The sequence below is a fragment of the Podarcis pityusensis genome (assembly GCF_964106645.2).
Source record: "Podarcis pityusensis genome assembly, chromosome: 7".
NCBI lineage: Eukaryota > Metazoa > Chordata > Lepidosauria > Squamata > Lacertidae > Podarcis > Podarcis pityusensis.
The window spans coordinates 37,581,013-37,725,191 of record NC_138031.1 but is presented as its reverse complement, the minus strand read 5'-3'; the positions used below and the strand labels follow the sequence as shown (position 1 = coordinate 37,725,191).

General features: G+C 42.3%; 4 protein-coding genes across 9 annotated transcripts in view; 2 read left to right on the top strand and 2 right to left on the bottom strand.

The window, feature by feature from the left end:
* UBXN2B (UBX domain protein 2B) overlaps positions 1 to 14,035 on the top strand; it is a 15,646-nt gene extending 1,611 nt beyond the window's left edge. For 4 of the 5 annotated variants that reach the window (XM_081013542.1, XM_081013544.1, XM_081013545.1 and 1 more), the window contains 8 exons: positions 1,192 to 1,295; positions 1,853 to 1,903; positions 4,310 to 4,475; positions 6,090 to 6,176; positions 7,734 to 7,843; positions 9,561 to 9,698; positions 12,232 to 12,393; positions 12,571 to 14,035. In XM_081013542.1, the coding sequence (XP_080869668.1) occupies positions 1,192 to 1,295; positions 1,853 to 1,903; positions 4,310 to 4,475; positions 6,090 to 6,176; positions 7,734 to 7,843; positions 9,561 to 9,698; positions 12,232 to 12,393; positions 12,571 to 12,733 (981 nt within the window). In that variant the 3' untranslated portion in view covers positions 12,734 to 14,035. The remainder of the gene's footprint in view (positions 1 to 1,191; positions 1,296 to 1,852; positions 1,904 to 4,309; positions 4,476 to 6,089; positions 6,177 to 7,733; positions 7,844 to 9,560; positions 9,699 to 12,231; positions 12,394 to 12,570) is intronic. The other variant, XM_081013543.1, reaches the window with a different exon arrangement.
* A 9,300-nt stretch (positions 14,036 to 23,335) lies between these two features.
* On the bottom strand, positions 23,336 to 31,811 carry CYP7A1 (cytochrome P450 family 7 subfamily A member 1). The gene is made up of 6 exons (XM_081013461.1): positions 31,678 to 31,811; positions 29,780 to 30,020; positions 26,903 to 27,519; positions 25,802 to 25,932; positions 25,289 to 25,464; positions 23,336 to 24,736 (listed from the first exon to the last, which is right to left on the bottom strand). The coding sequence occupies exons 1-6, from the start codon at positions 31,755 to 31,757 to the stop codon at positions 24,437 to 24,439; spliced, it is 1,545 nt and encodes a 514-aa protein (XP_080869587.1). The 5' UTR covers positions 31,758 to 31,811; the 3' UTR covers positions 23,336 to 24,436.
* Positions 31,812 to 52,033: 20,222 nt separating this feature from the next.
* SDCBP (syndecan binding protein) lies at positions 52,034 to 75,352 on the top strand. The gene is made up of 9 exons (XM_081013609.1): positions 52,034 to 52,191; positions 59,116 to 59,181; positions 60,068 to 60,146; positions 70,462 to 70,571; positions 71,165 to 71,323; positions 71,794 to 71,969; positions 73,089 to 73,260; positions 74,082 to 74,173; positions 74,687 to 75,352. The coding sequence occupies exons 2-9, from the start codon at positions 59,131 to 59,133 to the stop codon at positions 74,739 to 74,741; spliced, it is 894 nt and encodes a 297-aa protein (XP_080869735.1). The 5' UTR covers positions 52,034 to 52,191; positions 59,116 to 59,130; the 3' UTR covers positions 74,742 to 75,352.
* Positions 75,353 to 76,085: 733 nt separating this feature from the next.
* On the bottom strand, positions 76,086 to 114,829 carry NSMAF (neutral sphingomyelinase activation associated factor). 2 transcript variants are annotated; one of them, XM_081013341.1, is made up of 31 exons: positions 114,676 to 114,829; positions 103,908 to 103,997; positions 103,728 to 103,806; positions 103,568 to 103,635; positions 103,431 to 103,467; positions 102,282 to 102,332; positions 100,881 to 100,952; positions 99,707 to 99,754; positions 99,562 to 99,614; positions 98,731 to 98,860; positions 95,195 to 95,266; positions 94,500 to 94,608; positions 93,186 to 93,362; positions 91,840 to 91,919; positions 91,138 to 91,228; positions 90,987 to 91,050; positions 90,378 to 90,429; positions 88,843 to 88,963; positions 87,993 to 88,124; positions 87,617 to 87,659; positions 85,569 to 85,732; positions 84,830 to 84,938; positions 83,951 to 84,015; positions 82,584 to 82,651; positions 81,209 to 81,276; positions 80,839 to 80,962; positions 79,752 to 79,832; positions 78,583 to 78,733; positions 77,467 to 77,569; positions 76,841 to 76,950; positions 76,086 to 76,409 (listed from the first exon to the last, which is right to left on the bottom strand). In XM_081013341.1, exons 1-31 carry the CDS (start codon positions 114,729 to 114,731, stop codon positions 76,315 to 76,317), a joined length of 2,763 nt encoding a protein of 920 aa, XP_080869467.1. In that variant the 5' UTR covers positions 114,732 to 114,829; the 3' UTR covers positions 76,086 to 76,314. The 2 variants fall into 2 exon arrangements, with proteins under 2 accessions (XP_080869467.1, XP_080869466.1); XM_081013340.1 differs by having other exon boundaries at positions 84,830 to 84,929.
* Between the last annotated feature and the right edge of the window lie 29,350 nt (positions 114,830 to 144,179).

Genomic DNA, 144,179 nt, shown 5'->3' with positions numbered 1-144,179 from the left:
TTGCTTCTTATTCTTTGGGCCACTTGTATTGATATTAATAAGATCTATTGTGTAAATTACATGCAGCTTTTTTACTCTCACATCTTTGCCAAGTGCAAACCCACATCCACCATTCACTGAAAACAACAGAGAGGGCAAAAAATACACATGCAAAAACACAGCAGGGACATATCTGTGTACTTTTATAATCATGAAGTTAATCTTCATAGGCTTTAAATCAAAAAGTATTTTGATAATTGCCTAGTTCATGAGCTGGGATAGCTCCGTCAGTAGAGCATGAGACTCTTAATCTCAGGGTTGTGGATTCGAGCCCGACATTAGGTGAAAGATTCCTGCATTGCAGGGGGTTGGACTAGATTACCCTTGTGGTCCCTCCCAACTACAATTTTATGATTCTATATAGCAAATCTCATATTTCTGCCTCTTGCTTGGACTTCAGTATATATTCTATAATAATTGCTTAGACATATCATTAACTTCCACTGTGTCTACAGCAAGAAATGAAACCTGTGGCCCTCAGATGTTGTTGGACCATTGGCCCCACCCAGCATAGCCAATGGTCATGGAAGATGAGAGCTGTAGTCCCCAATTCCTGGTCTAGAAGTCAGTAGAAGCTGGCCTAATTTGCTTGTCATGTTAAACCATAGTTTCAAACAAACTATGCTGAAAACAAACCATAAGCCCAACGTTAGACAGCACCACACTTGTGGTCAGCAGGAGTTAGAAGAAGCACCATGCACCAACATGCTTCTCTTTCATTTATATTAAATTAAAAATGGTTTTATGTAATATGTGAGCTAGATCATTGTGTCTAAGCACATGTTCTTGTTCACTTATTACATTATCCTTACTATACTGTTTTATTCTGAAAGTAAAATCATGTTCAGTCATATAAGGAAAGGATTTATAGCTGTCATGAAGAAATGTTATTAATTGTTGTGCTATCAAGTGTTGCTCTTTTGTGACATTAGTAATTTTTACTTGGCAAACAGCTGTTCTTTCAGCATGTGATTGTGAAAAAAGGTTATTTTTTAAAAAAATAGTTCTCATAACCATGCCTGCCCAATGATCTGCATATTTGACCGGTATGAATTAGTCACCTCTCCTTTAAAAGAGAACTACATATAGAATACATGTAGTTAGTTTTTTGGGTCTGTAGACATTGACTAAAGCATCTGGTGTTTGGTATAGCTGGCATTGGCTGGATTGTATGAAGATGAAATGAAAAGACAACCATCTCATTCTGAGAAACCAACAGCTAGAGTGAGCAGTCATCCGAGATTACCAGTGCAAAGGTAAATAAGGGCTTTTATTATTTTTATATGACACTGTCAAACAGTTCAAATTAACTGTGATAGTTCCTATAAGTGTGCATTTCAAAAATGCAAATATTAAGCAAGCATTTAAAAAATGTAAAGGAGTCTCTTCCTAAATCCCTGAAGACGCAATCCTATGGACACTTGTATGGGAGTAAATTCCATTGTGCACAGTGGTACTTTCTTCCAAGAAAATGTGCATTGGATTGCAGTGTGAGTTGCTGTCTTTCATCAGGGAACCAAAGGGCCATGGAGAACCTTCTACATAAGCTCTACTGAAATGCATGAAAGTTGATGAGCAACACTGGGGCAAGGTGATTATAATATAAAATTTGTTGTAGACTGGTTCTTGTACAGCATTTGCATGCTATTCCTTTATTATAGCAAGAGTCTTCTAACTTAGATTTGACTGTCACAACCTATGAACTCTACAGAGGTTGGATATCACAAATTTATTTTCAATATAAAAAAAATTAAGATTGGTGGTGTAAAATTAATGGAAGTTTAAATGAATATTTCTTGGCTGACTTCTTCAGAAGCTTGCGAAAACCAGAAAGAAGTATGAGTGATGACAAGGATAACAAAAGGTACCATAAAATAAGCATTTAATTGATTTATAATATTCATGAATAGTGTGTTTAAGTTTTTAATGTTCCTTTTCCCCTTGAACTTTTCTTGTCTTTTTATTATTGTTGTCATCATCCCCAGCTGTAATAATACAGTGGTACCTCAGGTTACATACGCTTCAGGTTACATACGCTTCAGGTTACAGACTCCGCTAACCCAGAAATAGTGCTTCAGGTTAAGAACTTTGCTTCAAGATGAGACCAGAAATCGTGCTCCGGCGGCGCGGCAGCAGTGGGAGGCCTCATTAGCTAAAGTGGTGCTTCAGGTTAAGAACAGTTTCAGGTTAAGTACAGACCTCCGGAACGAATTAAGTACTTAACCCGAGGTACCACTGTAGTTGTCATCCTCAATTGTTGCGGATCCTCTCACATTGAACGTGGGGTTAATATCATAAGCTAACATGAGAAGAGACAGTGGAGGTATAATGGCTTTGAGGGCCTCCACAAATTAGTCTAATCCTCTTCTAAAGTCATCTAAGTTGGCAGCCATCACTACCTCTTGTTTGAGTGAATTCCACAGTTTAACTGTGCTGTGTGGAAAAAGTACTGTCTTTTGTCTATCCTGAGTCTTCCAGCATTCAGCTTCATTGAATGGCTGAGTTTTCATAAATCATGCACAATTTTATGCCCACCCACTCCTGGCTTATTTGACTATTTTTCTTGAAAACAAAACAAAAGTCCCAAATGCTGTAACCTTTCATCATGGAGTTGTTACTCTTAAGTTTGACTGGGTGCCCTGTAAGACACCCTTCCAACTCCTTTGATTCTAAACAATGATGCTTTTTCGTTAGTAGGAAATAGTGACAGGATAGCTGGGTGTTGGCATCTGTCTGTGATGAAAGACAATGGAGTTCTCGTCCAGGGGTGAAATCAAATCACTGGAGAATCGCAGCGCCCGCTGTGGCTGCAGAGACTGGTAACTTGTAACTGCTGCCTCTTGCATTGTTTTTGCTGAGTTAGCAAGCCTGGGCAGTGTGTATGGAGAGCCAGGGCTGCCCAGACAACAAGGCCTCCCTCTCAGCCTCACTAATGTGGTCCAAAGGAAAGCAGAGCAATACATTTGGTACCAGCTTGGCTGCAGGGATTGCTAGAAGGAGGCGTACAAGATGCCATCCAACTATCCCTAAGACATTCCAATTTTTTTTTAGAGTTTACTCCTTAGCCTGTTCTTCCTCTGAAAATGCCCCATAAGGTAGCAGGTAGAATAGGTTATACACTCAGTCTTTATTTCTGAAATATACTTCTTTAAACCATGTCCAATATAAGATGCACATCTTACATGTTGGAGGTATAAAATCAAAATATGAAATAATTCGTCTAATTTTTCACCTTCCTTTAGTGTTTTGTTTTTGTGTGGTTTTCGTCTCTTCGTCCCTGGGGAAGTTTTTTCAAGAGCATGTCTGCGGGCCATAAATTATATCTCAATTGCATCTTGGAACCTGACACAGGTGCAAACACCCAGTCGTGATTTTTGCATGCTTTCAGATTTCTCCAGTTCTTCAGCAGCAACATGTGCCCAATCACTTAGTGTTGCTGAGGATCTTCTGGTCTTCAGAAAACTTTAAGGATGGATGGGGTTCAGGGAATTCCCTTGTGTGAAGCTCCCTTCTATTTGTGCCAGGGTTGTGTGAGAACTTAAGAGTAGTCCTGCTGAATCAAAGCAAAGATGTATCCAGTGCAGCATTCTGTTTCCACAGTGGCCAGGCAGATGCCTGTTAGAATCCCAGAAGTAGAACACGCAGTAGCTCTCTCCCACTTGTGGTCCCCAGCAACTCAGATTCAAAGGCATATTGAATGCACCCTCTTATTTTTATGAATATCTGGACATCTTAAAGAAGTACAGATAAATTTGGAGTGTCAAAACTCTCTCAATCTTTTAACAGCACATAAGCTGTAATGTGCTTCTAATCAGAATATGAAAAAGTCAGGAAATTAAATAGTATGGGGGGTGGCTTTTGTTAAAATGAAGATATTAACCAGAATAATATTTTTCCTAACATTACCTGGTAAGGTTCTTCCAAAAATTTTGATTCCAACATGAAGTGAAAATAATTCCAATATAAGGCATTAAAAAGCTTCAGGGATTAGATATTGTACGTAAAAATAAAAACTTAATTTCTAAATTAAAAACTATATTTACTTGTTGAAGTTATTAAATGTCTATCTTGCCCTTTCTTCCAAAGGAAGTTCCCGACTTAGAGAGTTTACAGTCGAAAGCAGGGTGGGACAGCCCAAGCCACTTTCCCTTCTGAAACAGAGTGCTGTTTCTGGCACTGCACAAACTAATGGACTTCTGTTTGAAAATTTCTTAATACATATGACCAACAAATGCTGTTTGCTTTCTTTCTTTCTTTTTTTTAAAAAAAGATTTTATTCAGGTGATTCAGAATACAGAGGGCTCAGTGTTGTTGCCTCATCCAATAATATAGCATCCAGTAAAATTGTCGCTGAACTTTTCAAAGAAGCAAAAGAACATGGGGCAGTCCCGTTAGATGAAGTATCAAGAGCATCGGGGGATTGTCATAAAGCTAAAGTAAGTACATGCAATCATTTTTTTATGGGTAAAGCACAATTGTTTTAATGCAAAAGTGCTTTTATTTAACAAGTATAGCACTTGATTCCTTTTAAAAAATTACTTTTGATTACTTTCATTACAAAACGTGAGCTGAATTTAGAGAGGCAGCGGGTAAAGTGTACTCCAATTCATAATATTTGCCTGCTTTAAACCGCTTTTCTGCCAGACAGGAATTTACAGCAATTAACGCTAGATGGGTGGCGCTGTGGGTTAAACCACAGAGCCTAGGGCTTGCCGATCAGAAAGTCGGCGGTTCAAATCCCTGTGGCGGGGTGAGCTCCCGTTGCTCGGTCCCTGCTCCTGCCAACCTAGCAGTTCGAAAGCATGTCAAAGTAGATAAATAGGTACCGCTCCGGCGGGAAGGTAAACGGCGTTTCTGTGTGCTGCTCTGGTTCGCCAGAAGTGGCTTAGTCATGCTGGCCACATGACCCGGAAACTGTACGCTGGCTTCCTTGGCCAATAAAGCGAGATGAGTGCCGCAACCCCAGAGTCAGCCACGACTGGACCTAATGGTCAGGGGTCCCTTTACCTTTACCTAATGCTAGATGCTAGTGTCCCAGGTTGGGAGGTTATGGGAGAGGGTCATGTGAAAAGAAAAGGTGCGGCTCCAGTATCTTTTGTATGAAAATAGTATGGAAACACTGCCTACAATTGAACACAAACTCTAAACTAGTCCACATGATATGGTAAATATCTCCTTAGCAACTACTAGCCATTTCATTACATTGAACAAAATGAAAGCCACCGGATGTAGTAGATGGTGACCACCCCCAGGTTCACGTTCAAACAGTGTGTGCTGGCACATGTCCCTGACAACTACTTTCATACTTTGCCTGATTTGAGCCATTGCACCAGCCCATACTATATGCTAACCATAATTTAGAACTCAAACCAGGTTGCGGATTCAATTCCCCCTAAGGGCCAGCTGCCTACTCCTGCATTGCAGCAGTGTTGGACTAGATGATCCTCAGGGCCCCTTCCAATTATGCTATTCTATGATTTATTTATTTCCAGATACCCAACAAACAAGCCATAGTTTAGAGCTGCTTGTCTGCTTTTTGTTTTCTGTCTGCTTAGCACTTATTAAATCTACTCCTATCTCTGTGGAACAGGAACTTCTGGAGGTGGAGTTGACAGCTGGGACACTGGTTTGCTTTTCAATTTGAGCATCATGCCAGAGCATACTTTGCAATCCAACTTCAAACTATGCTTTCAGATCCTGTTTTACTGGTTGATCAAAACAACATCATTTGGCATGCTTGAGTTTTTCTGTGTACTATAGGAAATTACTTTCAGCTCACCAGAAAAGAAGAGTGTCACTATCTATAAAAATATTGTTTTGAGTTGCTTATTACTTAACTGTGTGAAGATTAAACCAGTTGTCACTGACTTTTGCCAAATCTTCCCCCCTGTGAAGACTTTCTTTCTAAGCTGCAGGGTGCATTTTTTACAAAGTATTTACTTAACTAAACAGTGATCTGTTAATATTACTAGTAGTCAGTTGGTTTAAAATAAATGCAAGTAGTTACTGCAGCTCTGTAACTCAGACCTGTATTTTAAATATTTTATTAGTCATTTTCTGGTGGTGGATACAGATTGGGGAAGTCAACTATGAAGCGCTCTGAATATATCTATGGAGAAAATCAGTTTGGACAAGATGTAAGTATAAATACGATGAACATAATTTCCTGTTACATGCAAGAGATAATTAACTTTAGGAACCCTGTCTGCGTAACATATGACATACCCAACTGCAAGAGTATTTCCTGATAGCTTGTTCCTTATATCACCAATATATACCTAGATAATTTTATAGAACCATAAGTTTCATTTGACAATAATAATTTTTTGAACTCCAGAGATGCAAAAACAAATATTTTAAATGGAATGTAATTATTTCTGTACTAGGGACTCAGAGTGAGTTTTAGAGTGAGTTAGGGGAAAGGAATCAAGCTGCTTCTCTTATTGATCAGAGCTCCTATTTGAATAAAAGCTTCACTTTAAGTGATATGTCCAAAATATAAGATCTTAGTCCTTAAGCCAATGTATATGAAGTGAAAGATACGAAGTGATACCCTCTAACTCAGGGGTCAGCAAACTTTTTAAGTAGTCCACTGTCCCTTCAGACCTTGAGGGGGGCCGGACTATATTGGGGAGGGGGGAGATGAACGAATTCCTGTGCCCCACAAATAACCCAGAGATGCATTTTAAATAAAAATACACATTCTACTCATGTAAAAACACGCCCATTCCCGAACCGTCTGCAGGGCGGATTTAGAAGGTGATTGGGCCGGATCTGGCCCCTGAGCCTTAATTTGCCTCCCCATGCTCTAACTAGACAGCATGCCGTATTTGTGGTTTCTTCTGAATGAACAATAGAATACATTACCATGTGTTGCCTGTCCACATCATGGTTGGCACTAGCAAATACCATCCCATTGTCTTCCTTGTTGGTTAATGTTTCATAAGGGCAGTGAGGATTCATGTGTGAGAATTCCCATGCAGTGAAGAGAGTGAGGCAGTCCTTGCTCATAAAGAGCTACAGAGGCACAGCAGAGCTCTTCTGGACACTGAGTTGGAGCTAATGTGTCTTTGATTACATTCTGATGGCATAAATTCATAGGCAAGTGCAACACATTCCTTTTAGACTTTGGTTTGTACCCAATGTTAGTTCTACACATAGTACGCATAGTAGATGCATTGAAATTAATGGACATGACTCACTTGGGTCCATTACTTTTAATAGGTCTACTTTTTGAAGGCAGCCCTGTTTAGGGAAGCTTTTAATGTTTGATGGACTATTATATTTTAATATTTTGTTGGAAGCCGCCCAACAATACTATTATTATTACAGTGGTACCTTGGGATGCGAATGGGATCTGTTCCGGAGCCCCGTTCGCATCCCGAACAGAACGCAAGACGCGACGGCGCATCTGCGTGGGTCGCATTTCGCCGCTTCTGTGCATGCGCGTGACGTCATTTTGAACGTCTGTGCATGCGCGAGAGGCGAAACCCGGAAGTAACCCACTATATTACTTCTGGGTTGCCGCGGAGCACAACTCGAACGCACTCAACCTGAAGCACATTCAACTCGAGGTATGACTGTATAGCTGAATAGAATGTTTAGTATTGTAATACTGGAAAACAAACCAAGATTAATATAATGATCTGGTGTTACTTTTTTACATTTTCAAAGTACATCTGATTTATTCATAGGTTCAAATTTTACTTAAACTGTGGAGGAACGGTTTTAGTTTAGATGATGGAGAGCTGAGATCATACACGGATCCAGTGAATGCAGAGTTTCTTGAGTCTGTTAAAAGAGGGTAAGTTTATGGTATTTGTGACTATAGGAACACATTGCTTTCAGTGCAGTGGAAGAAACTGCAGCTGGAGAGGAAATCCAAGAAGCCTCAGTAGCTAAGTAGAAGTCCTAGGGTCAATTAAAAAGATGCTGCTTGGTTTGGAACACTCCCTTTTCCACAAGGTCTTCTGTTTTAAGTGATGGCCTTAGCAGTACCTAGGCAAGGCTTCAGTGGTACCCTAGACAGATACATGCAGGAATCAGGCTAGATCATAAGACCCGAGCTCAGATATTGTTTCAGCAACCAAGTCTCAAGTAGAGCTGCAGCTTCTATTTTGTCTACCTTTGAAGAGAAGAGCATCTTAATTTATAGTGGCCTAGTTTGCTTTTGTAGTAATTGACACGGATGGAGCGTAGGAGGCTGTTGATCCACTAGGGCAGAGGTTGGGAAACCTCAAGCCCAGGGGCTGAACGTGGCCCTCCAGGCCTCTGTCTCCATCACCAGGCCATGTACCATACCAGCCCCATTCTTCACCCTCCTCAAGTGCTTTCTCCTGGTTGAAATGTGGCCTTGAACTATGATAATGCATCCTGCTTACCTGGATAAAGAGATAAGCCTCTTAGCTGCAATATAGCCTACTCTACAAAGGTGAGAGCTGCATCTCTTTTTTCCAGCCTCACCCACAACTGGGATGCAGCTCCTTCAAGGTTGCCCATGAGGCAATGAAGCCCTCAGGCTGTAAAACGTTCCCCATTCCTGCACTAGGTCTTCTGAACTGAGTCTGAGGAAGGCAACATGGCGTCCTCACCCTGTAGAGGTATTGCCACAACCAGCTCTTCTGGTGAAGTGTTTCTGTTTGGCTGTTTACATCTTGAACTGGGAGCAATTCCCTCCCCAAATCTCCAGCTGAACTGCTTGAAGAAGAGTTTTATTTTTTTAAGAGTGAGAGATTGGTCTCAGGATCAGAGGGTTTAGCATTTGGAGCGCTAGACCATTTTGATAAAGAAAGGACAAATATTTAGGGAAGGGATGGTAATTTGCAACCAGGTGGCACCAAAAACAAGCTGTTTCCAGATCAAGGGAATAGATCACAATTACCAGGGAAGTCCATATATCCCATAAATGACATGTGAGGAAGCGTGTTTATTATATATGTTGCTTTATGGAAAGGGTAGGTTTTGATAGAGGACTTTTTGTAATAAAAATGTACCAAAAAGCATTTTCTGTTACTAGGGGCTGTATCATCCTCAGCCACCGAATAGGATATGAATACCCAGCCCTGTAACATGGTGATGACTCTTCTAGACAGTCTTTTATTTTCAGTCTGCGGCTTCAACATGTAGCAAGTGAAGTACATATAATTTTGCCTTTCTCCCCCCACCCCTTCCTGACCATAATTTAGCCTGTAGCATTTCTTATGCATGCCTGATTAACAGCACAATACTATACATGTCTATTGAAATGTAAGTCTTTTGGGTTCTTATTCTGTGATAAGCGTGTATAGGATTATATCTTAAATAAGCCTGTTTATCTGCAGTATGGAATGTATGTGCAGATAATGGAGAAGATTAGAGCATAGTGGATTTGAACTATTGTTGTTATCATTATTTCATATTTTAATGATGTGATCCAGACAAAATTGAATACTTTTCAGTTTCATCACTTGCTCTTTATGCTCTTGCATAAATCAATAAACTTGCTTAAATTGAATATTTCCCCTTTTCTTTTTGCTGTTAAGAGAGATTCCTGCAGAACTTCAACGTTTGGTGCATGGAGGCCAAGTTAATCTGGATATGGAAGACCACCAGGAGCAGGAATATGTAAGGCCTAGATTGAGATTCAAAGCTTTCAGTGGAGAAGGCCAGAAACTTGGAAGGTTAATTTTTTTCAAAATCCTTGGTTTATAAAAATACAATTATCTTGTATTCTTGCCATTGATACAGTTGATGATTGGTGTATAAAATACCAAAGGCCATTCTATTATCTTCCCCACCCCGCTGCTGAAAACCACATTACCTCAGAAATCTGTTGGGGACTTTATACCAGTAGTGAACAGGGCTCAGAGCTACAGTCAAACCTCAGTTCCCAAACGCCTCCCTTTTGGAACATTTTGGCTCCCAAATGCCGAAAACCCAGAAGTAAGAGTTCTGGTTTTTGAACATTTTTCAGAAGCTGAACGTCCGACAGTGCTTCTGCAGCCAATCAGAAGCCGTGCCTCAGTTGTCAGACCTTTTGGAAGCCGAACGGGCTTCTGGAACGGATTACGTTTGACAACCAAGGTTTGACTGTATTGCCCTCTTGCTCATGCAGACCCATGTCTGACATGCATTCATTCCATTTTCTTTTGCCCCTCTTTTATCTGTGTCTCTCTTCCCCAACTACATCCTCCTTCTCACCTCTTGTTACCCCATGCAGCAATTAGACTGGAAAAATAGCTTCCACTGGCAGCTATGAAACCTTTTATTATACTTAGCCTAACTGCCATGTTGGGAGCGGGGGGGCTTAACTCTCTCCTCCTTGTGTCTCCTCACAAAAGTCTCCCCCTGCCCAACAAACAGCAATTCATTGCTGAGTGGAAGGGGAGGCAGGATGAAAGTGTAGCCCTGCTGGCCACATCTGGCCTACAGGCTGCAGCTGCCCCACCCCTGCCATGCTGTGCAGACTATATGCTTCTCACTTGCCACTCCATTCCAACAGTTTGTTTTAATCTTTTAAGTTAATCTTAACATTTGAGTTTGGTTACTTTACAAATGCAATTAGACTAAGGATGCTCAGTGGGACTGAGTAAACATGCATAAGATTGGGCTGTTCCTCGTTTGGAGCTTTTCTCCTCCAAGCTAATGGTAATTATATGCCTGGTATTGTTAAATGAAATACATTTCAATTGCTCTGCTGTTTTTCCTTTATTATTGAAGGCTGGCAGGTTATGGATGTTGGGTTGGATCTAGATTTCCCTGGAGCAGAGTTCTGCTTCAAGGACAGTCTGCTGGAGGAAAGGGATTAGGAATTTATTTTGTCAGTTTCTTCTTCCTCTTGAAAAACTGTTCCAGAGAATTGGGGGACTCTCTGGAACTATGTTGCAAGTACAGTGGTACCTCGGGTTAGGAACTTAATTCGTTCCAGAGGTCCGTTCTTAACCTGAAACCATTCTTAACCTGAGGTACCACTTTAGCAAATGGGACCTCGTGCTGCCGCCATGCCGCCGCTGCACGATTTCTGTTCTCATCCTGGGGCAAAGTTCTTAACCCGAGGTACTACTTCCAGGTTAGCGGAGTTTGTAACGCGAAGTGTTTGTAACCCGATGTATTTGTAACCCAAGGTACTACTGTAGTTCTTGGAGCTGAAGAGGGAATTGATGAAAATTGCCTTCCCTCTGCTGGAATGGTAGTTCTTCCATTAACAGACAGAGCCGTTTTTCTGTTTGCAGAAGGGCATGTCTGAACATCCTTTTATGGCTGTTGGAAGTTTACATATACTGGTCCAGAATATGCAATAGCACTATGTTCTTTTTGACTGTATTCTGTTAGTGTTGAGATTTCTTACTGCTTTCTGACATATTATACAATAATTGGCACTGCGCTTAATTACAAAATGCAATGTTAGAAGTGTGGAGAGGTGCAAAGAAAAGCTAATTTGTCCATGGCTAGGGGGCGCAATTTGGACGGTTCTGCAAGATCACCTAGCTATGGCTCTGGTGGTAGAGCATCTGCTTTGCATCCAGGACATCCCTGATTCAATCCTCAGCATCTCAGGGTACTGCTGACAAAGGCTACTGGTTTGAAACCCTAGAAAGCAGCTGTATATCAGTGTACACAGTACTGAGCTAGACGGACCAGTGGTCTGACTTGGCATAATAAGACAGTTATGTATGTTCTTATTTTATTTTATATTTTGTGAGTGTAGATTTACAGTGGTACCTCAGGTTACAGACGCTTCAGGTTACAGACTCCACTAACCCAGAAATAGTACCTCGGGTTAAGAACTTTGCTTCAGGATGAGAACAGAAATTGCAGCGCAGCGGCAACAGGAGACCCCATTAGCTAAAATGGTACCTCAGGTTAAGAACAGTTCAGGTTAAGAACGGACCTGCAGAACGAATTAAGTTCTTAACCTGAGGCACCACTGTACTTATAACTAGTCCCTTAATGTTTTTAACATCCAGTTCAAATCCTTTTCTTTGTATTAAACAAATACAAAAGCACAAAATTTAACTAATTATGTTTTGTTGAATTGTATGAGGTACTGAGGAAGGCAAGAGAGCATTTTTAGAAGGCACCCTTGCACTCTCTTTGTAGACACATTCATTTGCAAGTAAGGCCCATTGACTTCAGTGGTACTGGTTGGCTTGTAGATAAAGTCTTTAACATTTCAACTGTATTTCAGCTTTTTCACTTGTTTCTTAATTTTAGCCTTACACCTGAGATTGTCAGTACACCATCTTCCCCAGAGGAAGAAGAAAAATCCTTCCTTGATGCTGTGGTTCTGATCGATGACTCTGTGCCAACAACTAAGATTCAGATTAGGCTAGCAGATGGAAGTCGTTTAATACAAAGATTTAATCATACCCATAGGTAAGCTTAACTGTTTAACTGTACTGAAACATTGGATCTTAGTTCCAGATTATCACAACTTGTCATCTGAAGCTTATTGCCAGTATTCGGAGCTGATGAGTGGTTTGTTTTTAAAGTGCAGAGCATATTGTATTGATCCAAAGACTAAAATATACATTGTTATACTTTTGTCAATAGGATTATAGATATTCGGAACTTTATTATCCAGTCTCGCCCTTTGTTTGCCACCACTGACTTTGTGCTTCTGACTACATTTCCACACAAAGAGCTTACAGATGAAAGCCTGACACTACAAGAATCAGATATTCTGAACACTGTGATTCTTCAGCAACTAAAGTAAATCTTGAGCCTTTCAGTGCAATATCGCTTCTGTGAATGGATAGTATTGCATATTGTTCCTCAAAAATGCTTCCAAGGAGAAAGGGGAAAAAATGACAGAGGAAAACTAACCGTTTCCCACTTTAATGGATCAATTGGCATTTAGTACTGTTCTGTCTTCCAGTGATAATTCGTCTGAATTGGAATTCAGAGATATGCTAATAAATATGAATTGATTTTTGTATTCTTCCAAAACAGCCTGTATAAACTGGTGTGAATTCAAGTACTTCTTTTATTGGGTGGGGGTGAGGGTTGGGGGTAATTTATAAGGGTGCAGAAGCCATTTTTGTAGAAAGAGAAGGGGCCTCTTTTCTGGTAAGACTTGAACTGTGGAAGAATTTTATGCTGCATCAGCTAACAGCCATTAAGAATTTAGGGTTGCAATCCTATGCTCCTTTATTTGAGAGTAAGCTCGTTGATCTCATTGGGATTTTCCTCTGAATAGACACTAACAGGATTGCACTATTTTATCAGCTGAGATATGTGTATGCCCCATCGTATGAAATATTGGAAATATTCTGTTATATAGGTTGTCTTCCACATATCTAGCATAATATAAACACATTCTTTAATCTAGTGCTAGTGAGATATTTGGCCTGTTGCGCAGCTCTTATGTCTGGGAATTCAACAATATATGGTGGGACACCACTGTCTCTGCTTAAATAGAAGTCCAATTTGCACCTTATCGTATTCAAATATCTGGCCAATATGTTGCTTAAAGTAACTTAAAGTTTTAACATAAAGACAATTAGACCGATATCATTTCTATACAGATTGTTAATAGTTGGCTTAATTTGAATCCTGAGACTCTTTTTAGAAAAGTAATCTTTCTGGAGAACCTTTAGCTATATATCTCATGCTCAGTATTATTGAATGATGAAAAATGGCACTTCCAGTATAGCTTGTTGCTGTTTTTCAAAGCAAAAATGAAGAAGGGGGATACATGAAGAGAAGTGTGTCTTACGTCAAAATTGGTGTGTGGGTTTTTTTTAAACTATAAATAATTTTTCTGACTAATTTTGTGTTGGTCAACCATGTTTTTTTTCCTTTTGATCTGTATAGCAGCTTCCCTTGAAATTCACACATATGTGTGTATATATATATATATATATATATATACATTTCAGAGTTACAAACATTTCAAACAAATATTTGAAAAGGTTTAGTAGAACTTGGGGGAAGATTTTGTAAATCTAATGTCTGCATGATTGAACCAATTGCAAATTCTCCTGTGGTAATCAATAAAAAGAATGTTTTAACTATATGGCTTCTACATGTTTTTTATATTTCATTTTCTTTAAAAAAAAAAGTGGAAATGTGCCTGTGTCTGAGTATGTGCCTGCTTTGAATCTGAGGAACAGGTAAGTGGAACCACAAGACAGCTAATGGGTTTTAAGTTAACTTTTTGAAGGCAACGGTGCTTGAGTGTAACCCATTGTAACCCAAGTGTTACCATTCAGATGAACTAGGTACATGCCCAAGATTCCATGCCCCAGGACCTGACACAAGGGTAGGACAATATTGTATGAGTGTGTGTGTAGAGGTCTGAGGCATTGTGCTGCTGCTGCTGCTCCTAACATCGCCAAGTAAGATCTACCGTATTTTTTGCACCATAACACTCACTTTTTTCCTCCTAGAAAGTAAGGGGAAATGTCTGTGCGTGTTATGGAGCGAATGCCTGCCGGTGGCGGGGGGGGGGGGGAATCTGCTGCAGTCGTGTGCAGAGGATCCATGGTTCCCCTTCCTTTCCTCCTCCGTGGTTACAAAGCATGGATCCACATGGATCCACAGGATTTTTGCATTGGGCTACTCCAAACTCACTGTCAGATCACATGTCTGTGGCCACAGCATGAACCACAAAAATCATATATCCACTATTTCGTTTAGAATATTTTTTTTCTTGTTTTCCTCCTCTAAAAACTACGTGCGTGTTATGGTCTGGTGCGTGTTATAGAGCGAAAAATACGGTATTTTACTCCCTCTTCTGCCCATCCTCAGCCTACTGGTGCTTCTAAAGTGGGTAGAACCACCACCTCTCCCTTTTGCAGTTCAAATTCCAGCCTTGGGGCTTTCTGCGGTACTTAGAATACAGCCCAGGTGCAGACACTTATAGGCTTGTGCTGTAATGTGATTGAGAGGAAAAGAAAGCAATGTTTTCAAATGGCTGCTTGTGGGGTGGAACTGAAGATAAATTTGGGTGGGATTCCTTAACTAACAAAGTGTCTGTTTCAATTGGGGTATATTAAAACATTTTTTAAAAGCCCCATGCTAACTTGAGTAGGCATGGCTTGTAAAATGTTAGCAACAAGCTCGTTAACTTTTCAAACAGTAAAGCGGTGAAAACCAGTCATACTGGAGAATAGTCCCTTTAACTTTCCCTTTAAATTTTCGTCTCCACTCAAAGGCAGGTTAGGAGAAAGAAGCTTTTGTAAAGGGATGCAAACAGTTAAAAGCAGACAGTACAGAAGCACCTTTAACATTTCATTTCTACTACAAGCCAAGCTGTGTGGTGAAGGCTGGAGATGGAGGACAGTGCAGGTAAAGTAAAGTTTTTGCTTTACATTAACCAAAACAAAATCTGTTTTTCTAAGTCACTCACTAGATATTTTATTAATGTATTCATTTTGTTTAAATAAAAATAAGTGTGGTCGTCTTGGTTTAGCAGCCAGCAAGCTTCTCAATAAGTCCTTACCTTGAAATAACCCTTGAGGCCTAACTTCCTACCTTTCTTGCTTACCAAAAGGGAACTTTACCTCATATGCCTTAAAGCATTTCTCCCACGGAGAGCCTCAAGGTCCATAAATAGCAACACTCTAGTGGTCCCGGGCCCTAAGGAAGTTAGACTGGCTTCAACCAGAGCCAGGGCCTTTTCAACTCTGGCTCCGGCCTGGTGGAACGCTCTGCCTCATGAGACCAGGGCCCTGCAGGATCTGATTTCTTTCCGCAGGGCCTGTAAGACAGAGTTGTTCCGCCTGGCCTTTGGCTTGGAGCCAGTTTGATTCCCTCCCTCCCTCTCTTTCTTTTTTCTTTTCCTTCTCCTCCTGCGATGAGGCTACATTTTAATATTCCATTATTTTAATGTTGTATTTTATTTTTGTTTTTAAGTTGTAATCATTCATCTAGTTTTTATTATTGCTTGTAAGCCGCTCTGAGCCCGGCCTTGGCTGGGGAGGGCGGGGTATAAAATTATATATATATTATTATAATTATTATAAATTCATTTTGAGAGAATATCTTCATTATCAGTTATTATAAGGCCTTTTGAAATAAAAAAATTCCTTCCTGTAGCACCTTAAAGACCAACTAAGTTAGTTCTTGGTATAAGCTTTCGTGTGCATGCACACTTCTTCAGATACACAGAACTAACAGAACTAACAGAACTAACTTAGTTAGTTCACAGAACTAACTTAGTTGGTCTTTAAGGTGCTACAGGAAGGAATTTTTTTATTTCGACTATGGCAGACCAACACGGCTACCCATCTGTATAAGGCCTTTTGTTTTGGTCAAATACCAAAATTAGAAATAATACAAATTACAGCATTTGTGACTTGCAGAATTTGGTGTTCATGATTTCTTCTGAGCTAAACCTGGAGAAGATTAACTGATAAATCAGTCAGGGATAGGAATTGTTAAGTAGCATTGGTCCCATGATTAACCAGTACTGCTTTACTTGGATTTAAGCCAATCTACATAAAAAGGTGCCATCCAGCTTGGAGGCTGTTTTCAACCTTTAGTCTCTTGCAAAACCTTTAATGTAGATGAACACAGTGGTGGCTGCAGCCCTTGTTAGTGCAATGAGCATAAAAAATTAAACAGAATTAACTTTAAATTAGGCAGGCTTTTTGGATAAGAAGGATATTTCAGCTGAATTCTTGCTAATTATTTAACAACTTCAGTAGAATATTGCATATTACTATCAATTTCAATTTCAGTTTTTAATAAAGTTGATTTAGCATCTGTCCAAGGGGCCTCTTTGACAGCTGTGTCAATGTGATTTCTTATTCCTGTCACAGTGACATGAGAAGTTACGTCAGCTGATCACCTCTCTGCCAAACACCTATTAACCATGAAACTCTTTAAAGCCACTGTCTTGGGTACTTTAAAGAAGCTGCCTACTAATGATGAGATATCATATGTGGCAAGTATAACTCTATGGGTGCTCATTCAAAAACATCCAGGAACTTAAGCTTGTACTTTAAGATTGTACATGAAGCACATACACAGGAATAAATAGCACGAGAGAGAGAGATAGAGGGAGCAATGCTTAAGATTTCCTGCATGTCACTCCTCCATGATATTATTAGGTGACATGAAATGGCAGAATTCATAATCACATTTGTGATTACAACACAGATGACTTACATGCTTTTGATACTAGGAAAATTCATGAGGAATTTAAAACATTTTAGCAATCCTTATATTCTCCAGTCCCTACAAATTAATCTGACACAAAAAAACTTATATCAGGTACTATCTACAGAACAAAATATCTTCCTAAATTCGAGAATTACTGAACATGAAATCAATAAAACTTGCGATGTGAGATCATCTCAAATAATTTTTCTTACAAAATTGTTGTCAACTCTTATAGACCAATCAATTTGTTAAATCAAGATAAAAATAATTCATAGCTGTACAGTCATACCTCACGTTACGTCTGCTTCAGGTTGCATGTTTTCGTCTTGTGTCCCGCAGCAACCCAGAAGCACCGGAATGGGTTACTTCCCGGTTTCGCCACATGTGCAGAAGTGCCAAATCGCACTGCGCACCTGCACACATGCGGCGCTTCGAGTTGCAGGCTTTTCATGTTACGGATGGGCCTCCAGAACGGATCCTGTCCGTAACACGAGGTACCACTGTACTTGCTAATCATTTGAGTACAATCCTACCATCATTGGCCCATCAAGGTCAAGTGTGGTATATTAAGGGTAGGCAAATATCAGATCCAATTCACAGACTATTAAATATTATATGGCATAGCAAACAACATGGAATACATTTAGCTATTTTAAAATTACTGTAGATGCATTGAAAGCTTTTGATTCATTAAAATGGTCTTTTTAAACTGCAGCATTAGAACGGTTTCATTTTAGAAGTAGATTCTTAAAGACTTTTCACAAAGTATATTATAAAAGCATAGCCAGCATTAGACTAAATGCCTTTGAAAATGGCTACATTAAAATTGGAAGAGGTACTAAACCAGACTGTCGTCTTCCTATGGAACCTCTGGCAACAGCAGTGAGGTTTCATAGTAAGAATTCAGGCATTAAGTGTCCTGAAATGGTTGGTGTACAACAGGGATGTCCAACCGGTCGACCGTGATTGACTGGAAAATCCCCGGATGATGATTGCAGTTGATCGTAGGATCCCTATTGATCTGCAGTAGTGATAAGCAGCAGAGTTTAAGTGCCGCCCCCCGCCGTCGTTCAAATGGGTGTTTTTCCAAGTAGTTTGAAAACGAAAATAGTCGTTACTGTTGCATCATTTTTTAGGCGAGCGATGTCTTCCCCCCTTGTAAAAAAAAAGCTCCTCCTCCCTAAAAAAAAAGCCCAACTTTGGCTTTGCCCCCCCCTTAATGGGTAGATCACTACTGGGAGTAGATTGCTGTCTTTTGGGAGTTGGACGTGCCTGGTGTACGACATAAAAATTTGTTTGCAGTTTATGTAGCTCTTTTGATTTCAGATCCATTTCATCCATCGCTAAGCTTAAAACTTTATTAATTCAATATGGACATCTATCTGGTTTCTCAGTCAAATACTCTAAAGTACATATTGACAACGTAAGCATTACATTCTAAGAATTCCTCAGTTTCAATCACCTGGCAACTACATGTGGCTCAATAATCAAGGTCTTTTTATATCTGTAAGGTGTTGCTTATATCTCTATGTCTTAACATAATATATTTTGTACTGTAATATTTCTGGGCATCTATTTAATGGAAATCACTTCTGTTGTTCAAAGGTTCAAGGATAATTGATGGTTCCATTTACTATACAAGTGATTAAAGATACCTGGAGTACTGAAGGCCCTTGACCAGTGCTAGTCAAGGCTATATTTTCAAGGCTGACTGTTTATACTCAAGGCTGACTGCTTATCAGCTAGCTACTGACAATACACCTTATCTGGTATATTGTAAAATACGTGTTCTTCTGTAAAGCTGATGTTGATAGCCTGAGGCTCAAACTACACATGACACGATGGCAGATCTCTGTGTTCAAACTTGAATCTGCCCCAAGCACATAGAAAGCAGAGTTGAGGCCTCACATGTCTGATCCCAGAAGTGAATAAATCTGGGATAAAAGCACATAAGCAAAGGGGCTGCAGAGGCTTAAGCAGCAAGCAAGGAGAGTGTTCATCACATTTCACCTGCAAGCCCCCTTTCTGTTCTTTAAATTGGGCTACCTATGTCATTGCAATAGATTCAGGTTAAAAGCATGTGTAGTTTGAGCCCGAGTTAGGATGGTGTAGTGGACAGGGTGTTAAATGTACAGCCGTACCTTGGTAGTCAAACGCCTCAGTTGTCAAACAAATTGGCTCCCAACGTCGCAAACCCAGAAGTGAATGTTCCGGTTTGTGAACGTTTTTGGAAGCTGAATATCCGATGTGGCTTATGCGGCTTCTGATTGGCTGCAGGAAGCTCCTGTGCCTTGGTTTTCGGACCGTTTCGGGAGTCGAACGGACTCTCAGAATGGATTAAATTTGAGAACCAATGCACAACTGAACCCGTGATGTGAAATGACAAAGAAAGCTAGAGTACTTGGTTTTAAAGGAGAATGTAAGAACAGTAAGCTGTTAGAATGGAGCGAATCTTTTGGACAGGGCCAGCCCAATACATTTTGGCACCTGAGGCAGACCACAAAATAGTGCCCCCCTCCCCACCAGGGAAGAAGGGTTGAGGGAAAATACACCAGGAATAAGCAGGGAAAGTTCTACATTGGGATCTGCTGCCCCTGTGGATTCTGCTGCCTGGGATGGTCGCCTCACCTTGCCTCCTAAGTGGGCCGGCCCTGCATTTGATACAAAGTCTGTGACAGGGTGTAGAATCATTTTCAGCCAAAGGCCCACAGCCCCTCCTGGGGAAGCTTCTGGGAGCTGCATAGGTAGGCAAGGTCAGAGGCAAAAGTGGGTGGAGCAGTAGCCTTTGTTCTAGTCATCCTAAAGTCAGAGGTTTCAGCACATCCAGCCATGCCTGGATCACATGGAGATCCAGACATGCAAAAGGCATTATCACAGTTCGGGAGCATAACCTAGCCAAGCAAAACACACAAGGAAGGTGTGAAGCAGGGCCAGCAGTCTGGTGTGGCCTGAGTGGGAAAGAGTCTGCAGTGAGTCCCCTGAGCTGGCTAGAGAGCCCTGGAGGGTCATGTATGGCCCTAAGGCCTGAGGCTCCCCACCCCTGCCATATAGGAAGAGCAGGAAAAATATACTGGGTCTACATATACTACAAATTGTTCCTGGGATGGGAGAGGCTGACCCCTTTAGTTCAGGCACTGGGGACTTCAAGGTTGGATTATTGCAATGCACTGTGTGTAGGGCTTCCCTTTCACTTGGCCTGCAAACTCCAGTTAGTGCAGAATGCTGCAGCCCAGTGCCAGGCCTAATTTAGTGTGTGGGGTGGAGGTTCCCATTGCTGATTGAAATAAAACAAGGTAGGGTGCTTTAACTTTTCTACCACAGGACATTTCAAAAGTTGCCTGGGCACACGCCATTCAGCCACTGTAAAAAGGCAGTACATTCAAGTGTTTCCTGAGTTCAGATTTTTTCTGGAAAATGTTTGCATACTGTATGTCCCAATTCTCTTGAAGAAGCAATGAGCCCAGAGATGGCTTTAATGTTTGCTAGTCATACTTGCCATGTAGTGTTTGCATTCGGATAAAGACAGCTTGATAGAACACCTGCATAGAACAAACTTGCAAAAGGCATGTTCCAAGTTTTCACACTGTGTGTGCTCTGAGGCAGTTCTTGTAGCCTGTTTACTGTGCTGAAGTCCACAGGGGGTTGGATGCATTGCACTCCTCCTCACTGCACATAGGTCCAGAGCACCTAAGTTCCCCACTGCGTGGTCTCAGGAAGGTCATGAGACAGCAGAGTTGGTGGAACATTAGAACATGGGACTCTTACAGTTGTGGGTTCGAGTCCCACATAGGGCAAAAGATTCCTGCACTGCAGGGAATTGGACTAGATGACCCTTGTGGTTTCTTCCAACTCTACAACTCTGCAATTCTATGAGGAGGTCTCTAGCCAATCAAAACTCAAGGCCAGGTGACAGAGCTGACCCTCGTCAAAAATGGTTGTGGTGTTTCCCAGGAAATGTAAATTTAGATTTAATCCCAATTACGAAGCGTCGGACATGACTAAACAACAACAACAACACCCATGGATGGAGCTTTCTGTTTCTTTCCCAGAGTTAATAGCTAACTAGTGGTATATGCTTGCATTAGTTATAGTAAAGGTTCTGTGGACTTTTGTGGTAGACAATTTCCTACTGCTGTGGGAGGCAGTTCAGCCAGTGTAGCTTTTCCTGGTCCCTTTGCAATTCATTGCTCAGAGAGCAACACATAGTTGTAGGACACGTGCAGTAACTGAGCTACAGGGTAAACTGGGTGCTCCCTGTGGCTTTGCTAAATCTGACCACCCCGGCTTATCTAGTTAATGCTCCTGTTATCTAGTTAATGTGGCCTGCCAGAGATTTGAAGGAAGTCCACAAGGAAATGATAGCTCTCCTCCAATGTTTGCCAAGTGGTGATTGTTATTAATTAGCTAAGCAGAGCTTGCAAGTTTTGAGGCACTTCTCCTATAGACAGACAGTGAATGTATTATGCACACAAAATGGCACCATCTGCACACAAGATGGAGGTACCAGGAGGCTTTGGAGGTGGGGGTGGAGCCCCAAGGTTTGCAGAAGCCCAAAAAAACACCTCAGGGTGGAAAACTCAAGTGGAGGAGGGGGAGAGACCAAAACCAGCTTATTGAGGACAGATCATGGTCCATGTGCATGGAATGCTGACTGACTGGAAAAAAATTGAAGAGGAGGAGGAGGGGGGATGTAATGGAGTATTCTGGAAGTGGGTGAGGTTTGCTGGCTGTAGCCCTGAACAGGAACTTTCCACACTACAATAGTACCTTTTCACTAGTGCCTTTTGAATATCAGGTGCTAGGGGGCAAAAAATTAGAGGGTTCTCAGAAAAATGAGAAATAAATACATGCCTGCTTCTGTGTTTCCCAGAAGCATTGGCTTGGGAATGCCTGGAAATAAGAAACATAACCCACGTACAAGGCTTGGGAATTTTTCTTCCAGTTGCAACTGGGGAAGTCAGTGTCCAGTTGAATTTAGGAAACATCTATGTATCAGTAATTAATAAGCAGATTATTATGGCCTATGTTGCTACTTCATAAGTTAAAAGATGAATTTGACACTGTTGGTCGTCTTTTCATGAATTGCACTGAAAAATCCTTTGTATGTTCTCGGGTAATTTGGACAGAAGAGCCTTGTAAACTGAAGTTATTGCAGGTTAAGTAAACAGGAGGGTTCCGTTCTTCATATTAGGCAAACTGGTGTAGTTCTGTTGACTTTAATGATGAAAGGGTCAGGTGCCAGATGGGAATTAGCCAGAGTGGGGTTACTATTGTCTATTGGTACTCTAGGTCATAGCTGTCAACTTTTCCCTTTTCTTGCGAGGAATCCTATTCGGAATAAGGGAGTTTCCCTTAAAAAAAGGGAAACATTGACATCTATGCTCTAGGGAGAGAACATAGTACATATTTTTAACATATTTTGCTGTAATAGCGTGCTCAGTTTCTTGTAATATACAATATCTAAGGTCACTTGCAGATGGGCAATTTCGGTTTGGTGGCTTTCTCACTTTACCAGTTTTAAATTCCTGTTTCTGTGCTTTGAAACACAGTGGCCATTGCCACCAGCCAAGCAGCTTTAATGAAAATTAATCATTTCACTGCAATGTCTTTATTGAAACTCGTAAGTTTAATAAACACATTTTTGTATGTGGTTTTGACAAATATACACATTTTACAAGCCATTTGGAGAGTGACAGTTTTGGAGGATGACTGTGTTTTGGATCATAATCATGATTTGAAAATTGCGGATTAGGTAGATTTGCCTTTAAATGCAAACTGAGTCAAATTTGTTCTCCATCCCTACTTCCAGTAAGCCCATTTATTGAGCATTTCATCTGGTTACAGTACATCAAGGAACTGTTATCCCACACTTTCCAGTGCTTTTTCTCATCACTTTCCTTATCGCAAAAAAACAATTTTTTGAGAGAAGTGGATTTCTTGTGCGATACCTCAAAATCAACTTTAATTGCACAGCCTGAATTTGCCAGTATGTGGTTGAATCCCAGCCAAAAATGGTATTTTGTAAGCACCCTGTTTTTTGTTCCCTGATAGTGTTGCCACATAATTATAAGCAAAACATCCCACCAGCTGTTTGCTCATGAGCAAGGATAGCACTTTTTCTGAGTTTTGCCCAAGATCATTATTTGCATCCCCATGGCTGAGTTATTTATTTGCTTGCTTATATATTTCACAAGATTGATCAGACACCTTTGAAAAGTGATTGAGATATTTTATTGAAGAAAATGTAATGAACAGAAATAAACAATGTACACATACACACCTCATTTGGAGAAATGCGAAGGTTGGAACATGATACATTTAAGAATCTTGAATGCCCAGCATATAGTAGCCTTAAATAAGCACCATCCCTGCCTGCATAAGCATTTTATCCTCTTCCAAAGATCAGGACAAGTTTTGTACCAACTGCCCTGATGACGCTAAATCATAACCCCTTTTTGTCTGTTTGTTTGCGGCATTGTGCAACCAGCTTCTACAGAAAGAGATAAAGTAACCTCTTCGTCAGCTCAGAAGCTTGGTCACTTATTTACTTACTTGCAATACATATATACATATATTTAACCAAATACCTATGGTAAAAAACAACAACACAGAACATTCAAACAGATTAAACAACCATTGGTTTAAGCAACAGTTCCCACCCCATTTTTCACCTGTTGCAGCCCACTCACTCCCCCTCTGCCTCTCACGCAAGGAGGGCTTCACTCTGTGACAACAGACTCATGCTGGGACCTTTCATCCCTATTCTGCAATCCATTCAGGCTGTTATCCTGAGCAGTATTTTTTAATACTTATGAATGGTTGCCTACAGGTATCCACAGCAAGAAGCATCTCACCCCTTGTCTATAGCCAAAAAGCAAACACAAAATAAAAAGATGGTGTCAATAAGGCCCAGATGCTTTTTCTCTCCCCTTCTCAGTCCTGACAAAAATCACAGGCCTCAAAATCAGTAGCGGGATATACAGGTGATTTGCTGGTCTCTTCCATCTCTCTTGTACCTGCCAGCACAAAACTGTGTTCTCCGAACACACGTTCCTCACATTGACACCCCTACTATGACTCAAAAGCTCCACTGGAGACCCAGCAGTAGCACATAGAGTAGATATGTATAGTATTTCTTGTTATTTTTGAGCCTATAAAAAAAGGAAACATTTTCTATACAACCATATTAAGCAACATAGTTTCTCCCAGCCCTCATTATTCCTCCTAATGCATTCCATTGCCATCATTGCATGAATTTTTTTACCCCTGTGGGGACCAAATACACAAACAACATTTTTCTTCCACACATTCATAGGCATTTTAATCTGTACTTGAAATCAATGTCACTTGTAGGTTGTAAAACACCAAGTCCGACCCGCGATTGGTCTAAAGACGGGCATGTCACATTCTTGTCAAGAAGCTCCACTTCAAAATAAGATAGCAATAAAGTCAAAAATTGTTTAATTTCATGAACGGCCAATAATCTTCCAGGACATTTTGCAAGTCCCATTCCAAAAGGCATATAATAATATTTTAATTTGCGACCATTGCGGTAAAAAGTGGTCTTTTCCTTTCCATTTTCCTCAAGATAGCGGTCATACTTGTATGTCTGCAAAAAAAAAGTCCAAAATAATGCAGTTTTAAACTCAACATCATTTAGGAAGCATAAGATTATTTCAGATTTGCAAATGAAATATTAATGTGTGTTCATCTTCCTTAATACTTTAAATTGGATTTGTATACGAGTTCCTCTAAAAGCTTGAGTTGCCAAATGTTCTACCATTCTTTTTCAATAAAGATAAAATAAATTCATCTCAGTTAATTATTGAAATACAAAATAAATTACAGCTAGCAGTTCTGTAATTATTAAAGTATTAATCAACTCTTTTGTGCTCATGAAATTGGAAAAGGAGAGGGAACATTTTTAATCATAATTTTTTACCAAAGTTTCTGCTTGTTTGGCATACAACTGCTGGTGCTAAATGTTCCTTCCTTGCTTCACTCCAGAATGCCTTTTAAAGAGCTCTGGAATTCATCTAGCAAAACACCAGCACTTGTGTGCAATAAGAGGCAACAATATTGATGTCAAGTGGTTGGCTGCAAGCACTAAGGCAATTCTGCTGATGTGCGCAGCTTTGTTTTGAAGCTGTCAATTACTCACCAGGGGGTCAGAGTAGATTTCTGGATCAAAATGCAACAGCTGGGAATAAAGAGCTATGGTGTCATCTTTGCGGATATTGTAGGAGTTGCTGCCTAATTGCAAAACGAAATCTTCCTTAGCAACTCTGACTGTCATAGATGCACTGGAGAGCCTTATTGCTTCCTTGATAACACTATCTGTGTAGGAAAGAAAGAAAGAGAAACCTTCAACCTAGATACAGTATACACAGGTGTGCTGCTGCTCAGATTGCAAAATTCAAAGTAATGTGATGGACACAAATAAAAGAAAGTCAATGGGGAGAACAACAAAATTCCTTGGAATTTGTATGCTTCCACCAAACGCTATTGTAGTTAGAAAGAAACTGATTGTTGTCACATATTTAGGATAACATGACTGTAACTAAGAGCATTAGAGAACTGATCAGTTTCAATCATATAATGGTTCCTAAATATTGGAATATGTTATTTTATCGTTAGTATGTAAAAGTAGAGGATTCAGGTTAAGCAACTATACCTAATATAGGCATATCATCCAGCTGTTTCCGGTTCAAAGAAATAGGTTTCCTGGTCGAGTCTATCTTTATCTCAGCATCTTCTAACACCTGTTGCACCTCTTCAATAGCTGCTTCCATTGCTTTTGGATTCCTGAAATTTAAAAAGTACAATTTTTAAACTTTTTTTTTTTACTTTTACTTTTTTACCTGAAACCATAGTACAATTATCACTATATTCTAGTCCATGCAATTAGTGCAAGAAAAAGAAAGTGCGAGTCATTGTCTGCAGGTGCATCCAAAAGCAGGGGAGAGTTGCAGGCAGGCCTGAATTATCAAGGATGGCATGATCATCTAGTTGTATCTTGGAGGCTTTGAGAGATCCAAGCTGGGATTGCCTGCTCTAGGTACCCTGGCCCTAGCACTGAATGTTGTTTTTCATACCAACTCAGTATGAAATGACCACTTTGAACCACACCCTCCAAACATGTAACACCTACCTAAGTAACTTGCTTTTGGCCAAACCCTCATGCCCGTCCCCACTCCTGGGAAATATACAAGCAGGACATCAGGGCAATAGCCATCTTCAATTACAGTTGTACCTTCAGGTTACAGACTCCACTAACCCAGAAATAGTACCTCGGGTTAAGAACTTTGCTTCAGGATGAGAACAGAAATCACGTGGTGGCGCGGCGGCAGCGGGAGGCCCCATTAGCTAAAGTGATACCTCAGGTTAAGAACAGTTTCAGGTTAAGAACGGATCTCCGGAACAAATTAAGTTCTTAACATGAGGTACCACTGTATTTGTTTGTCCCCAGAATCTAGTTTTTAGATGTGCATCGCTTCTGAACATGGAGCTACCATAACTAAGGACAACTCTGGGATAGCAGAGGGAGAGGTAAAAAGAACAAAAGAAATAAAGGTGCAGTCTTCATCCCACTCACCTGGGAGTAAGCCCCATTGAATTCAATAGGACTTACTTTTGAGTAGACATCATTAGGCTTGCACTGTCCAAGACCAGTGCAGGGAAATGCAGCTCATGAGCGGCGACATGTCCACCACGTTACGTTCCATCTGGTAAATGGTAAGCCAAAGTCTGTAGTATGGGAAATGTAGCTACTTACCTAATAAGAAAGAATAAAGTCCAAAAGGTTGCAGGTATTGTGTTAGACTGTGAAGCCCACAGAACTGCAAGGTGGGTCTTTGCTTTTTCCTTTTCATCAAAAGTGGAGAGAGTATCATTGAAGAACATGCGGAGGGAAATGAGCTCAGATATGTTTTTTCTTTTTTTAAGGGTCTTGTGGAGCAGAGCATCAGCTAGCTTCTCTCGTGCACTGTGGGCACCTTTGAACAGGTGGATTGGTAGGCCTGCCACAAGGGCCGGAATGACTTGGTCAAATGCCTTGAAGTTCTCCAGGGTACTGAGGATAAATGCTCTGTGGGCTTCTTGGTTGGCAGAAAGGCCCTTGTCATGGCCCACTGGGTTAAAATCTGTGCCAAACAGTGTTAGAAACCCAGCTTCAAACATCACACGGCAGCAGAATTCATAAAGTTTATCAGTTACCCAGTCACTGGAGTCAATTCTCGATGCATTTGGTTCTACCATGACATAGTGCAGGTTTTCCTTCATGGACTCAGCGAGAAAGGTTAATGCATTACCCTGCAGGTTTTTGGTGAAGGTCTGGTGTATATTCTCAGTGGTGTTTCCATCATCTGGGTCAATACTACCATGTCCAAATGCCTGTTGTGAAAAAATGGGGAATGTTACAATTTATTCACAATTTATTATTTATCCGATCCCTTCCCCCTGCCCACACCTCTGCCTGCTGGCATGTGGGAGCAAAATAGTTACTCAGGCAGGCAGGCACAGCCCTTTGCATCTCATAGGGTACCATTTATGAAAAGCATTCCACCTCTGAGGGCCTTTGTTGGGAGGCTGCACCTTGAGATACAGCTGAAAAGCTGTGTCTAAGCAGAAAACTGCCTGCAGCGCTTTGGATGCTGCCCTAAGTGAAGAATAATTTACAAGTGAAATCAGAGGCAAAATATTTTCTCCATAGTTTAGTACAGGAATAGAAATCATTAAACATGGATGTTGATGGATGTTGACAGATAAAGTATGACCACTTAGAACCCCTATCCAGTATCCATTTAAGGATTTGTAATTGTCTCCAAGAGGAGTTGGAACAGGCTGTAGTTTTGCCAAGGAGGATGGCAAAATGATATTAAGTACTAAATTTGAGAGTAATCCTAAATCTTTTCTTCCAGATTTCGAAATCCATCATCTTAATAGCTGTCTGGTGAAGACGGTTTATGTTTTAAGGAGGACAGTGAAGCCAATTAACCGTACAAACTTGCTGTTACCAATACTGAGCAATGCACGCACAAACACACACACACACCCTGTAGAAATGTACTTCAGCTTTCATAATAACATTCCAAATTTCACAGAAGACAATAGATAAGGCTTGGACACTGAACCAGTAATCCAGAGCATACTTGACTGGAAATAAGTACCACTGAGGGCACCCTCTTTTCCATGCTTACTTTGAAGAAAGCCCTACTGGACTCATTGGGCCTTAATCTAGGTTAGCATGGATGGAAATGGAGCCTGAATCAATCAGATTTAGGTCATGGTAAGACTCATCTGGTGGAACGTTAATCTGTGCATTGTTGCTGCCAATATGTATTCATTTACTTCAAATTAAAATAAAACTTACCTAGACATCAAAACAAATCAATTCATAGCAACTATATTGTAAACTAATATCTATTCCAGCAATCTGTGGTTCACAATCCTATACATGTTACTCATGAGTAAAGCCTAGGAATTTAAATGGGGCTTGCTTACTGCCAAGTAAGTGCACAAACACTGCAGCCTGATTTTCTTAAATGGACCAATATTGATTCATTTAAATATGTACTTAAAATCAATTTTCATGTACATTAAGGAAGGATTTAAGGCTCATTGTGGAGACAGTTATATTATTGAGATATGAATATTAAGGGAAACTAATTACAACTTAACGAGAACCTCGGGCTCCACTTCCAATTGCACTTTAAAAAGGTAAGAAGGATCTCCCTTAGCTCCATTAGGATCTGGCATGGTTTGGCAGCCCCAGAAAGAAGAGGAGAAGGAGGAACACGGAGGAACAGATGGGGAGGGGGGGAGGGCTGGATGGCTAACATGACTCCACATGAGAAAGAACGGGTAAAAGATTGGCTGGCTCTCCACCATCCCTCTCATGGAACACAGAGCTTCAGCAGGGAACTGGGAAGATTTGACCAGTCAGAGACAGAGGCTGATCAGGGCAAGGTGACATTGAAGCTGGAGACAGAGGGGCAGGACACAGTCTTGTCTCCAATAACCAGGTGCCACTATCATAGGTGGGATCAGGCACATCTGCACAGATGGATCATCCGTGTGCAGACATGGTAGCATCATAGTGTGAGATAGTCTTGTGAGAGAGCTCACTCCAGATCTTTAAAAGTTGGTGGGAGGAGCACTTCAACTGTCAGGGCATGTTCATAGCTTCCATTCAGTTATGAACTTCTGGTCTCGCTCGTGTACCTTGGAAACTTGACTTCTGGAGCTTGGGCTTGCTGCCAAGCCTGCACTGTTACTAGTCTGAGTAAAGATCATTTCAAGTAAGAGTCAATTTCAATCTGGTGGGTGGGGAACTTCCGGGCCCTAGGCCAAATTTGGCCCAGCAAGTGCCCCAGTTTGGCCTGTGACGCAAACTACGTCTCACTTGTAATGTCAGCTCAAATTTGCTGTTTGGTGGCACAACTTTTATATTGGGTATTTCTCCCTTCTTGGGGCATTTTAAGTTCAGTAAGCTGATATTTGTTTAGCTTGCTCTGTTGTTTTAAGATGCCCAATAGTCTATTTTTGTACATATTTTGTTGCTGCTGATTTTATTTCATATTCCATAATTCTGGTGTCTGTATAGATGAAGGATAGACCATGAATATTTTTAACAGGTAAAGTTAAATGCTACCTTTGCAGAGATTGCAAAATGGAACTTTTTCCAGTCCAGGTGTTTTCCGTGTCCAATCACTGCATGATATGAAAAGGGGTCAGTGAGAAAATGAACATATTTTCCAGCCAATTTGCAAGTAAAAATGGGACCATATTTTTTTTGTCTTGTCCTGAGGAAGTTGAGAGGATTGGTACCAAACTGCAAAGCACAGCCAAGATACGGCAGTAGCCCATTCTCCAAGGGTGGCTCACTTGGACGTCTGCAAAAGGCAATATATACAAGGTGAAGATTATGGCTGTAAATTAATATACGACCTTCAAATCTGCTGCGCAAGAATCTATTTATTACACACATCCATCACTGCTAGAAGGAATTGCCCTCCTCTGAGTAATAAATGCACTAAGAAGGCAATAGATAACTGGCAAATAATGAGTTTGGTACAATACAGAAGCTTGTTATAGCCCTGACAAAGAGAATGCATCAGACACACTGTAAATCAAATTTGATGAAATTTACCTTTGCTTTTAAACATATCACTACTACCTTGTTTACTCTTGGTTGGTGTGTCTTTTTATTTTAAATAGAAATTGTAGTTCATGGCAAACTATGTTTACCTGGATAAGTTTTATTACCAAATGAATATTACAGAGCATGCATGTGTGTTGGGCAGAGTTGAGATATAAATACGTATTTTTAAATGTATTTTCTATGTGAAAGAAGCCACCTCTGAGAGTCTGCTAAGCCCAGACTTGGCAGCTGGTTTGCTGCAATAGATGCAGTATCTGTTGGGTTTGAGTGCTCTGCCTTGTTTGCTCTTTGGAACAATAGATCTACTAGTATTGCTGCTGTGTGTGCGTCTGTGTAGAAATCAAGCCTGCCAGCTTTAACTGTGTTGACTGTTCTGCATATCTACTACTCAACTACTGCTCTGATTTCAGAGCGAAGATTCTCATGCAAAAGCAGCTGCTTGCATGCATAGCCAATGCACATGTCCACATTCACATTTTATTGTTAATTCAAGCCTCCTTGAACAGCCTGGTTGAATCTTTAGACGCCTACACAGATGTGTTCTCTCCCTCATCCAGTCATCAATAGTAATGCACATGTAAAACAGCAAGTAGGGAAAATTTAATGCAGTATTGTGGAGCGTTACTGATCATTAATCTCATGGGCAATCAAATAATCTGAACCCATCAAAGAAAGATAAATGAATTATTGTTGGCTTCTTTCACACTTAGAGCTTCATATTTGAACCAAGGTTGTAATTTGGGGCAAGGAACGGAAAGCACATGCTGAATTGCTATGTCTTTGGATATATTCCTCCATTTGGATGTCTGCTGCAGATTACATTTTAGTAGTACAACTTCTTATCGTTCAATAGAAAGCACACACAGATAACATTCATCTCTCTCTCTCTTTAATCTAACGAGCAAAAAACAGAAACAGTATAATGACAATGTAGGAAAAGTCATTAAGCATCCTGTTTACATTATTCAGACCAAAGGAACAACAATGCTAGCCACTTCTGATAAATTAGACACTCTTTATTCCAATTCACATAATTAATTAGCTGACACAGATATGTTGCATGCATTTGTTCCTTTTCTTTATATTTATTATGTGCCTAGTTTAAGTAATTGGGGGCATCTCACCTTTTTTGGAAAGCATGTACACATAAAAAGTGAATCATTAAATAAATAAATAAACAAACTAGATACCACTAAACCAGACTGTTTTTGTTAAACATACTAATTTTATAAAATTATACATATGTTATATAATTATACACATTACTAATATATGAAAATATAATATATATCATTAATTTTAATTAACAAACACAAATGCTAATATATTATGATTTTAAACAGAGAAGAAAACTTCATAAAATAATATATGAAAACAATCCTCCTTACCTCCTCCTAATTCCCAGAACAAGCCATAGCATTAAGCACAGAATCACCACTATTCCCCATATCAAAAGCAATGAAACCATTTCAGACAATTATAGTGAAATGTCAAGTATGAAACAATGGTTTACACTGAAGCCTGAGACTGATATAGAAGACGACAAAGGGCCACTTTTTATATTCAGCAGGAACACCTATTAACTTAACTGTACTTAGGTAACCCATGTAAGCTATTAATTAACCATTTCTGGACAAAATTTCTGTGCCTGCTGTTGGACCAAAATCTATGTAAAGACCAAGAGAGAATTGGATTAGATACCTGAGATGGTGGCCTTGAGCTGATAACCACAGTGTCAGTGAGTGGCCAAAGTAATCAAAGAGCTTTAATAACTGATAATGTAAAGGTCTCTCAGACATGTTTTGATCTATTATGTAGATTTAGCAAGTACGGTTTATAGTTCAGTCTTAGCTGTAAGTGAATTAGCTGTTTAATGACCTTACCTCTGTTGTGTTGCCAAGTTTTGATTTCAATTTTTTGTTGTTATAGAAACAGGAGTGGCTAAGGATAAAAGTGATAGGTTGGCATGGGTCCAGGATTCAGTTTGATGAGTCACAGGAGGAGCCTAGCTGAATTGCTGATGCACTGAAATACCAAAGTCATTGCTAGATTAATGCTGATGCAGGAGAAAAACATTCTCATGTAGCCAATAGTGCTTATCCTGTTGAGTTTGTTCAGCTAATTTTTTCTGATTAATTTCTGGAGGTGTAGTGAAACTGAGGGACGCGGGTGGCGCTGTTGGTTAAACCACAGAGCCTAGGACTTGCCGATCAGAAAGTTGGCAGTTCGAATCCCCACGATGGGGTGAGCTCCTGTTGCTCGGTCCTTGCTCCTGCCAACCTAGCATTTGAAAGCACGTCAAAGTGCAAGTAGATAAATAGGTACCGCTCCGGTGGGAAGGTAAACGGCGTTTCCGTGCGCTGCTCTGGTTCGCCAGAAGCCGCTTAGTCATGCTGGCCACATGACCCGGAAGCTGTACGCCGGCTCCCTCGGCTAATAAAGCGAGATGAGCGCCGCAACCCCAGAGTCGGTCACGACTGGACCTAATGGTCAGGGGTCCCTTTACCTTTACTTTAGTGAAACTGATGCTCATCATACTAGGAAAATATCTAGAAGTGACTAGGTAAATTATGATTACCATGAGCAATTTTCATTCCTTAGCATGCACAAACTTAGGAAGTGGCCATATCGTGGGGGTAAATATGAACCATTTGACCCATGTGTGGGGGCTAAATAACAAAAGAATTGGATAGGTCCCTGCATTCAAAATGCGGGCTAAACTCACTGTCCAGCAGAAGAGAACCCCCAGTAGCACAGTTTAAACTCTCAAAAGTTTAGCAGTACTAGAACTGTATTCCAAGATGGCGGCGCGTGCAGATGCTGCGGCTGAGAGCTCCCGGGAGGGGTGTCAGGGTTTGTTAGGACGAATTATTATGCTGTTGTACAGAGACAGAAGTAGCAGCAGATACAGATGTAGAAACTGCTGTGTGGGAGCAGCTACGGGCGTGCGAGATTCCAGAAATCGTAAATCATCGAGGTTGGAGGAGGAGGAGGAGGAGGAGAAGAAGAGAGCGGAAGCAGAAGAGAGGCTGTAGAGGACAAGGTCAAATGAAGGAGAGAATAAAGATAAGGAAGATAAGGAAACAACGATGCAAACTACCTCTTCCAAGTATCTTTTACGCTAATGTGAGATCATTGGCAAATAAACTTGACGAATGGAGGCTTCGTGTAGGAGTGGAGGAAGACATCCGGGATTGTTCTGTGCTGATACTCACAGAGACATGGTTAAATTCAGCTATTCCAGACACAGCTGTTGAATTACAAGGTTTTACAACGTACCGGTGGGACAGGACACAGGATTCTGGCAAGAAACAAGGTGTGTGTGTATTTTTGTAAATCAAAACTGGTGCACGGACTCTGTCAAGTTGGATACCTACTGTTCTCCGGATGTGGAATTTCTGACAATTAAATGCAGACCTTTCTATCTTCCCCGGGAATTTACAACAGTGGTCTTAACAGCGGTGTACATAGCACCAACTGCAAATGCATGCACGGCCATGAGCAGTGTGCATGAAAACATCAATGCTAAATTGAGCAGATACCCGGAGGTTGTGCACATTATTGCGAGGGACTTCAATCACACAGATGTGAGGGCAGTACTCCCAAAATTCTATCAGCACATTGAGTGTGCAACAAGGGGAGAAAATACTCTTGACAAGGTGTATACGAACATTAGACGGACATATGAGGTCAAGACTTTGGCGCACCTTGGTGGTTCAGATCATGTGTTCCTGCTTCTGACACCAGTATACACACCCCTCAGGAAACAAGGCCAGATACAAACACGGATGGTTACGGTGTGGCCTGAGGGAGCCTCTCAGCAACTGCAGGACTGTTTCCAGGAGACTGACTGGAATATCTTTGACCATCAAGATCTAGAAATTTATACATCAACGGTCCTGGATTATATTAGATTCTGCACAGCAAATGTCACCAGGGAAAAGTATGTTAAGTTGTATCCGAATAGGAAGCCCTGGATGACAGGAGAGGTTAGGAGATTATTGAAGGCCAGAAATTCTGCTTTTAGAACTGGGGACCGGGTATTGTATGGCATAGAAAGAGCGAACTTGAAGAGGGGTATCAGGAAAGCAAAAGCGGAGTACAGAGGAAAAATTGAGGACCATCTGAGAAATCATGATACTAGACAAATGTGGCAGGGAGTCCAACATCTGACTGGTTATAAATCAAGGAATTCATCAGTGGTGGTAGAGAGTACTGCTTCCATGGTGGGAGAGTTGAATACCTTCTTTGCCCGATTTGAGGTGACACCAACAGGGATGCCAGAGCTATTGGCGTCACTACCTACAGGAAATGCTGCCAGGGTGGAAGAGGGAGAAGTGAGGCGAATATTAAAGGAGGTAAACACGAGGAAGGCTATGGGCCCGGATGGGGTCGCTGGCAGGGTGCTAAGAGACTGTTCGGACCAACTGGCAGGAATCTTTATGAAGATTTTTAACCAGTCTCTGGCCCAAGCCACTGTTCCACCCTGTCTGAAATCCGCTACCATTATACCCCTGCCAAAAACATCAAAGATAGTCAGTCTGAATGATTTTCGCCCTGTGGCGCTGACACCCATTATAATGAAATGTTTCGAAAAACTGGTGAGGAAGCGCATCTTATCTTGTCTGCCAGTGGGACTTGACCCTTACCAGATTGCGTACAAGGCAAAGAGATCCACAGAGGATGCTGTGGCAATGGCTTTACATGCTGTCCTGACTCATTTGGAGAAGCAAGGGAACTACGCGAGACTGTTATTTGTAGACTTTAGTTCTGCATTTAATACTATTCTTCCGCATAGATTGGTGCCCAAATTATTAGACCATGTTTGTGCAGGTGGATATTAGACTTTCTATCAAACCGTTCCCAAAGGGTCAGGTTGGGTTCCCACGTCTCTGCGGATCTCATCACGAATACGGGGACGCCACAGGGGTGCGTGTTGAGCCCGCTTTTATACACGCTCTATACACAGCTCTACTCACAGCTGACTGTGCCCCCAAGTACCCCAGTAATAAGATCATTAAGTTCGCAGATGATACAACGGTGGTTGGTTTAATTACGGCTGGAGAGGGGGAGACGGCCTATAGGAAGGAAGTTGAGCAGTTGGGGGAGTGGTGCAGGAAAAACAATTTACTGCTTAACTTAATGAAAACAAAAGAGATCATTGTGGACTTTAGGAAATGTAAATTGAATATTCAGCCACTTATTATTGAGGGGAAGTGCGTGGAACAGGTCTCAGTGTTTCGATTTCTGGGAATGGAGTTGAGAGACGACCTAACCTGGGGAGAGAACAGCAAAGACCTGGTGAAGAGAGGACTTCCGGGGTGGCGCCATCGGCAATGGCGGACTCCCTCTGAACTGGAGGGACGAGCTCTGCGCGAAACGGGTCTTTTCCGCTATGGCGAAGCGGGGACCCTTTTAAAAATCACAGGCGGATGAAGCCTGTGACCATGGGACTCGGCGGGCACCCTTAGCGCCCCCCCAACCCGCAAAGGAACCCACTAACGGGCTCCGAAGCGAAGAGGGGGAAGTGGCGCGGTGCTGTGAGTCAACTGCTATTTCCGTGGAGCGAAGCCGCATAGCCGTTGCCGGAGAGCGCTGCCTTTTTCCTGGGACAATTTGGCTTCTAAAATAAGCACCCGTGAGTACTTAAACTTTGAATAATTGGACTTTAAATAAGGACTTGCGCGCAGAAAGGAATTGGACTTAAAAATTTACTTCAATTTGGTACTGAAACGGGAAGGTCTAAACAGGAAGTCAGCCTTCCGTTTCTTTGTAGACAGAATAAAGCAAAGACAACGTAAACTAGAGCTCAGAAAATCGCTTCTAAAGGATTGGCTTTCATCATTTAAAATTCTTGAACCCCCCCTTCGGCAACAGGAGAAGAAGGGGGATCTTTTTCGGACTGTTTAAACCTGCAGAAGTGAGTTTAAAGTAAAGTAACTTTCCACCGTCCTGATCCTGGAGCGGGGTGTCAGGACTGACGTTTGAAGCTCATTGACCAGAGACGAATGTTTTTGACAGATAGCTAAAAGAAGAGAAACATAGTGATTCCACTGTTTCCTTTCGCATTTTAAAGGAACAAATATTGACAAAATATCTCAAAAAAGAAACTTTGTTGCAAGAACAAATAGAAGTTTTCCCCCTAGAGGGAGACTGGGAAACTGTAACTAATTCCAGGGAGCTTGCAGCTGTCACAGATTACAATCATGGGAATAGGCTTGTGACCTTGTAGGACAATGTATTCAGAAGCTCTGTTGTGTGCTCTCTGTAAAACAAATGCCCTACTGGAACAGTTAACTGAGAAGACGGATTTGATGACTAATGCGGTCAGAATTTTTGAACAGGCAGTGGGAAACTATATAGAGCCCACCCAGGAATTAAATCAGGAGTGTGCCCTGACAGAACAGATGAGAGAAGAGGATGTTGCGGAATCTTGGGCGCCAGAGATGGAGGGAGCTGCAGCCCAGCAGGAACATGAGCTTTTGGATTTGACAAATGAACTTGGAAAAAGCCAGATTTGGAAAGATAAAGTTTGGACTGGTTTGGAAATGGGGGGTTGGATAGACCCCCCCCCATGCAGGGATGTTTGGACTTTCCGAGTCTGGCAATGGGCCGTGAGATGTTTGGAGCTGTGGGGGCTCTTAATTTTGGAGGGATTCTGAAACATGTTTTTAAATACCACATGGAGTTTAGTCTGGACTATGGAAAAGGGGCTGATTTGTTGAAAAGGGTCAAAAACATTACCAAGCTGGAGTTCCCACAAGTGAAAGGTGAATATGAAGAAGAGCTGCGGAAGGGACATGGAAGAGACTTAAGGGCCTCGGATATTAGGTTACCAGGTTAATGCGCTAGATCAATGGGATAAAAAGGACTGACAAAACCCGGGACCAGGAGGAAGGGACGCTGGATGAAGATTGGATTGTTTCTATTTCTTTTTTTTTTAATCACCAGGATTGTTTTATAAAATTGATGACTGTTAGAAAAATGTTGGAACGAAATTACTTCGCTCTAGCAAAAATGTTTAAAGAATTAGGCAAGAATATTATGGTTATGAGAAGTGGGTAAAAATAAGATTTAAGTTTTAAGTTTTAAGGTTTTTTATAAGATAAGATGAAAATAGTTTAAGGTAATGTAATGACAGAATATTATGAAATATGGAAAGGATTTGCTGTGATAATTATTAACTAGGATACAAAAAAGGGAGGAGGAGGAGGTCAAAGAAAGAAGGTAATGAAAGTTGAAGATTTGAGAATGATGGTTTTATTTTTATCTTCTTGTGGTGTATTTTTGTTTTTTGAATTTGTATTGTTGGATGTGGCTTGTTTTCTTTTTCTTTTTTGTTTTTTCTTTCTCTGCTTTGTCTTTTTCTGTAATTTTTTTTTTAAAAAAATTCAATAAATATCATTAAAAAATAAATAAAAAGACCTGGTGAAGAGAGCACAGCAGAGGTTATATTTTCTGAGAATCCTCTGGAAAAACAATCTCTCAAAGGACCTGTTGATGGCATTCTACCATTGCACTGTGGAGAGCGTACTAACTTATGGTCTGTGCGTGTGGTTTGGGAGCTGCACGGCCAGGGAAAAAACAATGCTATCCAGGGTTGTAAAGACTGCAGAGAGAATTATTGGGTGCACTCTTCCCACCTTAGATCAAATCTATGCTGCCAGGTGCCATAAGAAAGCGGCATAGATAGCACATGATAGTACGCACCCCCGGAAATGATCTCTTTCAGCTTCTGCCTTCTGGAAGAAGGTATAGGGTTATAAAGGCCAGGACTAGCCGCCTGAAAAACAGTTTCTACGCTAATGCAATTCTGGTTCTAAACGCAGCATAAGGGGTCTCTGTAGTATAGTGTTTTTTAAAATGGGGTTTTAGAGTTTATAGGGGTTTTTGAATGTTTTATGTAGTTTTGTAGTAGTTTTATGTAGTTTTGTGGTAGTTTTATGTAGTTTTTATGTAGTTTTATGTAGTTTTCAATTTTGTTCCGCAAGGGACAATGACAATAAAGATATCGTATATTGTATATCGTATAACATGGAAATATAGGTTGTTAGACCCTTTTATCCCACTTGGTTGCATAAACACTCCCCTCTTTCTGTCTCTCTTGCTATGAACAGATCACAACACACTGTTAAGTAAGTTTAAAATTCTTTACTTACAAACCATTCCAAAGGTCAGGTTCATGCATTTATCTAAGCAGCAAGGAGAACACAGGCAGAATATACAGAAAGATAGCATCAAACATGTGGTCTGAGCTTGCTTCGACATGTCTTCCTTGGTCAGTTACAAGATTGGGAAACTAAGATGACCTTAGAAATCCAAACCCAGGTGCAGAAATTGAAAATGTTGCTTTTAAAGAGTGATTTACTTACAAAAAAACCCCCCATAAGCTTTACAGACAAGCTTTTTAGGAAGTATATAACCCTTTCCCTCACATTGGTTCCAATACAAATACCACACAAACACACACACTTGGGGGGGGGGGTCTGGGAAAGAGAAGGACTATTCAGTTGACTAAAGAGATTTCTAGAAGCAGAAATGCTTCTCCACTTTCTGCTTAAAGCTAAATAGCAATTATTGGTTGTTGCTGAATTGTTCACATCTGGGAACAGCACCCTAAGTAACTGAAGTAGTATTCCCCTGTCTTCGTCTGCCTTCATTTCCCACTTCCTCTGTAGTCTCACATGCATCTTTTTTCAATATTGTGAGCCCCTTTGAGTACAGACTTGCATTCTTTGTAAAGTACCATGTACATTATTTCATTTCATTTTAAATGTGTATATTGCCCTTCATTGCCCGTCGAAACCGGGCCCCTTGGTTTACTGAGGAGCTCCGGAAAATGAAGCGGGATCTCAGACGGCTAGAGCGAATATGGCGACGGACTCGTGATGGAGCCTCAAGAACATCTCACAACTTTTTAGAATAATTAGGTCAATAACGTCCTTAGGAGGACAACCAAATTTAAGCACAAATTCGACCCACAGCTGTGAGGCATTCGCGAGCTTTTTTGCGGAGAAAGTCCTGTTGCTCCGCCGTGACCTCCCTGCCAATTTAGATACAGTGACTGAACTGGAGGCCCCTCGACTGACTTCAGGTCCAGTGTTGGACCATTTCGATTGGATGCTCCCTGCTGATGTGGATAGATTCCTCCAAGTTGGTAGGCCCACCACCTGCCTCCTTGATCCGTGCCCATCTTAGCTGATTAGGGAGTGTCCAGATGTTGCGCGGACCCCCCTGGTTGAAATTATCAATTTGTCCCTTGACACGGGGACATTCCCAGAGGAACTGAAGGAAGCAGTAGTGTGTCCACTCTTAAAGAAAACTTCATTAGATCCCTTAGACCTATCCAATTACCGCCCAGTTTCAAATCTTCCATATCTGGGTAAGGTAATTGAGAGAGCGGTTGCTGAACAGCTTGGTAGGTTTCTGGAGGAAACATCAGCTTTAGATCCATTTCAGTCCGGTTTCCGTCCTGGTTTTGGGACCGAGACGGCTCTGGTTGCCCTAACAGATGATCTCCGTAGACAACTGGATCAAGGCGGGTCAGGACTGCTGATTCTTTTAGATTTGTCAGCAGCCTTTGACATGGTCATGATCTTCTGGACCACCCCCTTGCAGACGGGATACAGGGCATAGCCCATAACTGGCTGTGCTCTTTTATCTCTGGTCGGGGACAGAGGGTGGCACTAGGGAGGGAAATGTCGTCGTGCCATTCCTTGGTGTGTGGAGTGCCGCAGGGCGCAATTCTCTCCCCGATACTTTTTAACATCTTTATGCGCCCCGTTGCCCAGATTATCCGGAGCTTTGGGCTGGGCTGTCAGCAATATGCTGATGACACTCAGCTCTATCTGCTGATGGATGGCCACACCGACTTGGCCCCGAACACACTGACCAGATGCTTGGAAGCTGTGGCTGGATGGTTTCGTGGGAGCCGATTGAAACTAAATCCTTTGAAGACAGAGGTCCTATGGCTGGGTCGGGATGGCATGGGGATGAGGGACCAACTCCCTTCTCTTGTGGGGGCCCAATTAGTGCCATTGCCTTCCGTTAAGAGTTTGGGTGTAATCCTTGACGCCTCCCTTTCCATGGAGGCGCAAGTTACAGCAACAGCCAAGGCAACATTTTTCCACCTTCGTTGCATCAAGCAGTTGGTCCCTTACCTTTCCCGCCCCGACCTGGCCACAGTGATCCATGCGACGGTCATCTCCAGGCTTGACTACTGTAATTCGCTCTACACGGGGCTGCCCTTGAAGCTGACCCAGAAACTCCAGAGGGTGCAGAATGCTGCAGCGAGGCTCCTCACGGAGTCTCTGCCATGGGAGCATATTCACCCAGTGCTTTTCAAACTGCACTGGCTCCCGGTAGAGTACAGGGTCAGATTTAAGGTGCTGCTTTTGACCTTTAAAGCCCTTCACGGCCTAGGACCTTCGTACCTACGGGACCGCCTCTCCCGGTATGTCCCACGGAGAGCCTCATGGTCCATAAATAGCAACACCTTAGTGGTCCCGGGTCCTAAGGAAGTTAGATTAGCTTCAACCAGAGCCAGGGCCTTTTCAACTCTGGCTCCGGCCTGGTGGAATGCTCTGCCTCATGAGACCAGGGCCCTGCAGGATCTGATTTCTTTTCGCAGGGCCTGTAAGACAGAGTTGTTCCGCCTGGCCTTTGGCTTGGAGCCAATTTGATTCCCTCCCTCTCCTTTTTTCCTTTCCTTCTCCTCCTGCGATGAGGCTACATTTTAATATTTTAATGTTTCAATATTTTAATGTTGCATTTTTTAATTTTGTTTTTAAGTTGTAATCATTCAACTTGTTTTTATTATTGCTTGTAAGCTGCTCTGAGCCCGGCCCTGGCTGGGGAGGGCGTGGTATAAATAAAAATAATTATTATTATTATTATTATTATTATTATTATTATTATTATTATCTGTAGATCTCATGGTGGTTCGCAGCATAAAAACACAAGCTAAAAACACAAAATCCACAATAAAAAGAATAAGAACAAAACAAATCAGTAACACCTCACCCCCAACCCCCTCCCACAAACACCTTTAAAGGAGTATAGGATATTAATCAGCCAAAGACTGATAATGGAGCTAAATAAATAAATAAATAAATATTAATAATGTTCTTTGAGTTCCCTTCTCCCATGTTTGTGTCTGCTTGTAGTACTCCCCCTCTCTCCACCTCTTTATTATATATATATATATATACACACACACACAGTGGAACCTCAGTTTTCAAGCGTCTCGGAAGCCGAACAATTCGGAACCTGAACGCCAAAAACCCAGAAGTAATTGCTTCCGTTTTCAAACGTGCCTTGGAAGTCAAATGGCTTCTGAGGTGCATTTTTCATTTTTCCCCCCATTGACTTTGCAGCCAGCCCATTGATCCTCAGTTGTCGAACATTTCAGAAGTCAAACGGTCTTTCTTCCGGAACGGATTACATTTGGCAACCAAGGTTCCATTGTATATGAGACAGTTACGGTTTCATAAGCAGTCAGTTGAAGAGATATAATCTGTAAATATATGGTCCCCAATTATATATTTGGAGAATGATCCTTCCAGCCTATAGACCAGGTATAGCCAACAGGGTGTCCTCCCTATGTTGCTGTACTAAAACTTCCAGAAACCCATAGTTACAATTTCTCAGCCTAACTTGCCTCGCAGGGTTGTTGTGAGGATAAAATGGTGAGGAGAAGAAATTGTGTCAGCCACTTTGAACTTTTTGGATGAAAGACAGGATATAAATGTAATAATACATAAAATAATAAATAACCCTCCACCATAGGCCATGGTGTTTAGAGTCGATGGGAGTTGGAGTCCAGCAACATCTGGGGGGTGGGGGGTGCCATATATTATACTCCTTTAAAACCCATCAAATATATACAAGGATTTACACATTACACATACCACATTTATTGCAGGGTGGAGATTAATAAGTAAGAACAGGGTACATATATGTGGGGAAAATGAGGACAATGAGCCAAATGTGTCATTGTTTCTGTTGTTCTATATTTTAAATAATAAACATTCCTTCTCAGGACTTAAATGTAGTATGGAAAGGGTGGACAGCTGAAAGTTTTATAGACAAAGGAGTTATGTGTACCTCTTCCAATTTCCAAAGATCCCCTCATATTTTTCTTTCATTTTTTTATGTAAATGAACAGCTATCTTGAATAATGAAAATGTTCCTTCAAAGTTAAAGTTTTTGAATTCTTCTTCCTCTCCAAACTGGCCCCTCTAGGTTCTATGAATGCATTTTCGATGGTTCCTCGATGAGATAATGGATACCAATGAAGCTTTTACTTGAAGTCTATTTCTTAATTCCCAGTACACACCCCACCATCTGCCAAGTGTGGCTTATATTTTTTAATGATTTTTACTTTTCATAATTAATTTTCCATTAATAATACAGAATAACTAATTTGCATCTGATTAAGCAGCATTTTATTATTTATCATTGTGTGTAATTCACATTATGTAAGTCAAGCTTATTCATTTTCTTAAATATCAAATAACACGAAACCCTAATCTCCAAGCAGCAACATCCAGGGTTTCAAGCACTTACTCAGGGCACAACCTGAGTGTAAAATACACGCCCCCCCCCCCATCTGGATATTGCTTTAATTTACCAGGAGAGCTCCAAACCCCAGCACAGAGCAATACATGTCTTTATGTATCCAGCTTCCAGCCTGCTTCCAGCGCACTTGCACACAACTCTCACTATTGTTCTTCTACATAGCAAGTAGGTAAGGGAAAGTGGAAGAAAGACCAAGTCATAAGTTCTATGGCACAGAGTAACTTCTTTGGATATGCTAAATTGTGGCACTTAACTAGCCAGTCAAAGCCATTACCTTGACAATGGAATTGGCTTGGCAAGCTTCACATTACACATTCTACCCTCACAGATACAAGATCACACGGTCTGAAAGGAGACCCAGAGTTTCATCCAGACTGCCCCCCCCAAAACCCTCATAACACTAAACACTAATTAAACACAACTTTATTAACCTGCATTGTCAATACTTTAAGGACATTTCCACATGTTCCCCTCCTGTAATATCATCAACTGGCAAATTAAAGAGCAAGGTAAAGGAATGCTGCAATTCTCTCTATCTGAGCTGAAAAATCAATTTGGAATTTTAATTTATCAGTCATACACACACAAACATCAAATAGCATGAAAAAAAAATGGAAAGATGTCAAGCTAAGATGCTACACACACCATAATACTAAAATATAATTTAAAGATTTCCAGTAGAGGGAGGCAGAACCCTAAGTGTGCCTTACCATCATGATCATTAATTTTATTTCACTAGCAGCTATTGGCCCCTTGGTCTTTACACCACTGTTGCATTTTCTGTATGCAAGTATACAGTGTCAAGCAAAAGGGAAAAATTGAAGGAAAATGCTTTACAATTTAACAATAAAGTATTTAGGATCACAATTCCAGCACTTAATAATTAAGCATTCAAAATTCACTGTGAAGAAAAAGGAAATGAAATCCCAGTGTTACATCACTTTCTAATTTCTAGGATTTCCACTTTGCATACTGCAACATGTGACTGCTTGTGTTGTGCTTGCTCCAGCAGAGGGAGCAAGAAGTCTGAAACAGCCCTTTAAAAGCATCCAACCATGTATAATAGGAACAAATTAGCCCATAGCTTTCAATTTTAATGCTGTGTACGGACAATCTGCCTCTGTAACTAGGAAAGTTGTATCACAATAGTTTTAATTCATAGAATGAAGGTTGGAAGTACCAAAAATACTGGAATACAGGAACATTTTGGTTGGGGTAGCTCAGTTGGTAGAGTATGAGACTCTCAATCTCAGAGTTGTGGGTTCAAGCCCCACACTGAGCCAAAGATTCCTTATTGCAGGAGGTTGGACTAGACCGGGGTCAGCAACCTTTTTCAGCCGGGGGCTGGTCCACCAACCCTAAGACCATGTGGTGGGCCGGACTATATTGGGGGAGGAATGAATGAATTCCTATGCCCCACAAATAAACCAGAGATGCATTTTAAATAGAAGCACACATTCTACTCATGTAAAAACACCAGACAGGCCCCACAATAACCCAGAGATGCATTTTAAATGAAAGTACACATTCTACTCATGTAAAAACACGCTGATTCCCAGACTGTCTGCAGGCCAGCTTGAGAAGGCGATTGGGCCGCATCCAGCCCACGGGCCTTAGGTTGCCTTTCCCTGGACTAGACGATCCTTGTGGTCCCTTTCAACTCTACAAGTCTACGATTCTATTGTTCTTTTTCAGCAGTGGCTATGTTCAAACATTGTGGCACACAGAGTTGAAAGTTAACTAACCTCACCCCTGTCCACAAGGTCATTATAGACAGGTGCACCATTCCGTGTTGGTTTTGTTTGATCCTGCATTGTTAAAAGTCAAAGTATTTATTGTTTTCTAAAATATTTATACCCTACTTTTCTAGCTTCTTTAGTTTCATGGGCTAATTTAGTCTTTAATGTACACCCCACTGTAGTCTTTTGTTTCATGGTATTATATCATACTCTCATGGCCAATCTTCAATAAAATGAAAGTCAGCTTCTGTTTTGGAAATATAGTTATTTTTGTTGCAGCCTGCCATGAAACATTGCTTGATATCTTCCAGATGCCCAGGGGTGTCTGGCGGAACTCTCACGGAAGCAGAATGCTACATTCTATGAAACATGACCCGATCTGGAAAAGCACTGTTGTTGTTCTTATAGTCTTATATTATAGATTAGGTGGGTTACTTAAATAGGAAACTAATTACAGTAATACTTGGCCCAGTAATTTTTATCATCCTATGTTGAGTACTTTGGGAGCTGAAGTGGTGAGATATAAAATAATCAATTGATCAATAAACATGAAGTTCAAACATGCAAACAAAAATGTTAAGAGACAGGGAAGAATGATTGCGTAATCCCATTACTGTGTCTTGAGGTAAAATTCCACTTGAGGTTTTAGTTACGGTAATAGCATGTTTGCTCTGCCCACTTCCTGATAGGCCTTTCCTGTCTTTGATTCTCTGACAGGGTCCAGATTCCTGTTTCTTTTTATAGTGATGCAGAAAGCAGCAGTAAGTGCATTGTCATGACCTGCTGTGCTTTTCCTTTCTTTCCTCAACATGCTGTAATTTCTCTACTGTGTGGCAGATGGAAACGGCAATTCATGACTATATAAATAATAGTTTGTGGGTGATGAGAAAGCCACAGAACAAATGAGCTATCATTGCTCCTCTGTAATAAACACCGTGAAGACAGGTCCACAGGCTTTTAGGTGCAGCTATGGTTATAGTAATTTAATTGACCCTCTTTCCTAAGTTAAACAGCATCCATAAGCCTTCAGGAGCAACCATCAGTCCTGAACCAGTGCTGGAAGTTTGTGGACAATTGGATGAGGGAGAATAGACTAGGATGTGATATAGACAACATGGAGGTACGTAATACTGATAAGGGCAGTGTGTATTTTTTTCAGGGGATACTGAAAAGGACGCAGTACTGGCACCTATTTTGGTGTTGTTAAATAGTGTGGCATTTAGGGGGGAAAGCACTGGGTAAGGGAATGTCATGCACGTGATAGAAGCATGTACCTGATTGATGGAATTTCTGTGATCTTGATCAACCAAAGAATCTGGGGGAGCATTGAAAACAAAGTCACTGTTGTTCTGAAGTGTATCTTCTTCCATCTTTGGCGAATAATAGTCCCCTCCCCACTTCTCCCTGCCAAACTTTGTTACACTGGTCCATGTATCTGTATATTCCAGACTTGGTTACTACAATTCACTCTGCATCAGCGGCGTAGCATGGGTTGTCAGCACCCGGGGCAAGGCAAGTAATTTGCGCCCCCTAACCCCTAACCTGCCGCCGCTGCCAGCTTCTTCTTGCTGCTGCCTGGTCTGGTCTGGTGTGGTTCTCTCCCGCGCTCAGCGCTGCGCTGGGCGGCCGCTGCACTGTCCCTCCCCCAGATAGTCCCTCGCTCTCTCTCCGCACCGCACGCCTGGCACCCACCCCCTCCACAGTGGGCGGCGACCCAGCGGCTCGGATCGGATTCGCACAGCCAGCACTGCAGTGAGAGAGAGTGAGTGAGCCAGGTAGGGGCAGAGAGCTGCGAGTGCGAGCGCCCCCCCCAGATGTTGCGCCCGGTGCGGCCGGCCCCCCCTGCACCCCCCACGCTACGCCACTGCTCTGCATGGAGCTGCTGCACATTTCCAGTGTGTTGGGATGCAGGCACATATTCAAACCAGTTTGTGCTAGTTACTCTGGTTTCCAATTTGCTTCTAGGCCCAGTTTAAGGTATTGGTTTCAGCTTTCAAATGTTACACAGCCGGGGATGCGAACACCTAAAGGACCTTTTCTTCTCAAATGAGCTCACTTACCAAACCAGGTGGATATTTCTGGGAACCCTGGACTTAAAAATGTGGTATCCTACAAAGTCATTGGATTTCAAACTTTTTTCTCTGGGCTACACTTTCAGAATGAAAATTTGCTCGTGCCACACTGAATTTTTTTTAATAGGAAATACATTGGGAAACAAACCAAACCAAACAAACAAACAAACAAAACAACTCCCAACAGTGGTTAAAAAGCTATCTATCCATATTCTGCAATAATATTTTTTTTTAATACTATTCTACTATACTATACTATATGACAGTCAATGTTCCTTTGACTGTCCTTGAATCTTCATGCCACACTTGCCATCCTCTCCTGGCAAACCCTTTGAGAACCACTGTAGACTGTATCACAGTAGACCCCTTATTCGGGGGGAGGGGGGAATCCATTCTCAAAAAAGAAAAGGAAAAGACCAGGGCATGTGGTGCAGCCTGATTTTGAATTGGCTAAAAGAAATGAAGTGAATGGGTACAATTGTATGAAGTCATTGTTCTGATGTTCTTGAAGTACGAGAACTGAGGGTGCATTCCGACATGGAGAATATTGGGTTAGTTTTCCTGTTTATAGAGCTAGCACTTCTATGCTAACTTTCCTTTCACACTGCAGTTGACCTGCTGCTTTATGGAACTGTGGCTTTTTGACAAGCATAATAGCATCTTGCACTAAATTTCATTCACAACAGTGGGTGTGATGTGACACAACAACAAATATCATTGGCAGTGGTGTGTGGTCAATGGGCTAGGGGACAAGGTTAGCCCCCTAAAGGGTCCAAGAGCACTCCTGGCTCCTCCTCAAAGCCCACCTGGCTTTGGGAAGGTGGCAGCAGAGCTTCAGCATCCTGTCAAGCGGCCTGGTGCCTCCTTCCCAAAGCCCGGGAAGCTTCTACCCGTCTTAGGGAGGGAGGTGTAATGCTCACACATGCAGTGTCTGCCCCCAACTCAGTCAGCCTTGCAAGCTGCTGCCTCTGGACCTAAATGGTCCCCTACAAAAAAATTCACCGCCCACCACTGCTAATAACTTTCACTCACCTATACACATATAATATATGGGCAGCATTATCACTTTTTATTGCTTCATAAATAGAATATTTTGAGTATTCAGTTGAGTTTAATATTCATAGTTTTAACAAGGCCTAGTTTTAGGATAGCATCTGAATAAACTAGCTTGAGGAACTGTATACTTTTGTGTAATTCTTTTCATAGAATCATTATCTGGATTGTCTTAGTTATAGAGACCTAGGGTTATTTTTGGCCCTTTCAATGTATGAATATCCAACAACATTGTTCTTTGTTTAACACTGTATTTACATTTCTCTCAGGTTGCTAAGTCACCTGTCCTTGTGCAAATATTTTCAAAGCCTACATGATAAATGATTGCAAGGAAAAGGTAGTGGAAGGTAGTGCAACTTCTACCTCCAGCCATTTTTGCTCCTCCACTTTTTCACATTTCTTCCTGTCTTCTTGTACACTTAAGGCCAGGCCAAAATAACATCAGCAGCAATTTAATGGAAACAGAAACTAATTAAGAAAAGCACAAACTATCCTACCGCTGAGTGTATTTTGTATAGGTTAAAAGGTAAAGGGACCCCTGAACATTAGTTCTAGTTGTGGTAGACTCTGGGGTTGCGGCACTTGCTTTACTGGCCGAGGGAGCCGGTGTACAGCTTCTGGCTCATGTGGCCAGCATGACTAAGCCGCTTCTGGCGAACCAGAGCAGCGCACGGAAACGCCGTTTACCTTTCCGCCGGAGCGGTACCTATTTATCTACTTGCACTTTGACGTGCTTTTGAACTGCTAGGTGAGCAGGAGCAGGGACTGAGCAACGGGAATCCCCGCCACGGGGATTCAAACCACAGACTTTCTGACTGGCAAGTCCTAGGCTCTGTGGTTTAACCCACAGCGCCACCCGTGTCCGTTATAGGTTAGTGAGGCCTAAAACACAAGTAATTAGGTTCTCTGTGACTCACAGCAACAGACAGGGAAGACTTGTTCTGTTAGTGGAGCTAGAATATCAAAACGTCCCCTATAGCAGTCAGACTATCTAGCCACTGAGCACAGTATTGCCTACTCTAGCAGCAAGCAATTCAAGGTCTTAGAACCAGCTCTTTCCTGCTTTCCCCAAGCTGGTGCCCTTCAGCTCCCATCATGCCTGACCATTGACAATGCTGGCTAGACCTCATGTGAATCCAACATCTCAAGGATGCCAGCTTGGGAAAGGCTGTATGATCCTGGAGATGCTAATGATTGAATCTGGGGTTGCTTGCATGAGTTCTAATATTCAGGTTGTCTCCCTGTCCCTGCGGGTAGATAGGGAAGAAACAAGTTTGGCATAGATCCTATTTGCATTTGTCCTTGATGTTTTTTGTTTCAGTGTTTCTAACTTCAGACTGAAAGTCTAATCATACACGCGAAAGTTTCATTGAAAAAACTGGGATTTAGCAAATTGAGATTTGCCTGCAATTATATATATGGCATATATATGTGTTATAGTGTGTTATTTTTCACAAGAAACAGGAGGCTTTTGTTGCCCACCTCATTTGCATGTTGTTTATATATAGAACACATCTATAAATTTAGCATGTAGCTAAAATCATTGAATAAATATTTACACAAGCCTCCCTCAGACTGTGGGTTTACTGAACAGACTTTTAAAAATAAACCATCTACAAGTGTCCTGAATTCACTTTTGTGGTGGTAGAATAGTTCAAATGTGACATACTCAAACCACAAATGTTACAATGTGTCTGTGGTTCACTCAAGACCTGCAAACGCAGTGATGTAAAATATTTAACAGAATGCATTATTAAATAATGGGAATGGAAATAGAAACATCAGAAATTTCTTAAGCAAAGAAAACTAGTTTCAGAATCAGAGGGAAAGTAAAGGGGTGAAAGGACACAATAAAGGAGAAAGAAAATATGTAAATAGGTATCAAATTGAATTCCATAAGACTTATAGAACTGAAGACCAAACATTCCCAATAGATTACGGTAGTTCAGATTTTTATCATGATGATGATGATGATGATGAACACTACAGTTTCTAGTGTGACAGAGATGCACTGTGTCAGAGGTTTCTGAAGGACAAGAAAGATGTTTAGAGATACAATTTCAAGTACTGAAGGCAGGCAAGCTAGTTCTCAGGATGAGTCACCAGGAAGGTGATCATAATGAAATAGTGCAGTATCCAGCACTAAGTCATCCCATCAGCACAAGGACTTCCAACTGTGCAATGGCAATTCCTCTCCTCTCTGTGTACCCTCTTCCACATCTGTTCTGGAGAGTTGGGAGAACCCCAAGAACAGAATTGGGGAGTGCACAGGGAGAGAAAAGGGAGAGAAAGCCCCATTGCGTGATGGGACAATTTCAATGAGTACAACCCAGAGTTCAGTTTTTGTAAGAAAAATCCAGATTATTCTAAGAAAAATGTAATTCTGACTGCAATATCCAGTAATGGATTAACATAAATAGCATTTTCTCCTGACCCTCAAAATTTAATATCATCACTTCCCCATCAAATACAACTGATATCTCCTGCACAAGAACATTGGTGCCCCAGAACTGTGATATAATTTGATCATGAAGGAGGTTTATTTATTTATTTATTTATTTATTTATTGAATACACTTCTATAGCACCTTTCATTAAATTGATTCCATGAATAATACAGAACAAATTAAATAAAATCTGCCATTAAATCCAGAGGACAGCAGTATCTACAATAACCAACAACTGTCAGATGCTTGGGCCAATAAGTATGTTTTTTAGCTGGTGCTTATCTTCTTTCCGAAAGGAGAGGATTCTACAAGCTGGGCAACAACTCAGAAAAGACCCTGCTCAATATGAACATCAGCAATCTGCAACACAACAGGAGGACCTCATCCAAATCACTTAATGAATGGAAAGATGTATCAGGGAAGCGCCCAAGTTGTTTAGGGCAGATGTTTTCAACCTTTTTTGAATCCACAGATCACTTAACCAACTACATTTCTTTCTGTGGCACCCCTGTGGGGTTCAGGAGCCCAGTTATGTCACCCCTTGCCTCCAGAGCTGGCAGCCTCTCACCCTTGTCAAACACCCTCCCTTGTGGAGTGTTCCCTCAGCCTCCTCTCCCCTCTCCTTGGGAGTCCTCTGGGGACTGCTGCCATTCCCGGTCTCTGAGCTGCACCTCCTCCGTTGCCCCAAAGAGAGGTGGCTCTCAGAGGCACCATTCGCCTGCAGAACTTACAGCCAGGGCTGATGAAATAAACAGCTGTGCAAGCCTTTGGGAGGCAGAGATGCAAGAGGGTGTCAGAGGAGGCAGGTAAGGAGAGAGGGACAGTGTTGCTCATGGCATCCCTGACCATCATTCAAGGCACCCCAGGGTGCCATGGCACACAGACTGAAAATCACTGGTTTAGGGCATTAAAAGTCAGTAACAAAATTGTAAACTTGGCCTGGTAGTAAAATGAGATGCAGTATTGTTAAGTATGAAATCAATTTTTTGTTTCATGTGTGAAAAAGAATTATCTAAAACGGCTATACTGTGGAGATGAACTGACATCAACAGTGGGCTGCTTCTAGAAATCCATGACCTTTAGAAATCAGTTGCTCTTATGAAAGTTCTTATTTGAATGATGCATAACACGCATGAAATTTGAGGAACTTTGCCGCTTGTCATGAGACTGCTTTATAGAACTTATGGGAAATTGCAGAACCTTAGTCACACTATTTTTCTAGTGAGCGAACTTGCCAAAGATAAATGCTGTTCAAAATATATTAATGTGATTCAAAGACCAATGTTGCTATAAGGTCCCCCCTTTCTTTATGTCCATGTACACCTTCATTATCTATAAAACAAGTCCATCTCTACATGGGGCACATTCATCAGCTAAAGTGTGTATGAAAGAGCTGAGCCCAAGTTCAGCACTCCATTGGCAGCTAGACATTCACATTGGGCCAGCCCACCCATGAGACAAGTTGAGGCAGCTGCCTCAGGCAGCAGGATCCACAGGGGGCAGCAGATCTTGAGGTAGATCTTTCTTCCAGTGCACCCATGAGACAAGCTGAGGTGACTGCCTCAGGCAGCGGTATCCACAGGGGACAGCAGATCCCAATGTCAACATCCTTTCCTGCTTTGTTCCCGATTCCTCACCCCTTCTTCCCTGGCGGGGATGGAGCTGCAATTGTGCCAAAATGTCTTGGGCCAGCCTTGCCCTAAGACACATACACAACGCGAGTCCCGTGCTTCGAGATAGCTGACTTGTGCTGGGGGAGGGGGTGGTGGGGGTGCCCCACTGAGCCGAGCAGGCCAGATCAAACAAGCCTGCCTAAGACAACCACCATCCCGCCCCCCTCCCGCCGCTGGTGGCGCATGCGCGCAGGACTCTCCGCCAGCTGGCTTGTGTTTCGCCCGACGCCGCCTCCTCTTCATAGAGGAAACGCCAGGACCCGAAGCAAGAGCCTCCGCCTCACAGCCAGCCTTGCGCTTAACGGTCCGGGAATAGAAGCCGTCGCCCTCGACTCGTTCGGTGAGCCTCTCGTCTGTTAGGACACCGTCGGGGGAGGACGCGGGAGAAGCGGGGCGGGCGAGAGGCCTGAAGCAGGCTGGGCCGGGCCCTCTGTTCTCCCTTGGCGGCTGGGCCGGGGAGGGGGCCCTGAATGGCGCTGAGGGGGCAGCAGCGTCTCCCTCCCTCGGTAAAGCGGCGCGGGGGCTTCGGCCAGGCTCGCTTGAGACGGAAACAGCCCCCTCCCCTCTGGCTCCGGCTGAGCGGGGCGGGTCCTGGGGAGCGCGCTCTCCGTATGCTCCGAAAAAGGGCTTGGGGAGGCGACGCCCCTGGTTTCTGCGCGGGTGTTTTGCGCCCCCCCCTCCCGTAACGGCGGGGGTGGCGGGGCGGGAAGCCTCGTCGGAAGCGAGCCCCTTTCCCCTGAGTCTCGCGAGGGCGAAGGGGGAGCAGCAGCTTGGCGGGGCTCCCGGGCTTTTGATCGGCGTTGCCGTGGGAGGGAAGGAGGGCGGGCGGCCCACGCGGACCTCCGTCTCCCTCGAGGGGCGGGGAACAAGGTTGAAATCGGAGGGGAGGAATCGGGCCAATAAAGGGCAGGGGGTTTAGCGCGGGGACGGGGAGGGTTGTCTTTTGGCTCAGAGAGCGAAGTTGAGGTCGGCGGAGGAAGCAAGACTCGGTTTCGTTACGTACACTGTTTACTTTAAAGGTGGGAGAAGGAAGTATGTAGTCCTATTTCTGTGAGTGGCGCAGCGGTCTTTCCACTCATGTGATTTACATCCTCTGAAAGTCGGGATCTGTTTTGATATTCACAGCAAACCCTACAGGGATCCATCAAACCTTTATTTTGCGCTACAGTATTTAATACACCTTGTTCTTCATTTGCGTCTGTGTACCCCACACAGATGTGACAACGACGACAACAAAACAAAGTCTTGAGACATTTTGAAAACTTAACAGATTTATTGTGGCATAAGTTTTCATGAGCCACAGGCCATTTTATCAGAGATGTTGAATTTAGTGGATGTTGCATTCTGATGGGATGGACTATAGTCCACAAAAGCTTAGGCCATAATACATTTGATTGCCACGAGACTCCTTGTTGGGTTTAGTGCAGCAGGCTAACACAACTACCCCTCTGGAAAAATGAATGGGAATTGTTTTCTTTTTGAATTCTATCTAACACAGTCCTATATGTGAAAGTGTGTTTTCAGTTAGGCTAACTTTCTAGTATGCGTGTTCAGGATTGCAGCTTTAGAGCATCTGTGCCATCTGTTCCAAATGTATACTTAGATGAAATACACACACAGTCTTTTTGAATGAAGTTGTATTTCATATTTTGGCAGACTTTTCTCCTGCCCATAACCCCACTTTTTCTCTCTCGATATAAATTGACACTTTGGCTGTATTTGTTCAGTCATTTTTTAAAATACGTGAAATCCAGCATCTTTCTCTCACAGCAGCCAACCAAATGCCTGTGGGAAACCTGCAAGCAGGACCTGGCCACAAAAGCATTTTCCCATCCTGTAGCAACTGATATTCAGAAACATCACTGCCTCTGACTTTGGAGGCAGAGCATGGCTATCATGGCTAGTAGACATTGGTAATCTTATTCTCCATGAATTTGTCCAGTCTTCTTTTAAAATCATCCAAGTTGATGGGCATCACTGTCTCTTGTGGGAGTGAGTTCCATAGTTTAACTGTGTTGCATGAAGAAGTAGATTATCTATGCTGAATATGCATGCACTCTTGTGATATGAGAGAACGAGGAAACATTTTCTGCATTCACTTTCTCCATACCATGTATAATTTTTAGTAAACATCTCCTTCACGTCATTTCTGCTCAACCTTTCTCTAAAAAGTCCCATATGCTTCAACCATTTATCAAAGGGGAGTCACTCCACCTCCTTGATCATTTCAGTTGCTCTTTTCTGAACCTTTCCCAACTCTACTGTTTTACTGATTACTTGATTCAGGTTAGGCGGCCAGAACTGTCCACGGTATTCCAAATGTTGTCACACCATAGATTTGTATAATGGCACTATGATATTGGAAGTTTTAATTTCAGTTTCTTTCCGAATGATCCCTAGCATGGAATTTGCTTTTTTCATGGCCTCTGCACACTGGGTTGACATCTTCATCAGGCTATCTACTGTGACCTCAAGGTCTTGTTCCTAATCAGTCGCTGCAAGTTCAGACCCCATGAGCATATATGTGAAACTTAAGGTTTTTTGCCCTGACACTTTACACTTGTTTATATTGAATTGAATTTGCTATTTTACTGCCCATTCATTCAGTTTGGAGAGATTCTCTTTTGAGATCTTCACAATGTCTTTTTGTTTTAACAATCCTGAACAATTCAGTGTTATCAGCAAACTTGGCCACTGTGTTGCTCACTCCTTACTCTAGATTGTTTATGAATAAGTTAAAAAGCATACGTCCCAATACTGACCCTTGAAGGACTCCCACTTTCTACACTTCTCCATTTCGAGAATTCTTCATTTATTCCTACTCTCTGGTTCCTGCTACTTAACCAATTATTGATGTTTAGGATGACCTCTCCTTTTATTAAACAACTGTTAACCAGGAATATTTGGTGAGGTGACTTGTCAAAAGCTTTTTGAAAGTACAAGTACACAACATCAACCAGATCACCTCTATCTACATGCTTGTTGATGCTCTCAAAGAATTGTCATATGTTAGACAGGACTCACCCTTGCACAAGCCATGCTGGCTTTGTTTCAGTAAGGTTTGTTCTTCAGCATGCTTGGTTATTTTATCTTTAACAGTATTTTACACCAGTTTTTGGGTGTAACTAGCTTTTAATTTCTAGGATCCTCTCTCCCTGCCCAATCTGTTTTTTTAAAAAGTGTTACATTGACTACAGTCCTCAGGAATGGAGGCTGATCTGAGGAATAAATTGCATACATTTGTTAGAAGATCAGCAATTTCACAGTTGAGTTATTTGAGAACTCTTGGTTGGATGCCATCCAGACCCAGCAATTTGTCACTTTTTATTGTGTCAGTAAGGGCAAGAACTTCATCTCTCGTCACCATTATCTGCCTCAGTTCCTCAGACTTGCCTTCAGTAAAAGTTAGTTCAGGCACTGGGATCTGTCATATATCTTGCATTGTGAAAACAGATGCAGAGAGTTCATTCAGCTTCTCTGCAGTCTTACTATCCTTCTGTAGCACACCACCTCCCTAGACTCTCCTGCTACTAATATGTTTTAAGAACCTTTTGTCTGCTTGCACTTTTTTGGTCAAAGTTTGTGTTCCTTTTTGTTCTCTTAATTTGGACGATACTTCCATTTTTTGAAGGAAGCCTTCTTGGCTCTAAGCGTGCTGGCATCCTCTTGGTCCTTGTGGCACATTTCTTGATTTGCAGCTTCTAATATTGAGCTTCTAATATTGTGTTTTTAAACAACTTCCAAGGTCTCTTGTGGGGGCGGGCGGGGTGAGCGCGCACATAATCCAAGCATCTAGCTACTGGCTAATTATCTCCTAGGTTACATGCAAATCCTGAAATATTTTAGAAGCTTGGCTTTTAGTGTGAATTTTTTGTGTTTCTTTTCAAACATAAGTTGTTAGTAAGGTTAATTGAACCAAGTAAACCAAGCCAATATTTGTCCATATCCTGGGGCATGTTGAGGGCAACTCTCTTTTTGCTCCAACCTAATAGGGAAAGGGAGGACGCGGGTGGTGCTGTGGGCTAAACCACAGAGCCTAGGACTTGCCGATCAGAAGGTCAGTGGTTCAAATCCCCACGACGGGGTGAGCTCCCGTTGCTCGGTCCCTGCTCCTACCCATCTAGCAGTTCGAAAGCACTTCAAAGTGCAAGTACCGTATTTTTCGCACCATAGGACGCACTGGACAATAGGACGCCCCTTGTTTTAGAGGGGGGAGAACAAGAAAAAAAATTCTCCCCCTCTCTGCCCAGCGCCCCTTCAGCGAAGCGGCAGGAGGCGCTGCGCAGAGAGGGGGAGAATTTTCCCCCTCTTGTTTTCCCGCTCTAAAACAAGGTGCCGTTTAAGGTGCGTTCATGCGGCTACCTTGAAAGCCTGGAGAGCGAGAGGGGTCGGTGTGCACCAACTCCTCTCGCTCTCCAGGCTTCAGGTTCCTTTCAACCTGCTCTTTGGGGCTGGCGGGGGGAAGCCAACCACCAGCCCCAAAGAGCAGGTCAGGGAGCAGCGGAAAGGCGCAGCGGAGAGGCTGCTGCCATAGTCGCGCGTCACCTCTCCAGCTGGGAGAGGGTCTCAGGGCTATGGCTTCTTTAGCCCCTCACGCGCTCTCCCAGATGGAGAGGTGGCGCGTGGCTAAAGAGGCTCCTGCCATAGCCGCGCGTCACCTCTCCAGCCGGGAGAGGATCGCAGGGGGCTTCTTTTGCCCCGCGCACGCTCTCCCGGCTGGAGAGGTGACGCGCGGCTATAGAGGCTCCTTCCATAGCCGCGCGTCACCTCTCCAGCTGGGAGAGGGTCGCGGGGCTATGGCTTCTTTTGCCCCGCGCGCGCTCTCCCGGGTGGAGAGGTGACGCGCGGCTATAGAGGCTCCAGCCATAGCCGCGCGTCACCTCTCCAGCCGGGAGAGGATCGCAGGGGGCTTCTTTTGCCCCGCGCACGCTCTCCCGGCTGGAGAGGTGACGCGCGGCTATAGAGGCTCCTTCCATAGCCGCGCGTCACCTCTCCAGCTGGGAGAGGGTCGCGGGGCTATGGCTTCTTTTGCCCCGCGCGCGCTCTCCCGGGTGGAGAGGTGACGCGCGGCTATAGAGGCTCCTTCCATAGCCGCGCGTCACCTCTCCAGCTGGGAGAGGGTCGCGGGGCTATGGCTTCTTTTGCCCCGCGCGCGCTCTCCCGGGTGGAGAGGTGACGCGCGGCTATAGAGGCTCCTGCCATAGCCGCGCGTCACCTCTCCAGCCGGGAGAGGGTCGCGGGGCTATAGCTTCTTTTGCCCCGCGCGCGCTCTCCCGGTTGGAGAGGTGACGCACGGCTATAGAGGCTCCAGCCATAGCCGTGCATCACCTCTCCAGCCGGGAGACGGTCGTAGGGGGCTTCTTTTGCCCCCCGCGCGCTCTCCCGGCTGGAGAGGTGACGCGTGGCTATAGAGGGTCCAGCCATAGCCGCCCGTCACCTCTCCAGCCGGGAGAGGGTCGCGGGGGGGCTTCTTTAGCCCCGCGTGCGCTCTCCCAGCTGGAGAGGTGACGTGCGGCTGTAGAGGCTCCTGCCATAGCCGCGCGTCACCTCTCCAGCCGGGAGAGGGTAGCGGGGCTATGGCGTCTTCGCTCCATAGGACGCACACACATTTCCCCTTCATTTTTGAAGGGGAAAAAGTGCGTCCTATAGAGCGAAAAATACGGTAGATAAATAGGTACTGCTCCGGCGGGGAGGTAAACAGCGTTTCCGTGCGCTGCTCTGGTTCGCCAGAAGCGACTTAGTCATGCTGGCCACATGACCTGGAAGCTGTCTGAGGACAAACGTCGGCTCCCTCGGCCAATAAAGCAAGATGAGCGCCGCAACCCCAGAGTCGGTCACGACTGGACCTAATGGCCAGGGGTCCCTTTACCTTTACCTAATAGGGAAAGGGGAGGAATAATACTTCCTAATAAATGGTTGTAAAACTTATCCAGGAAAAAGTACAAAAGTAGAAAGAGAGAATAATAGAATCATAGAATTGTAGAGTTGGATCCAGACAGTCCAAGCCCCTGCAATGCAGGAATCTCAACACATTATTCCCCCATCAAAGGTTTTGGAATTATTAGTTCACATCTATTATACTGTCCCTTTGACTCCCACAGCAGTCAGTTTGTATTGGATGAAAAGATGGAGAGGAGGGAATCTGTAAAATTAACCCAGTAAAAACATGGATTCATTTGTAGCTCAAATTGACAACCTTGGCTACTATTGGGAAAGTGAGGATTCCAGTATGCAATCAAATATTCCTTTCTAGTGGGGTAGATGGGAAAAGATAACAACCTGAACTGTAAAATAGTGTTTTAAAACAAATTTCAGCCTCCCCAATGCTCTTTCAGTACTCTTTCATCAATTACAACTGATAAGATTTCTGCAAGATACATTTGTGACTACGAATGGTGACTAGCACTCAGAACATCTGATTTCTGTTGGACTGCTGAAGAGCTGCATATTTGCATTAGATATTGTAAAGGAAAGTGCATGTTTCTAGTGTGATATTCATTCTAGGATAGGATAACCAACTATAAATTAAAAAAACTGGGGCTCAATTTACTCAAGTGCAGGTGCATAACATGCATGTGAAGGAATCCCAATGGATACAAGAGAGCCTTACTTTCTCCATACAGTCATACCTCATGTTACGTTTGCTTCAGGTTGAGCGTTTTCAGGTTGTGTCCCGTGGCGACCTGGAAGTACCGGAAAGGGTTACTTCTGGGTTTCATCGCATGCGCAGATGCGCAAAATGACGTCACACGCAGAAGCGGCGAATCGCGACATGCGCACGCACAGACGCGTGTTGCGTTCCTTTCAGGTTGCGAACGGGCCTCTGGAATGCATCCGTTCGCAACCAGAGGTACCACTGTACTTCTGTCAGTGTGAAAGCATATTGGTATGCATAGAGACAGCATAAGAGGGTATTGCAAGGAATGGAAAGGCTATTTCCCCTGTGTCTGTCAAGACTGTCCTGTGTGCCATGCAAGTTCCTTGTGCTATAAAGCATAGGTAACATTGCAGTCATATTGATGTTTACCTGCTAGTAAAATCTGTTGTATATTGCTGAACTTGCTTTTGAGCAAGTTTGCATGGAATTGTGCTGTAATTTGCATGGTGCACAGATATGACTTGTAAAAAGTTAGTTTTTTCAGCATCAGGTAAAAATTTCTGAGGGATTAAAAACATAAAGCTATGCTAGGCAATTCTGTACCCAACTTGCATATAAGTGCTACTTCCTCATTCATTTTAAGACTTTTTGTTTTATTTCTTTCAGGCTAATTCTGTGAAAATGTCGCTGTATCCTTCCCTGGAGGATCTGAAGGTGGACAAAGTAATTCAGGTATGTCAAAGTATATTTTATGGGGGAAACCAATGTTTGCTGAAGGTCAAAACAGTAACCATTTGAAAATTCTATTTCTGAAAAACATCTTTCTGTATATTCTAGACCAGCACATAAAAATATATTCTTGTATAAAGATTATCTTTTAATTATGTGCATAGTTTCTGCTGTTATAATAATTATACTAAGTGTGAGCTCCGGTAGTTTAGGCCTCTCCAAGTATGTGTGTGTGGATGGATGGATGGATGGATATGCAGGCACCCTGTGAACCTTTCTGATGTAATACTTGAATTATTTTTGCTGCTGTTCCAAACACTGTCACAAATTGCCTTGAAATTCACTCTGTTTGAAAAGTAACTTTACCATGCACAATGGGTCACAAATCCAAAGTCTCTTAGGTGTATGGAACTAATTCTTTAGTATAGTTCTTTAGAGCCTGATCTGTTTTTATTTATCAGATAAATTTCCAAATTTGTATTAAGGAAACTAGAAGTAAAGCAAAGGATTAAAGAATAAAAGTATTTGTAGTGCACATTCAATATGTGTTTTGATAAAAGTAGCTATTATAGAATAAGGCGTGTGTTTCCTCCGCATTATTAAGTCCCACTCCTCAAACAAAGTTACTCCTAAACAGGTTAGAAAATTGTTTTGAAAATAAGTTCCCCATTTTGAAATTCACATATTTTTGTGAGCAAGCAAACGTTGTAATGTAACTTGTTACTTTTAACAACTGGAACATATTGGTTTGTAACTAAATATATATTTATGTAACCTAAAGGCATAATTAAAAGTTTTTGGCTCTGCAACCCACATGCCTCTTGTATTATAGAATTATGTCTGTTTATAAACTTTATAAAGTGTTTTTTTACTTTATCTTCCTGTGCAGGCACAGACATCTTTTGCTTCAAACCCAGCCAATCCAGCATTTTTATCTGAAGCCTCAGCACCCGCCCTTCAACATGGAAGTAAGTTACTTTAGTGCTAAGAAAATATGAGGTAGCAGAAGCTAAATATGTATTGCACAAAAAAATACAACTTTAACAAAAGTCAATTGACATAACACAAGTTCTAGCTAAACTATTTCACTGGTTTATTTCACTGAAAGGTTTTTATTGATCTCTGGAAATGATAAGGATAAGCTGTATAAAGATAATTGCTTTAAAGAGAATTAAATGGAGTTGGGTGCTTGTCAGTCTAAATCTGTATGGGTTACTTTTGCATGTGTTCATAAGGATTTCTGTTCCATCCTCCTCCTGCATTAAATGTGTGAAATTATTTTTTTGGGAGGGGGGAACCCTGCACAGTATTGTTTAAAAGTACTTATGAAGCAGCCTGAGGACTGCCTTTTAATGAATGTTGTCTTCTTCTTACCTATAATACCCTTTCCAAGTGGCTAGAAAGTCTAGCTGCTGCTGCACATATTCACAATGGGAGCCTCAATTGCCCCTGGGAGCATTGGGATGTGATGACAGGGTAGGTTTTTTTTTTTTGCATATGTTGTTCCTGGGAGGGAAGGTATGTCACTGCTCCCAGTGGCATATGAAACCCTATTTTCAACATACCTGGCATCAGCTGTGCTTTGTGGCCGCTTGAAGCAGCTATTAACTTTTTTGAAAAAGTTTTTTTTTTCTTTAAAGGCAGTCCTCGGGTGTGATGGGACGATGAGCTGCTTGTGCGTAAAATCCAAGTCCCTCAGAGTTTGGTCAAGTTTGCAAACCTCTGTCTGTAACGGAGCCCCTTAAACATGGCTCTGTCAGTCACTTGCAGATTCCGACAGTGGTTGCTTTCGGAATCGCTTCCAACATAAAAGCTCCTTAACGGAAACACGTCTTCTGGACTCTCTGCGTGACAGTTTCCGGCGAGGAGTGGGTGTCCCTACAGGAGGTCCTGAAACCTCCCCACTGTTTTCGCTGGAAGTGTCTCGGAGCCATCCCTCCTGCTCACTTTCCCTCAGCTCAGCTCTTCTCCCCCTACTGGTTCCCTCTTCAGCTGCTGAGTCTCTCCCAACCTGTGTGAGCCCTTCCACCTCCCTTCCTTCCGATGGCAGTTCCCTGACATCCACCTCCCCTCCAGGGCCCCCTTCACCCCCTCCCGCCCCCTCCTCTATGGGCGGTGAGGAGGCAAAACCCCGGAAGGAACTTCCTTCACCTTCCGATGTCTCGAACACTTCTCTCCACCTGTTGCGGTTCCTGGTCTCGAAGTACTCCTCCTCCTCCTCAGAGTCCATCTCCCCTTCCCCTTCCGAATCCGTGAATCCTTCCAACTCCTCCTCCTCATCGGTGGTCCCAAAGTATTCCCTCCGGAACCTCTCCACAGGCTGAGGTTTCCTTGGGAACCTTTGATGGAACGTTTCTATCAATACCTCGTCATTGATATCTTCTGCCATTACCCAAGTGTTTTCTGACTCCGGTTCTCCTTCCCACGCTACCAAATACTCCACCTGATCCCCCTTCCACCTGGCGTCGAGGATTTCTGCCACATGGCTGCTGCATTCCCTTTCTTCTATGATCGGTCCCCGAGTGGACATCCCTTCTCGTCCCCCCTCATACGGTGACAGTAACGACCTGTGAAATACTGGGTGCAGTTTCATGTGGTTGGGTAACCGGAGCCTGAAAGCCACTGGGTTGACTTGTTGAATGACCTCAAAGGGACCCAACCTCCTGGGTCTTAATTTCTTACAACCTCCTTTGAACGGCAACCCTTGGGTTGACAGCCACACCCGATCTCCCACCCTTATGGTTTCACCTTCCCTTCGGTTCTTGTCTGCCTGCCTCTTGTATTCTTCCTTTGCCCTTTCTAAGTTGAGTTGGAGCTGACGATGGATTGCTTCCATTTCTTCTACAAAATGCTCGGCTGCCGGGACGCTCCATCTCTCCCCTCCTCCCCCTGGGAATGCCCTGGGATGACACCCATAATTAGCCAAGAAGGGGCTCATCCCTGTGGACACATTCTCTGCATTGTTGTAGGCAAATTCCGCCAGCGCCAACTTCTCTACCCAGTCATTCTCTCTGTCATTGACATAACACCTCAGGTATTGTGAACAGACTTAACCAATGTGCCGAAGAGAAAAAATTAATTGGGCCCGAACAAGCTGGATTCCGCCCAAAACAGTCAACAATTAATCATATTCTAATTTTACAGCATCTTGCCTGGAAATATTCCACCCCAAAGGGTGGCCAACTCTGTGTGGCATTCATTGACCTAAAGGCAGCATTCGATAGTATCCCCAGGAGCATCCTCTGGGAAAAACTCTCCCGCTGGGGCATCGACAGAAGGCTTCTCTGGCTAATAATCAAACTCCATGAGAACTCAGCGGCTAGAGTGAGACTCACCCCGGACGGTGATCTCACCAATCCAATTCCCATTAACAGAGGTGTCCGACAGGGTTGTATATTGGCTCCATTCCTGTTCAACTTGTTCATAAGCGATATGAGGACTCCCCTAATAGAGGCTCAAGAAAGGATTCATGCACCCCGCCTAGCACTTTATCGCTGCCCTTTGTTACTGTATGCGGATGACGCAGTCATCCTTTCCTTTTCTAGAGTAGGTCTCAGGAGGGCCTTAAAAATTTTTGGATCGTACTGTAACGCAAATTCCCTTACAATTAATTATGGAAAATCTAAGATCCTAATTTTCTCAAAGAGCCGGAAACTCCATAATTGGAGAATTGATGGGAGAGTCATCGAACAAGTCTATAGATTCCAATACTTGGGAGTTTGGTTACAACATAACCTTAGATGGAAGGCCCATGTAGCCTATGTTACAAATAGAGCCAAAGCTATCTCCTTGGCGATCTTGCGATTCTTCTTCACCGATGGGGCCCTTCATATCCCATCGGCGTTGAAAGTCTTCAAGGCCAAGGTGATCCCGACAATTGCCTATGCCATCTCAATTTGGGGGACTTTTGTCAATCTATCTCACTTAGAGGTTATTCAAAATCAGTTTTTAAGAGGGATATTGAAACTGCCCAACTGTGTAAGTAATACAGCGTTACGCATGGAACTTAATACTGTATCCCTGGAAAACGCTCTGTGGAAGCACATACTTTGTCACTGGTTATCTCTATGGCACAATCTCCCAAACTTGTACTTGATACAATGTATGTGGAGAGATGATTTCCAGAGCCCATGGGTAAAAAATTTACAGCTGAAAATAACGGCAATGGGAATCTCCCCATCCAAATTACTAGAGCAGGACATAGTTCCAGCTAAAAGAACAGTAACCTGTAAACTAGAGGAGATGGACTTGCAGCAGAAAATGGTCTTGGGCAATGGTACCTGCTCACCTCTAAACCTTGGTTTATCACCCCTCTTAAGGCTCCCAAACTATTTGAATTCCTTAACTTCTTCGGCTCATAGATATGCCTTTGTAAAGGCAAGATTCAACACCTTCCCATCGAACATGCTGAGAAATAGATTCTCCAATGGACAGACATCGCTCTTATGTGATTGTAATTGTGGGGCACCGGAATCGTTGCATCACATAATTTTTGACTGTGCTTTTCACTCATCGGCCAGGAGCAAGTTTCTTGCCCAATATCTAAAGGGAATTGCCGATGATACGAATGAAGCCAAACTGAGATATCTATTAAATGATGATGACCCCCTAAGATCACTCACGGTTGCCAGATTCTTGATCAGTGTCCTATCCCTAAAGAAGAGAAACGGACTCCTGTGTGGCTCGGAAAATCCCTTTAAACCATGATCTATGTTTTAGGATGTAACTAGGTGAATCACCATTGATGTCTTCTATTGATTTGTGAGCAGATGGTGATGGTTATGTTACAAATTTATTGCAACGTATGATGTTGGTCTTTTGTTTTTGTTCTGCTTTGGTTCTTGTCTGTTTTTTGTAAGTTTTGATGGTTTTAAATTTGGAGGTTCAAGTACATTATGTTGGTATGGGAAACTGTCGTGTGACGGGCCAATGGCCGTAATAAAGATCAATCCAATCCAATCCTCAGGTATTGCTGGAGGACACCGTTTGCTCTTTCCGCCTGCCCGTTGGTTTCAGGGTGCCGGGCAGTCGAAAAGTTGACCTCCACCTGCAGTAAGCTCATGAGCTTCCTCCAGAACCTGGAAGTAAATTGTTTTCCCCTGTCTGAGACCACCCTCAACGGCACCCCGTGCAACCTAAAAATGTGTTCTACAAATAACTTCGCTGTCTCTTCCGCCGTGACTGCATGCGAACAGGCTACAAAGTGGCACATCTTTGTTAGTAGGTCTACCACCACCATGATGGCTGTTTTCCCCTTGGACTTCGGCAGATCAGTCATAAAATCTATCGACACTGCCTCCCAAGGTCGTTCTGGGGTTGGTAAGGGTTCTAATAGCCCCGCCGGCGCCCGCCTCTCCCCTTTGGCTCGCTGGCATTGCTCACACCCTCTTACATACTCCCGTACATCTTCCCTCACCTTAGGCCACCAAAATTCCCTGGTGACCAAGACTTCCGGGTTGGCGCGTCTGTCTAATGGCGGATTCCCTCCGAGCTCCGGAGGGAATCGGCTCAGCAGGGGATCGGGTCTTACCGTGCCGGCGACACGGGGACCCTCACAAACCACGTACACGGGGTACGTGGACATGGTGACTCGGCGGGCATCGTAAGCGCCCCCCCGACCCGTGAAAGAGCCTTTTTAAAGGCTAAGGATCGGGTGCCTGGGAGCGGCGTGGTGCTGTGAGTCTTCTGCTACCCCTGCCGAGCGAAGCCGCATGCCATTCTTCAGTCAGCGCTAACTTCTTCCTGTTAAATTTGGACTCAAAACTAAGAGCAACAACCCGTGAGTAATTTGAAAATTGGATTATAAATTTTTCGGATTGGATTTGGTACGAACGGAGGAGATGAAAAAAAAGGGAAGTCCGCCTCCTCCATATTGTTAACAGTGCAAGCAAGGATTTGACAACTAAAGTTGCGGGAAAACTTGTGAGATTGGATAAAAAATACAGACCTCACGGATTTAAAAGACCTAAGCTAAGGTGCTGGAGGACAAGAGATTATTTTGTTTGAAATTAAGTATCACCCTACTCAAGCCCGGGAGCAATCCGAGCTAAGAGCCTGTTGAGACATAGATACTTTTGACAGCTGTCAAATTAGCTGTCAAAGTTGAAAGAACTGAAAACTGAAACTTTAACCGATTAAATTGCTACAAATTATTACAAATAAGGAAAGATCGACACAAACAAGTCTGACTTTTGGATCGGAGAGGGAAAGATCATTAAAACCAGAATCCCTCTAGAGGGGACTCTTGGACATTGCAAGAATGGAACTAAAACAAGGAATACAGGAAATACGTGCTGGTTTGAAAGAGCTGATCTCTCTTGTGGGAAATTTGATACAGAGGAATGAGAAAGGCCTTGTTTTGTCTACGAGCCCACCAGACCCGAAGCTATCTGAAAATACACTAACTGATTTGGAAAGGGACTCATCGTTTGAAACACAGGCAGCTGGACAAGGGAAAGAACCCAAGATTGAGGAGGAAAAGACACCTGCCAAGCAAAAGGAGCTGAAGAAAGGGAAGGCTGAGACACTACATAAAGGAGAGGAGAGACCAAGATCTGCTAAGAAGAAATCTAAACTGACTAAGGTGAAAACAGGACTATTTGGGACATATAGATTTATGAAACAATGTTGGAATATGGGACACAAGCAAACAGGTTTAACTGAAAGAATCATCGCCAACATTGAGAAAATAAGTCTTCGATCCTGGGAGTTAAGCATGAGAGACTTTCGAAGAAATCGGCTGAAAGGAACTGTGAGAGACTTGCGCGCCTCGGACGTGAGATCACCAGGCTAGAAAGATGGATTAAATGTACTTTGATTAAGGATTGAAGCCGGGGGAGAAGGGTGGGACTTAACAGTCCGAAGGGGGTTGAAGTTTTTTTTTGCTTTCTACCTTTTAATTTTTATAGAATAAAGAATATTTTATAAGAATGGGGAATCCGTGGGGGGGAAAGGGTGGCAATTTTAGGAAAGGTATCTTCTTTTCTTTTTTAGAAACATGCTTATATCTTTTTTCTGTTCTTTTACTCTTATACAGAGGATTAAGGGGTATACGTTAATAAAATGCTAGCACAACAAATGAATTAAAGTATAATTTTATAATTAAAATGAATTTAATCAAACTAGGGTTAAGTAATTTTAATAAAATAAGGTACAGGATGTTTAGGGGAAAAACTTGCTAGAATAAATAAACTGGAGTTGGGAAACAATAGAAGGAGACGTGGGGAAGTCCTGAAAAGAAGTTACTGAAAATAAGTGTAAAGAGGTGAACCTCTTTTTCTTTTTCCTTCTTTTCTTTTTTTTTTGGATGTATGTTTCTATGTTCCTGAGCTTTGATTCTTAATGTAATCTTTTTTGGAAAATTAATAAAGATTATATTAAAAAAAAAAAAAAATTCCCTGGTGACCAACCACATGGTTTTGTGTTGTCCAAAATGCCCCGCCGTGGGGCTGTCGTGCAACTGCTTGAGTACCCTCCCCCTTAAGTCTCCTTCGGGGATATACAGTGCCCCTTTGTAATACAACGCTCCATTTCTTTCCTCAAAACCCCCTGGTTCCTCTCCCTCACCCCTAAGACCTCTGAGCTTATTCTGGGCATATTCATCATTCTCTGTTTCCTCTACCAGTTCTCTTTGCCCCACCAATGCCGCCCCACACACCCAGCGGTCCTCTGGGATGACATGTCTCTCTTCGGGTCCCCCCTCCCCTTCCAAATATTCAGGTTTGCGTGAGAGAGCGTCCGCCCTAACATTTTCTGGACCTGGCACATAACAAATTTCAAAGTGAAATTTGGAGAACTCCTGGGCCCATCGCACTTGCCGTTGGTTGAGCACTCGTGCCGTTCTCCAATACTCTAAGTTCTTGTGGTCCGTGCACACTTGCACCTTATGTTGTGCCCCAATTAATAAATGCCTCCATCTCCTGAACGCTTCATGAATGGCAAGTAGTTCTCGGTCATACACCGTGTAGTTCCTCTCAGATTTGTTCAGCTTTCGCGAAAAAAAGGCACACGGTCTCCACTCTGACTCCTCCTTCCCAGGCTGCAGAAGCACCGCCCCCACAGCCCGGTCTGATGCGTCCGTCTCCACTCGCATCGGTTTTTGTAAATCCACATGCAGGAGCTGTTCTTCCGAAGCGAACGCCCTTTTCAGTTCCTCAAAAGCTCGCTCCGCCTCCGCCGTCCAAACGAATTTCCTCTTACTGCTGAGACAGTCCGTAATGGGAGCCGTCAAGTGGGCAAAATTTCTGATGAACTTCCGATAGAAGTTTCCAAATCCAAGGAATCTTTGCACATCCTTCCTTGTTTTCGGTGTTTTCCATTCCAGTACCGCTTGGACCTTGCCAGGATCCATGGCCAATCCCTTGTCCGACAAGCGGTACCCCAGGAATTCCACCTCCTTGGCATGAAACTGACACTTCTCTAGCTTCACCCACAGCTGATTGGCTTGCAGTCTGCCCAACACTTCCCTGACGTCTTTTACATGCTGCTCCTCAGTCTCTGAATATACTAACACGTCATCTAAGAAGGCCACACAATTCTTGTAAAGCAAAGGCCCCAGGACGTGGTTCATAAACGATTGAAAGCACGCGGAGCCTCCTTGTAGGCCGAAGGGCATAACTAAATATTCAAATGCCCCCAAAGGGGTGAACATGGTGGTTTTCCATTCATCCCCCTTCCTTATTCGTATCAGGTTGTACGCCCCCCTCAGGTCCAGTTTAGTAAAAATCTTTCCCTTCCTGACCCTTGTCAAAATGTCATCAATTCTGGGCATCGGGAAAGTCACTGGTTCTGACACTGCATTTAAGGCCCTGAAGTCCACTACAAGCCTGGGTTTGTCCGTGTTTTTTTTGTCCACAAAAAACACTGGGCTGCCCCCCACCGCCCTGGACTCTCTGATGAACCCTCTCTTCAGGTTCTTGTCAATGAACTCCCTTAGCTCCTGCATCTCTCTGTCTGACATGGCGTACAGCTTGCCTACAGGGAGCTGTGCCCCAGGGAGTAAATTGATTTGACAGTCAAAGGGCCTATGTGGGGGTAGTTTGTCTGCCTCCCTCTCGCTGAAGACGTTGCTCAGGTCGGCGTATTGTTGGGGAACCTTCCCCTTCTCCGTTACTTCCGTCCCTGCTAGAGTGGCTCTGGCCCCTCCTTGAGCCTCCCGCTCTTTGCAGTGTTCTAGACAATGTGCTGACCCAAAGGAGACCACTCTCTGATGCCAGCCCACTAGCGGATCATGTAACGCTAGCCAGCTCATCCCCAAAATAATGGGAGCTCCTCCCAAGGTAGCCACATTAAACGCTATTAGCTCAGTGTGTCTTGCTACCCTCATTATCATTGGGACGGTCTGCTGGCTGACTTCTCCTCCCAGCAGCTCCCTTCCATCGATCGTGGTCACCTGCAAAGGGTTACCTAAAGGGATAGTCTGTATCTGGTGCTCAGCAGCAAACTCCTTACTCATGAAATTGCAGGAGCTGCCTGAGTCCAATAGCGCCTTTATCTTTAGTGGCTGTCCGTTAGGCAGCTCTAGTAACACCTCTATCACTAGGGCGGGTTTAGGAGGTTCCGGCGTGGGCACTTTCACTGCTCTTTGGCCTGGCTGCTGTGCCCCGACGGTGGCAGCCAGGCGTTGGCTTTTACTTGCTCCGGTACCTTTTCCTCCCTCTCCCCAACAGCTCCCGCCATTCCTTGCCATTCCTTTCTTTGGGGGCAGACTCTGGCAAAATGACCTGGCTGTTGGCAGAGATAACATTTCTTGGCGCCCTTTCCCTCCTTCTTCCGCTCTTCACTGGGCTTTGAAACTGCGCGCGCGCGCGCTGTTCCAATTTCCATCGGCTCTCCCGGCGGGAACGGTGGCTCTGGAATCTCTGGAATGCGAAGCTCCCTCCAACGTTCCCCCTTCCCTTCCCGCCTCTCCAAGGCTCTTGCCTCTTGGCGCGCTCCTATGGTCAGCGCTGATTTGGTCAGCTGGTCCATAGACTCCGCCCTGGGCGCCCGGGAAAGTTCATCCTTTACCGCCGAAGCAAGCCCTTCTTCAAAGAGCATTTGAATGGGTTCCGCCGATAGATCCCACCCCAATTTATGGATCAACATGGTAAACTCAGTCCAGTACTCACGCACAGATCGGCTCCCCTGTTTGCACGCCATTAACTGTCTGCGTACCACTCCCTGCTCAATATCGCTGGAAAACATCAAATCCATTGCACGAAAAAACTTCCTCGTATCCTTCAGGATGTCATTGTTTGTTGCCATCAGGGGCCTCACCCAGTCTTTCGCCCCCTTTTCGAGATGCCCAATCACAAAAGCCACCCGCGATTCCTCGTCGGGAAAGTCATCAAACTGCAGATTAAGGGCATATTGCATCTCTGTCCTAAAGGCATGATAGTCCTTGGCCTCCCCCCCAAACTTCTGCACCAATCCTGGCAACTTTCTGGCGAGCTGGGTGGCTTTCCCCTTCTCTGCATCTTGAGCCCTCCTCTCCTCGAGCCTCGCCGTCTGCAGCGCTAGCTGGACCTCCAACGCCCGGTACCTTTCCTCCAGGCTTGGACCCGCTCCAGCTCCTGCTTCTCCGGTTCCGGCTGGGTTGCTCATGATGCCTTCTCCTGCACAAACTGCTCACAGAGACTGTCGGAATGCTGTGATGGGACGATGAGCTGCTTGTGCGTAAAATCCAAGTCCCTCAGAGTTTGGTCAAGTTTGCAAACCTCTGTCTGTAACGGAGCCCCTTAAACATGGCTCTGTCAGTCGCTTGCAGATTCCGACAGTGGTTGCTTTCGGAATCGCTTCCAACATAAAAGCTCCTTAACGGAAACACGTCTTCTGGACTCTCTGCGTGACAGTTTCCGGCGAGGAGTGGGTGTCCCTACAGGAGGTCCTGAAACCTCCCCACTGTTTTCGCTGGAAGTGTCTCGGAGCCATCCCTCCTGCTCACTTTCCCTCAGCTCAGCTCTTCTCCCCCTACTGGTTCCCTCTTCAGCTGCTGAGTCTCTCCCAACCTGTGTGAGCCCTTCCACCTCCCTTCCTTCCGATGGCAGTTCCCTGACATCGGGCTACCTTGTAAAATCCTTATGTGGGTTTTCTAATCTGAGAGTTGCTGGTCAGTGATCCTAATAAGCTTTCAATATGTAAATCTAGTAGCTCCAAGTGCAGTGGTAACTGTCAGCATGTTGTAAGGGAGGATAAGATTGCTTCAGTCTGATACTTGTCTTCTCACCTGTGAAATTAAGAATCATCTCAACAGGCTCTAAATAATAGTAATAGTTTAACATTATTTTTGTTTACTTTCTATAGACTTGTATCCCAAACTGTATCCCGAACTTGCCCAGTATATGGGTCTAAGCCTAAATGAAGAAGAGATACAAAGAAACATGGCAATGGTGCCTGCTGTAAATTCTCAGGGGGTAAGTATCAACCATATAAGTAGGACTAATTTAGGTTTCCTTGTGTTTTGCTTAAATAAAAGAAAAGAACATTATAAAAGCAAGAGCTGAAATATTAGGGGTGTGCATCTTCTCTGTACCCCAAATGATGATACAAATTGGGGTGATTCAAGTCCTGAATCAGATTGTGCCCTTAATAAAAAACACACACCAGATTTACCCAGCTTTTCTGAGAAACTAGACCAAACTGACTAAGTAATCACCCAGAGCTTTGAGGAAAGTGGAGAGGTGGGAGATATTTTGTTTGTTTTTAGTTGCAGTGAATTATTTCCCAATTTGCTTCAGGGCTGAAGGAATCCAACAATTTGGAAATAAACCCCCAATCTGCAGGTTGGTGTGCATCAAATGAGAAATGGGAACCCAGTTTGTTGGATTCTGCTCCCATCAATACCTGTGATCCTAAGGATTCCAAAATAATATAACCTTTATAAAGCACAAAATTGTTGTCCTGAAGTCGCTCATGGGTTTGTCCCATTTAAAGAAAAGGCCTATAAATGAGACTTTATTCTGCCAGTTTTTAAGGTTGACTTATTTTAAGGTCTTCTAATTCTCAGCTTGTTGCAAGCCCTTCTGCAGTGAATTACATGGTGGCTCCAGTAACTGGAAATGATGTTGGAGTTCGCAGAGCGGAAATTAAGCAAGGAATCCGTGAAGTAATACTGTGTAAAGATCAGGATGGAAAAATTGGACTTCGTCTTAAATCAGTGGACAATGTATGTATGATAAATCTGATTTTTTAAATATAAAAAAGTGACCCATTAATTTCAGCTATCTAGAGCTGAACACAGTCAAGTTGCTGTGTAATTGCTAATCCAGATGTTAATTTTATGGCTGAATCTGCATGTTTCACTAAATGTTCTGTTTATTTTTATTTCTCTATTTGGTCATGTTAAAACTGTTAATCATATAAAATATTGTACAGATATGCAAGTAAAAATATAATAAAACACTTTGCATTTAAAAACAAATGCAAATTATATTTCTAGAATAAAATGAAATGTATGTGCATGTTAATTTAAACCAAAACTACCCCTCCCCCTTTTAATGGTAGGTGTTGCCAAATGTGTATGTGATGCATGTGTTCTGTTTTTCACTGTGCTTCTCTTGCATGTTTTCTCTAAATGCATTGGATAGATACTGGATGTTAATTTACTTTCATATGTGGACGTATCTTTGTATTTAGGGTATTTTTGTCCAGTTGGTTCAGGCCAACTCGCCATCATCACTAGTTGGCCTGCGGTTTGGCGACCAGGTTCTGCAGATTAATGGCGAAAATTGTGCAGGTTGGAGCTCTGATAAAGCCCACAAAATTCTGAAGCAAGCACCTGGAGAGAGAATTTCAATGATCATCCGTGACAGGTAAACCCTCCAGAAATGTTACACACCTTCTTAGACATCTTTGGGGTTTCATAGTTGTTAAGGAGTGCCTAGAAGTTGAATGTGTTGGGTTTTTGTTGGTTTTTTTCAAACCTCAGTTTCCTAGTGTGACTAGCTTAAGGTCAGGGCCTAAAGTTGTGCACACAAAGGTGTGTTAATATGCCGATAGATCACACACAGATCTGATTTTTCCATGTACAGATCTGATTTTTCCATGTACACGTTCATCTGCCCAAGTGCTTTCCAGTCCACACAAGTGACTGGTGCTTGATGGGATTTGTACTATGTGTTGTCTCCTCCCCGAAATTAATATTTACCCACCCTCCCTGAGTTCCAGAAAACTCAGGTCCATTGTGGGCATGTGTTCAGATATTTGGTTCCCTGTGCATTTGGCCAATTTTATTTCCAGTATACCAGATATACACAAAACACCTGATAAAACTTTTTTTTTTTTAATTCATGGGTCATACCTGGCTCTGCCAGCAGCCTACCGAGTAGTGCCTTGCTAACAGAAGTAGGACGTGTGGCAATAGATAGCACCCAGCAGAACAGCACACACACACCACACACGAAAAAGCCCAACTGCCCAATGTGCTTCAGTATGTCTGGATTATACATTGGATTACAGTGGTACCTTGGTTCTCAAACTTAATCCGTTCCGGGAGTCCATTCAACTCCCGAAACCTTTTGCAAACCAAGGTGCAACTTCCGATTCCTGCACTCAAGCGGAAGCCGTGTCAAGACGTTCGGCTTCTGAAAAACGTTCGCAAACCGGAACACTTACTTCCCTGTTTATGGCATTTGGGAGCCAATTTGTTCGAGAACTAAGCCATTCGAGAACCAAGGTACCACTGTATATATTAACTACAGATTGGGAGAATTCAGATTGGATTGTTGCTTGGATGATGACAGTGTCACATGGATGACATAAAAGGCATGTACACTGGGATTTACTGAATCTACTTTAAACTGCTGTGTCATAGAATCATAGAATCGTAAAATTGGGAAGTGTACACAGCCTAATACCTTTGGATACAGGTTAGTGATGTAGGACATTAAGTAAATACTCCAAACAATAAACTATGAATGTTTTTCTTACAGGCCTTTTGAGCGAACTATTACCATGCACAAGGATAGTACTGGGCATGTTGGCTTTATATTCAAAAATGGAAAGATAACTTCAATAGCAAAGGACAGTTCTGCTGCTAGAAATGGACTTCTGACAGAACACAACATCTGTGAAATAAATGGTCAGAATGTAATTGGCCTGAAGGTGAGTAACATGCAAGATAACACACACTCAGCAAGTATTGCATTTTGAAAAGCGGAGTGATATTGTTCTAAATGGGCAGAAGACATATGCAAAAGCTTGTCCATATAAATTTATTTGATTGATAGAAAACAGGACCTGCAATCCTGTGGTCCCTGGGAGTGTGTGTCAGGGGTCATTGCACCTTCAACCACATTCCATGGTTCTCTGGGGAAGAGAGATTCAACAGCAGCTAAAACATCCTGATTATTTTGCCTTACAAAGTATTCTTGCTGCTAGACCTGCATAGATCAGGCTGTCTTCTTTCAAAAAAGTTGCTGGTTCCTCAGGCTAGTGAAAGGAAATTAAACAGAATTGTACATTCACTTCCCTATTAATGACATTAACACATAATTTTGTCTTACTAGTTGTTCTGCTGCTTGGAAGAACCAGTAGCATGTAGTATGAAGGCAATGATGGCAGTAGTGGGATAAGCTGTGGGTCTGCTATAGGTGATAGTCCAGCTTTTTATGAAAGGGGCTGTTTACATTATCTATTACCTCAGGGAATGGGGAACCTATGGCCCTCCAGATGATGTAGGACTCACATCAGCCCCAGATGGTATAGCTAGTGGTCTTGGGTATTGGGAGTTGTAGTTTAGCAACATCAAGTCTCACACATTCCTCAGTCCAGCTCTACCTGTATATGTGTATAGAATTTATCACCTCAATAGTGCTTAAGACAGCTAATAGCAATTAAAACTATTGTGGAAGCTACATCCACAATAACATCCGTAAGTGCCAAGTTTCAAGTCAGAATTCATGACTTTCTATCTTGCTTCATAGGATGCCCAAATTGCAGACATACTAACATCAGCTGGAAACGTGGTGACCATCACTATCATGCCTTCTCAAATTTTTGAACACATAATCAAGAGGTACGTGTAAAATACTTCTCCATTTAAATAGACTAACAATCTCTTAAAAGAATAGGCATGCTTTGATTGTAGGATCTTCAGAATAAATATCAACAAATGTAATATGCATGTGGTGTTAAACTCTTATACAAATGTGGCTAACAGTGGCAGAGAGTCTGAAAATCTTTAACTATTCTTGTCAAGCTGCTTGCTGAAATTTCAAAACGAAAAGGCAAATTTCAGCTTAGAATGAAGCTTATAAATGCTTCATACCACTATTGATTTTAAAGTGTTATTGGCACTAAAACTAATTCTAGGAGTGAAGGACTGTAGAACTTAGTTTTTTCTTTTGCTGCCAGGAAATGGGTTGAGAAGCTACTGCAGTAAGCTTGCCTTCAGCTTTTGAGTTTACAGCATATGGTCTTGTGCCTTGTAACAAATGACTCCAGTGTTGCACTCCTTGCTGCGATATTTTTGCAGCTTTGGAATTAATCTGCTTATTACACATTGTTAAAGATTCATTATTATTTTCAGGATGGCTTCAAGCATTATGAAAAACCTGATGGATCACACCATCCCTGAAGTCTAGAAATCTGTTTTTGGGTGCATCTGTAATGAGAACTTCGCTAAACATGGGCTACTTAGTCTTAAACTTTTACGTTCTGCACATGAGCCTTTCTTTAAGCCCAAAACAGATATACTGCCTTGAGTATTTACATTATTATGGCTGGGAATGTCACAATCCAACATATTACCTTGCTCAAACTATGAGTTTTGTAGCCTTATACTTGTCTCACAAAAACCAGTATAACTCTTTTTCATAGGGTTATACTGTTTAATTCAACACTTTGTATAAGCCATTGGAATGAAAACTAATGTATCTTGTGTCTTTTGCTATCTGTGATCCAAGCACATTGCTGCCCTTTGTACTTTTTCAGACGAATTAGTTTTTCTACTACCTTCTGCTAGGAAGGATATTTACATTTATGACTTGTAGTGCTTGTTAACTGCTGATTTTAGTAACCATGTTTACAAAGCATGCCAGTTAAACTGAGCATAACGTATCATTCCATAGACATTTTAAATAGCACAGGTGAGCATTTAGGTTCTGTCTTACTGCTGCTCTTTTACAAGTTGTTCTGATGTGCTTAAATTATGTTGCCTTAACCATGTTAAACAGAAATAAAGTCTGAAAAACAAGGTTTTCATTTTCTAACTATACTGATGAAGGTCCCTAAATTTCTCCCCCGCCAAAAGCCAATAACTTAATTAGTAGTGGAAAGGGGGGTGAGCTGTCATGTTGAGGTGTGGATCCTAGCTTGGAACAGTATGTACAGTAACATAATTCATTTTACTTTTGAAAGAGTGTTACCTTAATTTCTTGCCTTTCTGAATTTAGTTAGTTTGTGTACAGCTATTTGGCAACTGGCATTTTCTTTGAAGGCTGCTGCTCAAGACTTTAAAGCTTTCTACAGTGGTTGAAGTTGTTTACATTGCCGGTCCCTATTACATAGCCATTTCAGTCTGCTGGTGAGGAGTTTTGGAAGGTGGGATTGTATAAACACAAAGGCCTTAACCCCCATTTTTACAGGTAATGAATGCTGCTATGTTCCTATTAAAAAGTACTTCTCTACATAACTGAATCCTGATGCTTTAAAAGGAGCATTAGAGCAGGGCTTGCAAGATGCAGTTGGACCAGCCAGCAGCCCACATCTACATGGCCAAAGGCCAGGAATGATAGTTGTAGTCCAACAACATCTGAAATGACAGTGGTCCATGCTGTATCTAGCTGCAAGGATACTAGTAAAGATATGTTTGTAATGATCAGGATTAAATTCAGAGATAGGATACACTTGTATTTTGGCTAAGGCCTGAGGTTTATCTCCATTTTGTGGAAAAATATAGACAAATAATGTTAAGTAGATTACTGTGGTTGCAAGTTAGAACCACTTTGGTTACTGAAAAATAAGTCTTTATTTGACAAGCATTACAGGCAATAATAACATTCATAAGGAAATACAAGTGCATACTGTAGCTCAGCATTGTAATTGCAGACCCAATCTCAGCTCTTTGAACTTCAGCAGGCATTGCTACTTGCGAAGAAGGTCCTTTAAAAAGTTCACTTTAAAATAACCATATGTGTTTGAGTGAGAAGGCACTATTTAGTATTGCTGTTTCCAGAACATGATTTGTCTGTCTTCCCCTCCTGTGATTATGCTGCTGCATCGTTCATTCATCCACATACATGTTACAGTACCTAGGAAAGAGACAGGTGTACACCAGATACTTGTTTCACTTACCATATTATCCTTATCTTTAAATCTTGGTCTTATTTGGTTAATGCATTGCTAGATTTGCCCATAATCATCTAGAGCTGCACTCCACACTACTGTTGTGCATATATATTATAGGCCCTGAGCCAGAGATCATCATTGCAACCAACTTTCAGGTGCCATTTCAGATTCTAGGGCCACAGCTATACATCCATATTTTGATGAATTCTGGTCTTTTGTTTCTCAGGCTGTACAATGGAAAATACTTCACATTAAGTTCTAAGGTATAAAACAGAGCCCCAGGGTATGATACATTCAAACACACCTAACCAGGATCAATATATTAATATCCCACTACTTAAAAGATTTCAAAGTATACTTGCAGATTTTTAAAAGTTGAGAATTTCACACATACCAGAATGTCCTGCAATTCTTTCTATTATCTTCCCTCCAACAATATCCCAAACCAACAATTCTCCTGACTGACTTCCTGATAAGATGGTGTTGCCATCCCATTTGAAACACCTGCAAAAAGCAAGTTGTTAGATCACAAGTGAGTCAGACAATGCTACTTAAAACCAACCCTCAGCCTCGTTTTTAGCCAAGCAGCTGCTGTGTGCCCAAATTCTAGAAGACATCTAGTTAACCCCCTGCAATGTAGGAATCTCAACACACTGTTTCCCATCCAATCTGAAACCATACTGGACATATACACTAAACCCTTTGAGCAAATGCTACACACAAAATACATTCTTATGTAAGTATCCATGTATGCATGTGCGCACACACCATTGCATAAAGTGATGCTTTTCACTATCTAAACACACCAATACTGATGGAGGTCATTGGAATAACTTGATCTAACTCAGGAGCAAAGAACTTAATGCCTGCTGGATTACAGCTCCTACCATCCTTGTCTATTGGCCATGCTGCCCAAGACTGATGGAAGTCGCACAGAATCTGGAGGGCGTGCATGTTGATGGCTATCCATGATTCTACTGCAAATCCCTATATGAAACAGCAGTGCATTCCAAAACTTACCTTTGGGGTTCCTCCGAGCGCATGGAAGAGATGATCATTCCAGTTTGCACATCTGTCACTTTAAAGTAGCCATCTTCTCCTGTGCTTAGTAGGTGCCGGCTATCTGTGAAACAAGGTAACTGCTCTGGATTATTTAAATCAACCCCACAAAATACATTCAGTCCATTCCCATGCATATTTAAAACAGGTCTCATTAAGTTCTATGGATAGCTACTAGTGAGCAAATCCCATTGCATGGCACCATAAAGGCTGCAGTGCCAAAACTCAACTCACGTGGTGCAACAGGAGGCTTGTTCACATAGGACACTGAACACAGATACAAGCTGTCTTGACACATGAACAACTGTTTATATGAGTGTACACTAAATTGTACAGCTCAACGGTTGTACACAATAAAACAGACTCTACACTTTAACATTACATGGTAATAGCTGAGTGTACAGTTCCAGTATTGTGTTTACAGTTTCACTAACACTACACTTGCTCAATGTTATAATACCCTTTGTGTGTAGTTTTAAAATAGGCAGCTTTATCAATTACTTGTTTTGAGTAAAGAACAAACCATCTCCTAGGCATCAGCACAATTCCTCTTAAAAATAATCTAAACTAGCAGCGTTTTATTTTTATTTTTAAACTACCATAGGCAACTGGATGGGTGCTTATAAATCCAATTTAGCTGGTGGCTTGCTTTACCAAAACATCTCTTGGCAGAAAGGTTTCTTTAAGCAAACAAAATTATTTGGATGGCTTTTTTGTTTCAGGCCAACAACGCAATACAAATGATTTAACATTAGGATGTTTTGGTAGGCAAGCTACTCCCAATTTTAATGGGTTACTTCATTTCCGGTCTTCTGTATGACTGCAGAGTGAGGGTGGATACACACTAAAATTACAAAGCCCTAATCAGAGGGGAGCAAGTTGGTTGCAATCCTACACACACTTTACGTAGGAGTAAGCCCAACCGAACACACTGGAGCTTGCTTCTGAATAAACATGCATATGGTCACACTGGATATATCAATTCAATAGGAATGTCTCTGAATTATCTCGCAGCAGACTGAAGTATTTTTCTCTTCACAATGTATATATTTTAGAAGACATTAACACATAACATACCGGGACTAAAAGCAGCATCAGAGACAGTCCCTGAATGGCATGGAAGTTGATGCAAGATAGAAGCAGTAGTAACATCCCAGATACTAATGGATCCTTCTTTTGTTCCTGATGCCAGCAGGGTATATGCAGCATTCAAGTTGATTGTATTTACCTAGGTAATTAGGCATATGTATGAGATGATTAAAGAAGTAACAAGCACCATGAAGCAAGAAAGGCAAGTAAGCAAGCATCTAAAAGGCAGTCAGTCATGACTAGAGCACTTAAACATTCAAGGCAATATGCACAGTGGCCTGGATCCTATGGTCTTATAAACAGTCAATGTAATGGCTTTATTGTAATGTATTTTTTTGTTTTTATCCTTTGATTCTTAATTTTTTGTAAGCTGCTTAAAGACTCTTGTAGTGAGATGCTAACAAGTCAAATAAACAAATCTTCTACATGGTCCTTTTTGGCAATGCTTCGGGGAACTATTACTGAATTCTCCTATGTTACAGATCTATATTCCAGGAATACAGGCATAATTTGTTAAGATGCAGATAACTGCATTTTCAAAATTTAAGCTCAACATGTAAATGATTAAAAAAATTATACATTAGTTTTTCTTCATGAAGATACATTGCTGGGTTAATCTAATCTAAATACACTTGTTTTATGTATTAAACAAGTCCAAATATACAGACACTGCCAACATACCTATGCTGAAATCATCAAGAGGAGTGGCTTTCATATTGCTTTTTGAGACCGAGATTGTAAACCCATAAGAACCTGTTGTCTCATTCTACGTAAAGCAGCAGATATATAGATGGTAGTATGTAAAGATAATCAAACACAGAGCATTTTCCACAAGTGGAAAACTGAAATCAAGTTTTCATTTAAAAACAGGAAAAAGGTTTCTCATATATGTGTGTATGCATGTGCACATGTGTGTGCCCCTCTTCCTACTTCCCGTGGTTTCTCAAACCTATGTCTAAGTAATCACTGGAAAATGAAGAAAACATCACATTGTATTTGCATATTGCTGTTACCAATTCTGACCTTTCAGGCAATGGCAATACATCTTTAAAATAAGCCTTCACACAGACTTCCCTCCCGCCCCACCCCCAAAATTTGTTTTGCTGAAGTTTGAATTGAAACAAAATAAATGTGCACACAAGTATCTTAATACTCACACTAACATCATGTTCCAATTCAGCAAGCAATTCAAACCGCTTCTTGGTGCCCAGTAAGTCTGCAGGAATGCACTGCCACACCTAGAACACAAATATTTGAACTGACGTAAGCTTCTCCTTTGGCCAGATATGACAATTTAAGTAACCTAAAAGTAAGAGCTAATTTGTAATTTTTGGGATGGAGAGCTTGTGGCTTTCCAGATGTTGCTGGACTCCCAACTTCCATCGGCATCAGCCAGCACTGCCAGTTGTCAAGGATAATGCCAGATTAAGCCAACAACATGAGTCAACGGTGTGATGCAAACCAAGCCTTACAGTTGGGGGAGTTGCATATGTTTGGCCTGGGTAAGAGGAGACTGATAGATATTTGAAGATGGCTATCAAATCTCCTAAGGGGCTGTCCCACGGAAGATGGAGCAAGCTTGTTCTCTCCTGCTCTGGAGGGTAGGACTCAAACCAATGGCTTCAAGTTACAAGAAAGGAGATTCCAACTAAACATCAGTGGGAACTTTCTGACAATAAGAGCTGTTCCATGGTGGGAGGTTGTGGACTTTTTTTCCTTGGAGGTTTTTCAGCAGAGGTTGGATGGCCATCTGTCATGGATGCTTTAGCTGAGATTCCTGCATAGCAGGGGGTTGGACCAGATGACTAGAGACCTTGGGTCTCTTCGTCTATGATTCTATAACAGCAGCATCTGGAGGCTGCCCAGTCCTGTTTTAAATTCTCAGCAACAGCAGCATGGAAAAAATGGGGGAAATTCATGGATGAACTACCCAACAGGCACTACAGGAAATAACCACCACATAGAGATTATTTTAAAATGTTTAGGCCAATGCTTTGAATCTAGGGATTCAGGCAATTCGTTTGTTAATTACCCTACAATGGTGATCCTACTGTATTTCTTACCCCATGCTTCTCTCACTACTTCCTAATAGTTGGAACAGTCAGTCCTGCCACCACAAACAGGTGACTTACATGGACAACCAGAGCCGTTTCTGACAAATCTAGGATACAATGGCAATCCTTGCTCAAATGATTAAAAGCTTTCATCACAACAAATTCATATCAAGTGGAGAACTCTACGTACTTTTACAGTTGAATCCCAAGATGCAGAATATAAACGATCATTGTGCCAACAGATCTTGCTGACAGCATCATCGTGTCCCATTAATGTATCCTGCCTCCTTGCAAAAGCTATTGAATAGAAATAGCTAACAGAAATAATAAAATAGATATAAATATTTTAAATAGTTATATTTCAGAGCACAAATTTTTATTCAGTTCATTTATTATTTTAATCAGTCCACGTTTCCAACTTTGAAAAAGTGCTTCCAATATAAAAAGGCCTTACCTCCCCAGTAAGGCAGTTAGCAGGTGAAATATATTCATTTTTAGCTCTTATATAAAAGCTACCAACTGGTATTATATACAATTCGGTACAAGGTAAAATTACATACATATTGTTGTCCCATGAAGAACATACGACAGTAGTATCGCCCGGTAGGATTAAACAAGATGACAGAGCCTATGACAAAAAGATGACAATGTTCAATTTAATGATAGACTGGCAAGAACACATTAGTACATTACGAGCCCGTCTCATCGCAAGCACCATCTGTATCCTAGGAGCTCAAGATCTGATTGTGCAGCAGCACAAACCAATTTTGCTATTGCGAAAAAGAAGAGAAAGTAAACACATTTGAACAAATATCGATTACTAGAAGCTTATAACACAATTTGTTGGTGTGCAGAGATGAAGCTCTAAGGTAATGGAGCTACAGAAGGGGTGGACAGCATTTTAAGCTCTGTTGCACATGCATGTTGGTGGGTTCGGGGCTGCACACAAGAGGTACAGCACACATATTCTTACAAGCCTCTCCCTTTCCTACCCCCACTGTATTGGACTCCTGAGCGATGCTCTTCTGTCTCCAGGTTAAAAAGATAATGGTCATTAACAGAGATTGCCCATCCACTGATTCATCCAGGGTGGAGAAAAGAGGGAGGTGCCTCCTTTCCCCAGAAACACACTAACATACACACACTCCAGCTTCTGCTCTCAGAGACTCTACTGCAACAACTCCAGCTGGTATATCCGAATGAAGTACTTGCCAGTCACTACCCATCCCCCAACACTGCACCCTGCCACTATCGCCTTCCCATCGCTTCCGTATCAAATGGTACAGCTTCAGTGTTCAACAACAGAGTACACAACACAAAGCATCCAGAAGATGCTATGGGAGCCTATGACCTCACTCTTGTTGGACTCCCAGCTCCCTCTCTTTCCAGATCTCTTGTCATGCTGCCTGGGGCTGATGAGAGTCAGGAGTCTTAACATTATCTGGTTGTTATGAGCTGCTGCCAGAGCACGGAAGGAACCTGCAAATGGACAGGGGAAGCTGCAGGATTGACTGCAACTGTGGTAAATTTCCGTAGGTTGGCAAGGGGTTAACTGGGTTGGGTTCTATTCCAGTCACGTGCCCTGCTGTAGGCAGGAACAATGATTTGTGGGAGGTCAGCTTGCTCTACTCAGTTTTTTCCTCCTGCCTAGATGGAGCAGATTGTCAACTGGGGGACAACACAAGGTGAGAGGCACATATGGCTGTGTGATGTTCACTTGTGAGTTATAGGTTTACTACACAATGGCTATTAAGAGTTGGAAGTAGCTCTCTAGACATTTGAGCAGCGAAAAAGTTCAATTACAGCATACCTGCTAGAATTAAACTGGTAAGCTACAGTAGTTACCGGGGGGGGGGGGCGGGAATACATTGTATTAAATTATGGAGACATTCCGCAAGATCAGCTGTAAGATTACACAAGCCTGGAAGCACTCACCATGTTTGAAAAGGATATACTCCGCTGCAGCATTTTTGATTCAGCAGAAAACATCTTCAGGGTTGAATCTAATGCAGATTTTGAGAGAAGAATGGAAAGCAGCACCATATTAGTGATTTCCAAATTGTTTTATCAAATCAACAAGATACAAAGATCCCATCAGCAAACTGCTGGAGTATACTTCTATGCAGAGCCAGACTGAGCAATGTGTGAGGCCACACGCACTGAGACTACACATGGAACTGCTGACACGTGCAAAATTAATCTTTGCACTATGCTTTTATTTCTTGCACAAGGAATATATCATGGTTCCCCTGAGGCAATCTGTCCCCAGTTACCAGAAGAACAGCAGCAGAGTGCTGCGGGCAGCCAAACCGAAACAGCAGCAAAACTTTTCCCCCCTATTAGAGAAAACCTAGAAAAACAAACTTTGGCCACCCTGTCTTCAATGGTAAGTCCATCTCCCACCAAAAAGTTATCGCATTTGCACCTCTCCCTGAGAATCACCATTAAGCTCCACTTTTGTGGGGCTGAATGGTGCTGCAATGGGGAGGATATTTTGCCCAGCCTGAGTATAAACACGGGTCCCCTCCCCACAGGGGCAAAAAAATTTCTGTCCTCTGGATTGTCCCCCACGTGTTCTCTCTCTCGACTGTGACTCTGAGCCACAGATCAGGCCAGCTGTCTGAGCTTTCAAAGCACCTCTACAGGTGGAGAGGCTGCCCAGAGCAAGGAGAAGCTGGTCTGGAAGGGATGTGCTGCTAACAGTGTCCTTTCCTGGCCAGTTCTCCTCAGAACAGAAAGGACACTTTCTTTTTAGCTACATAAATATCAGCACTCAGATTGATTTTGCTATTAGTATAGATCATCCTGCATAGATCATCCTGTTCTGCATAATTTATGCTGTATTTTTTTCTCCCATCATGGGGAGAGGCAATGAACAATGTGGGATACTAAAATTCAATTGCCAACCTTTGAAAATGTTGCTTTGTAGAGCTTCCCTAGCTTATGAAATGTCAGTAAGCATTGATGTGAACTGTGAACTCTGTCATAGTAATCAGAGATAAAAACATGATGTGGGATACTTTTTTAAGAAAAACAACAAAAACTGATGTAAAAAAAGAAAAGAAAGCCAGCTTCTGACCGCATACCATGCATACCCTGGGCTTTTTCTGCACACAACCTACAACTCTGACCCAAGGCTTCTAGGAATATAGTGTGGGGGAAAAACCACAAATACTGCTTTTACAGATCATAGGTCTCTGCTGAGTCTATTCAAAGAGGAATTCTATGCTGACCATTGGAAAGGGGCTACACAGTGTCACTGAATAATGTTCATATTACTGAGGCTTGACAGCACGACTCACCTTGAGATGTAGTGAAAATAGAAGACTGGTTGGAACTGTAAGGCACAGCAATTCCAGTGATTGCCCTGTTCAAAACATAGCAAGGAACTGTGATTAATATCTGGCAGTGTAAACCTAATCAGGTCTACTAAGTAGTAAGTCCCACCAAATTCAATGGTTAAGTGTGCTGTTTGCATCTGAAAATGTTGATACACTTTTACACAGTTCTGGAATTGCATAAATCACAAAATTCCAGCAATCTGTTGCCCAAGACACCCCTACTGAAGCAAGTAGAATATTCTGGTGTCAGACTAGTAAGTCATCTGTGCTTCCTGATGGTGGCTGGCTAATGCTGGTATGTCAGCCATAACTATGTTTGCTATCTGTGTTGGCTACGCATTTGTTTCCAGGCTCATTTAATATCCTGGGTTTGGGCTTTTAAAGTCTTAAACTGCCTGGGTCTAATGCACTTAAGATACCCACAAGGCATCTCTTTCCAAATAGGCATTGCCTTTTGAAATCAATATTTGACAGCTGCTGCTTTTGTATTATTTTCAATCTTGTAACTGAGTATCGCTTTTTAATATTTGATTTAATCACTTTAGTTTCTGTATATTTATTTGCTGCTCTGAATATTTTATAAGAAGTCAGGATAAAAATATGCAGTAAATAAAAAAAACCCCAACTGATATCAATAAGGACAATCATGTCATTTAGCCTAATCCTTGCATTGCAAATCCACATATTTGACCCCTGTTCCAACAAAGCAAAATCCCCCTCCCTCAAAATATTACATTTTTCTTCTAATTGACTAGGCTGCACTGTGTTCTACAAGGTTCAAAGTGTTTTACTGTCTCATTCTAGACACCTCCTCTGTATGCTGTATGCTACAAAGTTTACCCTCTGTGAATCTTGTGTTGCCCATCTATCTTTAATCTGGTCATGTGGTTCCAAGCAAGCGTTATACTTTCTTCTGTTAGATCTTCAAAAGATTCTTCACCTGGAGAAACTAACAGACAATAAAATATGTCAACTAATAATGAATCCCTCCCCCCCCCCAAACGAAATACAGTAGCAGGGAAGAGATATATTACAGATTTCATATAGTGAGCCAACTACAGTTTATTCAGCCTCTTTCACATTCCCTTCTGTCTCCATGTTGCCTCCTAAAGAGCATTTTATGATACCCTACCAGTTTAACCAATGTGGAGTGTGTGGTGTGAGACATGGTTGAAACAATGGAAGGCCACACTGTTAAAGTGCCAGAAGAGCACCAAAGCTTAAAAAGTAGGCTGAAACTTGAGTTATCACATTTAGAAACTCTGGGGTTTTTTCCTTCCAAGGAAGGGCCAATTTATCTCTACATACCCCCTTCCCCCCGAATTGCAACTTCCTAGGCAATAATAACAGCATGCAAAAGCCCCTTTCCCACTCTGACTGCTGGAAGGGATTTTTGCAAACTGATACACCACTATTTTTCAGAGCGTCTGACCTAAATCTTTATATTGAACTTGTTGGACAAAGAAACACAATTAAAGTCAGCTGAATTATCAAATACAGTACACAGACCCTCAGGGCCCCTTCCAACTCTGCAATTCTATCCTTCTAACAGCAATATCTGTAGCCCCACCAAATTTACCTGGTGACTCAGGCATCAAAAAATCGTGACTGGATGCTCGAGGAAAACTTTTGAACTTCGGGATAATCCTCCGAGGATGAGGGATTGTAAATAACTGTTTTGGAGTCTGTCCAAACTCTAGGATTTGTGTCAACAGCGCTACTCGCTCATTTGGGTCCATATTACTTCATGGAAAAAGAGAAGAAAAATGTAGGGATATCAAATTTGGTTATACCACATTAATCCATCTAGAACAGGAAGTATTTATAACTCCAGTTTATATGTTATGACAACGACAGGCATGCATTAACCAGAACTGCTTTTTCCCTTACTTGCGTACGCAAATGGATTTTATATTAACTCCCCAAATATGTCATGCATGTATGCAGTAAGCATTGTTCCTGCTGACATGCACATCAGATTTATGGACCTTACAGAACAAAAATGGAAGCCACAAGACAATTGTTCAAAATAGCTGGCAAAGCTACTTTATCATGAGTACTTTGTAAGGCCTTAGAGAAAGAAATTATGCTTGTAATGAGCTGATAGGGTACAATGTTCCCATTTTAATAAGCATTTTTGCATTACCAGCTTATGTACACTAGCTTCAGTGTGGAGTTCCTGGGTGTTCAAAACAGAGGTTCCTGGGAGGTTAAGAGGGTAAAAGATGAAGGACCCCTGAACAGTTACGTCCAGTCAAAGGTGACTATGGGATGCCTCGCTCATCTCGCTTTTCAGGCCGAGGGAGCCGGCGTTTGTCCACAGACAGCTTTCCGGGCCATGTGGCTAGCATGACTAAACTGCTACTGGCACAGAGGACCGTGATGAGTGCGAGAGCACACGGAAATACTGTTTACCTTCCCACCACAGTGCTCCCTATTTATCTGCTTGTACTGGTATGCTTTTGAACTGCTAGGTTGGCAGAAGCTGGGGCAGAGCAACAGGAGCTCACCCAGTCGTGCGGATTCAAACTGCTGACCTTCTAATCAACAAGCCTAAGAGGCTCAGTGGTTTAGATGAGGGGTAGGCAACCCAAGGCCCGTGGGCCAAATGCGGCCCAATCACCTTCTCAATCCGGCCCACGGACGGTCCGGGAATCAGTGTTTTTACATGAGCAGAATGTGTCCTTTTATTTAAAATGCATCTCTGGGTTATTTGTGGGACATAGGAATTTGTTCATATTCCGCCCCCCCCCCCAATATAGTCAGCCCACCACATGGTCTGAGGGTTGGTGGAGTGGCCCAGGACTGAAAAAGGTTGCTGACTCCTGGTTTAGACCACAACGGCACCCACTCCGGTTGAAACAAATCAGCATCTCCATGCTGAAGACAGTGTGCAAGTGGATACAAGGATGGCAAGGGGTGCGGGCCCAGGGCTCATTTCTGGCTTCATAAGCCGTGGTTTAGCCAGCCAAGAAAGCTGCAGTCCAAGTGATTCCATGTGTTTCTTACTGTAGAAGCAGGAAACTTGCAGCTTTTCAACTTTTCTTTGTAAGTTATGAGAAATTATTTTTCCCTATCTGCAGTGCCTGCAGTTTAGATGCCACCAGCTCTGTGGTAAAGGGCACCTCACCAACTGTTTGCAATTACAAGTGGGACCTGCAACGCAATGTTGTAGTGCAGAGTGCCTCTGTTATGCTAGCCATGCCTTCTTCCATGATATTCCCTTCTAGATTTTGTACACACATACACTCTGACAGTCTCTGACAGTCCATCAGCTTTCTGTGGCCAATGAGCATCCTCACTGGACTATTCGGTGGGGTTTCCCAGGAATTGGTTTGTTTGCTTAACTTCTACAAACCCTGAAGATTTCCCAAGCCTGCTAATACCTTCCTTTTATGCATGGATGGTGCTGTTTTGGCTACTCCCAGAGAAGGTTGCTATTAGCACATATGCCTGACTTTTTAAAGAATCCAGCAACAAACAGCCCCATTCTATCAAGATACATGCAAAAAGCTCACCACAAAGAAAACTGGTACGAAAACATTTTATGTTGGAAGAGAACATAATATTTTTAATTAAAGCTGGAGGTAATCTGCCCACCCAGTCCTTTACTGTTAACTCAGTTACCTGTTCAAGTCTACTCCTCCTTCATAGGTTAATGGATGAAATACTAAAAAGAAGCAGAGAGCAGACACACAAAGTGAAAATGTTTCTGATTACAGGACTGTTGGTTCAACAAAACAATACTACAACACTCTGTCATTCTCACAACCCTGTCACCTTATACACAGTAAATTTCAACTAACTTTATTTTTAAAAAAATTCGCACATCTGACTTTATCATGGCTATAATTTACAGCGTACATAGAAGAATTTCCTAACTGATATGCTCTGCACACCGTGTTCCTTCATGAAAAACCCTGATATTACCACCACAGATTTTAACAGTTTAAAGTATCCATTTGCATTTTCTTTTTATAAAAGTGGGGTAGGGGGGAATCACCATTCTGAGCTGCAATGGCCTCGTTTCCCTTCTGCTTGTAGCCAAACACTAAGTCAATCCATTCATGGAGATGTTCTGACACATACTGGCTTTCTAAAGCGTCTTGGCTCTTCTGGAGAAAATCATCAGCATCTGAAAGAGATGGTGCCAATGTTTCCTTGTTAAGTGAGAATAAAACCCCCACTCCCTCTTCCCTCTCAGCTTTTTTTTTAAAAGAAAGAACTCACTAGAAGCCTTGGGTGATAATACTAATCAGCACTTCAGACATGTTTCGAATAATCATTTTTCAGGATACAACAACTTTTTATTAAACATACCCAGTGGAATCCTTTTGGTGGCCTTGCAGTAACAGAAGGATTTTTAAAAATGTTTTTATTTATTTTCATGGTACAGAAGATAAATTTTGAGAAAACAATTGTTGCAACAGTAAACAACGAATAACTTGTCCTGACAAAATTACAAACTTTTATCATGCCATGTGTTAAAGTTTCATTTGATTGCTCTTTTTGATCCAGTGGATACCTGGAGGGAGGGGATTCCGGCCAATTTGCCCATCGTCTTCCCCCCTCCATGTCACCTTCCACCCTGATGGTTGCAGGTGGGAGAGGGAACTGGCAAAAACTGCCTCTTTTCTGCTGTTACTGAAGTCATCAGCTAGATCAAAAGATCCTTCTGTGAGTGCAAAGGCACAAACCGGATTTCACCCATCGTATTTAAATAATGAAAAGAACTACTCTGGATACATGGGAGAAGGAATGGTACAAATACACCGACTATTTCCCAAGCTCTTGAGATGAATGAAAGCAGATCTCCAAAGCAGATTATTAAGTGCTTCCAAAATTCTATTTACCCGATGCCCAAGGGGGAAGTTCTACATTGTCCACAATCTTTCCTCCTTGCGTCTTCCCCAAGTCCAATTTCAGACTATTCAGTAGGAAACTGGAATCATTTTCATAGAACTCAGGAATCAACTAAAAATAAATAAAAAGTGTGGAACAAGATTGTGTTGTTGTTATTATTATTACTGATGCGGAACTTAAAAACTATAATCAGTGTTTCCAAACTTAGCACACAGGGGGGGAAAAAATCATATTGGATGTGACCACACAACAGACTTCAGTGTTTCAAAAGGTATCTCACAGCTTGACTTACGTTCGCTGCTCTGGGTTTTGATTTGAAAAATGAAACAGAAAACCTACGCATCAAGCAGAACTGGATGACTCAGCTCCCTTGCCAAGTACAGACCACCACTTAAGAGGAAACAAGCATCAGCACTGGCCACTATCCAGAACCTAATTGGGTCCCATTCAGCATAAAGGTCGCCTTATAAACATGGACTGGAACTGCAGATTGTGGGCAAAATATGACAATGCTGCCAAAGACTGCATCCCTGGCAAGTTCTTCCCGTCTTCTCTGCAATATTTAGGAACACTTATTGATGACACATTGCACAAGTTTCCCACTATAGTTCACTGGCCAGTAGGGAAAAGTATAGTTCAATGCCACAATACAGGTATGTACTGCTACAAATTGCAGAGGAAAAATTGATGCCAAGATGCCCTTATATTGCTGCTGGTTTGCACTCCAGGCGTACCTGGTCATAAGCAGACTCCTAACCTAGATCCCGGAAGTGCATTCAGACCTAAAAATAGAATCCAGGTGGCCTGCATGGTTTTGCCAGTGAACCTACTAGAATCTACTAGATTAAAGTCGTCTAGAAGGCTTATCATAAACAGCAGCCTACACATAATATGTCAACAGACACCACTGAGATCATGAAGGTGCTCTGCCAGGTTTCAAGTTTAAGCAGCTGCGTTCTGCCAAATTGGGACACGTGTCCATGTAATTCAGTATTATTGTCTGACTACAGATCAGTCATGAAGAGGTCCCATATAATCTGATCCTTATAACCAGAAATGCTGGGATTCAAGATGGGACCTTGTGCATTCAAAGCATGCGTTCTACCATTGAGCTGTGGCCCCATCCCAATGGTTCTGATAAGGCCCTGAACTGATTTATTGTAAATTGTTTCTGCATTCTGTACTTTTAAAAATGGAATGCTGCAAACTCTCAGTAGGCAAGAGAAGAAGAAGAATTTGGATTTGATATCCCGCCTTTCACTCCCTTTAAGGAGTCTCAAAGCGGCTAACATTCTCCTTTCCCTTCCTCCCCCATAACAAACACTCTGTGAGGTGAGTGGGGCTGAGAGACTTCAGAGAAGTGTGACTGGCCCAAGGTCACCCAGCAGCTGCATGTGGAGGAGCGGAGACGCGAACCCGGTTCCCCAGATTACGAGACTACCGCTCTTAACCACTACACCACACTGGCTCTCAGAGGAAGAATGGAAGCAAGTTAACATAAACGGAAGTATTGGAGGCTCTTTACCTCTTTGAAGTCTGTTGCTCCATCTAAACAGTTCTTCCAGGTTTCTGCAATACTGGATATGAATAGCAGGAGAATAAAACAAAAATAAAGTTTCAGATATGTCTTATTTCAGAGCAAGATTTTGGTAGCAAAATAGGTTATTTATTTATTTTTTGTCCCCTAATCTTTTAGGAGCCATGCAAAAATTTAGTCTACAAAATCAAAACACAAATAAAACAATATATCAAATGCTGTATCAGCACACAAAAAACAACACCGATACATAAAAGGATTACAATAATTCCATTAGGGTAGATCATAACAGAGACTAAAATAAGCTCCTCAACCTTCAAGTAATACTTAGGAACTTTGGAAACAGAAGGCTCCCTTATACAGAGTGAGGCCACTGTCTCATCCAGTTTAGTACTTGTCCACACTGACAGGCTGTGGCTTCCCGGCATATTCAGACAAAGGTCTTTCCCTTTTCTATCTGAAGATGCTGAGGACTGAAACAAGACCTTCTGCATGCAAATGAGGCATTGTTCACCCCTGTGCTATTCTACCCCTCCTGATAGGTACTAAGATACTCAACAAAAACACAGCAATGCCATTAAAATACAAGAAACAAACCTGTTGAACATTCTGTCAGGATGATCGAACTTTCCATTTTGTAAGCAAAGCATGTATTCTGGTGCTGTGGAAGCAAGACAGCTCAGATATCACACCAGATGAGTCAAGCTTGACGACCACAAACTCAGGAGAACCTTGGCAGGTGACTTACCAACTCTGACAAGATAAAACAGAACATAACCTGGTGACGAGTAGTGGCTCCCATACATAAACTTTGGTTCTGGCATTTCCCGATAACGTATCTATCAGCGGAGAAAGAGAGAGGGAGAAAAATTGCTCAGTGACAATTTCCTTTGGTGGTTTGTTAAGAGGCTGGGAATCAGGTCTGGCCCAATACAATTTGGCGCCTGAGGTGAGCCACAAAATGGTGCCGTCCCCAGCCAGGGAAGAAGTATGAGGGGTGTATGTGAAGCTCTACACTGGAAACAGGGGTGGGAGGTGAGGAGGTGGGCAAATCCAGCCTCCAAGGAACATGTTGAAGTTATTGCCACTGAGGGAGCAGCAGTGGATGATGCATCCTTGGAGGCCGGATCTGCTGCCTCTGTGGATCCTGCCACTCTTTGTGCAAATATCAAAGCATGTCAACATTGGGCAAACACTTAATGCTGTTTAGATCCTGCAGTTTGATAGGAACAGGTGGCTTAACTGCTTTGGGTAGGGAAGGGAAGGGTCAGAGCCAAATAATTCTATATACTAAGTTGCAGTTCAATAGGAAATACACTGAACTTTACTGAAACATGAAATATTTCTCATCCATTATAACATAACTGTCCATATTTAGAAATGCACTAGATCAACTGGGTTTTTTAAAAAAAATACGAAGTGTAAAAAATCACAGAAAACAAATACATACCAACAGCCTTTCCAGCCTTTCTTTATTTAGTGCACCTACTGGCTTACTGAGGTCCCGAAAGGTTTCTGGCTTTGTCAAGTCTACAAAAAGAGTTCAAAAGAATTAATCTTCTGCAACAACTAAACAGCAATGGCCAGTGATTTTTTTTCTCCTTTCCAATGCATTTGGAAAAGTACTACCATGGCAAATCTTATCCAACTGCCAACTTTCTCATATTAGCCCTTAATCTTTTAAAATCACAACTGCAAGTTTCATTTTGCAGGAATTGGGACAAATCAAGACACGCATGTGTTCACTAACATTCACTCATTGGTTTGACTATGAACCAAGAATAAGGATCCACTTTTACCACAAAATGGAGTGCAGTGGAATGGGAGCAAAAATATCCCTCTCTCCCGCTTTCTCTGCTTTTGAAGACTCTCCACCCCACCAAGTTGATGGACTCCTGGAATCAGAGCCAGTCTAGAGAGAGGAAAGACTGAAGCAGCAAAGTACCTGAAGATAAAGGGAGGGGGAGGCAGGAGAAAGAGGGCAGATTCCACTTTCATCCACAGCATACTCCATTTAGTGAACAAAGGAGATCCCCACACTTCTGCTTTTTGCTAAGCTTGCGCTCAGTGGTTTGGTTATGCATGCGTACATCTGGGTTTGCCTCAAGTTTACCAAATCAGGAAGGCAGAGAATTAAGATACCCATTTTACTTTTGGAGCCATTTTAGTTCTGAATGGTAGCCTGTCTGTGAAATTGTAAACTCAGTTATGCTTCCTTCAATATCACAAAACAGCATTTATATCAATCAAGTTAATAGTTCTCCAAAATGGTTTGACAGATGTTTTACTCTTCCTGAGGTAAGCAAGTTGAGGCAAAGGCAGATTTAGCTTAACATACATGCTTTGAAAGTTCTAAACACAGGTATCCCCAAACTGTTGATAATGATCTCAAACTCCACTGGATTTTGTGCAAGCCTTGCCGAATGAACAGAGGCTATGCAGCAATGTTTATTGGATTACTCAAATTCTGCTTAGCTCCATGTACTATGATCATTAGCATTTGACCCTCACCTTTTCGCTGATTCCGTTTCAAATTTTCATGACACAACCTGCATATTCCTTATATGAAGTACACTAAACCACTGAATGCCGAGCAACTACTTAACTGAGTGCTATGCACCACTGACACCATGGACAGATGAATGCAATGCAACGAAGAGTCTGGAATAAGAAGCAGCCTCTGGCAACGTAAGAATCAGAATTCACAAGAAGCATGCTCTGCACCATCCCATGACATTCGCTCTTGAAAAAGAAACTAGCAATTCCTTGCTCTTGTTCTTCTACACAGGTTCTTACCCAATTCTGAACTAGAATAATCAGCTATGATCCATGGAAACACGGGATACTGGGAGAGGTCATTGCAGCTCCGATCAGCCAGATTGTTGAGGTGAAGGAGGTACTGGTAGTTGGAAATATGCCCTCGTTGCCATTGTAACATGTAACTCTCTGCCGTGTGCTCTGTAACATGATTCTCTAGACACCAGACAACAGAGAGCAGAGGAGAGATAAATGCCATTTGAAACGACTCTTCTGGAAGCATTGCATACCTAACGGGTGCACTATTAGTTTTCTCTACACTTATCCTTCAAGGCATCTAGGGCTTTCAGTCATCACTCATGAAGCAAGGCAGACCACTGGACTGACAAACTGTTCACTGACCACCAAGATGAGCAGATTAAACAATCTCCCTCAAATTCACTAACAAGTCTTTCCTGGTCTTTCTATAGCATGTGCACCCAGTTATGAAATAAGAAGGATAACGTGGGGGCAGGGAAGAAAGGAATCATGACAGTGAGAACAATATATTGTCGGACAGCGATTCCACTCCCTTAATCTTTTTGGCAAGGGCTTCACAAAGTAGCATTTAATGGGAACTAAAGAAAGCAGACACAGATAGGCTGAGATGGCAATACTTAAGGACAGAAGAGAGAGGGATAAAAGGCTACAACAGGGAACAGAAGCCTGGGGCAGCACTCTTGTAGGAAAATACAGGTTAGGAGTTCTGTATGTAGGAAGATGTTTGTCGGTGATGAGTAAGGGATTTTTTCCACTTTCATACGTTCATGGATAACAATGCATGCCAACTGCAAATAAATATTAGGCAGGCTTCACATCATCAAAGTTTTTAGTTTTGTTTACTAAATACAAGTAATATAAACATTCTAATTTTGATCATTCTCTTAGGTAATATGCACTGGGGGGAAATTGGTTTGCATTGGAATTTTTTCTGATACATACTACCCTAACCTTCATTTGAAAAAATCAAATGCAAAATTCTCTATGAAACTCACATTACTGTTACTCACCCTACAACGTAAGGCAGCATTTGACCAGTTGCAAATGTCCAATTGCTTTCTACTACTTATCCTACACATTACTGCTTTAAGGTGGTGCTCAAAATTTTCCACAAAGATCTCCACAAAGCCAAAAACAACTTCTAATTCAATGTGTTAGCGTTAATTTCATTCCAACTTCACATTCATTCCAAAATAATACACACTTAACTTCCCCTCAAGTTTAAACCTATACCAAAACAAAACAAAACAAACAAACACGAGACAAACTTTATCTCACACACCCCAATTTGCCAAAGAGAGCAGTTATTTATACCTAAATATGTTGCCATGAAGAAATAGGCATTGTCTCTGTCCTGAGTGTTGTAGAACTTCAAATATATGTCCGAACACAGATTGTTCTCAGTGCAAAATACTTCGAGACCCTTTCAAAATTGGAGAGAGACAGAAGTGAAAAAGTTCATCAGGTAGCTTTATAATTCAGGATACTAGCACAGTATAGTTCAGGTGAAGCAAAGCCTCTGGTATTTTTGTTGTTGTCCTCATAATATTAGAATTTGCTTGTCAGAGGAATACAAGCTATTCTCTATACACCAATGAAAGGTACAGCATATAACGTAGTTTTAAACCTACTATGCTTTTACTAGAAGGGCAATTGTTGCTACTTTCAATTTTTTCTGTCAAATTTTCTCTGCTCAACACATTTGTTCACAAGAGCTATCATAGGTTTTATAGAAATATGAAATAGATATGAACGTTGCAACATGATATGACGTGCTTTAATCCATGATAGGACTTGCTATGCCATAAACTACAGAGCAACTGCACTGTAACCAGGTACCTTTATTCCCCAATCATACGGTTGACACAGATAAGCCAACATGAATGTCAAACTGGAGCCACAGTTTGAGGGATGGCGCAAAAAGTGTTCTCTTTGGAATGTCAAGATGCAAGTTTAAACAACGAAGCACATTTGTGTGACCAAGGGACAATAGTAAAATTTACTCTTACCAACGGCAACAGACCGTGCCTTCTTTTATAGATACGTCTGACACTATGTAGCATCACCTGAACCACCGGTTTCTGTAACGAAATGCACAGAACAAAAATATATATAATACTCCCAATTTTCCGCATGCATTGTTTATAGCAGTGGCGGGGCTGCCTTTCCACCACGCAAGCTTCTGGGGGCCACATGCCATTGGTGGGTGGGGCCTGAGGCAAAACTAGGCAGCGCAACAAATGTGAATTTGGGCTTAGTACTGTGTAATCTAGTTCCTTAATTATAGAATCACAGAGCTGGAAGGTACCCTGAGGATCATCTATGTAATGTAAGAATACGCAGCTGTCCCGTATAGGGATTGGACCCAAGACCTTGATGTTATCAGCACCATGCTCTAACCAATTGAGCTAGCCAGTTCAAGCAAGAAAATACTATGTAAGGACTCATTTGAGACAGGCAAAAACACCCAAGGAGGCTGCAAAGCAGAACTGGTAAGGGCTGTGGCCTGGGAAGAAAGGAAGTGGGTGTGGTCTGGGAAGTCCCAGAGGCCTGGCAGAGAGGCCTTGAGGGCTGCTTCTGACCCCTGGGCTTAGGTAAACCTTCTCCATTTTACAGGATTGGGAATTTCCCTCTATATTCCATTGTTATCCAGAGCCGATTTTACATGAAAAAAATAAATAGTTGAATTTAAAAATCAAATCAAAATCAAAGCCTATTAGTTGCAAAGGAGTTGCATTTGTAATTAATTACCTAGGTTACCTATATGCATTCCAAGAAAGGCCAACTTGAAATAGTTTGATGGATAAGCTGTTTGTTGGCTGGGGAAATCAAACTTGTGACTAAGGATTAAGAATCCATTTCCACCATTTTACACGGACTCCAAATCTGACTGTAATAGATGAAACACCCAATGGCATAAGCGAACAGCTCACTACACATACTGATTTGAAAACGAAGAAACAAGACAGCACAGTGTGCCTCATTTATGAGGAATTGTGGTATTTATAGTTTGCTAACAGTCTCAACTTCTTTAACATTCTGGTTGAATCAGTGAACATCAACAACAGACAAAAAGAAAAAAATTCCTTCCTGTAGCACCTTAAAGACCAACTAAGTTAGTTCTTGGTATAAGCTTTCGTGTGCATGCACACTTCTTCAGATACACAGTGTGCATGCACACGAAAGCTTATACCAAGAACTAACTTAGTTGGTCTTTAAGGTGCTACAGGAAGGAATTTTTTTATTTCAACTATGGCAGACCAACACGGCTACCCATCTGTAACAGACAAAAAGTTGAAGGTAATGTTCACTAGATGAAGCATCTGAAAATGTGACATTTCTAAGTGGAACCTGAAATCTATATCCTAACTTCAACTGGTAGTAACCCAACTCAGAGCTCAAACAGAAGCCAGGGGTTTAGGATTCCCCACCTCTACACACTACAAAAATATTCAAAGGGTGGAGGAGAGACAAGAAGGGATGAACTTCAGTAAGCCACCAGTGAGTGGCAGAGCACTATTTGCCTCCATAGTGGAGAACCTTTGAGACTCCAGATGTTGAACTCGCTCCCATCAATGCCAGCCAGCATGGCCAACAATCATGCATGTGAGGCATAGTTCAGCAATATCTGGAGGCTCAGAGGGTCCCCACGCTTGTTCTACCTGAAATATAATGACTGGTATGATTCCCCAACTGGAAATTCAAAATGGGCACAGTGACAGCTTTCATTGGAGAAACTTAGCCCTGGCATGTGAATTTTGAATTATGGAGAAACAGAACTGAGAATTTGGAAACTTCCACAGACTCAAGCTAGAGATCCATCAAGGCTGCCCCTGATGCTCACTTGTGTGGCTCATAGGAAAACCTCACATACCGTATTTTTCGCTCTATAACACGCACCAGACCATAACACGCACGTAGTTTTTAGAGGAGGAAAACAAGAAAAAAAATATTCTAAATGAAACAGTGGGTGTATGATTTTTGTGGTTCATGCTGTGGCCACAGACATGTGATCTGACAGTGAGTTTGGAGTAGCCCAATGCAAAAATCCTGAGGATCCATGTGGATCCATGCTTTGTAACCACGTTTTTGCACCATTGCAGCCCCAGGCAACAGTGGGTGCGTGATTTTTTTGGTACAGACTGTAGCCATGGACATGTAATGTGATCTGATGGTGAATTTGGGGTGACCCAGTGCAAAAATCCTGAGGATCCATGTGGATCCGTGCTTTGTCACCACGTTTTAAATGGGGAGGGAAGGAAAGCAAAAGCCCCCCCCCCCCAAGCCAGACAGGATATACGAAGTATGATTTCTTTTTTATTTACGGTATTTCTTTTTTGGCCACCTCTGTCACTGCAACCTTTGCTCTGTGCTTGCACACTTTTGGGCAATAGGGCATGTAACACACTTTTTTTCATCTGCCAAGATATAGAAAATCAATTTTAATGTCCCTATATAAAATGCCTAGTGAAGCAGAAGGGTATTACATCAGCCACTGTATTAAGGCTAAACGTTTGAAGAACAGCTCTCTATGGGGGGGGGAGACTAAATTCCATTTTCAATCAATTGTTATTGTGGCAGCAATTATCAGTGTATAGCGCACAATGAGGAAAAGAACTTTAAAAAATATATATAAAAAACATTCTCACGTTATACTTCAAAGAAGAGTATTAGGCTTTTAATGAAGGGGAGAGGAGAGATGCTGTAATCCTCCTGGCTCAGGAGATTCTGATTTACCAGCCGCGTGTAGAAAGTATAGATTAAGATATTTGATATACAGCATATAAATCCAGAGATTTCCATGTCTCACTCTGCAATCCAGCCTGCTGTTACTTACGAGCAGGGAAGCAGGGTTTCTCTTCCAAACAAGCATACTGTCTCCCTCCAGCAGTACATTGCTTGGAGAAGCTGTAATTTGGAGGGGGCCTGGGGGCAGGGCTCTCTGCTTTTGGAAAAGAAATGAGAAACCTACCATTGTAAAGCAAAAGTCCCCCCCCCCCCCAAGCCAGCCCTCTCTCTCTCTCTCTCTCTCTCTCCCACCTGCATGCTTTTGCTTTTCGGCTGCCTGCGAGTCCCTAGAGCACGGAGAGGAGGAAGTGGTGGGCTGGAGCCTGCACGCAGTGTGACTAGGAAAGAATTAGAAGGAAGGACTCGATCCTTTCCTTAACCCTCTGCTTGCCAGGAGGACAGGGGATTCCCTGCTCTTTGTTGAGTTTGAGCAAACGCAGCAACAGAAGCGGGTGGGCAGTAAGACCCTGAGGCAGAATGCAGGAAAGCTTCCGCCTTCCCCCTTCCCTCCGCCCGCCCGCCCGATCTTTTTTTTGCTTGATTTTTGCCTATTTTGCCCCTGCGCTCCGGCGAGTCAGCGCCAGGGTCCACACATTCGCTCAATAACACGCACAGACATTTCCCCTTACTCTTTAGGAGAAAAAATCTGCGTGTTATAGAGCGAAATTTACGGTAAGCACTTTGAGACACTTTAGACAGTTATTTGCTCATGGTTCAAAGAACAGCAGGATGGAAATTTTTAGTGCAGGTTACTTACAGGGTAGCCATTAAGAGGCTGGAAATACAAGTTTGCATCAGTGATGCATACAAGTCCTGGATTAGTCACCAACGGAGTGACCATTTCAGCTTTGCATTCCATATGCAACGTTTCAGAAACATTTTGAAATCTAGAAGAGGAACAAACTACAATTATTTTGTTCAATGCAGTCACCTGCTAAAGGTTAGCTGGGTTATTTCACACCTCTTAATGTGTTTTTTAAAAGACAAAGTTCACTTCAATTTTCTAATTTCTATTAACAAATAATAATTCTCTTTACCTCACCTTTATAATCTGCAATAACCTGAAGACTCCTCAGCACATAATGCATTGCAGAATTTATAGAATATTTTTTTCTCCTTTCAGGATAAAACAAAGCAACAAGGATGCCTCACATTTTTCACATTTAGGCATATTTGGACATTTTCTCTGGTCTCAATAATGAATTATTTTACTCCAGCATTCATATGAAATGTGTAGAACTTAAAAAATATTGAAAGAGGGAAGGGGAACAGGGGAACTCCTAGGGCAGGCTTCCTCAAACTCGGCCCTCCAGATGTTTTTGGCCTACAACTCCCATGTTCCCTAGCTAGCAGGACCAGTGGTCAGGGATGATGGGAATTGTAGTCTCAAAACATCTGGAGGGAGAGGTTGAGGAAGCCTGGCCTAGTGTGTAACTGGTTAGGGAAGCATTGAAGGAAGCAGATGACTCCTGCTGCTAGCACACTATTTGCCTTACATCATCCTATGCAGATGGTTTCTAAAAACAGGAAATGAAATTCAAAAGCAAGGAATTTTTATGATGTGAATTATTTATATTAAGAAGCATACCTGTTCTTATCAAATGGTGTCCTGGCCAAACGTGACTGCAATATAGCAGTTATCTAATTTGAAAAAAGGAAACAATACATTACATTTTGGACAAGAACCTAAGACATTAGTTTCCACTAATACAACATCCATAGTATATATTTACCATAGCAGCCTGGTCCCCCAGTTTGTCCAGGTGAGATGCCCTGTACAGCTGTTTAAAAATAAAAGCCAGAAGATTTAAAAAAGAGTTTCTTTAGATCTATCTAATGCACCTGAAGTCCCCAGGGATAGGTCAGGCCTGTAGAAAAGCCTTCTGCGCCAGATTCATTTCCACCTCCAGGCAGGTGTCTGTGGAACAGCTGCCTCCACAACCACAAGAGTCACTATTTAATACCTATATGAATCCTCTGGGAGCGCTCATTATAGGTTTGAGGGCAAGGCAGCATCAGTATGCTTGAGACACTCAGCTTTATTTCTCTTTAACATCTGAATCAGGAGACATTGTCTAGTCCAGAGACGGCCAACTCCTAAGAGACTGCAATCTACTCACAGTTCAGGTCAAAGTTGTTCAGCTTTTTTTAGGGAGGAAAGTCCTGTTTTTTTAGGGGTTCAGGGCAAAGTTGCAGAGCTTTATTAGTGAGAAAGGGGAAAAGTTGCTCACCGAAAGAGCGCTAAGGAAACAATCAGCCTAAGAAAACTCCGTCTTCCGTTCTGGAGATCGTGCAACAATAGAGGACAGGGCATGGTCAGATTCTATTTTACCACCGCTAAGGAAAGGGAGTCAGCGATCTACCGTGATCTACCAAAACCTCCCAGGGATCCAGCAGTAGATCACGATTGACCTGTTGGACACCCCTGGTCTAGTCCATGGGCCAGTGCTTGGACGCATCTTGGATGCAGTGGTGAGATGGACGAGGAAAACAATCTGAGATTGAATCCTGGCAAGAATGAGGTACTGAGGGTGAGTGGTCCCCATTTCCAAGAAATTGGTCAACTGCCTATTCTGGATGGGGACCCACCCTCCTTGGAGGTTTGCAGTCTGGAGATAACTTCTGGATCTAGCTCTGTCACTGGAGGCCTAGGTAGCCTCAGTGGCGAGAAGTGCCACATACCAGCTGAGATTGGCATGGCAGCTACGGCCATTTCCTGGACCAGGAAAGCTTGTAGTTCAAGATTCGGTTATGGACAAGAACAAACTTGTCTGAGGAGGAACTATTTGCACCTGTATGAGCTATCTGCTCAATATTTTTTTACTACAAAGGGGATTTTATGCTCCTTTGTAGGTACCAAAATAATGCACAATTGCCATTTGCCATCATGTCAAACTGCATTCTCACCTGGTGAAGGGTATGCAAAACATCGTCAACTTTCCCAGCAACGTCCAGTTGAAATAGGTATTCAGTTTTACCCTAACAAAGAAAAGTGAACCATTAAAAATTACACTGAAACCCAGGGGTCACACCCACTTACCGGACTTTTTAGGAAAAACAACTACAGCTCAGTGGTCCAGAACATGCTCTTTATGCAAAAGGTCCCAGGAATCTGCAAAGACTCCTGCCTGAAAGGTCAGAGAGATGCTGACACTCCAGATAGAGCAGGGATAACCACCATGGTGCACTCCAGAGGTTGCTGGACTACAATTTCCATCACCCCTGACCACAGGCCATGACAGTGGGAGCAATGGGAGTTTGAGCCCATTATGTGTAGAAGGCACCAGCTTGGCCATCTCTGCATGGACAATACTGAGCTAAATGGACCAATGGTCTGAGTCTGTATATTCTTTTTAGAAAAGCATGCTTGTCCTCCAGCCTGTGAACTTGTTACACTTGCACAGCAGTGATGCTACCAGCTGCATTTGCGAGTTATGGGCTGCTCTCTTCTGAGGATTTTCAGGCTGTTCCTATTAGGATATGAACTACAAAGCAAGAGTTTTCACGAGGTTGCATATGATGTCATACGCATAAATACCCCTTTGCAAGTAACCTGACATGAAGCTGACTATACCATTCAAATGTCAGAGAATGGAAGTTTCCGGATGAGAAGATGTACAAGGGACTCATATATCAGCTTTGTGCACTTCATGCAATAATAGACAGAATGGGGAAGTTACAAATATCACCTTGTGGGTAACCTGAACTGCCCTTACAACTGGTTCTAACATATTTGAAGGTTTTTAAGGAGAGATTGGGTGGGCATCTATCATGGATACTTTAGTTAAGATTCCTGCATTGGAGGAGGTTGGACTAGATGACCCTTGGGTCCCTCCCAACTCTATAATTCTATGATTTCAATTCAGATAAAGCAGGCACCCAAGTCACATGTACATTGACCTTCTATATTTCAGTGTAATATTTTTATTTCCCTGTACAGCAATATAGGATCTATATTAGCTGTTTTACGAGCCCCCTAGTTTCTTCAAACTCTTTCTCATGCTTGCAGTATTTGGTGAACAAAACAAATGCCTTTACAAACACCATTCATCTATTTCCCATGAACTTTTTTTAAATAGGCACCAGCATCTGTATAAATTTCATATTGTAATTATTAATATAGAAAAATTCACAAAGGCAAGTGCCATCTAATGCTACATATTTGCGTTCTCTCTCGCTCAAACACAAGTCTTTGCTTTCTTTTAGTGAACTTCCTCAAATAACTTACTGCTACTGTTCTTTCAGGAACAACAGGCTTTATGACGTTAAGATATTTGCATGCAAGTAGCAGGGTAAATATATACTCACTCTTTCCATTTTAAAGGGTGCAATGACATTTTGCTCTTTCGTAAGAAAAGCCTAAGAAAGAGGATAGTTTATTGAGAGTGCTTTTGGGCAACAGTTTTTTGAATTTTTAAAAAACGATATTTAGAATAAATTCTCGTATTTGTCTTTCTTTGTTGTTCCCCAAATGCTACTGTTTTCTGTCCTTAAATGTTCTTTCATCTTTCTCTTTCATAATGTAAAATTACATCCATGTTTCAACATCTCATCCCTCCCCCCCCCCCACTTACCAAACCCGATTGTTTTATTATGTTTTTATACGTGTTGGAAGCCACCCAGAGTGGCTGGGGCAACCCAGCCAGATGGGCGGGGTATAAATGTATTGTATTGTATTGTATTGTATTGTATTAATTATATTTATTATAATTATTCCTCCTTACATTTTCCCCTTCCTATTACTTGAAATGCACCTCCCATCACCTATCTTCTTAAAGCCATTTCTAAAACCCATCTAATTCAGAAGTTAAAATTGAAATAAATTTAAACAAAACTTTTAAATCATACCTTTCCTTGTCAAGAGACCATCTCAACAGGTGTTAGCCAGTTGGTTATTTTCCTCTTGAAGTCTCATAGCTCAGGGGTGGAGCAACTGCTTTGCATGCAGAAGACTTCCATGTCCACCCCCCACATCCTGCCACTCCTGCTCAATCTCCTCCCACCCACCATTTTTGTTTTTCAGTTATCATAGTATTAGAAGACTTTTAATGGTTACATGAACTGCATTTTTTTTGGATAAGTCATCTTACCTGTAGCTCTAATGTGTGCCCTCCCATTATTCACAACCACAATTTATCTGATATCTCTGTTCAAATATATTTTCTGTCAGGTTTATTCAGCAGCAGAATAAACTCATTTGTATGTCAATGTTACCTAACAGCTAACACCCTATCATTAAAAACATTGCTACGCGTAGGTTTCCCCACAAATTGACATGATGGACTGCGATTGCAATATACGATGTATATGTATTTTTAAAGCCACACAACAAGCAAGTCCCTGGTTAGGCTGATTTTCAACTAAATGAGTTTAAGTGCAACAGAATCCTAAACTAAATGAGTTTAGGATTCTGTTGCACCTAACCCTTTACTAAATTCTGGAGAATGAGGAACTTACCTGATTGGATAAAATAGAAATCTGTCCAGGGAGTGCCCTAAAACACAGATGTGAAAACCAATCACCACACCAATTAAAACCACAAGCTAAAAAGAAAAGGAAAAATTATCGACAAATGCTTTCAAAAAACCACATACCCTGCATAGAAATCATTTGTATCACTATCCTCTGGTGCTTCTATTTTAATGCAGTCTCTCAATGGAATCTATAGGAATTTACATAAATATACATTAAATTATTTTGTTTTGAAACTGAAGCAGACCACAAACCATTGCCATCAGTTACTAACGTACTTACTTTAATAATGGGGTGGCTTATTTCATCAGGTTCAAATATCACTGATTTTGAGCAGATTTTTAATGACCCCCTGATTTTCCTAAGAGTTGAAAAAACATTTAAAAGTTATTGCAGAATTCTAAGCAGATGTAACACCATAACTTCTCCAGTCTTCTCAGTTTTATGGAAGTGCTATTGTACCTTCTTTCTCTGCCATCCTTGTTAAAAATGTAATTAGCTGTATGCTGTTCGAAGTAGTATTCCTCCAGATTAAGGAGTAGCAAGGAAAACCTGCAAACAATAAAAGCAAAATTATTATTATTTGACTATCACAGCACTTTACGCTTTACTAAGTGAGGAACCTGTAACCTTCCAGGTGGTGTTGAACTACAATTTCTAAGATCCCTCGCCAGTGGCTATTTTGCACAGGTTCCCTACCCATTCAGAAAATATTTACTTTGTCCACAGCTTTCATGCAAACGTGAAGAAAAATGTTTTTAGAGAAAGAGCTAATCTATATTTTAATGGCATATCTGTTTCGGATGCATTTGTTAACACACACAGAGTTATCCCTGGGGCAATGGACTCCGTAACTGTGAAGTCCTCTGCTAATGGAGGATGCCAACCTCTGGCTACTCACGAAGACTTGACGAAATACACTTCAGACCCTCCAACCACCATCAGCAGCCTTGCGCTCTCCTGATAGCTTTTCGCCATAATTGCCATCAGCCCCAGCCAGCTACCACATTTCAGAAGGAGCTGGTGGGAGTTACAGTTTTAAACATCTGGAGGGCACCAGGTTGGCAAAGTCTAATCTAGAGAACAGAGCAGCTCCCAAAAAACAGGAGCAGGGCCATCCTTCAGTCACATATATAAGATTAAGCCAGGCAAGTCTGTAAAAAAAGAAAAGCTTGTAGTTAACCACTATCTATGATCTTCATAGGTGGGAAAGTCTATTATCCTGATACCTGTTTTTAAGGACTCTGCATGGGCACAACTCAGCTTGCAAAGTCCAGATACACACAAGGCTTTCGCCTGTATGCACAGCTCCTTCCTTGCTCCTTTGCAGCACACAGCAACCAAACAAGGCAAGTTCCCAGATCACCATAGGTCAGTTTCCTTTTTCATCTGAACTGGGGAAATTTGATTAAGCGGCTTCAGAAAAAGCCAGGATTTTAAACCTCAATTTGCAAAGCTGATTTAAGTTCTGGCTTGTGCCAAAGCTGGTAGCCATTGTTTATTAAGCAGGGATGTGATTGTTTCAACACAGCCACTCTTCACACACATCACAGTCAGCATTCGAATATTTCATGCCACATGAAAGATCAATTTCCAAAGGGATGGCCACTTTATAGCTTGTTGCAGCAAAAACTGCAGTGCAGACATCTCCTTGCCTTCTGACCTCAGTCTGCAATCCCCTCTCCCCACCACACACATAGGCTCAAAACTGGGTGTACAGTAGTACCTTGGTTCTTGAATGCTCCAGAACTCGTACGTTTCGGCTCCTGAACGATCGAAAACTGGGAGTGAGTGTTCTGGTTTTCGAATGTTCTTTTGGAAGCCGAACGTCTGACAGGGCTTCTGCAGCTTCCTACAGCCAATCAGCTTTGGAAGCTGAATGTTTCAGAAATCGAACGGACTTCCAGGACAGATTCCGTTTGATTTCCAAAATACGGCTGTATATACTTATAACTCAGGATAACATTTCATGCATCTGAAAACTCTTGAAAGCTTATGCCATAATAAACTTTAAGATGCCACAAAACTCTTTGTTGTTTAGAGAATATAAGACACTCTCCTGTGTGTAGCAGGGAGGCCAACTATATGTCCTTTTGATCCCTTCCCATTATGGCTGGTAATATCTAATACAAAGGGCTTGACTGGATGGGCCAAGGGCATAATTAATGCAGTCATGTGAGGGAAGTAATTCCCACTGCCTTGAAAGAGGCAGAGGTGCATCTTCCTTTGAAGAGGCCTTCTCTGGATCCAGAATCATAGAACTGCAGAGTTGGAAGAGACCCCAAAGGTCATCTAGTCCAAGCCCCTGCAAAGGTCCATTCTGTCTCCTATGCTAGTCAAGATCTTTTATGTACTGAAGTTCTCACCCTGGGCCAGCAGGGGGATACTGTAGATAGTTATGCAAATGAAGGATCGAAAGTGACGTTCAGTGATTGGATAGTTTTAGAAAGCTGCTACAGTAACGTTATACTGGAGCTCTATATAAGCAGGCTGACTGAGCCCTTCAGCTCAGTTCTGTTCTGGCCTCTGAATAAACAAGAGCTGTTTGAAGAATCGCTGTGTCGTCTGATATGTTCACCCACAACTTAACAAGATCTATATAAAGAAATTGGGAGCAGACACATTTCTCTCTCTCTCTCCATTCCATCTGACTGAGGAGATGCTGCAGAGCTGTTAGAATTGTCTGAATCCTTTGCTCTTGTCTTTCTTCTCAGAGGTCAGATGGTGTCCCATAAACACTGCAAAGCTCAGCTTTGGATAATTTGAGCAAGAGAAAGCAGAAATTGAACAACATGGGTTTATAATATGACTGAAGCTTCTCTCACTTCTAATCACAAGATGAATAGACAATAATAACGCAAGGTACTGAATAAATCATTGCATGGTAACGAAGAGTAGCTTGCAGAGAATTGCTAAGTGGCTCCTCCATTTATCTGTGTGGTGAGATGCTTATCCTCTCTTGAGATTCTTGGGAACAAACACCCTATCAAATTACTTGAGGAATTATTCAGCACTATGTTCCTAAAACACTAAAATGACCAAGTCTTACTACCAGTTAAATTATCATCTTGCCACCCGGTGATCATCGTTCATTAAATTTGCTTCCATCAACAGACATATCATTCCATTGCAAGAAGATGAATTATTTGCAATGACAGGCCCATTAACACCAGTTTCAAATAACAGACTATTACGAAAGTGGCAGTAAACATGTGATAGATGAGATTACATGAATTAGTCTTAAGGCTTGTAGAATCAGAAAGGTGAAAGTTAAGTTAAGGAAGTAAGCAGATGTCGGCCAAGTCTGGTCTAACACCAGACCTCCCAACTCCCTCACCTCCCCATGCTGATCATATTGAGTTTGAAAAGTCCAAGCTGTACCAAACTACTTCGACTAAAAGCAAGATATACACCAATGGAAAACATGCATGGATTTTAGTGGAACCAATTTCCAACCGTGCTACTTAGCCTGCAGGTAAACTCAATTAAACGAGGTACACTTCAATAAGAGCTAGGCTGTGGATTGGGCTCTTGGCTTTAATTTAAATGTTTAATCAATATGCAGACTCTAAAGCTTCAGTGAATTATGAAATTATCTTCATCCATCAAGTCTCCTTCCTTTCTAAGGCCTAATTTAACACGAAGTATTATTTCAGATTTGAAAATTGGACAAATCCAATTCTCTCTTTTTAAAGCTGTTTAGTATGAACCAATATATGGTACCTGCACTTAGGGCCATTCTCAAGATTGCATTCCAGTTCTGGCTTCTTAAAGACATGAGTTATAGAACCAGGTGAAAATACTATGGAAGATGAAGTGCATAAGAAAGGTAAAACAAATACGATAAACTCCCTTGATTTAGTGAACAGGCTGCCACATTATTTATTTAAAAAGCAGATTATGATGGAAATTTTACTTTCTATACTACCAATTTCTTGTCATATGTCTTGACAATAGATTTCTGAACTTCTGTTCATGGCATTAGGTATGGATGATGAAGTGTGCATGTACACCAGCCTTGTTTTTAAAGCACATACCCAATAGCCGTAGGCAATAAGGAAACTCATGCAGCCCAAGTGAATGGATAGGCAAAGAAGGGACAAAACACTCTGTCCCTCCTCTGCACCCAGCAGGGAAATGTAGCAGGCTGCTGGAGGAGGGATGGAGCTTTCCATCTCTCTTCTGCCAGACCCCAGCAAGGCAGGAAACATCCACGCCATATACCGTATTTTTCGCTCTATAACACGCACCCGACCATAACACGCACATAGTTTTTAGAGGAGGAAAACAAGAAAAAAAATATTCTAAACAAAACAGTGGATGTATGATTTTTGTGGTTCATGCTGCGGCCACAGACATAATAATAATAATCATAATAATCATAATAATAAATTTTATTTATATCCCGCCCTCCCCAGCCGAAGCCGGGCTCAGGGCGGCTAACAACAACATGTGATCTGACGGTGAGTTTGGGGTAGCCCAATGCAAAAATCCTGAGGATCCATGTGGATCCATGCTTTGTAACCATGTTTTTGCACCATTGTGGCCCCAGGCAACAGTGGGTGCGTTATTTTTTTGGTGCAGGCTGTAACCATGGATCCTCTGCTCACGACTGCAGCAGATCCCCCCGTCATCCGTAGGCATTCGCTCCATAACACGCACAGACATTTCCCCTTACTTTCTAGGAGGAAAAAAGTGAGTGTTATGGTGCAAAAAATACGGTATATAAAGCACAGAGCTCCCCTCAAAGAATCCAGGGAACTAACTATAGTGCTGGGTGTCGGGAACTGTAGTTCTGTGAGGGGTAAATTATGGTTCCAAATATATATTTTTTCAGGAAAAGGGTGGAAGCCATGTACTTTAAATGTGTGATATAGATGTGACCCTATGAAGTTTTGTGGGCCTGTTTACAAGGCTGGTGAATGCATGCACACACGCTCACATTGTGCTTTGCCTTTTAAGGAACAAGTGGCACTATAGCCGCAACACTCAATGTGAAAGAATAAGCCGTTGAGATTTCTAAACAGGAAGCAAAGCAGCAGCACGGACAAGTACAAGTTTATCTGAGCAAACCACAGTCATTTTTCATTCAAACCATAAGCATAAGGGAAACAATGACCGCATAATATTATCAGTTACATAAATATACAAAACGAAGAACTCCATTTGATGGATTTAATAAAGTACATTTATTAACAAAGTATGTTTTTCAGGATAGTATTCACTGCACTTACAGAATTTCCAGGTCATTTTAAAGTTTTATTTTCCAATCATCCAAAGCAAAAAATCCTTTAGTGTAGACTGAGAGAAGGCTACCTGCCGCAGTACTTGGGCCTTCAAGAAGTTCTGACTATATCATTAGTTGAATGAACATTCAAGGACGCAAGGACAGAACAACCTGCTGGATCAGGCCAATGGCCCATTTAGTCCAGCATCCTGTTCTCACAGTGGCCAACCAGATGCTTGTGGGAAGTTTGCAAACTAGGCAGTATTCAAAAGCATGATGACCCTGATAGTAGAGAGGTAAAACATAGCAAACTTGTCTTCCACCCACTGTTTCCATACCATGAAAGGAACAGTAAAAAAACAAATCTGCACATTGGACTGGAGCACAACTTTCACAAGGATTTGAGATTATAGATCAGGCATCCCCAACCTTTGGCCCTTCAGATGTTTTGAGACTACAGTTCCCATCATCCCTGACCACTGGTCCTGTTAGCTAGGGATCATGGGAGTTGTAGGCCAAAACATTAGGCTGCAGGTTGGGGATGCCTGTTATAGATGCATGGATCCACATCCTAATTCAAAATATTGCTAAGTTGCACTGAGACAGCAACTGACAAGTCATCCTCTAATTACCACACATTGGCACATGAAGTATTAAGGAAGCAGCTAGATCAGAGGTTTCATGGGGTTTCAGCAGCTGACTACTTCGCGCTGAACACTGGGTGTTGTTTCTTTTAAGCAGTCTGTTGCCAAATGTCCATCCTGCTCAAATATAAAAAACTTTCCTCTGCCAGCAACCAGATCTTGAAATATTATGATTAATCTGTCAGGAAACAGAACACAAATCACACCATCTGGCAGTGATAATCTATCGTTAGTGATAATGTAAGAGATTTAGAGGGGAAAGTGTGGTAGCCTATTATCATAAAAAAAAAAAACCCCTGTGTACAGCCGCAAAGAGCAAATACAACAAAAAGTATTCTAGACTAATAGACTTATTATGGTATAAGCTTTCATGGGTAGAACTGAAAATCTGTATACCAACACATTTCTAGGTGATACTTATTGTTGTTGTTGTTTAGTCGTTTAGTCGTGTCCGATTCTTCGTGACCCCATGGACCAGAGCACGCCAGGCACTCCTGTCTTCCACTGCCTCCCGCAGTTTGGTCAGACTCATGTTTGTAGCTTCGAGAACACAATAAGTGATACTTATTACTATTGTTTATTAAATGCTCTCACTGCAAGCAACTCAAGGCACCTTTACCTACAAGCTGTATATTTCTTAATATGAAGTCAACTCTTTTGGGTTCCACCAAGGGCTATAGCACATTCACTACCTTTGATTGCTGTTGTTTTTCTGGGTACCATCGGGGGAAGAATGATTGTAAGTGCTCCTTAGGGAATGGAAGTGAGCACCAGGGATGGGAAGTGTGTAATTTTGCCCCACCTTTTATTGTGAGTTTAAACTGGAGATACAACAGCAGAAGTGAGAGTGCTACCGCTACTTACAAAAGGCAGGCTTGCATATTGGACGGGTAGGGCTAGTAGTCTCTGCTTTCTTTCTTTAAGTCTGCTGGCAGTTATTATGGACTCTCATATATTACTGTTCTAGTATGTCTTTATGTTTTAAGAGCATCTTATCTGATTGTTCCATGCTGCTTCAAAATGTGAATTTTTTGTTGTTGTATTTTTTTGGCATGTTTTATAATACTGTAAACCACATTCAGACTTCTTTGGGGCATAAAGCAATACAGAAAATCACCTAAACAAATAAATGTTAACAGTGTGTATATAAGGCATCTGCAAATCTCAAATATCGGATTTAGCTTGCCAAGTAAGAATTAAAAGGACAACCCTCCAGGCATTTGTGGCTACACAGACTCTATTACTTCCAAGGGCACAATTCTTACACTGGTCTGAAATGTTGTTGCATGGCCTCATGCCCTTTATTTGATGATTATGATTTGAAAGTTCTTCATTAGATATTATAGGTTAGGTTATGGATGTACTGAGAGCGGACTAATTCTCTGAGTGGGCACCATCCACACAATAGTAGGGTACATGCCATGGCTTGGGGAACCCCTAGGTTTGAAGAAGTACAAAAATATGTTGGAGTGGCTTTTCTAAGGAGGGACACACACACACACACACACACACACACACACGATAAGGAGGGTTAAGAATGTTCAGTGGCCATAGGATGTTAAAGGGGAGGAAATGAAAAACGATGGGTGGTGGGGAATGGAAGAGAGCTTTCTGGAAAAGGGCACAACTGGTTAACCCCAATGCAACAGGCTGTTGCAGGTCGCATATGTATTAAAGATATACAGCTGGCCGGACAGTGCCAATGCTCAGCTCATCTTAGGCACTTTGTGACCTTAGGCAACCCACAACCTTTGCGATAGGAAGATAGTAATGCAGGGAGCTGTTGTAAGATCATAAATGTAACAAACACTTGAAATACATTGTAGAAAATGCAATTAAACTCTGCCCAGAGCATTTTACTTTGTATACTCTAAGATATGGAAAATTTCAAGCAAAATAAGAAAGAAATTTCCTTCAGTCCTAAAAACTCTCATTTAAAAAGCCCACAACTGTCAATAACTTACGGCTCTTTCCAGAAGAGATCTACTAACCCTTAATCCCACCCCACCCTATAGTGTTTTCTTCTGGAATTGGGTGCAGAAAATTAAACGCATATAGAAGGATAGCCCACCCCCAAAGCTGACAGCTAACTTACTTTTCATAATGTTCTAGCTCCACCCTACCTATCCTTTTCTTCCTCAACCATTTCCACTGTCTCATACCCATGTGATATTTCTTCTAAGTTTGAGCAGCTGGTGACCTCTGTGTTAACGCTAAGAATGCAGAGATGCTTTTGCATCAGAAACTTCATCTGTGAAACATTTGCATGTGACCAGTGCCGCCGCCTCCTCCAGCATGATTGCTCAGAAAGGAATTGCAGGGAGTATTGGAGTCTTCACACAAAGGCATTCCCCCGCGTAGGTGGGGAAACCACAAACAGTGAGGCCCAAGCTACAAACTGCAATCTGCAGTGAAAAATCCCCCTTTAGTACAACTATGGGATTACCCACAAACAAAACACAAAAATGCCAGCTTCAGTCAGAGTACAGATTTTCCCTTTAGTCTGCACAGATTCAAGGAAGAGAGTTTAGGCAGCAGTCTATTCAAGTAGTCAGTAAGAAGTAAATGTGGTCCTAGGAAGCTGATTACAGAGTCAGACCATTGATTTATCTACTTAAGCATCTACTTTAAGCAGTAGCTTTGCAGAGGTTCAGACAAGAGTCTGTTAGAAATGGCCCTTCTCAGGACTTGCTCCAATGGTTCCAATTTCACCTGGGACAGAAGGGGCTTTCTAAATCCCATCCTTGATAGCCCACTGCATTACACAGTGCTTCTTACCTTAAGCACTGAACCACAGAAGGAGCGTTTGAAATTCGCCAGGCGCCAGATGTATTTTGCACCTATCAGCCATTTGCAACCAAGTGAATATGCCTGGGTGCCAGGATGGCACCTGAGGTCTCCATCGTCTGGAGGTGCATGCCTGAGGATCCTTCGATCTTGACTATTTTCACACACTAGCTACATACCCTGTAGAAGTCTATCTGTTATATTTTATCTGCACAATCAAAATGAATTTCAGGAACCAAAAAGTCATATTGAAAATACAGTAAGGCATGATGCAAGATACAAATATGGAGGATATGTTTACAGTTAAAAAGCTAAGATATATGTTCGTACTTTGGGGTAACCTGAAGTTTGTACAGAAGTATTAAACATATTAAGCTTGCTTTTTAAAAGAAAGTGGAGAAGAGGAAGGTGCGGTAAGGGAATAAATTATTCCATTGTACCATTTATTATTATTATCTTTAGAAAAACATCATAGATTAAGCCTGACTTGGAATAACACTATCTGCTCTGGAAGCCTTGCATCTTAAATAACCAAAGCGTGTTTTTAAGGCCCATGGAAGTTATTGGGACTTACTTGCAGGCAAAATCACATACCTGGTGCTGGGACAGAACAATGTTGCATAGCAGTGAAAGAGACACACTATTAAGACTACAACTGCGTGCAGATTTGGAAGTCCCATTAAACTTTCTAATGCAAAATATCATGCTGCAACCCCCTATCATTATACCATATGCTGCCAATTATGCAAGCAGGACCTGCAACAAAGAATTGCAGTATGGAGTGCTCCTGTTTAGGGTCCCACCACCATGTCAGCTGACATTTATTTAGATATCTACTGCCTGCCCATTAACCATGCCCTGTGGGTGGTTCACATTAACACAAGAGTCTAAACTTTAAATATTAATATAGCATATAAATATTAACACAATAAGCATAAGATCATTCTAAAACACGGTTTAAATCCAAGAGAAAATACCCTATCCTCCTGTGGTGCAAGTGGGTGTGTCTGGCTGTTAACAAGAAGGCTGGTGCTTCAAGCCCACCCAGGGATGGCTGTGGGCAGGATTCTTGCATTGCAGGGGGTTGGACTTGATGACCCTTGGGGTCCCTTCTAGCTCTACAATTCTAAGATTCTTTTTTTTTTTTTGTCATAGTATCTCAGGTATGAGAAAATCCAGACTGAGGGAGCGGGAAGTGGAGGAAGGCAGTGATCTGGAGGTGAATGAAGAATTAATGGAGGTACAGAAAGTTTACTACCCCCATTAAATGACAAGATGTATGAACCCTAAGTGCCCATTTGTGCCTGGCCTGTGACTGGTTCTAACTCCCCTTTCTCCAACTAGGGGACACTATGGACCCATCTCCCTGACCTTACCAGACAGTACCAAAGCCCAACCTAAGTTCTCCACTATTGAAATAATTGTTTATCTATTCATCCATGAAATGTTGAGAGGGTATAATCAATGCCAATGTTTTGGCCGGTATGTGCAATGAGGTCCTAGAATAGCTGACAAGCATTGGGCAAATATTTTCACACTTATGAAAAAGTTAATATCCAATACAACTAAATGTCCTTAGCCTAATGTTTCAATCTATATTTCAGCTATGGACATGTATCTGATCCTCTCATGCCTCTCACCCCAAAAATGCCTGTCTGTGAGCCATGATCCTAAGTTTATAACACAAGTTGCAGCAGCTACTCAGTGACGAGGGGAAATGCATTCTGCACATGCTCAAATGCTTCACATTCCTTGCATGACAGTCCCGGTTACGGAAGTCAGGTCTCGCACAAACTAAAGCCGGGGAACAAATTGATCACACCTGGAGCAATACAAACACTCAAAAGCTCCCAGTTACACCAGTAAATACAACCGAAAGTTTATTGGCCTGTCACTTTCTACTCAAAGCACCGCTAGGAACACCCGTCCCAAACGATAGAAAATGAGAAAGTTGCTCTTTTTTTGGTAAGCAGAAAAAAGCGAAGGCGAGCGGGCGGAATTTTACGCGGCCGGGGTTTGCGCGCGAGAAGGGAAGCCTATTCCAAACACGCCGCGCCATCCGATGCCCTCGCAAACGCCCCCCCCCCCCAACTTGCTTTCGCCGCACCTTGCGCATCCTTTGCAGCTCTCGGAGCCGAGCCGGCAGTGAGCAGGCACTGCGGTGCCCCAAGAAAAGCAGCCCCGCTCGACTTCCGCGTCGCAGGGCCGCCTTCGCAGCAATGCAGGACCAGCGGGCGCTACGCGCCCCCTCGCAGCTCTGCCCAAGCGGGCCGCTTTCGCTCGCCCTCCTCGCCGCCCCCTCGCATCTTGGTCGCCCCCCGTCTGAGCGGCCGGGAGGGCGAGGCCTAACCGTGGGGCAAGGACCGAGGTGGCTCTCTATCGCAGGCGTCCCACCCTCGCCAGCCCGGCTTGAGCTTTACTGGGACTCCGGGGCGCTTCTGAGCAGCCGGCCGGGGAGCGCATTACGCCCGAGCCGCCCCCCGAGCTGCCCCCGCCAGGCTTGCGAAGGGCGGCCCCGCTCCCTGACAACGGGCCGGGGGAGGAAGCTCGCCCACCGGGGCGCTTCACGCACCTCTCCTTGGAGTAGAGCTGCTGCTGCTCCTGCCGCCGCTTCCGAATGAAGGCCATGGAGGCGAGTCGGCGCCGCTTCCGCTGGGCAGCTCCTTTGTAGCGCGCACGCCGCCGCGCGCTCACCGCCAGGGGCCCCGCGCAGTGCCAGCGCCGGCCATTTATACTGCAGAGGCCGCCGTCCCAGGCGCTCGGCTCGGGCTGGGCTGCTGCCAAGCGTCGCCTGCCCTCTCTCGGCCGCGGCGGGCCTCTCCGCCTCCTGGGCCGCGCGCGGGGATTTCAAGGCAGCCACAGCTTGGCCCTCGGAAACCAAGAGCCCTCCGGTGGGGAAAGGCCGGCGGTGTCTCAGCTTTACGCTGTCGCTGCGCCCTCGTCTTCCCCCTCCGGCCTGGCCAGTGACTTTAGGCCCAAGCGCTGCGCTCTCCAGAGCAATTGAAAAGAGGCAGGGAGCGATCCTGCGAGCGCAAAGGGAGGCACGTCGGGGCAAAAAAGAACACCTGTTTCGCATACAGGTTCATGAGGTCTGAAATGGCACCGGCTGAGCATTGGGGTCGCAGTGAATGGCGCAATGAAGATGCTGACCCAATGTGCTGCAGCTGTGAAAAGCCCAAATTCCAAGCTAGCGGGTGTTCGTAAAGGAATTGAAAATAAAATTGCTGATGTCATCCAGGCCATACACAAGTCTGTGGTGCGACTGCATTTCCAATGGTTGGGGCCCAACAACATCCGAAGAGCCACGGGTGCCCTGTGCCCTAGGCATGTGTTCACAGACAGGTGTAGTATTTTCCAGAGCTCTGGCTACAAACCAGCCTCAAGGAAAATGTGACCTCTAGTTTCTTCATCAACAACTCATAAAACGCTGTTCTAGAGCACAAATCATTTACTCTGGTAGAAGGAAAGTTGTTGTTCTACAGTATGGGGTGTGGGTTGCATGCAGTCATGGACCATAATTAAACTACCCATACTTTTGAACCAACAACGGTTTGTTGGTTTGTTTTTAATGTAGAATAACTCTTCTGTTACAAGAAAACGGCTTAGCATGTTGAATACTGTACACACGAAAAACCCAGATTTAGAGCTCCTCCTTGTGGTCATGTATGGTTACAACACATAACGTCCTTAAATTAAACAGAGCAGGTACTTCATCTTGAAGTTAGTTAATTAGAAAGTTAGTTCAATAAAAGCACTTCATTAAGAATTGACTGCCGCAGAAACAAGTTCTCTTAAGCAATTAAAATTGGTTACCTTAGTGGCTAATTGAAGACAAATGTCTCCTTGCAAACAGAGATTACTTGTTTTTCTTCACAGTCATGATCCATTACCATGAGATCATGGGTTGCTTTTGGCTTTAGTTCAGTTCCCCTTTTTAACCTTTGGTGATGGAGGAATCACATGTTAAACAATCCTATGAATGTAAGAAAATGCCATAATTTATTTTTAGTCTAAGATGCCCAGGGCCATCTTTACCTGGGGGGTGCAAGGGGTTTGGGGCACCTGGGCATCAAATTTTAGGGGAGTGCCAGGCACCCACTACTGAAGCCACCTAAGCGTATTGTATTGAACTGCTATGTGGCAGTGGGGTCAGAGGCACCTTAGACACGACTGATCTTGCTCCGCCTGCCTGCCACTGAAAGGCTGCCCGAGATGGCTCTCCCATGCATGCGCACAATGCCCGCCTTTCTCACCTCCCTACAACCGTAAGCGCATGCATGGAGTCTTTACACCAACTCCCAATGTGTTCTTTGCCTTCTTTAGAAAAGCTGGTTTTAAACCAAAAACAAACAAACCTCCTTTTGGAGCTGTGCAGGCATGAGCGCTATTTATCAAATGATAATAGTGACATAAGCATAATAAAAGTTTATTTGGGGGGCTAAACTAAATTTGGGGGCACTGGGTGGATCTTTGCACCCCGGCGGTGCATATGCTAAAGACGGCTCTGAAGATGCCACAAGACTGCTCATTTAAAAGTTATGTGAATGACCAATCTTTGAAGAAGATTTCCATGTGTGGTTCTGCATGGAATCACTTTCAAAAGGGAAGCATTGGTGAAAACCAAATGTCTCATTGGAACAAGACCACAAGACAAATCTAGACTGTAACCCTTTTAAAGTGATGTTTTTGTTTGTTTTGCTATATTAACAGTGCAATCACATGTGCACACATACATTCACTGGGAAGCAAATTCCATGGGATTTAATCCCAGGTACGTCTGCCCAGGACTGCAGCCTAAGACCACAATCCTGAACACAATCACAAGGGAGTTGGTAAGATTTGTTTCTGAGTAACCCTGCTTAAGATGGCAACTGCACACCACACTATAACATACTGGTTTTTTTAGATATATATGCTATCCTCATGATGTTCGCTATCTAATATTTCGATGGAGGAAACAATGAAATGTTGTGAAGTAATACATGCTGAAGAGACCCAAACATCTGTGCAAGCACAAAGTTACATTTTGACTGAATGCAGCCAATGGAACCATAACACCCGAAAGGCATAAATAACTTTGGGTCGCAGCAGGAGCACTACCACCATGCAATGATAAGGTAAAAAATGAAGAAATGGGTCCCCAAATGCATGTTTGGGTTGGAAAAGGTTGAAGATCCCTCATCTAGGTCATTATTGATTTTGCTGACTTGGGTGTGTCCAGGATTTTGGGCAGAGTTCTGTCCCAGTCCTGCCTGAATGTGCAGGGAATTGAATCTGTGACCTCCTGCATGCAGTGAATGAATGAATGAATCTTTATTTGCGTCAGCCATCGGCCACAGCAACAAAACAATGCAATATACAAAGAACAGAAATAAAAAGTCGATTATATAAAACACACTTTAGGGTCCTGAATAGTGGGACCTTATTCTGATTGCCCCAGCTGAAAACCTTGCAACCTTTGCAATGTGCCAATCTGCATGCAGTGACACTGAGCTACACCTGTTCCCCATGATCCGTACAGTTTTGTGGAGGCACACAAACAAGCACACATGTTTCCCTAGCCACACACTGGTTAAACTACATCATTGGAAAAATATTTATTTGCACACATGCTGATATTGGCTGGTAAAGTAGCTGAGGATGAGCTAGCATCATAGCAGGACCAGAATCAATGTGGCATCAGGGTCACCAGGGATGTCCATGGGAATAAGGGCAAGCTTGCAGCTTCTGTTGAAAGGAGGCTGAGAGATCAATGCCTCCATAGGCATGGTGTTTTACAAAGAAATATTCAGAGCCTTTTCTCATTTTTGGACACTTGATGGCACTAAACTAACACAATATACATCTTAATCCAACATTGGAAGGTGCTGTGCCATAATGTAAACTGGTAATGTTAATGTTTGTGTTTTGTGTTCTTTGGGGCTAGATTTTGGCAATGGAAGAATATACTTAAAAATTCATCAAAATACAGCAGGCAAGTCCTAATCGGAAATGAATGAACAAATTACAAAACCTCCACCAACCCCTTGATATCGACAGGCTTAAAAAACCTATTTGCTCAGTTTTTGTATTGTTAATCTGGTGAAGCCTCATCTTGTTTCCAACATCGTTTCTTTTTAATTCCCTCGTACAAAATTCTGTGAAGACTCTAAGCAACTGCCATTTCCAGTGTCCTGCTAGGCTTTTCTGGCAAAATAATAATAATAATTTATTATTTATACCCCGCCCATCTGGCTGACTTTCCCCAGCCACTCTGGGCAGCTCCCAATCTAAGTGTTAAAAACAATACAGCATTAAATATTAAAAACTTCCCTGAACAGGGCTGCCGTCAGATGTCATTTAAAGATAGGATAGCTGCTTATTTCCTTCACATCTGAAAGGAGGGTGTTCCACAGGGTGGGCGCCACTACCAAGAAGGTCCTCTGTCTGGTTCCCTGTAACCTCACTTCTCGCAATGAGGGAACCGCCAGAAGGCCCTCGGCGCTGGATCTCAGTGTCCGGGCTGAACAGTAGGGGTGGAGACACTCCTTCAGGTATACAGGAAGACAGAGCACAATTCTTGTGCTGCCTTACCATTTTCCAGGTTCCCCCAATCCCATTTAACAACATTTCTGTCTAAAGATATATAATGGTGGCACCAGGCAAGCCTCCGGTGGCGGACTTTGAGCTTTCAAATTTCAGCAGCACCCTGTGCAACACCAAATTTCCTCCCCCCTCACCTTTTGTTCTAAGTCATTGTTCCAGTGGCCCCTCAGGGCCCTCTTGGCTTGGTGCCCAGTGCAGATGAACTGGCCATGCCTCTGAAGGCCCCCTGGGGAGAGCATTTGACAAGCAAGGAGCCCGTGCAGTAAAGGCCCATTCTCATGTTGCTACCACCTGGACTTCTTGTGAAGGAGACACATGAAGAAGGGCCTCAGATGACAATCTCAGGGTCTGGGTTGGTTCACAAAGGGAGAGGTGGTCCTTGAGGCATTGTGGTCCTAAGCAATTTACGGCTTTATCGGTCAAAACCAGGAATTTGAATTGGGCCTAGACACTAATTGGCAACCAGTGCCGTCGGACCAGGATTGGTGTAATATGCTCAAACCATCTTGCCCAGTGAGCAACCTGGTTGCAAAATTCTGCACCAGCTGAAGCTTCCAAAACATATAACATGTTGCAGTAATCTCATTTACAGGTTACCAAAGCATAGGCAACAGAAGTTAGGCTATCTCTTTCCAGCTGAAGCTAATGGAAGGCCACCTGAGCCTCAAGCAACAGTATTGGATCCAGAAATACCCATAAGCTACATATCTATCAACGGACACAGGTGGCGCTGTGGTCTAAACCACAGAGCCTAGGGTTTGCCAATCAGAAGGTTGGCGGTTCAAATCCCCGAGACGGGGTGAGCTCCCATTGCTCTGTCCCTGCTCCTGGCAACCTAGCAGTTTGAAAGCGCGTCAAAGTGCAAGTAGATAAGTAGGTACCGATCTGGTGGGAAGGTAAATGGCGTTTCCGTGCGCTGCTCTGGTTAACCAGAAGTGGCTTAGTCATGCTGGCCACATGACCCGGAAACTGTATGTTGGCTCCCTCGGCCAATAAAACGAGATCAGCGCTGCAACCCCAGAGTCATTCACGACTGGACCTAACAGTCAGGGGTCCCTTTACCTTTTTACATACCTATCAAGTGTAATCCCATCAAGAGCAGGCAATAGAAACATCAACAATCTGGCATCTTTATTGTTTTATTTGATCATGCTTCAGTGTGACTTTAGGTTGTCTATGGCCAGTTTATTCTTAAACTGCTTTCCCCTCTCAGCTTCTGTGATGATGATGTTAATTCAGCATCAGTCTCTAGAGAATTGTCTGATCATGTTAATGAAAATAAGAAGAAGAAAATCTAAAGCTAAGTGTTTATCGGGAAAGCAAGATTTGTTTAATATGAAAAATCTCATGGGAAGATTCCAGTATTGTCAAAGAAAAGAAAAGAAAAGAAAAGAAAAGAAAAGAAAAGAAAAGAAAAGAAAAGAAAAGAAAAGAAAAGAAGGGGAGGAAATATTTTGTGCAAAAGGAAAGAAAGGTCTTTTAGTATCATTGTTTTTGGAGTCTCAGTAGATTATGAGCAAGGCTCTATTTGCTCAAAACAAGCTCTTTTCCCCTCCTACCTTGCTGCTTCCTATAATATGATTATTCCCTTTCCTATACTGCCTTGCCATAGGAAGCAGGAAGGTCCAATCAAAAAACTGGGTAAGGAAGGAAGAAAATAGGCAGTTTGGGGATTATTTTAGCCCAACCCCCACCCCTCGTTCTCCAGGGAAGGAGCATAACACAGGAGCTGTGCTTTTACCATGCTTTATGAAGCCATCAGAAATCATTAATGTCTTATTTGACTTGGTAGAATTGGACAACACAATTACACAATGAGGATATCTGGAAACTTTTTTTGAAGGTATGTCATGCCTAATATTAAGACACACTCCTTAATGGGCTTGACTTCGTGTATGGTAGCTCTATTCTTTGCATGATAATGATTGATAACTGACTGTAATTATCTCAGTGCTTATGTGGCTATAAGGAGGGTGAATCGATCATAGGCTAAATCGAGTCTGGACTAAGTTGAAATGAAACACGCAGTTATCCCCCCCCCCCCCCAGCTGTCAACGTTTCCCTTTTTAAAAGGGAAATTCCCTTATTCCGAATAGGATTCCTCGCAAGAAAAGGGAAAAGTTGACAGCTATGCCCCCCACCCCCCATTTTGCTAGGAAGTGTTTAAATCCTCTTGTGGTGGAACTTTTACATTAGCATGAACATTCCTGCATCCGGATTAAATATAAAGCTCCTTTATTCAGGAGTAAGAAGTATTTATTTGGAAGAACCTGGAAACATGAGCTCCACCAACTGAATATTAAACTACCTTCTATCAGCATGGGTGGTTTTCCTTTGAAAAGGACTGGACAAGTGAATGGGATAAGAAAGCTGGTTTTTATTAGCCCATAACTTTCTGTTCCAACTTCAACTCTCAAACAGTTTTGTGAAAAACTTGACAAAATGCACATGTTTTCCCCAATATGAGTCAGTCTGGTTAGAAGGGTCTGCACTAAACTGAACATGAAAGACAATCACAATACGCTGATAATGTTATTGCTTATTCATTTGTACTAGGCAGGAATTTCAAACACCATATCATCTTTCCACAAGTATTTGTGAGCATTTTGACATTCCAAATGGGAGATAACTAAGAAAGATACATTTTTAAAAAATATCTCTATATTTGTTTTTAAAACAGTTGGTTTCATCAGTATTTTAATAATTTTGTTATGCCTACATATTTTTTAAGTATGTTGATATGGCTGGTATTTTTATGATTATATATTACATTATGTAACTATTTAGAGGCTTTCTAAATTAAGTGTTATATAAATCTTGTTAAATAAATCATGGGAATTACAAGGCGGAACAGAGTGACAAAAACATGAATTCCTCCTTCTTCCTCTTGCTTTTCCTCAGTAATGTCTAAGTAAAAGCTTGTGAAATCATCCCCGAAAGGGGCAGCCAATAATGTGTGAAAAAACCTTAGATCAGCAAATGAGGCCCTCCCTAATGATCCCTGCATTGGATGAGAGAGAAACTGCAGGTACCCAAGAAAGGGCCTTTTCAGTGGTGGCTCTGTGTATATTTTAGATTTTCTTCAGGAAACTGCTTGCACTCCTGAGCTTTGACAGCTCTCCCTCCACCCCCATATATTCTGGACTCCTTTTTTGTGCTGTAGTGAACACTTGAGCAGATCGGAGCTACTGTTTCATTTTTCCACAAATGCTCCAAAGTGGCACTACATCAGAGAATGGGGGCAAGAAGACTCAAAGCTGGTGCTGTTCCAGTGGGAGAGAAAATGATTGGGTTGTTTCTTCTTCTAACAACTAGCTTGGCCAGTTTTTCTTTCTTTGGGAAGGCAATGGTATTGAAAACCTCACTCCAATTCAAAAGTGCAACTTCCAGAACAGGGATAGAGAACTTGTGGCATCCTAGACTCTCATCAGCCTCAGCCAGCATGGTCAGTGGGGAGGGATATTAGAAGTTGTAGCCCAACAACAACTGGAGGATCACGTTCCCCAGCTCTGCTCCACTCTAGAACATGCACTTGTTTTCTCTCTCTTCTTCACTATGGTGAAATATGAAGCTCGACTGCTTCAGGTGTACTGGAGCCTCACCCATTCTTCTCACTGCCCAGCTGATCAGTGGGAGGCTTTGTTGTGCCCCAGGCAAGGTCAAGCAGTAGGTTAGAAGCAATCCAAGTGGTACAGATTGCACACTTCTGGACTAGAGGTAGAAAACAAGGGCATGTTTCCTGGAGACTGTGCATACTGACTAGATTATGTGCATGCTGCCTGGAGAATGTACAAAATGCAGTTGACATACGCACCCTCCCAAGGCTTTCTTGAGATTACCCAAAGCCTATTGAGGATTATTCATAATGGTTGCATAACCTACAAAATTCAGTTGACGCATGCACATTCACCAAGAGCTGTTGGAGAGCGTGTATACAGATCAGGTGATATACACAATTTCTTGGACAGATTTCATGCACGTTCAGGCCTGGTGAGTGTGCACAATGACCAGCTGTTATGCACCTTAACCACTCAATTTACACTGCCCCTAATTTATGCACTGTTTGTGGTTCTTTTGATAATTTATAAGTTTCACCTTCATGCAAAGGTGGCTCGAGTTTGTAAGAAAAGGATAATCCACAACTCAGCAGTAATGGGGTTTGGGAAAATGACTGAAACGGAACCCAAGCTGGGCTAACTCTGCTGGCAAGCTTTAGTTGAGATGGCTTAGCAAAAAGAAAAAATGAAGCTTTAGAGATTGTGTGCATTTCCCTTTTAGACACACACACACCCCTCTAAAGCGTCTTTTTTCTTTTGCTAAGCTATCTCAACTTTTAGAGAAATGCTGCTCGCTTGAAACTTGGAACTCTGTCAAGAAACCGAGTCTGGCAAGAGTGGTGCATAATGTTTACATGTCTGTAGTGTTTAATTTATAAGGAGAGTTGCCAGGGCACAAAACTGTCTCTGTTACTCAGTGGTTACTCAGTGATGAAGCAATAACATACTGCTGATGCTCACAGGCACACTATTTGCTAAGGTTTCACATATAATATCCAGAGCTGATCCCTGGTCCAAAATAACCGATATGTATTTGGCCGTTAAAAAAAACCCTATCAAGTGGTCTTGGTGCTAATTTTACTAGTGTACTGGTTCTCACTCCCACCCTCACCCCCAGGCCACCTGAAAATTGCTAACCAGAAAAGGACTACTTAATGACTGCCTGTTATAGCAATTGTAATGTGCTTTGCTAGATTTAATTATCAAATTGTAATACAATAAAATGCAATGTAGGGAATAAAAAAAGCAGTAAAATACAATTAAAATCAACATGAGTATTTAATGCAATGGACCTGCCATCTCCCATATTCAATCACAAATCCACTGATACACCATGGATCACCTGAATGAAGATCATGGACCACAGTTTGGGAGAAGCTGTGTTAGTGTATTAATTGTAGCATTGTTGTGGGTATGTTGTTGCTTAATGTATCACTATGAACCATATCAGGTGTTTCTGCTTATTGATGAAGTGGTGAACTTTAGTCCATGAAAACCTATGCCACAATAAAATTGGTTAGTCTTCAAGCTACCACTCACTAGAGTCTGTGTTGCATTTTCTGCAGTAGACTAAGATGACTACCCCTTCGGAAACAGTGTAGGGAGGAGATTTTTATCAGGACCACAGCACAAGGGGGTGGAATGTTTTACCCTTCCCTCCCCAGCTGCAATCTCCAGGAAAATAATCCTCCCCACCTCAATGATGAAATCAGCGGTAGGAAAAAAGCCTTAGTGTGATAGAGAAGAACAGATTATATGTATTGAGTTTATTTTATAAATGCATGCCCTGCCTTTTGATCAAATTATCTCCAAGGCAGAATACAACAAATTACAACCATATCAACAACAACAAACAAATGCCGTAAGAGCCCTTGTTCCTCTGGCCATTGCCAGAGGCTAGGGTTATCTTCCCATTGCTTCTGTGGTCTCAGGGCCAGAGGCAGATTTAGGACAGCACAACCAGTCCCGTCACAAGGGGTACCAAGCATAGGGGGCGCTGCAGGGCATCATAACTATGACATATTCATAACTATTCATCGTGAATTGAGCAGAACAGAAGGCCTCACACTGGGTGCAGCTGAAATTTGGAAGACCAAAGTCTACCCCTGTCAGGGCCGCTGCCAGGGGGAGCCAGACTTGTTCTTGCTAGGATGGGGAGAATGGAGCTTCCTGCAGCTGTTTGTTCTCTGCTTGGTGGATGGGGCCAGGTTGACCTTTTCCTTGCTATGATGCTTTTCCAGGTAGACACAACTTTCCTATGATCCCATGATCCCCTCGCTGAAAGCAAAGTGTCCGTCCTTCTATACAAAAAGCTGGTATAGCAATGGTGCAATGCTGGTAAAATGTTTTACACACAATTTCTACTACCTCTTCTCATAATCATTAGTATTTTTGAAGTCAGAGCAGTGGAATGCAGACATCTGTAGCATCCTATAATTGATCTCTAGGGACATTGCTACATTTCATTTCTTTGCAATGGCTTCTAAATTATATAACCTAGAAATGGGATGAGGAGATAAAAGCTGCTTAGCAAAGCCATTCTCAGGTTTGGGGAGGTGGGACTCGACATGTATCAATGACATTTGGTGAAGTCTTCTCTGACCAAGTGATGTTATTCCCCTGCAAAGGTAATCATCTGGATTTAATTGAAGTTTCCAACAGTTATTGTACGGGTGGGGGAGAACCTAACAGTCCAATCTCATACATGTTTACTTCGTAGTAAGCTCCATTGAGGTCAATGGGAATACTACCAAGTAAGTGTGGATAGGATTGTAGCCATAGAATCAGGTCTCTCACCCATGAAGACTTAGCATTACTGTCCACCAGGAAGTGAGGTTCGCTGCCTCTTATAAACAAAGATATACCCACTATGCAAGTTTGCTTTAATAATACAGATATGAAGCAAAACAATCTACTGTACTATCTATTTTACGAAGTTATTTGTCTGCTCTGCATTTGGACTTAAGACATCACATTTGCACCGCTTAAGATATCACAACCAAATTTTACATGATGTTTCCGAAGACCAAGGAGAAGTTCTTCATCTATGTTTGGAAGTAAATGGATGTCCTGAACCCCTGGCCTACCTGGCAGCAAGTCCAAAGTTCAAAGTCTGAGTGTCAATCCACACAAGCAAAGGCCAGGAAATGCAGTCCAGGGTCAATCCAAGTAGCCAAGTCTGAAGTCCCCCAGTCAAGATACAGTCCAGAGTCAAACCTAAAGAAGAGTCCCATAGAGGTGCAGGGGCATCTGAGTCAAGGTTCATCAACATAGGCAGTTGAGCAGATACAGCACCTCAGCTCTATGCCCCTTCTGTACTCTGCATGCTGATTGCAGCACCTGGGCTTGATGAGACATCTGACCCTCACCTGTTCCTAGCCAACTCCAGCTGAGGAATCACATACCTCCTCCCAGAGCTAATGAGCCCCACCTGGCCAGCTAGAGAGCTGGGCTGTGGGCCCCTGCTTGTCTCAGCCTCCTAGAGTGCTTCTCCTGCTGCTCCCTATGCCTTGGAGTCTGCCGTGTCCTCTGGTGATGGGTCCTGCTGCTCTGGTTCCTGTGCACTGAACTCCACCCCATGCCATCCTCCATCACCCTGTGAGTATTTCCTCCCCCATCTCCTCGCCCCGATGTGTCCCAGTCCCAGTTACACCCTTTGCTGGGATCCTCTTCCTCCTCCCTGCCATCGTAACAGTGAATGCCATTCTGAATCAAGATGGAGAACTGAATCTTTCAAATATGCACTGATTTTCATTGCTGATTTCAAAACTGCACTGATTTCTTGGCTTCTTAGAATTCTCAAGCAAGGTTGGGTGCAAGGCTGCTAGTGCAGAACACCAGTAAAAACCACAGTCTCTCCATGTCTTTCAGAGCCAATTGCTAAAACAGTCTGAGGAAGCTGCTGTCACTAAAGGCATAGCTAGCTAGCTAAGTTACAGCTACAGATCCTATCAAAGACTCTGTCTGAGGTTGACTGCTGCTGAAACAACTCTTGTCCTTTTTTTCTTATGGCACCTCTGGCCTGCATCCTGCATGGATGTGTCTAGGGTGCTATTGAATCCTCAAACCTTTGCCATGCACTATCTTGCTAACCTAACACACAAATGTATATAACACAATCTCATGGCCTTCTAATTTTGTAAAGAAGAAATTGTATTCAGAGGGTAAATTTTGATTGTGGATATTCTTGTGTTTGTGTCTGAAAGCTCACCCAAAATGCATTTCTTTATCTTCATGGTATCAAAGGGCACCTTTTTCTTCTTTAAGAAACTAAACATGGCTATTCTTTTGGAATGTGTTTCTCAGGTGACAAATCAGCTGAAACCTGACCACATGCCAGAAACATTGTTGAGTAGACAGGATTCAAGTGTTATTGGAGAACTGTAGTTTAGATTTCGGTCCCGTTTGACATTTATGAGCATTCAGTCTGTTATATTTTAATGTGTTGTTGTGACCTGTCCCAATCCTGCAGACTAGAGTGCTATAAATTGGCAGATTAACAAATAAAGATCTCTATAACTTGTGATCTGTGCAGCTACCAGCAGTCTTGATGTTTGGGAGGGAGGGAGGCCCTGGAGAGTTAAGGCGGGCTGTGAAAAAAGAGCCTGTCTGGAAATTAAGGTGGAAAGAGAGGTCCTTAATATTAGAGAGACAATTACATATTTGGGATAACTACTTCTTATTTTTCTCAGCCAGAGACTGTCCACAGGAAAGCTTTAAAAGCTTCAAAAACCAAGGAATCTCTATTGTTAAGGGGGAAAAAAATCTTTATATTCTTTTCTGTCTTCTTCTGTCTTATAATTCTTTTTATTTTTAATAAAGAATATAACCCCCCCCCCCAAAAAAAAAAACCCAAGGCACCTTCTAGTCAACAGGCCTGTTAAAACCATCTTATAGTACATCAAACCAATTGAAGCGATGAATCACAATGTGGGTCGAATTCATCAATATTATGAGGCAATAAAAAGGACATAAAATGCTCTTTTTCTTAATGATCAAAAGAAGTTCTATTAATAGATGCTGAGCAAGATGAAACAAGGGCCAATCCTCTGATAATTTCTGAGAAGAAGTGTGGCTTGAATTGGAAGAGGGTGGGGAAAGAACCCAATATGATATGAAACGTTCAAGAGAAGTAACAGCTATCTGAAAACAGCAGGCATTATCTTCTTTTACTTAACAGGATAATACTCAAGAAACTGGGAGAGCAAATGAGCTGGAATACTATGAAAATGGCAGGTGGTTCTAGAGAATTGTCCACTTTGATTTGATTTGAACCCTGGTTTTCAGAGTTTCCAGAAGTTTTCTCTGTGCAGTGAGACAATTAAACCTCCACATTCTGCTGTTGTTAAGAGTCTCTAAACTTAAATCAAGAAATACCATAACTGGCCCATGTTGTGCAGTTCAGTATGGAAGAGAACTGCTAAAGGCCTCCAGGTGGCAAGTAATCCATGTCCCTTTGGAACTCACTCACGTTACATATCAAGCTGGTGCCATCTTTGTTATCATTTTGGCATCTAATGAAGATTGTCCTCTTTCACCAAGCCTTCTGAGTGGAGTTTGTTTTTTTTAAATAGATACCTCAGAATTTCTATTGCTGGGGGATGCCTGCAGTTGTTTTAACCGTTTTATAGTATTTTGAAATCACTTCAAGATGCTTCTTAGGAAGAAATTCATAAATGAAAATATTAGCAACCCCCCCAACCTGTAGGACATAATTATTATTTGGGCATTCTTTACACTGCATCCAGCTGTCCTCAATAAGTCCTCCAAACCATACAAGCCCAGAAGTTTGTGCAGTGCAGCAAACTGTTAAATGTTATAGCCACAAGATGGATTATTTGCCAGGTTGAAAAACCAGATAATTTAGATATATTCCAGTGATAATTTTTGTTTAGAAAGGAATATTACATAGCTTTGTGGCTTACTTTTTGATATTTTTGGACTTGGAACCAGGGAAACTGAAGAGGTAGAAACTGAAGAGGTAGACTGCAACTAGAGATGGCTGGACTCCATATCTTTACTGGAATTTACCAAACAAAACTTTGATTTCATGCTTTAAGTAGTTATAGATGCCATAGGTGAGTGGTAGACAACTTGCTTTACATTCTAAATTTCCAGGGTTCAATCCCCAACATTTTCAGGTAGGGCCAGGAAAGACCCCTTTCTGAAGAGAGCCACAGCCACTCAATGTAAACAATACTGAGCTAGACCCAAGTTCCGGCTCAGGGGCTCTGTTCACATGCAAGTCAAACCTTGGCTAAGCATGAACAAGCAAGCGTGGGAGTGCTCAGAGCAAAAATCACAGCTGCTTGACTCCTCCCCTGGCCTTGCTGCCATGCTGCCTAGAGCTAAGCCAGCCATGGTTTGGCTTAGTGCTACACCTGAGCCCAAGCTTGTGGTTTATCTCACACCAGACAAACCACAAACTGTATCCACAGTTTGATCTTGGTTACAATCACTCATTTATAGTTAGCCATGGGTTTGGCTTAGTGCTATGTGCAAACTGAGGCAGTATAAGTCTCCTTTTAAAGGCGATACGGTAACTTCATGGATGATAAGGCTAACTCTGGCCAGTAGCCATGATAGGCATGTTCTGCCACCGCTGTTGGAGGCAGTGTGCCTCTGAAAACCCAGTTAATGAGGAACAAAACTGTGGAGAATAGACATCCCCTAGGCATCTGATCCTCCTTCTGCCTTCATATAGGGCCAACACATTAAAAAGACTTGCTGAGCCATTCAGACACCAATTTCTGCCTTCATTTTCTCACTCCCCCCATTCCACACATTGTGCTGCCTGAAGTAGGTACATTTACCCTCTGCAGGCAGACTCAGCTCTGGACATAAGGACCTATAAGCATGGTTTTTTTTCATCCTACAAAAACCAGTATGCGTGATGAACAGTCATATTTAAGAACACTAAATCTTGACCCAAGAGAGGCTGGAAATGTTGCCATAAAATGAGGTCAAATTAATATTGAAGGCTGAGTAATAGTAAATATATTCTAAGGATAATTTTATATAATATATTATACAGATGTAACATTTGACTTTTATCTTCTCTGATGTCTCAAGTATATATATATAACCAGATGTACTTCATATATATATATATATATTTGATCTCCTCTCTATCAGTGAAACAGATGGTTTTGGGGAGTAGAAGGAGACCAGAAGGTGATATTGCAGATTAGACAAAGGCATCTTTCCAAGAATAATTCCCATATTGCCTATTTTTTGAAAGTATGAAACATTCTATAAATATTGAAATTCAGTTTTCATAAATAGGCTCTGCATGTTAGAGCATTACTATTTGAAATCAGATATAATTATCAAAATTTAGTGCAGCTTTTATGAGAGCGGTGCATCTGCTGGGTCTATCTAGCCCTAGCATCTTGCCTTCAGTACGGATAATTTCTTGTTTGCTTCTAGGAAATATATAAAACACAAAACAAAAGCCAAGGCATATGGCACCTGGCCAATTACATTATGTCAACTTTCTAAAAGCAAAACTAACAAAATGAACACCCTCAAAAATATTTGAGGGGCAATCATGGCTTAGCAAATATCTCTTTATCCGTGAGAGGGTTCATGCTAGATTGAGATGTCTCTGAGGACATAGTAAAGTCTAATGACCAAAGTCTTGTCTGAGTGCTACTTTTAGATGTTTTCTTACTACACATCCTGTATTCTAAGAATGCAGCCATGTAGCAAGCCCTTTCCCTACGGTTGCATACATAGCTCTTACATTTTTAAAGCTCTCTAGCATCATTCAGTACTTGACCACTCCCATAAAGTACCAGTTATTGTTTTTAATACTAATGATGTCTGTACTATAGTTTGGAGGTGAAAGAAAGCTCTTTTAGTCCTTAAACAATTACCAGATCCCACCTTTGGCAGCTGTTAATGGCTATAGTTTTGGTTCAAGCATGTTTTATACCCTAGAATGATCTATATTTAGCAGAATTTGAAGCACTTTTCAACTAGAAGCACCTGAGGTGCAGAAACACGTTCACAAGGCATTTTTGCTTTCTGGTAAACCTCCAGGCTCTCCTACAACATACTCCACCTGAAGAATGAAGTTCTTGGCAGTTGCACCAACTACAGCGCATCACATAATTTGCTGCTACATAAAAGAGCTATCACCTATTCTTCATGGGTGGTCTCTTTCCGGATCGGTACTATAATGACTCTGGTTGCTATCCATTTTATCTTTCATCTCCTACCACACCCTGCTTGGCAACAGTCTCCTCGCTGTTCACAATGCTGAATTATTGCAGAGTTTCCTTAATGATGGGCGTGGAGCCAGTAGTGTCCTTTTGTGTTGAACTATTCCTGAACATTCATGATGAGAAATGGTTCTACTGCATAAAATATTCTTACTGTGCCAGTTTTTAGAACTTCATTGCTTTTAATTGCTTCGTTCTCTCCATGTTAGTGCCAGTGAACAATTCTTCTCTGTGGCAGTACTTTATGTGGGAGCAGTAATGTCTAAAGATTTCTTGTGGCTGCCCAAACTCATGCCATGCAAGCCCCATATTTGCTGGGCGTGTCTCTGGCTCTGGTATAGCATGGCCCAGCAATAAGGTTTTGCATGAAGATAATAACCCAAGAGTCTGAAGGATCAGGTCAATGGTCTGTCTAGTCCATCATCCTATTCTCACAGTGGCCAGCAAGATACCTATGGGAAGCTGACAAGCAGAATTTGAGTAGAGCAGCATGAATTTGCCCAATTCCCTTTTAAAGCTACCCAAGTTTATGACAATCATTAACTCCTGTGGAAGCGAATCCCCCAGTTTAGCTACACACTGTGTGAAGACACACTTTCCTTTGCCTCCCTCAGTCTTCCAACATTCAGCTTCATAGGATGGCTCCGAATCCTAGTATCACATAAGCGGGAGAACAACTTTTCCTTATCTACTTTTTTCACACTGTGCACAATTTTATGCACCTCTATCACTTTCCCCCTTGCCCATACTCCTTACCTTTCGTCACAGGGGAATTACTCCAATCATTTCAGTTATCCTTTTCTGTTACTGCTTGTTACCAATATCTATGCTAGGGACAAACATTTACTAAATGCTCACATAACTGGTATTGATGAGGAGTGCTAGTAAAGTTCTTCAGACCCAAACTTTAAAATGAACTTTGGAGGTTTAAAAAAACTATGCCTCAAAAAAGAGCTCATTTCTAATTTTGATCACCAGGCCCAGGAACATTAACACAACAGTGGTCCACAACAGAAGGGCCAAAGAGGAGAAAACATTCCTCCTTCTCTTTTCCTGAGCCTACCATGAGTGCTCCTGCCACAGCTGCCTGGAACAAGAAAAAACTTACGGGGAAGAGGAGGAGAGAGTTTAGAGCTGTGGTTCCCAACGTGGGGCACCCCCCCACACAGGGGGGCAATTTGAGAATTAGTTATTAACAGTGGGGGTTTTTTTTGCATTTCCTTATGGTTCTAAGGGCCTCATATACAGTTGTTGTTGTTGTTGTTTAGTCATTTAGTCGTGTCCGACTCTTCGTGACCCCATGGACCAGAGCACGCCAGGCACTCCTGTCTTCCACTGCCTCCCGCAGTTTGGTCACACTCATGCTGGTAGCTTCGAGAACACTGTCCAACCACCTCTTCCTCTGCCGTCCCCTTCTCCTTGTGCCCTCAATTTTTCCCTCCCTTTTCCAGGGAGTCTTCTCTTCTCACGAGGTGGCCAAAGTATTGGAGCCTCAGCTTCAGGATCTGTCCTTCCAGTGAGCACTCAGGGCTGATTTCCTTAAGAATGGATAGGTTTGATTTTTTTGCAGTCCATGGGACTATCAAGAGTCTCCTCCAGCACCATAATTCAAAAGCATCAACTATTTTAATTTTAAAAGACATCTGAAGGCCGCCCTGTTTAGGGAAGCTTTTAATGTTTGATGCTGTATTCTGGTTTTAATATTTGGTTGGAAGCCGCCCAATAATAGTAGTAGTAGTAGTAGTAGTAGTAGTAGTATATTCGCATCTTACCAGGGACCCTAAACTCCCAACACTTTGGATTTGCACATTTCCCTACATATGGATATGTTTGTATAATCTGAGAAGTTGCCCTCAGTTCTGCGATGGTGCATTTTATTCTAGTTAGCAGCGATGCAATTAACACATTTGGTGAGGATGCTTCTCTACTAGCATGAAGTTCATTAATCTCTAAAGAATGCAAATCCCTTTATTTGGACCTGATCTGGATTAATTTATCAAACCAAGCAGACAGAGCAAGTTGTTATCCTTTGTGGAGGCTAGCGATTAGATCTATATGTATGGGGGGGTGAGGGCTGTCTAATCAGTCTCTTTATACCACAATAATAAATATTATAACCTTCTTTGCTGTATGTTTTTCGAGCTGTGCAATCTGTCAACCAGTTTATCTTCACTAATTAGGCTGAGGGCTTTGGGGGATTTATGTACTGTAACTCCTTAGTCTCTTTTTCCTGATTAGCACCACATTTACATTCATGAATCGCTGCTGCTAATATATTTTGTGTATTTTTGCTTATAGGCTATAGTTGTGAATCAAACTATTAGAATATGTATCCACTTGCAGTAAATTCTGATGTCATCTTTTTGAATTGTATGCTGGGGCACTTCACTTTTCTATGTTTCTAATACTGATAGTGATTGAACTAAAGTAGATCATTCTTATATTTACTCATCATGTATCATTCTTATTGTTCACATTTCTGAGAATCCAGTATACATGATAGAGGGGCAGGCATATCCATGGTCCTTCCCCTATATCTACAAGGCACCATGAGGAGTAGGCCTGTCCTTGGAGGATCTCATTATTATTATTATTATTATTATTATTATTATTATTGCATCCTTTCATCTAAAAAAAGTGTGTTAGTGGGAGGGTTGATGGATATTTAAAAATGGTTCCCCTGGTGATTAATTTCATTAGTTATATCCAGTCTTGTCTGTCCTGTAAAGCCATGACTATAAAGGCCTGGGTCACCTGACAGTACTGGATTCAATATGAGCTAAAACAACTAGTGCGGATATTAATATTGTTCAGCATGAAGCAATTGGATGCATAAAAACTGAATCCTTTTGGAATAAAAATTGTCCAGACCCATAATTATTCTTCAAACCAAAACTTCTTCAAAAACAGGCACAAGAACATCAATGATACATCTAGAAAGTTGTATAAATCATATGCATATGGAAGCATAGATTCTTTTTCTTAAATATATAACATAATTATGATCAGAGCTGAAATAAATGTTCTGTCTCTCCCATAGTTTGCATAGCCTGCATCCAGCCTAAGGCTATGCAGTTCCTGGAGAGGCATCTTACCAACTCTTTCTCTGACTGTGCCTAGGAACAAAAGGCAAAGGCAACTTCAAAATGGTGAATTTGTGATTAAAAACCTTAGTCACATGTTCTAAGGTTAAACACTCAAGTGAATGCTAGCAGAGAACACCAGTGGAATTTTCCACGGTCAAACCCTTAGCAACATGCATACAGGCATTCTCCATTTCTGTGTGAAATTAAACAATTATACTTAACAACTTCATTTGGGGAAATAGGTATCATTGATATGCATTCTGTCCAAAATTTCATAGGCATATACTAGTGTTACATGTATTGTCTTACCAAGATATGCTGTGCAAGGCACTACCATCTTTGAATAGTGCTGAAGGTTCTACAGCTCTGTCCTATGTTCATTACCATGTGCTTCAGCGATTAAACATCTAAGCAGGCAATGGTGGCCCTAGAGTTTCGGAGCCCTTGGACAAGAACTCATTTGGGGCCCCTTAAAGGTATTAAAGCAAGTCAGGCATAAAATTTCACTTAATTCTATATAGGAAGCTGCAATGAAAGCATAGATAAATGCCCCACAACACATTCTTTGAGGTCATTTTTTATTGCACCTGGAGTGGAGAATATTACTGAATACATTCCATCAATACTACACTGTAAATATATGAGTACAAGCCATAAACAAAAAGAAATAACTCTGGAAATGGGACTGAGACCTCAGCAATAAATCTTGTAACTTCAAAACTGCATCTGACATTTATTGTGTCAGTTGCCCTTGAGTTCAGTACTTTTCTCCCTAAAGTTTCCAGCACAGGAGGAGCAGCTGGTTCAGAACCCTGTCAAGTGGTGGGTAGTAGAGGGGCTGCCAATGCCCTCCCTCCACCATCTACATCAGCACAAGAGCAGTGGGGGAAAGTTAGATGTCAGGTGGTTGAAACATATGCAGCTTGAACTGGGTAATTTTTCAATTTGAAGCCTTTTTCTGTCTCTTGGGGGTGCGTTCCTGATTCTTCCTTTGCAGCCACAGTTTGAATTCCTCTTATGAACTTTCTCGTCTCGTGCACACCTGAAGTCATATGATGGTCAAGCATAGGAAAGGTGGATTTGGTTCACCCAGGCAGCCTGTTGGCCAACCACAAAGGCTTGGCTGGCCTGCTTTGGCCCATGGGCCCAAAGTTGCCCACTACCGACTTACTTGATACCTCTAGGGCTAGAGAAGAATGGTCCACATTTTTAAGTGACCTGATCTAATTCAAATTTTCCAGACAAATGTACAGATCAGAACATAATTAGCCTTCAGTTTTCACACTTCCCCAATTTTGTGATATAGTTCTTGAATCAAGAAAGTACCAAGAAGCATTTTAAAATTTTGTATTTAGGATAAAATAAGTTTTTAAAGCATTCACATTGAGATAAAATGGTATATTTAAGTACATATTTTGTGATAAAATGGGTATTTAAGTACATATTAAATACAAATTTACATATGAATTCCCAAATATATATATTAAAAATTCAAATGGAAAAAAGAAATGGACTTATGAATAAGTACATGTGAAATTGATGTGGACCAGAATAAACTGACCCTTCCATCCCTAGAAACCATTCATAGGTTTTTGGTGTTGTAGAATTCTTTGAACAATCATTTGAGTTTTCACAAGCTTCCATTCCTTGTATATTGTCTCTTTCCTAATTTGAAGCTACCTTTCTTTGTGAGACGAAAAAACAAAACAAAACCTGTTCTCTCTTAGATGTTGGACATACGGAAATGCATGTGGTTAGTATATAAACACCTCTAGGTTATAAGAAACATACAATTAAACCCTTGAATGATAATGAACAGATGCTTCCCTTGCACAAATTATTTTCTGTACCAAACATAGGCTGGCTTGAAGATTTTATCAATTGTAAGAGTTTATCATTAAATTGAGAGAAAAATGCAACCTACCTTGACAGTATCCCATCTGGTTATCTTCTCTTCTTGGTGTTTACCTTTTGTGAGCTGCTTGCTTATTCTATTTAACTGATTCCCTCCCCGCCGGCAAAGGGAAAACATAAAGCAAGATGGGCATGTGGCTTCTTTTCAGTCTTATAATAAACAACCAAGGAATGATGTGCTCCTGATACAGAATATTCTCCAACCAATCAGAAGTCTCTTTCATCGTATGCTGTTGTAAGGCCAGAACTACTCCGGGATTAATGGCACATAGGGCTAATCTTAGACCAATTTCATGCCTTGTGTATTTGACAGAACACATGGCTAGCTACCATTTACTCAGATGGTAATGTAGTGGCATGAAGCCAGAGCAACCTATTTTCCTTCTACTGCTGCATGGCCGTTTTACTAATACAGTTGCTGAGGTTTCCAAGCACACAGAGAGCCATAGGTTACCAGATTTCAAAACAGAAAGGGTTTCTCATCGTTTAGTGCTCTGAAACTGAGCCACATTTCCAAGGAAGCATTTCCCTTCCATTGCAACACAGTAGCCCTATCCATCCTTTTGGGGCAAATGCATGTGGGCATAAAGTTGAGAGAGGCTTCATGAAAAGAAGCATTGTACCCAGCATGCACTGGCTCCACTTCAAGTCTTCCTGTTCACAGCATGGGAAACTGAATATGCCTATATATGTTTGAATGCTAATGCGTAGCATCTTCTCTGTGGCCAGGTACCCTGACAACAAAGGGTTTCTGATTGCTGGAAGGATTCTAAGTGTGATCACCTGAATACACTTAGAAACTGTTGATTTAAAGCAGAGTCTCGTGCCCAGCGGAAGGATGAGGAGTACGTGCTGCATACTCTATATTGCTTTATTTACAGTTCAAAGCTGGTATATTACAGAAAGACATCTTGCCTCTGCCGGAGCAGAAAATGCATCCTCTCTCCTCGACAGCTCGGAGAGAATCACACAGTGAAAAACAGGAAACCAGTGTACGTCACATCCAGTCTCCCTTTCCCGTGAGAAACTCCAACAGTACAGACTGTGGAATGTAAACACCTGTCTCGTGACAAGCCCTTTCGCTGCACAGTGAAGGAAAGCAGAAACCAACATCCTCCCCCTTTCTGTGAACATCACTGGGCAGCGTGTTCGTACAATATCAGTACAAACCCAACTTCTGCACATAGGTACAGTGTTGATCCCTTGATACAATCTTGGACAATACATCAGCAGGAATTTCATTACCTGGCATATAGGACACCGTTACGAGTCCCTTCTGAATACATTCCCTAGCATGCTGCAACTTTAATTGCAAGTGCTTCGTGCTTTGCTTACAACCTTCAGACTTCAGCAAAGCCAAACATGCTTTGTTGTCCTGGTAAACCTGGATTGGACATTTGACAGGAATTTTCATATCTTTGCACAATTGTATTAACCATTCACAATCCTTAAGTGAATACGATAGTGCATTCAGTTCGGCTTCACAAGTACTTAAACTAACTGTTGTTTGCTTCTTGCATGACCAATCAAACAGACCTTGATTGTACATGTAGCAAACTCCAGACGTACTTTTCCTGTCTGTAGTGTCACTTCCAAAACTTGCATCTGCAAATATCTCAAGACCACCAGACTTCTGATTGTTAAATCTCAGTCTGTAATGCATAGTGCCTTTCAAATACCGCGCTATGCGTTTCAGAGCTTTCCAATCCTTGACACTAGGATTGTTGACTTGTCTGCTTAGCAAATTACAGCTAACAGCAATGTCTGGTCTTGAACATCTGGCAATGAAGTTTAGCTTGCCTAGCACACTTCTGTACAGTGTAGTGTCAGAAAATGCTTCTTCAGTGTCATCTACCTGATAACCTGTTGTCATCGGTGTGTCTACAGGGTTAGCATCCATCAGATTTAGTTTGCTTAACACACCAGCAATTTTCCGTGACTGGTGTACTAGAATGTTACCATCTTGATCTCTCTCTATTTCCAGAGATAGGTAGTTGTTTACCTCACCAAGATCTTTCATGTCAAAGTGCTCTTTCAGTTGAGCTAGGGCATTATTGTACATTGCGACATCTTTCCAAAAGAATAATAAATCATCAACATAAAACAAACAGTACAGTTTCTTTTGCCCCTCCTCTTTGACAAATACACATGGATCAGCTTTTCCTTGCTGAAAACCTAGAGAAAACAATACTTCAGTGAGTTTTGTGTGCCAACACCGTGCACTTTGTTTGAGACCATAAAGGGATTTCTTCAGAGCACAAACAAATCCCTGTTTTACCTGTACGCCATCAGGTGGAAGCATATAAAGTGATTCATCCAGAGATCCGTACAGAAAAGCTGTGTTAATATCATGGTGACTAATGTGTAGATTTTCCTCTGCAGCTAGCTTGAGCATAAGCCTAATGCTTTCATATCTCACTGTCGGTGAGTAGGTCTCGTGATAGTCTTCACCTGGTACCTGTGCAAAACCTCTGGCTACCAATCTGGCTTTGTGTCTGACTATCTTGCCATTTTGATCTGTCTTCGCTTTGAAGACCCATTTGCTTCCAAGCAGTTTCATTCCTGGAACTACTGGAACTAGCTCCCATGTTTTGTTCCTTTCTAAGGAATCAAGCTCAGCCTTCATGGCATTTAACCATGGCTCAGCTTCCTTTGAATCCAAACCCTGGATTTCTTGAAAACTTGAAGGTTCAAATACCTTCTTGGAGCTTTTAACAGCTGTTACTGCTATCGTAGCAAACTCATCAGCAAATCTCTTTGGAGGTCTGCCTTTTGTGGCTCTCTGTGACCTACGAATTAGCCTTAAGTCTTCAACACTCTCCTCTTCCTTCTTAGGAGAAAAACGACCTATTGTGAACAATGGTTCCTCCAATTCTTGATCAGAGCTTTCAGAGGGTCGCATAGAGGCTTTCGCACTCTTGAAATCCTCTGAATCACCCGATTCAGTTTCAGATTCAGACTCAGAACCTTCATCAGTGGGTTGTTGTGGTTGCTTTTGACTATCCTCAGTCTCATCACCGTCATCAGGATAACATTGGAAAATTCCCACATTCTCCCCCCACTTTGCATTGTACTCAACACTTCTCGTGAGCTTAATTGTCTTAGAGTCAGTCATCATTATTCTGTAAGACCCTTTCTGATAACCTAGAAAGATACCATGCAATCCACGCTTTTCTAACTTGGAGTTTTGTGGTGAGCGAACCCACATGTCAGAACCAAAAATTTTCATGTGTTTGATGTATGGCTTCTTGCCAAACATCTTCTCATAGGGGGTACAACCAATCGCTGAAGATAACCTGCGATTGTAACTGTAAACAAAACACGAGAGAGATTCGGCCCAATAACTCTCTGGAAGATTGGCATCATGCAGCAAGGTTTTTAACCCTTGAAGCAATGTCTGATTTGCCCGTTCCGCAAGTCCATTCTGCCATGGCGAGCGAGGACTAGACAAATCGTGTTGAATTCCTTTCTCAGTCAGAAAAGCTTCAAACTGCTGAGAAGTGAATTCTCCCCCGCGATCAGTGAAAAGAGTCTTTATCTACTTACCATGCACATTTTCCAACCAAGCACAGAATTCCTTGAACCTAGGAAAAGCCTCTGATTTGTGCTTGAGATTGTACACAAAAATATATCTAGAAAATGCATCAATGAGAACCATGAAGTACCTATTTCCACCCAAAGAGGGCGCTAGTGGTCCAACCAAATCTGCATGAACAACCTGGTATGGTTCCGTAGCTTGCCTACTAGACACCTTACCTTTCGCAGCCATTTTCACCTTGTTTGCTGCGCATGCTTTGCACTTCATGTGGTACCTGCAGGGTTTAATAGTCATACCTTCAACCAAGGCAGGCATTTTAGATACTGCCTCAAAATGCAAATGACCAAATTTTCGGTGAAAATCATGAATACATTCTGCATGCAAACTTTTGTTAGAACCTGCAATGCAACAAGTGTCATCCTGCACAACATCATCATAATACAAAACAAACAAACGATCAACATATTCAGCATGCAATACATAATCATTTTTCTTTGTGATGATGCACTTCCTGTTCTTGAAGGAAACGTCAATGTTCCGCTCATTCAGCTGTCCAACGCTGAGCAGATTATGTTTGGCGTCTGGCACGTAAAGCACATTTTGTATCGATAAGTCCAAACTGTGAAGAACAACAGTTCCGTAGCCTTTACTGGGAATAGTGTGGTCATCCGCCTGGTGAATCGCACCTTCCTGCGGTGTAAAAGACACAAACAGTCTCTTATCGTTGCACATGTGGTGGGTCGCCGCTGAATCAACAACGAAGAAAGATCTAGACGTCTTCTGGACCTCTGCAACCTTTAGAGTGAAGCGTGAAACCATAGCCTTGTGCTGCGTTGTCCTAGACACCGGACCTTTGCCTTTGCCTCGGCCTTTTCCGCGCGATGAGCTATCGCTGCGCTGCTCTGTCTTGGCCCTGGGATATCTGCACTCCCTCTTCATATGGCCTAGACGTCCACACGGGTAGCATTTCACTGCCTTCAAAGCTTTGGCGCCATCTGGTGGTTCCACTGCACTATGGGATGACGTCTGTGAAGACTCCCCCTTGCCCATGCAGCTAGCACCCCGGCGATCTGCTTCATTTAAAATCACGGCAGTAACAAAGTCCACTGTCAGCTGAGCAGTTGGCTGCACAGCAATCTGGGTTGCAACAGACTCCCAACCTGAACCCAAAGATTGTAGTATCATGAAAGAATACACAGCCTCTGGAAAGTTGAGTCCTCTCTGTTGCAGCTCATGTCTCAGATTTTGCATCTCCATCAGATGTAAACGCACATCTCCACCTTCAGCAAGAGCCATATTATGCAGCTTGTTAAAGTAAAACATAGTGGATCCAGCTTCTGTCCTTAAGTGAGCTTCTCTCAAAGCGTCCCAAATTTCTCTGGCTGAGGTCTTATCACGCAATAGACAGAGCTCTTCTGGGGATACTATCAATGTAAGAGTTCCCCTTGCTTTGGAATCCTTAGCTTCCCATGCATCTGTAACTGGAACTGGGGGGGTTTCTGTAATCACCTCAAACAAACCCTCTTTCCGCAGAATTGCCTCTGCATACAGAACCCAGTCCGCGTAATTTTTCTTGTTGAGCTTAGGAATCCCACAAGCATCCTGAAGGGCCATCATGACTCTGGCATTAGCCTTCAGCGTCATATATGCTGCTTTAAATCTTGCTGCGTCACTGCTGCAGCTGCTTTATTCCAAAAGCGCACTTAAAAGTTACTTTCGATTTCCCCAGCATAGTAACTTGTGCCTGGGAGCCTTTTGCCTATTCCCGGCAAAACGGCTTTAAAAGTTCAAAGTCCAGCCATAAAGCCATTAACTAGAAGCTGGCAGGCTGCCCGGAGCAGTAGCACATACCTCATCAATCACTTTTACGCGCAGAGCAGATTCCGATCCGACCTGTCCCTCTGCATTCCGATCCTTTGCCGGCACTCCGATTCGACTTCTGGAGCCCATAACCACGTGTTGATTTAAAGCAGAGTCTCGTGCCCAGCGGAAGGATGAGGAGTACGTGCTGCATACTCTATATTGCTTTATTTACAGTTCAAAGCTGGTATATTACAGAAAGACATCTTGCCTCTGCCGGAGCAGAAAATGCATCCTCTCTCCTCGACAGCTCGGAGAGAATCACACAGTGAAAAACAGGAAACCAGTGTACGTCACATCCAGTCTCCCTTTCCCGTGAGAAACTCCAACAGTACAGACTGTGGAATGTAAACACCTGTCTCGTGACAAGCCCTTTCGCTGCACAGTGAAGGAAAGCAGAAACCAACAGAAACGCCTTTGGACTTCCATACTGAATGCAGGTAGGCCTGACGTGGAAGCAGTGTGTGCTAGGACATTAGTGAATAGGCTTTTCAGTGGCCTTTAGCCATGCTAACTCAATGGACTCTCCATATTCAGAAGTTGTGTACCTCTGAATACCAGTTACTGTGGCCAGTCATTGCCTTCACTGTTGACTTCCCAAAAGTCTGGTATAGTGGGAAGCATGATGCTAATGCAGCTGCCCTCTTGTTTTGATCCAGAAGACTTCTCCTTATGCTTCTGCTGTGACTACATTGACCATGTGAAAGCACCATTAGTGTGTGTGGACATTGTACGTACTAGCAGCTCTTATCCCAAAGTAAAGTGACTTTACTCCAAGAGTCTAAAGTGGTTTCCACTCTTGTTTGCTGTCGAAATGATGTTCTTACTTACCAGTACAGAGTTGCTTTCAACCACAGCTTAGAAATGTAGGGTTGTATATATGTAAATTCAGGTGACCATTTTATAGAATAACTGAACGGATGGAGCAAATTTGTTTTCTGTTGCTCTGCACCCAAACCAATGGATTCTAATAAAAATAAAAATTCTTTAGACTAAAGATTAGGAAGAACCCTTGGATGGTATAAGCTGTTTGACAGTCGAATAGGTTGCCTCGGAAAGTAATGGATTCTTCTTTATTAGCTGTTTTTAGGAACAGCAGCTGGATGACTGCCTATCAGGATGCTGTAGTTGCTGTAGGTTTCTTACGTTGGCAAAGGGTTGGACTAATTCCAGCTCTATGAATCCAAGAGTAAAAAACAGTGAGCTGAAAAAAGATAGTTTCTTGTGTTCCATGGGCTTTAAATACTTAATGATCCCACTGATCAGGACTTAGGTTCATTTATATGTTTCTGGACCGGACCTAAAGTTTGTAATGTCTTTGATAGACACCACTGTATGGCTGCTTTATACATTCTTTGGAACACACAGATATATATGTCAAACAACCATATAAGCTGTTATTCCCACCAGGGCTGCAATGTGATACCCAGGGTGGATATCTCAATATCTCTTATTTGGTCTGTGGAGATATGCATGCCATTGCTCAGTGAAACCAAGTATAGTGGTTTTATATACAAAACTGCTGGGCTAAAGCAATATTGGGGCAGGCAGGTACACAATCATAACATTTTTTTAGATTTTATATGCAGGGACAGCTTAAGTTATTTTGCCACCTGAGGCAAAGCAGAAGATAGTGCTACTTTCCCGTTCAATGTATGGAAGCTGATCAGATTGGTGCTGCCACAGCACCTGCGGGCAACAGGCAAGCTTAGAGGGCACAAGCCCAGACCACATGGCACACACAGCTCTGTACTCCAAGATCTTGTCATCCCTCAGTAGCTGCTGCCTGAGGCACCTGAATCACTCTACCTAATGGAAGGATTTGTATGAGAAGCCTATGGGTTATGTTTCATAAGAAGGGTACAGGGTGAGAGTGGAAAACTTCCATTTCCCAAACATAACCCTGAGCTCTACTGCGTTAGAACAGATTTGATTTTAGCTTCATGCCTATAGGCTTAAATACTCATGAACTAAATAAGAACATAGTTCAAGCAGAATAGAAGAAAGTGTCGTGGCAATAAGCCAGCACACCTGCTACCTCTGATTCAAAATCTACTTACCCTGGGAATAAGGCACAATGAATTCGATAGAACTTACTTCTGAGTAGACATGGCTGTTATCAAAGCTGAATTCCATCTTTCACTTGATTGTCTTCCAAGGCACAGCCTTGATCTGTTTCCTTATTGAGATCAAGTTCCTGGTTTTTCCTAAGAAAGCAAACTTCTGAAATCAAACATCCATTGGTATTGGGAGGATTCTAACTTTGAAGTGACTTCTCATATATAATTGTGGGGTGTGGTTTCTGCTTGACCCAACATAGTTACTCTTAATGGAATAAATGTAACACCCTCTCCAGTTTTAATGTAACACAAATTAAGCACATTGAAATCAAGATAACTCTAGACTAGTAATTCACCATTTGAAACACAGTAAGAAATTACTTAGGAGCTGCATAATTTATGTTGATCAGTTTTCAAATATATCCTTTTTCATAATACAAAATGAAGCATAACTAATATGAAGACAATCCACATGACTGAACATAAGTGATATTGATTGTAATAATAATGTACAGCAATAGGAAACTGCCCTGGTGCATATCTATTCTATTTTCCCACCAGATGCTTTAGTTTTTTCCAACCAAGTTTTGTCTAGCATCGGTTCCATCAAACAAAAAAGTTTCCATACACCTGCATAACTGAAGAGTTGATATCAAGGTTGTAATGCCATTAGGCAGGGTGAAGTGATTCACCTCCTGGCATTAGATAGGGTTGAAAATAAAGGGCAGCAAATATCAGTTGTGCAACATCAGGCACACACATGCTAGTGCCATTTTGATCTTCCAACTCCCACACTGCAATCCAGTGCATATCTACTCAGAAGTAAGCTGCGCTGATTTCAATGGGACCATCCCATGCTTGCTAACTGATGCTTGCTAGAGTTATAGTTCAGCAGCATCTGGAGGGCTAAACGTTCCCCACATCTGGGCAAGAGGTTTTCTAGCCCTGTACTAGCTTAGTAAGTAAAGCTATGTTATGTGGGATGAAGCATTTTGTCTTGGTACAGTAATAAACCCATCCTGTTTTGTTGTTTTTTGTAAAATGCCGATTCCCTTGTAAGTTTTGGGGACTCCTAGAATATCTGTTGCAGAGCAGGATTTAGAGTCAGCTTTCAGAGCCTCTTAAGTTATTAAATTCTAGGATACAAAGGCAGACACAGAGCAAGCCACTAGAAGGCATCTGATTTTAAAAAGAGCAGCCCCTTCTAGGAAACTGATAGCCAGCTATGATATCCAAATAACCTAACATCCA

Bases quoted from the DNA above. Each gene is read 5' to 3' on its own strand.
- CYP7A1 (XM_081013461.1), bottom strand. From the start codon at position 31,757: ATGGTTTCATTGCTTTTGATATGGGGAATAGTGGTGATTCTGTGCTTA. The intron at 30,021-31,677 runs GTAAGGAGGATT...TGCCTTTTGCAG, and splicing joins GTTCTGGGAATTAGGAGGAG to ACGTCCAAGTGAGCCACCCT. The intron at 27,520-29,779 runs GTAGCATTTAAC...TTTTCACAACAG, and splicing joins ATTTTGCAATCTCTGCAAAG to GCATTTGGACATGGTAGTAT.
- SDCBP (XM_081013609.1), top strand. From the start codon at position 59,131: ATGTCGCTGTATCCTTCCCTGGAGGATCTGAAGGTGGACAAAGTAATT. The intron at 71,324-71,793 runs GTATGTATGATA...CTTTGTATTTAG, and splicing joins GTCTTAAATCAGTGGACAAT to GGTATTTTTGTCCAGTTGGT. The intron at 74,174-74,686 runs GTACGTGTAAAA...TATTATTTTCAG, and splicing joins TTTGAACACATAATCAAGAG to GATGGCTTCAAGCATTATGA.
- NSMAF (XM_081013341.1), bottom strand. From the start codon at position 114,731: ATGGCCTTCATTCGGAAGCGGCGGCAGGAGCAGCAGCAGCTCTACTCC. The intron at 94,609-95,194 runs GTAAGAGTAAAT...CAATTTTGAAAG, and splicing joins GGCACGGTCTGTTGCCGTTG to GGTCTCGAAGTATTTTGCAC. The intron at 81,277-82,583 runs GTGAGTGCTTCC...TTTTTGTCATAG, and splicing joins GTATATCCTTTTCAAACATG to GCTCTGTCATCTTGTTTAAT.